Here is a 144,179-nt window from a genome sequence, read left to right on the forward strand (position 1 = left end):
CTGGGCTGGTGTACCCCCTGGGAGGGGTGCATGTGTGCCCCCTCACCCGTCTGCCCCAGCCCATCCAGGTGGGCTCTCCCATGTTGGACCCCATGACAGGAAATGTGGTGCTTACTGCCGGAGTCAGTCTAGATCTAATAACAGGTCAGTACTGCCTGGGTTAACAAATTACCCACATGAAAAAAATACTATGGTATACTATGGTCTACATAGTGTAGTATTACTATATTTATATAGTATTCACTGTAGTGTTTTTGCAGTTACCTTATAGGCCTATGTCATTAACGTATAGCCTACTTGTTGGATGGATTTGTTGCGCATTGGTGTCTAGCTGTGGGTTCCTTTTCTAGTGATATTGTCGACCCAGTGTTGTGTTCGAGACCACCTAAAGTGAGACCGATTCAAGACTGAGACCAGTAAAATGCGAGTCCAATTCAAGACCATGATTGTAATTTTGTCAAATCACCACCATAATAAGAGTTCAAAATGTACAACCAAATAATTGCAGCATTACCGTAAAAATGGAAGAGGAAAGTGGAAGGAGGAAAAAGTAAGGAACTTGTCTATCGGCCTTGCATTAGAGAACATAATTGGTTAAAGAAAATTGTGATAAATAAAAAAGTTGACCAGTTTCATTTAAGGACCAAAAGTTTGACAGCCGTCCCATATAGATTGCAAAATAGTTGGGAAGAGATTTTTGACGTACCGATTCCATGGCATAGTGTTTATGAACTGATACACAAAACGACGCCGGATTCAAAACATATAATTTTTCAATTTAAATTATCATATAAAATTCTTGCAACCAATAGAATGTTATTTGTATGGGGGATACAATCTTCCCAGCTCTGCTGATTTGGCTGTGAAGAGACAGAATTATTAGATCATTTGTTTTGGTAGTTCAGGAGTAAAAACAAACAAAATATATTTATTGACTGTGTCCATAAAATGTATATAGTATGTATAAGCATGAAGTAGAGGCCTAAGCATTGTTGTTTACTAGTTTACTCCAATTAGGGAAGGGATGGTGGGGTTGGAAAGTAATAAAGGGAAATATATTTTTAAAGGATATGTATGTATATAAATGTATGTATATGCGTATATGTATGTATATATATATATATATATATATATATATATATATATATATATATATATATATATATATATATATATATATTGTGCGAGAGAAAAAAAAAAGAGTTCAAAATGTCCAGTATTTCTGTGTTAATATTTCAGAACAACATATGGATTCTTTAGACATTCAGAATAGTGAAGAAATGCATGCTGATGGAAAATAGAGCCACTCTACCTTCAGAGAAGGGCTAAGGATTAATAAAATAATGATTATTATATTGTTATTCTCAATGATGTTCCGATTTAATATTTGCAGTTTTTGTTGGAAAGGAAAGGGTTAACACTTACCCCCCCCACCCCCCCACTGGCTATCATTAGTTGAATGCACCAATTTGTAAGTCGCTCTGGATAAGAGTGTCTGCTAAATGATGTAAATGTAAATGTCAAAGAGAAAAAAAAATCCAATCAGGATTTTTCTTTGCTGGTCTCTGGGGGATACATCTAGCTAGCTAAGTCAGCCATTGGCTAGGCCATCAGAAGCTAGACAAAGGCATCTACCATTCAACTGTATTAGGGAAACATTTTGTAGTGACAGTGGAATCAACCAATCAAATGTTAACTTAATGTCAGTTTTTACAAAAACTTATGGCAACTTCTGCCTTCTTGAAGGCCAACAAGTCACTGCAATAGTGAGCAGTAGTTTTCCCATGGTCTAGCTAGCTAGCTTTTGTTGTCTGCTAGTTTGCAGAGGCTGCAGCAGGTGTTATCAAAGAGAATGTTGTTGCTAATTTGTTAGCTTCTCCCTTTTGAAAAATAACTTTCAAAAAGAAGTTAAGTTTCAAATGATCATCATCTGGTGAGTGGAACTGTGTTTTCTATTGCAGCTGCTTTGCTGTTGGTAGCCATCTCTTTGAAAATAACTTACAATTGAAGTCGGAAGTTTATATACACCTTAGCCAAATACATTCAAACTCAGTTTTTCACAATTCCTGACATTTAATCCTAGTAAAAAGTATCTGTCTTAGGTCAGTTAGGATCACCACTTTATTTTAAGAATGTGAAATGTCAGAATAATAGTAGAGAGTATGATTTATTTCAGCTTTTATTTCTTTCATCACATTCCCAGTGGGTCAGAAGTTTGCATACACTTAATTAGTATTTGATAGCATTGCCTTTAAATTGTTTAACTTAGGTCAAACGTTTCGGGTAGCCTTCCACAAGCTTCCCACAATAAGTTGGGTGAATTTTTGGCCCATTCCTCCTGACAGAGCTGGTGTAACTGAGTCAAGTTTGTAGGCCTCCTTGCTCGCACACGCTTTTTCAGGTCTGTCCACACATTTTCTATAGGATTGAGGTCAGGGCTTTGTGATGGCCACTCCAATACCTTGACTTTGTTGTCCTTAAGCCATTTTGCCACAACTTTGGAAGTATGCTTGGGGTCATTGTCCATTTGGAAGACCCATTTGCGACCAAGCTTTAACTTCCTGACAGATGTCTTGCTTCAATATATCCACATAATTTTCCTTCCTCATGATGCCATGTATTTTGTGAAGTGCACCAGTCCCTCCTGCAGCAAAGCACCCCCACAGCATGATGCTGCCACCCCCGTGCTTCACGGTTGGGATGGTGTTCTTAGGCTTGCAAGCCACCCCCTTTTTCCTCCAAACATAACAATGGTCATTATGGCCAAACAGTTCTATTTTTGTTTCATCAGACCAGAGGACATTTCTCCAAAAAGTACGATCTTTGTCCTCATGTGCAGTTGCAAACCGTAGTCTGGCTTTTTTATGGCGGTTTTGGAGCAGTGGCTTCTTCCTTGCTGAGCGGCCTTTCAGGTTATGTCGATATAGGACTTGTTTTACTGTGGCTATAGATACTTTTGTACCGGTTTCTTCCAGCATCTTCACAAGGTCCTTTGCTGTTGTTCTTGGATTGATTTGCATTGATTTGTTCATCTCTAGGAGACAGAATGCATCTCCTTCTTGAGCGGTATGACGGCTGCGTGGTCCCATGGTGTTTATACTTGCGTACTATTGTTTGTACAGATGAACGTGGTACCTTCAGGCGTTTGGAAATTGCTCCCAAGGATGAACCAGACTTGTGGAGGTCTACCATTTTTTTTTCTGAGGTCTTGGCAGATTTCTTTTGATTTTCCCATGATATCAAGCAAAGAGGCACTGTTTGAAGGTAGGCCTTGAAATACATCCACAGGTACACCTCCAATTGACTCAAATGATGTCAATTAGTCTATCAAAAGCTTCTAAAGCCATGACATCATTTTCTGGAATTTTCCAAGCTGTTTAAAGGCACAGTCAACTTAGTGCATGTAAACTTCTGACCCACTGGAATTGTGATACAGTGAATTATAAGTGAAATAATATATATGTAAACAATTGTTGGAAAAATGACTTGTTACATGCACAAAGTAGATGTCCTAACCAACTTTCCAAAACGATAGTTTGTTAACAAGAAATGTGTGGAGTGGTTGAAAAACGAGTTTTAATGACTCCAACCTAAGTGTATGTAAACTTCCGACTTAAATAATTAAAATAAATAATTGGAATTTATTGTATGTGTGTGAAACATTGTTGCATTTAACTTGGAACTGACAGTATTTTAGCAACATTAAATCTTATTAAAATCTGTTCATATACACACCCAGGAAGACAAGCGACCACTTAGATATGGTCATTTTCAAGTTTTCATAAATTCTGAGAATGTTTGGGAATTACGTATACTAAGGCATTTGTGAAAATTCTATAGCAATATAGAGTAGGAAAGCGGCCGTGCGTTTGGACAATTAATAGACACTGCTGTAAATAAAACTGAATAAAAACATCTGTCTTGTCCAGGAACAGAGTCTACACAGACTGGTGCGCTATAGCCAATCAGAGCTACAGTAGACCTTTATAAAAACAAGCAATTCACCTACCATCATTCACTTTGAACTGGACTGTGTGTTTACAGGCAGTTGCAACAGCGCGACTTTAGATCATTAGAATGCATTCGGGAGTCCTCTTACATTTGGTAACTTTACAGTCCTATTGATCAAACAACCATGAAAAGGTAGGCTTTCTCTCCCTCAGTTATGCACATCAACAACAACAACATCAACAACTAATGCTAGCCAGAGCAAGATGAGCTAAAATCTAATGAAGGAACATTAGATAAACCCTCTCAAACTTTTTCAGCTAGTTGGCCGTCAAAATTGCACTGATAAACGATGGGGAATTGTAGCCTCCTGGTCCTTCTGCAGCTTGTCCCAACCAAGCACCCACGCTAACTGGCTAAAGTTGGCTAGCTTGCTAGCTAGCTACTTCCAGACACAAATGAGAGAACACCTCACTCTGACCATTTTACTCGCCATAGCAGAGCTGGTTAGGCTGTTTACATGTTATCTACAGCGTTCTTGACTAACTATTACTTTTTTTGCCTACGTTTACTGACACTGGTCATATTCAGCAGTTGTTGCACGTTCGTAAATTCATCAGTTGCTCTGCTCTCTGGCAGATTCAGACGAAAGTGCTCCAGAGTGAATTTGCAAACGCAAGAGATATGCTAACTCTGTAAAAGTCGTTCAAGTTCTTGCTAGCTAACCAAATGACACCTGCATCTCTAGCTGTGTATAGCCAACGAAAAACAAGATGATATGAGGGGAAAAAGTCAGTCACTCACCCACTCCTCCAATGGCATGACATGACATCCTCCTAGCAGCTAGCTATCTAGCTAACGTTCGGCTCCATGTTTTTAGCTTGCTAAATAAATAGATACGCTTGCCTATTAGCCACGTTATGACTGACTTGTGATCATTGCCATTGCTAGTTTGATTGTATTGACATTCCCAGCCTTAGTTACATTCGTCCGTTTTTGTCCAGATTATTGAGTCATTGAAACTGAAACAGTGCATTCCGAATGGAGGCAGCAAACAATGGACCAGGCCAGCTGTGATTTACAACCTGATAGCAATATTTTTTTGACTACCAAGAAATGTATTGGTGAATTATATTAATCATGCATTGAACAGCATCCATCTATTCTGCCAACAATGCCTTAGTGTACAATATAACCTATTTTTAAAACCTCTTATAAAGTTGGTTTTGTAGCATAAACTGGGAATTTGATATTTTTTACTGATATTATGATTGTCTGTTTGTTTCATATTGCAAAGTAGTTAAAACGCTGTCAGTTCCACTTTAAACTTTAGGTCACTGGTTACTTTGTGTGCTAAATGTGAAATGTTTTTTGCAATGGGAAGTAATAGCTGTACATTTCGATTGGGAAATGCTTAATGGTTGTGTTTTTGTATTCTTATGATTGGGACCTACTGGCTTATTATGTCAGAGTTTATGGACTGCTTATCCTTTAACATAATGCTGTGTGTGACTGCTGTCTTTCCATCGGCCCTATACAGTGGTGCAGTGGTGCCTGGAGAAGTGGGTATACTCTAATTTGGCCAAAAAGTCCCAAACGGCCCGCCCAGCGAAGGAAAGGCACCCTGTGTGAAAATTCCTATGTTTTGCTATGATTTTTTATTAGTTTTCCTATAGATTTGTCTGATTTTCACTCTCAAAATCACACTTTTTAATATAACAAATATATAATATATTGATGGTCTAAGTCCACAACAATGCTTAAACCACATCAATCTGATTGGGTGGGCCTGTCAAGGCCTGGCTCCCCAGTGGGTGGGCCTCTGTCCACCCCATCCATGTCTACGTCCCTCATGCAAACAGCCATCATGCACATCACAAATAGCCTACCTGGTTAGCATACCCATTTCTGGTAGATATCATAAGTTGAAACGTCTTTCCTACCCTACCGGCTACCGATGTCATTCTTCTGTGTGCTGCTCCATGCCAAAACAAGTTGAGAGCTGCACACTTGCTGCCTGCAGATGATATTCCGTTGAAACTAGGCTATGTGTGCGGCGCGCATGTGAACATATTTCACGTGCTTTGCGATTGTGTAGCCTACTTTGTGCATGATTTCTCTATTGTGCTACATCATTGATCAATCGTATACCTCCACTACACTACTTTGATACGCATCAGTAGGGATTAAGAAGTGAGTATAAGAAATGCCCACTGAAAAAAAGTGGGTATAAGGTTTATACCTGCGTATACCCTCCACTACACCACTGGCTCTTTGTGTTTTACAAAAAGTGCGCTCTCCTACATGAGTGCGCTGGTATTACGGTTGCTGTCACACACTGATGGCCTATAGGTACTCCATTGCGCAAACATGTCTATTATATATATAAAGTGTTAAGTTGCGTCAATTCAAATCTGGTATAGGAACAAAAAGAGGTCAATACACGTCTTCTAAAATAGACTAGTATTTTAATTAATGCAAAGACTTGAATGGTAAGTATGATGTTCGTATATACGGGCCCACTGAAAAACCACGCAGGGCAGTCAGAGAACTGAGCCATTGTTATAAGTTCTTCTTTAAATACTCTGACAGAGATAGTTCCTGCTCCAAGCAGGCCTATCAGAGTAGAGGCTGGGCGTGGTTTAAACTTACCCAGCCTATCGTCAATGCACGGGCTGGTCCCATCCCCTTGGCGCTTCACTGTTGCCAGGCATTAGTTGTTATCTCCACAACTTGTCTCGAGTCAACAACCTCAGACATTTTTGTAGCAGAACACATGTCCTTGAGCGGTTTAACAAAGAGGCAGTGTGTGTGTATGTGAGACACAAGTCTTATCTCATCCTACCCCCCTAACAGTTCCCCACATTAATCACAGCTTGTTATATTAAACAATCTATATCAGTACAGTACAAACCTATTATGTTTAATCATTAATGTATTCTTTCTAAGCTAGGCATCACATCTAGTTATAAGAAAATAGACCCCCACAATCCCCCTTTTCACACCCGCTGGGTGTGAACCCAAAATAAGAAATTTCAGGGAAATGTAGGATTCCCCCTTTTGACACCCACTAGGGTGTCACTCATTAAAATACAATACAAACAAAAAGAATCACACTTTTATTAATAGGCAATAATGATAATAAAAAATAAAAACCCTCAGTCCTTCCATCTACACCTAACTTGTACTAGGTTGGCTACCAGCCACCCAGGAACTTTAAACCTTCACATAAGGAAAGACAAAAATTCACAATGGTTAACTTGATTAATAAAGCATAAAACATAAACAGGGAAGTAAACGTTGGCCCCCTTTAGACACCCTCTAGGGTGTCACTCCACCACCTCACCAATAGCAAACCAAGGGTCATCCTTTGTCAACCCCATCTCAGTGTCTGCATCCCCTTCTTGAGCCCCTAGGAGGGGCATCATACCAGCCGCATGCACGACATCTGTAACAGACTTTCTCAGACAAGGAATTACACAGGCAGCACAGCACATTAATATTAGAAACACAACTACTAGGGTCAGAAATCCAGTAACCACCAATGATGCGAACTTACCAAACCACTCCCCCAACCAGGAGAACAGTCCGTTTCCCTCCATTCCAGCCATGCTCTTCATTTCAGCTGACAGTTTATCTAAACCAACTAGGGCTTTAGAGATACTCCCATCAGGACTGGTATTGTTAGGGATAAACGTACAACAATGGCTTACCATTCTATAGACACCACCCCTTTCTGCCTGATCTAGAGCCAACCTCTTTTTACTAAGTCATAAGAGTGAGATGGCGGATAATTGTTCAAAAGATCCCTTCTGTTGCATCCCTAGTCCAGCCAATAAATCGTTGTTGGTCGTAATAGATATAATTAATCCAATTCACAATTTTGTTTATTGTCACCCACCAAAAGAACGTGGTAGTAAACCCTTCCCCTAATTGTTTCATAGCTCGGTATCCATCCGATACCCCCCTTGGTATCCCAATCGCATCCATCTAAATAGGGCTATTCTCCTTCTTGTTAAAACTCCTCCTACATCTGTTTAATCCTTGGTTCCTGGTGACTAATTCTAACTAGCTGAACCAGTAGAACCAGGGCGCATGTATCTAGCCACCCCTTTGGAATTCTCTGCCTACACTGCCCTTACTGGCACACGCCCACCACACATCGGTTACAGGGGCTGTAAGGTTTAGAATTCTCTCCTGTGCTTCCGAACTTAAGTCTGTCACATTACTACTATCTCCAATTGATAATTGGTGATGTCTTTATTTCTCTTTACCCCCCTTCTGGATGTTCAGTCCCACCTGGTCTCATATCCCCATCCCCATGTGTGTTTAAACACTTGAGTCTAGGAACAATCCGCCGTGGGGGCCGAACACGAATATAATGGGATTTTATAATCCCAATTTTCTTATTGACATGTACCCCACCCGTTGGCTACGTCCCTAACCCTTATTTTGAATCTGACAGTCTGCCCTTCTCTGACTCCCATTTTGTAGGCCACTCGTCCTTGACGGTCAGTATGTCGGGTCGCTTCTCTTCTCTTTTACTTCTTAACAATGGTAAGGGCATAGCGCAACTGGTGGTGGATCTTGACATATCAAGACCATTACCGAGACTATGATGCAACTCAAGTTATCCATATTCCCAAAAACCGCCAACCCTCTCCTGTCCTCAGTCTTTCTGCTTGGTACTACCCCATACTCACACCCTGAGAACACACTACAGTGATGATAGGTCGGGGTAGGAGATCTTCGTTAACAGAGGTGATCCCCAGACCCTATTGGTCTAGTTCTTCTCTCTAACTCTGCATGTGTTCAGTGGTGCTTGCATGTGTTCTTACCTTTTTGCAGTGAGGTAACGTGGACCCAGGTTGCTCTTTCTGCTATTCTAATGGCAAAGGCAGTGACCAATATAACCTGATAGGGCCCTTCCCAACAGGCCTGCTTCCAGTTTTTCTTCTTTAGGGACTGGATGCTCACCAGTCACCTTCTCCTTTAGTTCACCTGTGGGGCACAAAACCTCTGACATACGGGTGTGGTTAATAAACTATCTTCACACATGTTCAGCTCTCAATTTCTATTTCTGACTGCATTCTCTTTCTAGACTGTATCTAAAAAAAAATTTTAAAAGTATTTTGTCCTCTCCTTCGTATATATTTATTATTTAATCCTACCATCCCCCTTTTGACACATGTTTTGCTCATGTGTCAATATTACCACCTACCTAAACAATCACTTAGGTAATATTGGTAATTTATCATCCAATTGCCATCCCTTATTTTTAAATACTGCCTAATTTTAACATACTAGGTGTGTTGTTTTTTATTTGAAAAACCCAATTTGAAAAACAACAACCACAAATAGCCAGGCCCCACTTGATTTGGTAGCTCACTGCCTAACTTCACTACTGCTCCCCCTAGCCCTGGGCAACATTCCAATGAGATAAGCTAATCTCTTTCTCCTGGTTATACATTTTGTTAACCTTCAATTACCATCAGTAATCTAAAGATGGTAGTACACACAAAACATGATACAGATATCCCCAGTCCTAACCCATCAATAATTGTTTGTATCAATCTAATTCCTCATAACTAATCCATAAAACCACTCAAAATTCCTCGAGTATAAAATGATTATTTAATTGATTACCCTAAATCTGCTACATGTGATCTCATCTCAAATGATCCATTATCAATTATTTGATCAACCCCCTAGGAAAATCTGTCTCCCCTTCTATTGTTCCTGTCCCCCCTGTAAATGTCATATTTCCTTTTTTAGCCAATACAATCACGGTTACATCAAATGTTCCCTCCTTTGGCCATTTAGTTACTATCTTTCTGGTCCTTTTTCTCATTTGTTAGAGATATTACCAATATCTTCACTATTTTCTGGGAACCTTCTCTTCATGATTGCTACTGGTGATCCTGCCATCTCTACTTCTGGTGTGGTCTAATGTCTATATTAGGGTGTAAGGTAAATTATTCCTGTTGTCTTTTTCAGCTAAATGTTTTATATCCCTCAGTTAATGGTATTTTCTCCCTAATATATCTTCATACTCTCCTTCTTTCCCTAAATGAGATTTAATCCCTTGCCTTTCCTCTACTATCCTTCTATCACTACTGGATCAATGATAATAACTGCAATAACTATTTCACATTAAATTGTGCCTTTTTCTGATAATGTTATAATTTTAGCCTATTGCATTACTTTAGTTTAAAATATAAGTTTGTTTATTTAACAAATCTAGAACCCACTATAGGTTGGTGCTATTCCCTCAGCATAATAGCTAAAGCTACTTGCATCCCCTGGTCCCCGTAACGAAAATAAATTATAGTTCTAGAATTCACCAACTATTTGCATACACCACTGGTGTTAAGCAACCTATCGAATAAAGTAATAACAATTAGAATTTATCAAAGCACTGCCTTCCAGTCAAGTATTTAGACCTCTACTTGAAATCTTACAGCTCAATCTAACTCGCTTGACTGTCTCAATTTTTTTTTCCGCTAACCAGAGCCATAAATTATTCTCCTTTGTCCTCAACTAAATTTTCACTGCTCTATCGCCATTTCAGTTCGCTATTCAATTTCTTTAACTGTTCTCTCTGATTAGGCCCTAATTAATAAAACAAATACTTGCTATCGTTGATAAGCATACATTTAATTATATTCCTATCATTTGAACTATCTCTCACCCCTCCCCTTGCTCCTTCCTACACAACGGGGGAGGCGTGGGACCTTGTAACATATTTTCATAGACCTTTCTAGAATACTTCTACTTAAGCTATCTAATTCAACCTTTCACATTTCTCAATCCACGTAGTAATCTAGGTCTATAGCCCCAATGCGAAAGCTTTACCCACTGTCCCTACCTGGGTTCGAACCCGGGACCCTCTACATACATTGCCAGTCACCCCACACATTCCGCGATGCTTTCAAAGTAAATACTTCCAGTTCATAGAGCAAGTGACGTCACCAAATGAAAACCGCACTCGCTCTCACCTCATTCAGCAACACAAAAACTCTCTCTCCCTTCACCCATTCCCTATTGAATAAGTGAGTCTTTCTATTTAACTCCAACCACGCTACAAATCTTCCATACAACATCAACAAACCAAATACTCAGTAGTATCCGGTCACCACCCATACCAGCCGCCGAATTCACTCATACACACAGACCCCACCCCATGCCACCGAAATGCCCAACAAAACATAATAGTTCAATGGAACCCCCTATTGGCTCTCCACTATTCATACATTACTTCCAAAACCACACCAGTCATGGTCCGATCACCCATCAAACCCCATCACATGATTGCTTCAACATAATTATTTAAAACCAGTATTATGCTATGTCAAACATCAAACGTTACAGTTCAATTATATCAGTTCAAACGTTTCAGTTTAGTCATACTAGTTATTCATTATTTTACCTTTATGTTCCCAATTATTATTAACGGGTTATACGGTTTAAGCAGCTACAGACTTCTTTAACTCCTAATTAGTTTTCTATCAAGGTATACAGGTTTATTAATTTTAATAACCCGCATTCACTCTTTTATTACACTGGGATCATTCGCACTCTCATGCATACAACTCCCTATACTCTAAAGTGTCCCTATGATCCTAGCCGTATCTAGCCCTCTGATACGTGTCAGTAGTGCAACACCTTTAACCAATAATTCCCTACGCCTCCAGTTCTCACCACTGGTGATCCTAGCCTGGAGTTGACTAAAATGTAAGTGTCCCTATGATCCTAGCCGTATCTAGCCTTCTGATACGTGTCAATAGCGTAACACCTTTAACCAATAATTCCCTATATCCTCAGTTCTCACTCCCGGTGATCCTAGCCTGGGGATTTCAGTATTTTTCCCCGATCCTAGCCGTACCTAGCCCTCTGGTACGTGCCGGTGGAACAATACTCTATCTAAAATGTTAAGTGTCCCTCTGATCCTAGCCGTACCTAGCCCTCTGGTACGTGTCGGTGGAACAATACTCTATGGTACCAAGGTTTAACATCACATTCACCACAGGTTTGCATGTCACAATATGGTGCTTATCTACTCATAATAATTCGTATAATAATTCATAATTTAGTTCACTTACATCAGACAGGTGTTTCACAAAATTAATTTGGATAAAGCCAATGTGCAGAACTTTAGTTATATAACAATAGGTGTCTGCTTACCTGTTTTTAGTAGTCCGGACTCTTTGTGAAACACACCGTCCAACGACAGCGATGTCCAATCTGCCGGACAATACCCAGCGAAGTCCCTCTACCAGATCACGTCGGCGGTCACCAATTGTTAAGTTGCGTCAATTCAAATCTGGTATAGGAACAAAAAGAGGTCAATACACGTCTTCTAAAATAGACTAGTATTTTAATTAATGCAAACACTTGAATGGTAAGTATGATGTTCGTATATACGGGCCCACTGAAAAACCACGCAAGGCAGTCAGAGAACTGAGCCATTGTTATAAGTTCTTCTTTAAATACTCTGACAGAGATAGTTCCTGCTCCAAGCAGGCCTATCAGAGTAAAGGCTGGGCGTGGTTTAAACTTACCCAGCCTATCGTTAACGCACAGGCTGGTCCCAGCCCCTTGGCGCTTCACTGTTGCCAGGCATGAGTTGTTATCTCCACAACTTGTCTCGAGTCAGCAACCTTAGACATCTTTGTAGCAGAACACATGTCCTTGAGCGGTTTAACAAAGAGGCAGTGTGTGTGTATGTGAGACACAAGTCTTATCTCATCCTACCCCCCTAACAGTTACCCACATTAATCACAGCTTGTTATATTAAACAATCTATATCAGTACAGTACAAACCTATTATGTATAATCATTAATGTATTCTTTCTAAGCTAGGCATCACATCTAGTTATAAGAAAATAGATCCCCACAAAAGGCTGTTAAGATATTAATGTTTCAAGAAAGGAGTGTATATATTTGGCCTGGCGAAGCGGTTTTATGCGCTGACTGAATGGAAGCTGATAATTATGAGTTTTTTACTCCGCTGGTCTCGGGAAGAAATTACGAGTCCTCACTGTTCGAGACCGAGTCAAGACCGAGGACAAATGTATCCAACACCGAGACAAAGACCGAGACACTCAATATGTGGTCTCGATCAAGGGATACTACAGTGTGTAGTATAGTAGTCTCCAGTATACAACAAAATTATATAGTAAGTACCCTTCAACGATCGAGGGGATACTACAATGTGTAGTATAGGATTCTCCAGTATACTACACAATTCTAAAGTAAGTCTTGCATAATCGAGTGATACAACATTGTCTAGTATAGTATTCTACAGTATACTACAAAATTCTAAAGTAAGTACTACACATGATCAAGGGATATTACAGTGTGTAGTATAGTATTATAAAGTATACTACAAATGTCTATAGTAAGCACTGCATGATATAGGGATACTACAGTGTGGAGTATAGGATTCTACAGTATACTACAGTTTACTACAGAATTCTATAGAATTCTATAGCAAGTACTATAGTATTCTATAGTAAGCGTTAGTATTTTTTAAATGGGTACTCCCCAATCCTTTTGTGTTTTAAGATCTAGCTAAAGCAAAGTTAAAGGTAGCTCTGCAAAAAAGACAATGGCCTATCTACTGGTGATTTAACCATAATTAGAACCAGGAGTTTTCCCTGACCACTTGACCTAAACCAGGAAAAACTGTAACTAGGCACTAAGTTTCTCTTGGTCAGGTCAAATGGTAAGGACAAACTCCTGGCCCTACATATAATGTCATATCCCTCTCTCTAGGAGCGGTGCTTCCAGTAGGCGGCCTCCTCCTGGGTGAGTCCTTCATCGAGCCCCTGAGCAGCATGCTGGTCCGGGTGGGTGGCGGTAGCATCCGGGCTGGGAAGCTGGTGCCTCATGCCGGGGGGTTCCAGGCTCTACTGGACAGCCAGACTTTGGTTGCCCGTATCCGCCTGGTGGAGCTTCTGCGTGGGCTCAGAGAGGACTGGGGCTCTGGGGAGATGGGTTTGCAGGGTTTGCAAGCCCAGAGGAAGGAGACTGAGCTGGGACGGATCCAGGCTGCAGCCAAGGAGTTGGAGCAGGCCTGGGGGAAAGGGCTACACTGTCACCTGCAGCTGCTGAGCCGGCTGGAGACCCTCCTGGACTGGGCCTGGGGCGTTGCCCAAGATGGTGGCGTCCAAGGTAGGTTGTTTTCACAACTGCTTGTGTACTTTGCCAATTATTTTCGGCCAGGATTCAATCAGATCAACCTTAACCTGCGGTAACCAACAAATGCATAGCTTATAATTGCTTTTGTTTAGGTGTGTCGGAGGTGTAAATGCACTGAAACGATCAAATCCACAAGCGGCACCCAGCATTATACCTATCGTGGACATTGCCATCACATTAGTAGAAATCCCATGCAGTTTGAACACTGGGATTTGTGATGTCATCTACACCTCATTTAGGCAGATATAAATCCTTATTATTTTGTTGAATGATTTTCAATTTGAGTGTCATTATTTTCTGAACTTCTCACGCGGGTGGGATATATTCTGAACTTCTCACGCGGGTGGGATATATTCTGAACTTCTCACGCGGGTGGGATATAAGGAGTCGGGATGGTTTTGTGACAATGACCGCAAGATTAGCCGCTGACGGATTTGACAGCTCCAACACAGTTACACCTCCAACACCGCCTTGACAAGAGCAATGATAAGCTATGCGTTTATCGGTTACCACGGGTTAACAATGATCTGATTGAATCCTTACTCCCAATCCAGCAGTTTAGAAATAGAGAGAATGGAAGGCCAAGTTTAGGCCGGGTGTAGGCAGTGGCGGATGAAATGGCTGAAAAAATCAGTTTTGTCCGTCAAAAGGTTCATCTGTCTTCATGGCCGCCCCTTATACCAACTGCTTTCGGGGTTAAAAGGGTTAAGAGGTATGGGACATGACACTCTGTATCCTACTACATTAGGAGAAATCCATCTCCCTGGTTCTGATCTGTCCCTGCCGGCGCTGCCTGGGATGGAATATCCTGATCCACAGGGCTCTGGCCTAACGGTCCCCATCCTGGGGGCTCAGATGGACCCCGTGTCAGGACTCACTGTCCCCCTGGCTGGAACCATGGAGGACCCAGAAGGCAAAGGTGATTGGTTGATTGATGGATGGATGGATGGACTGACTGATTTCCTGATACGGAAGTATATTTAATGTTTTTGATGTATTTGATTGCCATACATTTATAGTACAGTGGGCTCCATAATTACTGGCACCCCTGACTAGCAATGCACAAACAAACAATACAAATATAAACAATATAATTATAGAGATAAACTCAAAATACCAACATGTGAGAAATACTGTACTTTATTAATGTTTCAATGGAACCAACCAAAATCATACAATTATTTAATACAAAATAAATGTCACAAAAATCAAAATACCAACATGTGAGAAATACTGTACTTTATTAATGTTTCAATGGAACCAACCAAAATCATACAATTATTTAATACAAAATCAAGGTTTCATAATTATTGGCACTCCTCATTTAGTACTTAGTGCAACCACCTCTGGCAAGGATAACAGCATGGAGTCTTTTCCTGTAATGTTTGACAAGGTTAAGGAATACATTTGGAGGGATTTTGGACCATTCCTCTATGCAGGTCCTTTCAAGATCCTTCACATTCCTGGGTTTGCACTTATCAACTGCCCTCTTCAACTCAGCCCACAGATTTTCGATTGGATTGAGGTCCGGCGACTGAGATGGCCATGGCAGAACATTGATTTTGTTGTCACAGAACCATTTCTGTGTGGATCTTGAGGTATGTTTTGGGTCATTGTCTTGTTGGAAAGTCCACCTATGGCCAAGTCCCAGCCTTCTGGCAGAGGCAACCAGATTGTCAGCCAAAATTGCCTGATACTTGGTGGAATTCATCATGCCATCAATCTTAACCAGTGCCCCTGGACCTCTGGCATTAACACAGCCCCAAAACATCACTGACCCACCACCATATTTCACCGTGGGTATGAGGTGCCTCTCCTTGTATGCATCTCTGTTTCGACGCCAAACATGCCGATGCTGTATCTGACCAAAACGTTCAATTTTGGTCTCATCTGACCAGAGCACCTTCTTCCAGTCATAATTGTCACGGTCGTCTATGTCGTCCAAGTATGACCAAGGCGCAACGTGTCCAAGAAACATGACTTTATTTAGCAAAGTAACCAAAATCCAAAACAAAAGACGACTCAATGAAGTCCACGGTACACAGACCGAAAACGGAACAAAAACCCACAACTCCCACAAGAAAACATACAGATTAAATATGGCTCCCAATCAGAGATAACGAGCCGACAGCTGACACTCGTTACCTCCGATTGGGAGTCATAGACCAAACCTAGACATGAACCCAACAGAAAGGCAAACCTAGAAATACACACAACAGAACTACCAACATAGAAATACACCCCAAATAATGAAAATGAACAACCCTGGCTCAACAATCAACGTCCATGGAGCCAGAGTGTCACAGTACCCCCCCCTAAAGGTGCGAACCCCGGGCGCACCAACATAAGGACTAGGGGAGGGTCTGGGTGGGCGTCTGTCCACGGTGGCGGCTCTGGCCCCGGTCGTGATCCCCACCCCACCACAGTCACAACCTGCTTCAGTAGCCTCCTCCCAATGACCACCCTCCAACTAACCCCACCTGGACTAAGGGGCAACACCGGACTAAGGGGCAGCACCGGACTAAGGGGCAGCACCGGGATAAGGGGCAGCACCGGGCTAAGGGGCAGCACCGGGCTAAGGGGCAGCACCGGGCTAAGGGGCAGCACCGGGCTAAGGGACAGTACCTGACTAAGGGGCAGCACCGGACTGAGGGGCAGCTCCGGACTGAATGGCGGATCCTGGCTGGCTGGCTCTGGCGGATCCTGGCTGGCTGGCGGATCCGGGCTGGACGGCTCTGGCGGATCCTGGCTGGACGGCTCTGGCGGATCCTGGCTGGACGGCTCTGGCGGATCCTGGCTGGACGGCTCATGGCTGGCTGACGGATCTGGCTGCTCATGGCTGGCTGACGGATCTGGCTGCTCATGGCTGGCTGACGGATCTGGCTGCTCATGGCTGGCTGACGGATCTGGCTGCTCATGGCTGGCGGAAGGCTCTGGCTGATCCTGTCTGGCGGACGGCTCTGGCTGATCCTGTCTGGCGGAAGGCTCTGGCTGATCCTGTCTGGCGGAAGGCTCTGGCTGATCCTGTCTGGCGGAAGGCTCTGGCTGATCCTGTCTGGCGGAAGGCTCTGGCTGATCCTGTCTGGCGGAAGGCTCTGGCTGCTCCTGTCTGGCGGAGAGCTCTAGCGGCTCCGGTCTGGCGGACGGCTCTGAAGGCTCATGGCAGACGGGCGGCTTTGCAGGCTCAGTACAGACGGGCAGTTCCTGCGGCGCTTGGCAGACGGACAGTTCAGACGGCGTTGGGCAGACGGGCAGTTCAGACGGCGTTGGGCAGACGGACAGTTCAGGCCCCGTTGGGCAGACGGGCAGTTCAGACGGCGTTGGGCAGACGGACAGTTCAGGCCCTGTTGGGCAGACGGGCAGTTCAGACGGCGTTGGGCAGACGGACAGTTCAGGCCCCGTTGGGCAGACGGGCAGTTCAGACGGCGTTGGGCAGACGGACAGTTCAGGCCCCGTTGGGCAGACGGCAGACTCTGGCTGTCTGAGGCGCATCGTAGGCCTGGTGCGTGGTGCCGGAACAGGAGGTACCGGGCTGAGGACACGCATCTCAGGGCTAGTGCGGGGAGAAGCAACAGGGCATGCTGGACCCTGGGGACGCACCGTAGGCCTGATGCGTGGTGCCGGAACTGGAGGTACCGGGCTGAGGACACGCATCTCAGGGCTAGTGCGGAGAGAAGCAACAGGGCATGCTGGACCCTGGGGACGCACCGTAGGCCTGATGCGTGGTGCCGGAACTGGAGGTACCGGGCTGAGGACACGCATCTCAGGGCTAGTGCGGAGAGAAGCAACAGGGCATGCTGGACCCTGGGGACGCACCGTAGGCCTGATGCGTGGTGCCGGAACTGGAGGTACCGGGCTGAGGACACGCATCTCAGGGCTAGTGCGGGAAGCAGGAACAGGACGCACAGGACTCGGGGAACACACAGGAGGCTTAGTGCGTGGTGTAGGCACTGGTGGTACTGGACTGGAGACAGGAGGTGGTGCCGGAAATACCGGACCGTGCAGGCGTACTGGCTCCCTTGAGCACTGAGCCTGACCAACCTTACCTGGTTGTATGCTCCCCGTCGCCTGACCAGTACAGGGAGGTGGAATAACCCGCACCGGGCTATGTAGGCGAACCGGGGACACCATGCGTAAGGCTGGTGCCATGTAAGCCGGCCCGAGGAGACGCACTGGTGACCGGATGCGTGGGGCCGGCCTCATGACATCTGGCTCAATGCTCAGTCTAGCCCGGCCGATACGTGGAGCCGGAATGTACCGAACCGGGCTATGCCTGCGTACAGGAGACACCATGCGCTCTACTGCGTAACACGGTGTCTGCCCGTACTCTCGCTCTCCACGGTCAGTCCAGGGAGTAGGCGCAGGTCTCCTACCTGACTTCGCCACACTCCCCTTCTAGCCCCCCCAAGAAATTTTTGGGTAGTACTCTCGGGCTTCCAGCCTTGCCTCCGTGCTGCCTCCTCATATCGCCGCCTCTCGGCTTTAGCTGCCTCCCGCTCTTCACGAGGACGGCGATATTCTCCCGGTTGATCCCAAGGCCCCTCACCATCCAGAATCTCCTCCCATGTCCATGAATCCTTTATGGGAGTCCATAAATCCTGTGTAGGTAGGTCCTGTTGCCGCTTGACACGCTGCTTGGTCTTTTTGTGGTGGGTTTTTCTGTCACGGTCGTCTATGTCGTCCAAGTATGACCAAGGCGCAACGTGTCCAAGAAACATGACTTTATTTAGCAAAGTAACCAAAATCCAAAACAAAAGACGACTCAATGAAGTCCACGGTACACAGACCGAAAACGGAACAAAAACCCACAACTCCCACAAGAAAACATACAGATTAAATATGGCTCCCAATCAGAGATAACAAGCCGACAGCTGACACTCGTTACCTCCGATTGGGAGTCATAGACCAAACCTAGACATGAACCCAACAGAAAGGCAAACCTAGAAATACACACAACAGAACTACCAACATAGAAATACACCCCAAATAATGAAAATGAACAACCCTGGCTCAACAATCAACGTCCATGGAGCCAGAGTGTCACAATAATTTTAATGACGTTTCACAAACTCCAAGCGCTTGCGTCTGTGTCTTGGGGTCAGAAAGGGCTTTCTTCTGAAAACCCTTCCAAAGAGCCTGTGGCTGGGGAGGTGGCGTCTGATGGTGCTTTTTGAAACCTGGTGACCCCAAGACGCCACCAAGGCCTGCAATTCTTTCACAGTGATTCTTGGGGATTTTGTTGCTTCTCTCACCATCCTCCTCCCTATCCTGGGGGGGCAAAATGCATTTGTGTCCTCTACCCGTGAGGTTTTCAACTGTTCCATATCTTTTAAATTTTTTAATAATAGCCCTGACTGTGCTCAGTAGTATATTCAAATCGTTTGTGGATCTTCTTGTAGCCATTACCAGATTTATGAAGGTCTACGACCATCTGTCTCTTTTGAACTGCCAGTTATTTCGTTTTATTCATGGTGTTGGATGACAAAGGGATATTGCATGCATGTTACCTCATTTTTATATCCTAGTGAAACAGGAAATGATGTAATGGCTCAATATAGTTCCTTAAGACTTAGATAAACTTAAATAAGTGGAATTTAATTCCTGGTTTAATTTTGGTAGATGTTATTTACAATCAACTTTAAGGGTGCCATTCATTGTGCAACCTTGATTTGGAGGACATTGATTTTTAATTAAATCAATAAATGATTTTGGTGGGATCCATTGGAACATTAATATAGTACAGTATTCCTCACATGTTGGTATTTTCAGTTTTTCTCTATAATTATATATTTGTTATATTTTTCTAAGTATTGTTTGTGCATTGCCAGTCAGGGGTGTCAGTAATTTTGGAGCCCACTGTATATCAGTATTTCTGTGCTACTGTATGTTATTCGACAGGACTGGTTGCGATTCGTTTCGGGGCCCTGACAGTGGACCCTGTAACGGGGGTGTTGGCTCCTGTTGTGGGGGTTCGCCTGGATGTGCCCAGACAGACTGCTGTGCCTGTTACTGCTTCATACTGCCTGGCTCTGGGAGATAATACCGACAGTGTGCTGGTAAGGAAGATAAATTACACTGGTTACTTTTCTTTTCAACACGTTTAACATGTTGCCAAAATGACAGGTTAAGCACACAAGGTGGCTCCAACATGTTGCGTTTTGATTGTTTTTCAGTCCCTTCTTCAAACAGCGAACATAATCAACACATAGTGATTGAGTTCCATAGTATAAATCACGCGTATCTCTTTTTGACTTGTTGTGCATGCCAGCTGGAGGCCCTGCAGGAGGAGCGGTGTCTGAGGAACAGGTACTGGAAGCAGGAGAAACAGAAGGAGGAGGAGCTTCTAGCGGATCTGGATGCAGCTCTGCAGCACTGTATCCTTGTGGCCACTCAGGAGGACTCTGAGCAGGTAAACTGAACTAGGCTGGGATGGATGGGGCTGCTCAGTCCTCAACAAACAGGAAAGGATTTCTCTTATGCTGAAGTGTTTGAATGCATACATGTCATTTTGGTTTATGTTAATCTCCCTAGTGGCGTTACTGTATAATGGAGATCCTTATCCATTCTTTGTTTGTGTGTGTGTGTGTGTTAATGTTTGTGTGTGTGTGTGTGGACATGCCTGTGTGAGTGTGAGTGTGTGTGTGTGTGTGTGTGTGTGTGTGTGTGTGTGTGTGTGTGTGTGTGTGAGTGTGAGTGTGTGTGTGTGTGTGTGTGTGTGCACTGTAGGCCCACTGGGTGGACACCGAGAGGCAGCTGAGGGAGGCTGCAGCGGAGCTTCAGGAGTCTGGCCAGTCAGAAGCCCAGAGGAGAGCGTCCCAGCTCTCAGACCTGTCTCTACTCCTGCCTCCTCACGTTCTGCTCATCCTCACTCAAGGTATAGCAAGTCTGGCATAACTTCAGTTAATCGTTAGAGAGTGGATTTGGATATGCTTATCCATAGCTCAAAGTTACATTGTAATATACTTTTGATTGCATATTAGGCTACCTTGTGATGTGTGTGTGTGTTCACACGTGTCCATGTGTCTTTTTTTTCTCCAAATATATATTTTATGGATTTTCACTTTATTTAGAATAAGGAATTCAGAGGGGGAGAGTAACAGTGGAAAAAGTGGTGGCTGGGATTGAGCCCCGGTCTCCGGTAGGGAAATGTGGCTTATGCTGTGTTACCAGTACACCACTCTGCACGTGTCTGTGTGTGTCTTACTGTGTTTAGGTGATGATAAGGAGTGGGAGCAGCAGTGCTGCTGGCAGACAGAGCTGGTGGCTGGCCTGGACAGGGTGAACGTGTGTGTGGAGAAACTGCAGCAGGACCATGAGAGATGGACAGCACAGAGGGGAGAGCAGACGGCATCAATCCATGTCATGGTCAGATCTAGCATAGTTCAATCCGATTACGCTGATATGTAGATTAAGTAAACATTAAAATATATTTCGTTTTTCTAGTGAACAAGCTTTTTAGTCTAGGACTAGGCTTAATCTTTGTCCGGGAAACCGTCCCCTACAATCCATCATCACGGTAAAGGGATAAACATTCTAGGGCCGGTTTCCCGGACAAAGATTAAGCCTAGTCCTAGACTAAAAAGCTTGTTCACTAGAAAAACGAAATATATTTTTTCCCCTATTCTTAATCTGTGTCATGCAACCGGCCCTAGAATGTTTATCCCTTTACCGTGAAGATGGATTGTATAATTTATTAAGGGGAGTAGGATCGTATTCTGCAGATGAATGCATGTTAATGCACAGTAAATGAATGTGTCACAATGACTCAAAAATGAGGGTGTGTTGTTTTGAGGCTCTGTTGTATGTCTCCCAGGATGGGAAACTGAGACAGAGAGAAATATGGGAGCAGCTAAACTCCAGGCAGGCTGAACTAAATGCTGCTCTTATAGCGCTGCACTGTGTCCGAGAACTCTGCCAGCTCCGCGCAGAAACAGCGCAGGTAAGCACAGGCAGAAAGCAATACATCTAATGCTTCAGAATGGAACTATCTTTAAAGAGATAATTTACGCAAAAGTACTAACTTTATTTTCCACTTAACTTGGCTGTTGTCAATAATACCCAGACCATTTAAAAGTGTTTATTTGAGATACCAGTGCCATGGGTATCATAAGTGGAAAATCATGTACAGTGAGCTCCAAAAGTATTGGGACATTGACAAATGTTTTGTTGTTTTGGCTCTGTACTTCAGAACGTTGGATTTGAAATGATACAATGACTATGAGGTTAAAGTGCAGACTATTTTCATCCATATCGGGTGAACCGTTTAGAAATTACAGTACGTTTTGTACATGCTCCCCCTATTTTAGGGGACCAAATAATTGGGTATTAAAGTAGTAAAGAGTAATGTATTTGGTCCAGTATTCCTAGCATGCAATGACTACATCAAGCTTGTGACTCTACAAACTTGTTGGATGCATTTGCTGTTTGTTTTGGTTGTGTTTCAGATGATTTTGTGCCCAATAGAAATGAATGGTAAATAATGTATTGTCATTTTGGAGTCACTTTTATTGTAAATAAGAATAGAATATGTTTCTAAACACTTCTATAGTAATGTGGATGCTACCATGATTACGGATAATCCTGAATGAATCCTGAATAATGATGAGTGAGAAAGTTACAGAAGCACAAATAAGTGCATTTTTCCCAATACTTTTGGGGGGACAATGTACAAAACGTTCTGTCATTTCTAAACGGTTCACCTGATATAGATTAACTTTAACTTTAGCCAAATAGTCATTGTATCATTTCACAAACAATTGTTCACTGTCCCAATACTTTTGGAGCTCACTGTATATTTGTTATTGAAAGAACTATCCCTTTAATATAGTTGACTAGTGTTGCTATTGAGCGTATCTTTCTATCCAGTCTGTGTTATCAGGTTCCTTCTGGTACAAGGAGTTTGGGCTGGCCAGGCTAACGGTCCCCAGTAACCCACTGAAGGTGGTGTCGTTGACCCAGCAGAAAGCCGTGCCTCTCCTGGAGCGCCTCATTCAGCTACTGGAGGAGAGCAAACAGTCAAGTTTCTCCCCGAGCACCTACTGCCAGCGCATCTCTGGTACCTCAGCAGGTGTGAAGTTGCATTTTTCTGTCTTTTTTTTTTCTGATGATAAGGATATTGTTTCCATAGCTTTTTTTGTCAAATATTTGTTCGTAGGTTTGTCAACAAAACAGACATTTGGATTGGAGACATGTTCTCGTGCATGGACCGAGTCAGTGCCTGTGGTTAAAGGTAGGCACAATAGACGGTGGCCCTAGTGGGTCAGATGGCTCACTTGGTTGGAGCATGGTACCGGCAACACTGGTGTTGTAGGTTGGCACAGAAAGACTTAAATGATCACACTATTCTATGTGATAGAACCATTCAACTGCGGTTGCTCGTTGTTCATAGCACTGCCTTATCTAGTAAAAAGGGATCCATTTTCTATGAGTTTCTGTCGTTAACAGTGAGAGATATCTATGCAGGAATCTCCACCCAGTCTCTGAGAGACCCAATGAAGGCTCAGCCTCAGGACCAGGATTCTAAGGGCCTCGGTGTCCCACAGCCCAGTCCTCCTCACTCACAGACAGCTCACAGAACGACTGCAATCTCTGATATACACTCACAAGGTAAGATTAATTGATTCATTTATTCATTAATTAATGACCTTTACTTCATCATAGGCTCTGCTGATCATATTTATGAAGAGTCCTAATGATGTCTCATTCCTTCACAGAGGGCCAGCCTATGAAAGAATCTGTTCAGCCGTCACATGTCTGTGTCCCCACACTGTCAGGTAAAGAACAACATTGAAATGGGTTGTTTATTACAAAATAAAGATTTAATATGACTATTATTTTGTTTCCACTATGACTGTGTGCAGAGAAATTGTAATCTCATCTCGTTTCAATTCTACTCAAGTGCTTTGACTATGTCTCTACCTTGTGGGCAACACATTAATTGCATATAGTATTTGGACATGAATACCAGAAGTTCGCAGGGAAAATCACAAGGATGACTTGTTGTAAATGTAGCCCTGATATAAGTTATGAGTGTCTCATAATGGCATGTCAATGTTTATGTGTGACCTGCTATGTGTGTACAGTATGTGTCTGTGATGATGTTTCCCATACAGAGGAGGAGTGGGATAAATTGCTGGAGCTCTCCCCACTCTTCCAGCTGCTAAAGGGTGTGGAGAGGAAGCTCAGGGGCCTGGCGCGAGATGCAGGACTTTTGAGGGGGGAGCTCGACGGTGGGTTACACAATAGTCTGTATAGTCAAATGCACATCACGAACGTCCTGTGATGTGTTTGGGCCGAAGACTTGTAGAGATTACAGAGGACCCACACACACACGATTGCTCCACCACATACTGCAATATATAATAACCAAACAATACACAATAACAAACAAAACAACATTTATTTTTATATGTACTTCTCTTGTTACCAAATAGTTTGTTCCAAAACCCCCAAAAGAGGAAGGCAAGAATGACACTGGCATGGAGAAAGTCCTTTGGGAGGAAAACTATTCAAGAGAACAAGACCTTAGAGGGGGAGCTCAGTCACTGGGTGGTCAGAAAAACATGTGTTCTGACTAAGAACATACTGTGCCACCTCATTAAACTGAAAGGCTTTGTGAGGGACTCTTTCAGTCAGTCCTTGTTCAACACAAATGTAATATCACACGGTAGCAGTTAATATTTGAGACCAACTCTGGCGTTCAATAAGGAATCAATAGGAAGAAGAACATTTCAGAAACAGTAAAAGTCTAAACAGAGAAACGGGACAGGAAGGAAGACAGATGGGAAGCTTCATCATGGGACTTATGGCAGAATGGGAAAGATGCTTTATTAATGAAGTTGAGGTGAGATTAGATGTCATTTTTGTGTGGAGCACTTTGAAACAAACTGTCATGGTATGCGCTATACAAATAACTTAATATGCCATTTAGCAGACGCTTTCATCCAAAGCGACTTACAGTCATGTGCGCATACATTTTTACGTATGGGTGGTCCCGGGGATCGAACCCACTACCCTGGCGTTACAAGCGCCATGCTCTACCTTATCTAATTCTTAGATAAGGATTATCATCCACTACATGTAGTTCAACTAGTAATTTAACTACATTTTGCAGTAGCTTGGTGGTAGTTGAACTAAATTCAAATGAAGTTAGTGTTTTCAGTAGTTAATGACTTTTTTTGCCATGTAGCGATGTAGCTAGCTACTGGAACTACGTAATAATTTCCTTTCTTTTTCGGCATCAGGCCTGCGTAATTCTCACTCGAATCATTGTTTTTGTGTTTAATAGGCTAAATTACACATTACAGTATGTTACCATATGAACCCAAAGTGATCTGTTCTTGCAATTTGCAATTTGTAGTCTATGACATTTTCGATACATATGATAATTTTTCACTAAGTAGTTTAGATGAAGTGAACTACTTTTTCAAAGTAACTTTAGTTAAGTAAAGTATATTTTTCAGAAGGGTATCTTTAGTGTAGCTTAACTTCTTCCAGTGTGAAGTAATTGGTAGCTTGGTAACTATATTTTCAGAGTTGCTTCCCAAACACTGACCATCCATCATAATCTAATCACCCCACCACCACGGGAAAAAAGCAGCTAAAGTGTCTGACATAGCAACATAACACCACAGCTGCTTCTTATCCTTCGAGGTTTCTCAACACCGTGAGTCATTATCCCCCTCCCTTTGGCGGTCTTTGTTTACATTTACATTTGAGTCATTTAGCCGACGCTCTTATCCAGAGAGACTTACAGTTAGTGCATTCATCTTAAGATGGCTAGGTGAGACAATGTGAAAAATCCATAGAGTCCATAATAATATATGTTTTTTTCAGTCTGACTATGAAATTAGTCACGAAATTACACAACAAAAATGCAACCAAAAAAGGCCAAACCGGACCACTTGTTCAGGGAAAATCTCAACCAGCTGTGGTTGTGAAGGAACTAGAAAAATATCTGAATCAAAGTGAAAACAAGCAAAAGACAAAAGTAGTGAGGACAAAATAGCCGTTGCCAAAAAGACAATCCCCTGTTAACGACTGCTTTGGTGCTTTGGTGCTTTGGTAATTATTACCAAATGTCCCACCCACAACACTCAATACAACTTTACTTGACCTAAAATGTATACTTTCAATTGTGATAATACACAGCCTTTGAGAGTTCCTAGACTACTTGTGCTACGTGAAGTGTGAATAGGAAACCCAGCAAGCAGAAATGGTCAACTGGATTTATGGATTGTTTCTGTATTTCAGGCAGAGGGACCTCTTTTATTGACTATCTGGATGCACAGTGGGAGTGTGAAGGAGAGCTGCTCCATCTCGACCCAGATAGTCTTAATCCCAGAGAGTTCCTGGTCTACCAGCATGGACTATTCCTACTGCAAACACTACATACTCTCAAACTGGTTAGTCACTCACCTTCTCTCCCACATACTGAGAGAGGTTAGTGATGGGTCATAGTTCAAAGCATTGTTCAACTCATCTTTCCAGTCAAAAGGAGATTAATTCATCATTAAATGTGGTCTTTACTGTCTATCGAAAAGTATTTTTCTTTGTCAGTGTGAATGTTCTTAGCACCAATTGTTAATACTTTTCCTCTCATAGACTCCAGCAGTGTCACTCCAGATAGCAACTAGTCTTCCATCCAATAACTACAAATACAACGCCTTCCGAAATTCCTTCTTTTATCAGGTGATGTCCCAATTTCCGCTGTGCGTGTGTGTGTGTACGTGCATTCATGCATGCGTGCATGCGTGAGTGTGTGCTTATATGAGAGAGAGAGAGAGAGAGAGAGAGAGAGGGAGATTACATTTCTATTTTGGAAAAAAATATGCATTGGGGAACAGTGTGCATGTTGTACAGAGATATGATAATCAACATCAATCAAATCTATTTCCCTTTAGGATTGAATGATAGCTCTGAATCTTGCAGTTTAGCTTCTGACCTTTGTGATGTTAACATGTGTGCCACATCTGTCTGCTGCTAACTGATGTCGTGTGTCAGTAGGAAGCTGAGCAGACAGTGTTTGTGCGTCGCCAGAGACTGCAGTCAGTGGGAGGATTCTCTCTGCTCCTCTTGCACTGTCTGTCACACATCGCAGTTGGGGATATGAGCGTCGACTCCAGTCCTATCTTCCAACGGACTTTCTTCAAGGTGCTGCCAAACTCTGTCTGCATCCCAGAAAGTTTTTCAAACATAGTGCACTACTTATGACCAGAGCCCTATGGGCCTTGGTCAAAAGAAGTGCACTATGTAAGGGAATAGGGTGTCATTTCCCAAAATACTGTCTGGAGATGACATAATGTCTTTGTTTGTGTTTATGTGTGTGACAAGTGTGACTGTATCGTGAACAGGGTTGTGTAGTAACGGATAACCTGTAACAGGGATTAGGTAATCACATTACAAAAATTAAGTAACTGTAATCAGCCCAGATGAAATTAAAAAATGTGTAATTAGATTACAGTTACATGCTTAAAAACAGTTGAATATATTTTACATGACTTCTAATATCAAGATGTGAGCTGCAAGTGTTTGCCTCAGACACACAGAAATGGCAGATATTTGAAAGATGTGCTGAGCCACACAGCTCGGAAGTGACCTTTCAGTGGGAATGGAAGCTGTTCCTATCTGCTTTAATCTATCTATTTTGAAATCTCAAAAACTGCTTAGTTGCTTTCCACAGAAACTTTCCCCCCCCTAAAAAAGTCAGACCGCCACATACTGAGAACTGAATCCTCCCAGAATTTATGTGGATCTTTGTGTCAAAAGGATCTCTAGTTTCAGTGGAAACAATACAATACAATACAAGTTTATTGTCCATTAGTATGTGGACACCCCTTCAAATTAGTGGATTCGGCTATTTCTGCAGGTGTATATAATTGAGCACACCGCCATGCGATCTCCATAGACAAACATTGGCAGTAGAATGGCCTTACTGAAGAGCTCAGTGACTTTCAACGTGGCACTGTCATAGGATGGCACCTTTCCAGTTCGTCAAATTTCTGCCCTGCTAGAGCTGCCCCGGTCAACTGTAAGTGCTGTTATTGTGAAGTGGAAACGTCTAGGAGCAAGAACAGCTCAGCCGCGAACAGAACACGAACGCAGAGTGTAAAAATCGTCTGTCCTCGGTTGCAACACTCACTACCATGTTCCAAACTGCCTCTGGAAGCAACGTCAGCACAAGAACTGTTCGTTGGAAGCTTCATGAAATGGGTTTCCATGGCCGAGCAGCTGCACACAAGCCTAAGATCACCAGCGCAATACCAAGTGTCGTATGGAGTGGTGTAAATCTCGCCGCCATTGGACTCAGGAGCAGTGGAAACGCGTTCTCTGGAGTGATGAATCACGCTTCCCCAACTGGCGACAACTGTAAAGTTTAGTGGAGGAGAAATAATGGTCTGGGGCTGTTTTTCATGGTTTGGGCTAGGCCCCTTAGTTCCAGTGAAGGGAAATCTTAACGCTACAGCATACAATGACATTCTAGACGATTCTGTGCTTCCAACTTTGAGGCAACAGTTTAGGGAAGGCCCTTTCCTGTTTCATCATGACAATGCCCCCGTGCACAAAGCGAGGTCCATACAGAAATGTTTTGTTGAGATCGGTGTGGAAGAACTTGACTGGCCTGCACAGAGCCTTGACCTCAACCCCACCTTTAGGATGAATTGGCAAGCTGACTGTGAGCCAGGCCTAATCGCCCAACACCAGTGCCTGACCTCACAATTGCCAATTTGTGGCTGAATGGAAGCAAGTCCCTGCAGCAATGTTCCAACATCTAGTGGAAAGCCTTCCCAGAAGAGTGGAGGCTGTTATAGCAGCAAAGGGGGGACCAACTCCATATTAATGCCCATGATTTTGGAATGAGATGTTCGACGAGCAGATGTCCACATACTTTTGGTCATGTAGTCTACCTTTGTGCGATTGTAGTCTGTCACCGTCTCCGGTTTCTTCTTCTGGTCAATGCCGATGGCAACAGTGGGATGCATGGTGCTGAGGACTCTTATTTATTTTACATCTGTACAGCTCCCCTCTCTGTTTATTGTTCCGAGCAGGTCTTCTTTACAATCATCTTGTCTGCCAGGGAAATTGATGTAAAGAAGTTGTCCACAGTCACATTTCTGCCTTTGCCCATGTAAGGCTCCATATGTCTCAAAACCAGTCTCAGACCGTCGCTCACCCGCTGGCCTTGTTTAATCTTAAGTACTTGGTTTCAGCATAACCATAACTTAAATAAACATTTGTCTGGTTTGTTGGCCATGTATTGGGTAAAACGGCACCAAGCTTTGGTCGGGAACAGTTGCTCATCAACAGTTATGTTCTCTCCTGGCTTGTAACAAGCAATGCAATTCTTCACAGAACTTTTCCAGGTGTCTGAGAGCGGCGAACCTGTCTGTCTGCACACATATTGGTCTTGTCTCCTTGTCATCAAAACTAGAGTCATCTCTCTACTCCTGTTTATACCTGGTGCTAGCATGCGTCCTTTGTTCTGATCTTGTCCACTATCTGATTGTGCCCACATATTATCCGTTGCATCTACACATGGTATTAAAATGTGTCTGTTACCCATCCACTGTGTCCACATTGTATGCAAATAATTTGACAGATGTTGTTTTTCAAAATAATATTCCTACATTTATTTTAAGACAAATATTGATGCCATAAGTCAATGGTGCCACCTGTGATTCATTTGGACGGCAGGATAATTATGATTTATATGGTTTCACTGTCCAGATCCATCTACACTTGTAAGATATCCAGACACAATGCATCCCTGACTACCCCTAGACACAATCGTCTACACCTGTCCAAAATTCTGGGCACAATCAGAATGTGGACAAGATCTGGACAAAGGATGCGTGATAGGACCAGGTATAAATGGGGCTACTGAAGCGGTTGCATACCTATCAGACCAAAATGACTCCACATCCCTGCTCTTTCTGCCGTATGCCCCGCAGACATACAAGAGTGCAATAAAGGCATGTCCCACCCACGTACTGTTTACTTTCCTGTGCGCATGAGCGACAGTACAATCTATGATGTGCTACAACATCTGCATGTCACATAAGCAAAGAAAACTGTAGAGTGCGCTGGCAATTTGTCTCTTTGCGTGAGGTGTAGGGCCTGCTCTCTCTGTGAGAATATTCTGGAAAGGGAGCCTTCCTGTTGCGCTCTCGTCACTCTTTCTACCCAAACAGTGCCTTCCTGTTATGTATGGTACGACGTGCTGTACGTCGTACTGTACGTTGTTATGGTTTACGACAGTGTGCTGCGTTACGGATGAATGGGTTGTCAGAATGCGTGGCACATGTCATTAAACGACAGAGTGATGTTCAATGTGAAACTGTGCAGATGTCCGTTCTTCTACAACTAGGCTAGATATAACATTGGCGACGAAGATGGCTGAATTCAGTTTACCACCGCCAGCACCATTCCTCGCCGTGCCTGGCGAACCTCCAGTCCCGTGGAATAACTGGCTTGATAGTTTTAACACTTATCTAGAAGCTATGGACTTTTCTACAATCTCCGACAAGCGGAGGACAGCACTGCTCCGTCACTGCCTTGGTACAGAGGGACAGAGGATTTTCAGAGCGCTTGGATCGGCTCCTACATTCACTGCTGCAGTCAGCCTCTTACGGAACCACTTCGCCGGAAAGAGCGAGTGCTCCTCCGACGCTACCGGCTACGGAAGAGACACCAACGGCCGGGTGAGTCCATTCAAAGCTACGTGGCTAATCTGAGGGATTTGGCTAGCTCTTGTAACTACGGGACACTTCAGGACGAGATCATCAGGGATCAGTTGATAGAGGGGACGTTATGTGAAAAGACAAGGGAGAAACTGCTTTTGGAATCGGATAATTTACAACTAGATGGAGCTATTAAAATAGCACTCCAGGTTGAAGCGGCGTTGGAATGCTCTTCTATGCTAACAGACAGCTCTGCAGCATACACTCGGCCCCCAGCCATTCTCACACAGCAGCTTCAGCCCGAGCAGGCGCACTACAACGATCACGCGCTGCGCACGCCCTCCCGCGTCGATAGCTGCATGGACACAGACACCGACATGCCCGTGCAGCAGGCACACAGACAAACAAACAGAACTAGCTGTGGCAACTGTGGGGCTAGCTCTCACAATTCAAGGGCTTCAAACTGCCCAGCCCGTGGGAAAATATGCAAGAACTGTTCAAAATACAATCACTTTGCGAAAGTGTGTCGTTCTGCCCCTGCTACTAGCTCCACCCAGAACAGGCCCTTCGTTTCATCTCACTCTCAACATGAACACACGGAAATCCGAACCGTCTCCACCAACCATGTGTCATTCAGGACATGCACTGTGCAGCTGGGTGAGGTGGGTTTGCCTTTGCTGCTGGATACTGCCGCTGCGGTGTCGTTGCTCAACCTTGCCACTTACTACAAGTTTTTCAGTCACCTACCACTCCAACAGCCCTCCACTGCCCTGTGTGGGTACGGTAGATCTAAGATAGACATTGTAGGCACCCTCCAGGTCCCAGTACACTACGGCACCAAACATTTCATGTTGCAAAGCGGGGTGCCAACCTCCTGGGCCTCGACCTCTTCACAGGCTTGGGATTCACACTGAGAGATGACAGTGGGTCAGCTATCTACCAGGTTACCTGCACATGGCAACAGAACTGGCCGACTCTGTTTGATGGACTGGGCTGCCTCACAGCCTTTACTCACAGGCCCCTAGTGAACCCGGAAGTGACCCCAGTCATGCAGCCCTGCGGCGCATTCCCTTTGCACTGCGTGATGACGTCACAAAAGATCTCCAGTCACAGTTGGATGCAGGCATCATTGAGCCAGTCAACGCTGCCCCCTGGATTTCAAACTTGGTCATTGCAACCAAAAAGTCCGGTGGAATCCGGACCTGTGTGGATCTCCGTGCTGTGAACAAGGCCGTTGTCCCGGATAAGTACCCCTTGCCTACAGCTGAGGAGCTGACCGCACAATTCCATGGCTCCACGATCTTCACGAAGCTTGACCTTCGTCAGGGTTATCTTCAGGTACCCCTCCATGCAGCTAGCAGAGACCTCACGGCCTTTGTCACACATGCTGGCGTGTTCAGATATACACGCATGCCTTTTGGACTTAGCTCCGCCCCCAGCTGCTTCCAGAAGGTGATGAGCACCATCCTCGCTGGAATACCTGGGGTGGCGGTCTATCTGGATGACATCGTGGTCCACGGCCCTGACCTCCACATCCATGATTATCGACTCCACAGAGTATTCAGTGCTCTACTGCGGAACAACCTGACCCTGAACGGTGGAAAGTGCACCTTTGCAGCTCCAGCCGTCGAGTTTGTGGGCTTCCGCCTGTCGGCCAAAGGCATTGCCCCACTCATGTCGAACATTGAAGCCGTCCACCGGATCCCGGAACCGACCTCAGCCTCTCAGGTGGCCTCATTCTTGGGCATGACAGCTTACTACCTCCGGTTTCTGCCCCACTACTCTCAGACCACAGCGCCCCTTCGCCAGCTCCTCAAGAAGGATGAGCCATGGGCCTGGACGGCAGCCTGCTCAGACGCGGTCCGCTCACTGAAGAGCCAGCTCACCACAGCTCCAGTCTTGGCTCACTTTGACCCCGTCTGCCATACCATTGTCACATGTGACGCCTCAGCTGGAGCACTAGGAGCTGTCCTCTCACAGCTGCAGAATGGCATTGAGAGGCCCGTCGCCTTCGCCTCAAGGGCCCTGAGCCCCACAGAACAACGGTACTCTGTGGGCGAACGAGAAGCACTGGCCTGTGTCTGGGCGTGCGAAAGGTGGCACCTCTACCTATATGGCCGTCTGTTCACACTCCGAACCGACCACCAGTCCCTCACAACGCTACTGTCAGCATCAGGAACTGGCCACAAGCCACTTCGGCTGCACAGATGGGCCGACCGCCTCAGACAGTATGACTATCAGCTGAAGTTCACTCCGGGGAGGGATAACGTGGTGGCAGACCTCCTCTCACGCTCCTTTGACGCTCCTACTCCGACCGTCTTGCCAGACGACAACGAAACAGAGCTTGTACAAATGCTCTACGCTCCTCTTCAGTCAGTCGTCTCACTGGAGGAGCTGAAGCAAGCATCGGAACAGGATCCCACACTGTCTACCCTGCGCACCTACATACGCACTGGATGGCCAGCACATGTGCCGGAAGAGCTGGCGACTTTCGCCAGAGTGAAGCACGAACTTTCTTGCTGGGAAGAAGTCTGTGTCTCTCGAGGGTTTTGCACAGTGGTCCCGAGTGGCCTGCGTGCGCGTGTTCTATCCATGGCGCACGAGGGTCACTTGGGCATAGTCAAGGTCAAACAGCGATGTCGAGACCTTGTGTGGTGGCCAGGCATCGACCACGAAATTGAAGCCCTGGTCAGGGATTGTGCTGCATGCCTCTTCAGTGGGAAAACAGGACAGTCCGCCCCACCCCCCCTGCAGCCTCTCGCATGGCCGTCCCACCCCTGGGAGCACATCCAACTGGACATCTGTGGCGAGATCCATGGACACGCAGTCCCTCACCATCAGCGCTTCCTGGTGGTGGTGTATGACCTCCACTCTAAGTGGCCAGAAGTGGTTCCTGTCGGAACTGTCACAGCACAGGCCATCGTGGACATCCTAGACAGCCTGTTCACAAGGTGGGGCCTACCCCTCACCCTTACCACGGACAATGGGCCCCAGCTAACCTCTGCCGAGTTCTCCTCATATCTCAGCAACAAGGGAATCAAACACATCCGCACGGCCTACTACAACCCACAAGCTAACGGAGGGGTGGAACGCTTCAACCAAACGCTGAAGAACGGCATCAGAGCGCACCTGGTCCAGGGGTGCACGTTCCAAACTGCTTTGAATCAAACGCTAATGCACTACAGAGCAAGCAAACACACAACAACACAGGTCTCCCCGGCATCCCTCATGCTAGGTCGTGAGATGGAACTGCCACTGGACAGACTCAGAACACAGAGAGTAGCAGAACCGGCGACTAGGCGCACCCAAGAACAGCAGGCAGTGACCAGGCACCAAAGAGCAATGAAACAGCGTTTTGACAAGGCACACAGGGTGAAGAAGTCGATCATTCAAGTGTCAGACTGGGTCCGAGCCCGACGGCCTCAGCGGTGCAACAAAATGGCCTCATTCTGGTCGGACCCCTTGCAGGTCAGTCGACAACTGGGGCCCGCCACATTCATGATGAGCAATGGATCACGCTGGCACGCCAGCCGCCTCAGAAAAGTCCCTGCCCCTCAAGGAACACGAAGGCACACAAAACAGACATGCAGGCCAGAGACGCCACCGGATGGACCTCCTCCACCACTACCACCTGAGCCCCAGCCTCTGTGGGTTCCCCAAGGGCCAGAGCCACAAGCGGTGGCGGTGGAAGAAAGGCCTATGCGGGCACGAACTCGCCCCTGCTTATCTGGGGGACTACTTAACCTCTTTTCATTCTTAGGCTCCGTTAGGTGTCTTAGTCAACCTCCAGGTTAATGGACTGAACTGGCTAGTTTGGAGAGTCCATCCGTTTAAGGGTTAATGTTTATTTCTTACAGGTATCACTCTAGGTTCTTGCCCTATGGACATTTTATATATGGTACCAGTCCCTGGTTTTGGAAAGGGGGGGGAAATGTTATGTATGGTACGACGTGCTGTACGTCGTACTGTACGTTGTTATGGTTTACGACAGTGTGCTGCGTTACGGATGAATGGGTTGTCAGAATGCGTGGCACATGTCATTAAACGACAGAGTGATGTTCAATGTGAAACTGTGCAGATGTCCGTTCTTCTACAACTAGGCTAGATATAACACTTCCCTCTCAGACTTCTGTTTCACCATGGCAGTTGGGATTACCGTCTCAGTTGGCCCTGTTCTGGTTTTTCTGCGGCGAGGCTCAGGCACCAGAATCAGATGAAGACTCTTCATCAGCAATGCTGCTTTCAAGCTCAATATCCGATCCTACATCCGACTCCAGCTCATCTAAATTCTTTGTCCATTTGTTTGGTTCGGATTGCAATTATGAATTACATACGCTGTATGTTTTACTTAGCATCGGGGGCGGCGTGAGAGTTAAGATACTCTTCAAAGAGATAGGGTTTCAGACATTTTTGAAAGATGGGCAGGGACGCCGCTGTCCTGACTTTAGAGGGAAGCTTGTTCAACCAATGGGGTGCCAGGACAGAGAAAATTGGCCTACACAAATTGGCCTGAAACTAATCCAAGGCCACAAAGACAGTCATAAGTACTGAGCAATCAGACAGTTCAAACAGCAATGATTAACTAGGCTACTAGGTAAAAGACAGCACTTAAATGCAATGGCCCTAGCAAGACAATACCAACAGCTACTTATTGAATCAAAAAATATACTTGCTGCTCTTGTAAGAGTTGATCCCCTTCCAAACTATAGATGACACACTAAGACTGGGCCCAAGTAAGGCTCCTTAAATAGTCAGGGAAGACAGGCAAGGCCACTCCCTCTTAAAACAACCAACAGTACCAAGGGCAATTACATAATAGGCCTGAAACTAATCCAAGTCCACAACGACAGTTAGAAGTACTGCACAATCAGACAGTTCAAACAGCACTATTGTTCTAAATTCAAACATCCTCTTCACCCTCATCATTCAGATCATTCAAATTAAATTGTGAAGTCACATGCAAATTGTCAGTTTCTATCTGGTTTCTATCACCAATTCATCAATTGATGTCATTCATTCAGTGTGGAGAGAGACGCATTAGTGCCTGGGTACAAACACCCTTCAGCACGTTTGTCTAGGCCCCTTAAGTTAGCAATAGCTGTAAAAAAAATACCAACAAAAAAAACTGGTTACCAGCCTCTAAATACTTTTCTGTTTGTGATTGTACAATTCTGACAACTGAGCAATGTAAAATATAAATATTTAGGAAAAGTCATTCAAGGAGTAGCTTTTTTTTGGCTGCTTTTTTTAACAGAGTGGATGCAGTTCTGGATTTTCTGGAAACCTAAAAATATGTTGATTTCTGTGCATGTGTGATAGAATTAAAAGTGCCTTAATAATAACTAAATAATAATACAAAATCATTATGTGTACCAGTAAGTAATATGCTATTAATTTATCTAAATGTTGATTATACGATCTGTGTGCTCTATTAAATGTCTGATCTGAGTTTGATTGGTTATACCTAGGAATTCCTATAGGGGTGCACGGGCATTCCCAGCTCAGTCATTACAAGTGACCTGAAGCCGAAGCTACATCTACATGTGATTTATTTCTATATTTCCCCCTTTCAGGGGCATAACACATGCGGGATCCACTAGCCTACCTCCTTTCAGTTGGTGCTTGTACACAAAACATTTAGAACAAACTTAGTTCTCTGACTGTTGTAACAGTAGGCTATTGCAAACATAAGCACGGCACAAACAGGTATTCTAGCAATTTTATGTTATTTTTTCAGGAGGGGAGTTACATGCAGCTATTTACATGCAGCTGCAGTTGAAGTCGGAAGTTTACATACACCTTAGCCAAATACATTTAAACTCAGTTTTTCACAATTCCTGACATTTCATCCTAGTAAATATTCCCTGTCTTAGGTCAGTTAGGATCACCACTTTATTTTAAGAAAGTGAAATGTCAGAATAATAGTAGAGAGAATGATTTATTTCAGCCTTTATTTCTTCCATCACATTCCCAGTGGGTCAGAAGTTTACATACACTCAATTAGTATTTGGTAGCATTGCCTTTAAATTGTTTAACTTGGGTAAAACGTTTCGGGTAGTCTTCCACAAGCTTCCCACAATAAGTTGGGTGAATTTTGGCCCATTCCTCCTGACAGAGCTGGTGTAACTGAGTCAAGTTTGTAGGCCTCCTTGCTCGCACACGCCTTTTCAGTTCTGCCCACAAATGTTCTATAGGTTTGAGGCCAGGGCTTTGTGATGGCCACTCCAATACCTTGACTTTGTTGTCCTTAAGCCATTTTGCCACAACTTTGGAAGTATGCTTGGGGTCATTGTCCATTTGGAAGACCCATTTGCGACTAATCTTTAACTTCCTGACTGATGTCTTGAGATGTTGCTTCAATATATCCACATAATTTTCCTTCCTCATGATGCCATGTATTTTGTGAAGTGCACCAGTCCCTCCTGCAGCAAAGCACCCCCACAGCATGATGCTGTCACCCCTGTGCTTCACGGTTGGGATGGTGTTCTTCGGCTTGCAAGTACCCCCTTTTTCCTCCAAACATAACGATGGTCATTATGGCCAAACAGTTCTATTTTTGTTTCATCAGACCAGAGGACATTTCTCCAAAAAGTACGTTCTTTGTCCCCATGTGCAGTTGCAAACCGTAGTCTGGCTTTTTTATGGCGGTTTTGGAGCAGTGGCTTCTTCCTTGCTGAGCGGCCTTTCAGGTTATGTCGATATAGGACTCGTTTTTACTGTGGATATAGATACTTTTGTACCTGTTACAAGCATCTTAACATGGTCCTTTGCTGTTGTTCTGGGATTGATTTGCACTTTTCGCACCAAAGTACGTTCATCTCTAGGAGACAGAACGCGTCTCCTTCCTGAGTGGTATGATGGCTGCGTGGTCCCATGGTGTTTATACTTGCATACTATTGTTTGTACAGATGAACGTGGTACCTTCAGGCATTTGGAAATTGCTCCTAAGGATGAACCAGATGTGGCGGGCTACAATTTATTTTCTGAGGTCTTGGCTGATTTCATTGGATTTTCACATGATGTCAAGCAAAGAGGCACTGAGATTGAAGGTAGGCCTTGAAATACATCCACAGGTACACCTCCAATTGACTCAACTTATGTCAATTAGCCTATCAGAAGCTTCTAAAGCCATGACATCATTTCTTGGAATTTTCCAAGCTGTTTAAAGGCACAGTCAACTTAGTGTATGTAAACTTCTGTACCCACTCGAATCGTGATACAGTGAATTATAAGTGAAATCTGTCTGTAAACAATTGTTGGACATTTTTTTTGTGTCATGCACAAAGTAGATGTCCTAACCGACTTGCCAAAACGATAGTTTGTTAACAAGATATTTGTGGAGTGGTTGAAAAACGAGTTTTAATGACTCCAACCTAAGTGTATGTAAACTTCCGACTTCAACTGTATGTAGCCTGCACAGCATATCAAACAAGCAAGACATAGACAGACAATCAATAGCGATGTAATGTTATTTTTTCATCATCATTGCAAACATTGGCTAAACAGGAGGCAGAAAATTGTTTTGCTCCAATGCAATGTGTAAACTGCGTCTTGCTTGTGCTACGGCAATATCCGTTACCACAGACAGTTGTAGCCTTCAAATATATTTTTGGAATGTTCATTCAAATCGCAGCTGTTCAGAAATATGAGGCACAGACATAGGCTACATCATCATATTGATCAAATTGGTTGAGGGTTCAGAAGAGGGTGAGTAAAGAGAGAAATTTGAATGTTTCTATAAAATAACACATGCACAGAATGTGATTTGGATCCTTAGATTTGATAAAGAAGTTTCCAGCGGGGGCAAAAACATTCAATGTCATCTTGTTAAGCAACTCCAGTGTATATTTGGCCTTGTGTTTTAGGTTATTGTCCTGCTGAAAGGTGAATTTGTTTCCCAGTGTCTGTTGGAAAGCAGACTGAACCAAGTTGTCCTCTAAGAATTTGCCTGTGCTTAGCTCTATTCCATTTATTTCTATCCTAAAAAACTCCTTAGTCCTTGCCGATGACAAGCGTACCCATAACATGATGCAGCCATCACCATGCTTGAAAGTATGAATAGTGGTACTCAGTGATGTGTTGTGTTGGATTTGCCCCAAACATAATGCTTTGTATTCAGGACAGAAAGTTTATTTCTTTGCCATATTTTTTGCAGTTTTCTGCAAACAGGATGCATGTTTTGGAATATTTTAATTATGTACAGGCTTCCTTCTTTTCACTCTGTCATTTAGGTTAGTATTGTGGAGTAACTACAGTTTTGTTGATCCATCCTCAGTTTTCCCATATCACAGCCATTAAACTCTTTAACTGTTTTAAAGTCACCATTGGCCTCGTGAAAGCCCTGAGCGGTTTCCTTCCTCTCCGGCAACTGAGTTAGGAAGGACACCTGAATCTTTGTAGTGACTGGGTGTCTTGAAACACCATCCAAAATGTAATTATTAATTGTTTTACCCATCTACCAATAGATGTCCTTCTTTGCAAGGCGTTGGAAAACCTCCATGTTCTTTGTGGTTGAATCTGTGTTTGAAATTCACTGCTTGACTGAGGGACCTTACAGATAATTTTATGTATGAGGTACAGAGATGAGGTAGTCATTCAAAAATCATGTTAAACACTATTATTGCACACAGAGTGAGTCCATGAAACTTATTATGTGACTTGTTAAGCAAATTGTTACTCCTGAACTTATTTAGGCTTGCCATAACAAATGGGTTGAATACTTATTGACTAAAGACATTTCATTTTATTTTATTTTTTTGTAAACATTTCATAAAACATAATTATTCTTTGACATTATAGGGTGTAGGCTAGTGACACAAAATCTCAAATAAATCCATTTTAAATTCAAGCTGTAACACAACAAAATTTGGAAAAAGTCAAGGGGTGTGAATACTTTCTGAAGGCTATGGGTAAATGCCTACTGTTCTCCAAACGCCGATGAATGCTGTCACCAAAACGTGTCCGTTTGCTCTGACCTCTGTTGCTTAAAAATACATTAAAACTTGAAGAATATTTCAGTGATTGTGGGTTTTCCCTTTACCCCAGTATATGCCTTTCAAACCTGGCACCCAAATACTTTTTGTTACTGTAAACTTTTGAGTTAAGCATGCCAGTGGAGGCTCATCAGAGGAGGAAGGGGAGGACCATCCTCCTCAGTGAATTTCAGAAAAATTGAAATAGTGAAACATTAAAGTTATCCTTTTTAGATACAACTATACTAAATACAGTGGGGAGAACAAGTATTTGATACACTGCCGATTCTGCAGGTTTTCCTACTTACAAAGCATGTAGAGGTCTATAATTTTTTATCATAGGTACACTTCAACTGTGAGAGACGGAATCTAAAACAAAAATCCAGAAAATCACATTGTATGATTTTTAAGTAATTAATTTGCATTTTATTGCATGACATAAGTATTTGATCACCTACCAACCAGTAAGAATTCCGGCTCTCACAGACCTGTTAGTTTTTCTTTAAGAAGCCCTCCTGTTCTCCACTCATTACCTGTATTAACTGCACCTGTTTGAACTCGTTACCTGTATAAAAGACACCTGTCCACACACTCAATCAAACAGACTCCAACCTCTCCACAATGGCCAAGACCAGAGAGCTGTGTAAGGACATCAGGGATCAAATTGTAGACCTGCACAAGGCTGGGATGGGCTACAGGACAATACATTTTACATTTTAGTCATTTAGCAGACACTCTTTTTCCAGAGCGACTTACAGTTAGTGAATACATATTTTAATTTTTTTAACACTGGCCCCCCGTGGGAATCAAACCCACAACCCTGGCGTTGCAAACGCCATGCTCTATCAACTGAGCTACATCCCTGCCGGCCATTCCCTCCCCTACCCTGGATGACGCTGGGCCAATTGTGCGCCGCCCATGAGTCTCCCGGTCGCGGCCGGGGGCGACAGAGCCTGGATTCGAACCAGGATCTCTAGTGGCACAGTTAGCACTGCGATGCAGTGCCTTAGACCACTGCGCCACTCAGGAGTACACGATAGGCAAGCAGCTTGGTGAGAAGGCAACAACTGTTGGCGCAATTATTAGAAAATAGAAGAAGTTCAAGATGACGGTCAATCACCCTCGGTCTGGGGCTCCATGCAAGATCTCACCTCGTGGGGCATCAATGATCATGAGGAAGGTGAGGGATCAGCCCAGAACTACACGGCAGGACCTGGTCAATGACCTGAAGAGAGCTGGGACCACAGTCTCAAAGAAAACCATTAGTAACACATTATGCCGTCATGGATTAAAATCCTGCAGCGCACGCAAGGTCCCCCTGCTCAAGCCAGCACATGTCCAGGCCCGTCTGAAGTTTGCCAATGACCATCTGGATGATCCAGAGGAGGATTGGGAGAAGGTCATGTGGTCTGATGAGACAAAAATAGAGCTTTTTGGTCTAAACTCCACTCGCCGTGTTTGGAGGAAGAAGAAGGATGAGTACAACCCCAAGAACACCATCCCAACCGTGAAGCATAGAGGTGGAAACATCATTCTTTGGGGATGCTTTTCTGCAAAGGGGACAGGACGACTGCACCGTATTGAGGGGAGGATGGATGGGGCCATGTATCGTGAGATCTTGGCCAACAACCTCCTTCCCTCAGTAAGAGCATTGAAGATGGGTCGTGGCTGGGTCTTCCAGCATGACAACGACCGAAACACACAGCCAGGGCAACTAAGGAGTGGCTCTGTAAGAAGCATCTCAAGGTCCTGGAGTGGCCTAGCCAGTCTCCAGACCTGAACCCAATAGAAAATCTTTGGAGGGAGCTGAAAGTCCGTATTGCCCAGCGACAGCCCCGAAACCTGAAGGATCTGGAGAAGGTCTGAATGGAGGAATGGGCCAAAATCCCTGCTGCAGTGTGTGCAAACCTGGTCAAGACCTACAGGAAACATATGATCTCTGCAATTGCAAACAAAGGTTTCTGTACCAAATATTAAGTTCTGCTTTTCAGATGTATCAAATACTTATGTCATGCAATAAAATGCAAATGAATTACTTAAAAATCATACAATGTTATTTTCTGGATTTTTGTTTTAGATTCCGTCTCTCACAGTTGAAGTGTACCTATGATAAAAATTACAGACCTCTACATGCTTTGTAAGTAGGAAAACCTGCAAAATCGGCAGTGTATCAAATACTTGTTCTCCCCACTGTATATTCACGTCACTAAATCATTGATTAAGAAACACTGTTTTGCAATGAAGGTCTACAGTAGCCTCAACAGCACTCTGTAGGGTAGCACCATGGTGTTGACGGAGGACAATTACTTTCCGTCCTCCTCTGGGTGGGCACATTGACTTCAATACAAAACCTAGGAGGCTCGTGGTTCTCACTCCCTTCCATAGACTTGCACAGTAATTAGGACAACTTCCGGAGGACGTCCTCCAACCTATCAGAGCTCTTGCAACAAGAACTGACATGTTGTCCACCAATCAAAGGATCAGAGAATGAATATAGTACTGAAAGCATAAGCTACAGCTAGCTAGCACTGCAGTGCATACAATGTGGTGAGTAGCTGACTCAAAGAGAGAGAAAGACAATAGTTGAACAGTTTAATTAATTTCTTCAAAAATGAAGGAAGAAGCCAGAGAGAGAGAGAGATTCTTTTCACTTTAACTTTCTTAGCTAACGAATGCAGCTAGCTAGTTTAGCCTACTCAAACACCTGGCTCAAACAGAGGGATGCTATGTTAGCTAGCTGGTTATGGCTATTCAACACTGGAACTCTTCCATGTCAAGGTAAGCTTTTGGTTTTATTAATTTATTGCCACTGTGGCCCACCGGTGTAACTGCTAAACTGTTTGCTGCTGACTGTACACTGTACTGCATGATTGTAGCAGTTTTACTAACGCATTATTTCTAGTAGCTAACTATGTTGACTATGACGTTAATATGGTGACAACGATGTAGGCTGTGTGTAGCGGTTAGCGATTATGATATGAAGGTTTGGCTTGGAAAGGTTTTTTCTCCTGGTCACAGAAAACTGATTTGTTGTGCGAAGAAGTCCACAAACGAAGGGAAAAGGTGAAAGTAGGAGAGCGGGTAGATGCAAGTAGTCCCGTGTAGCTCAGTTGGTAGAGCATGGCGTTTGCAACGTCAGGGTTGTGGGTTCGATACCCATGGGGGGCCAGTATGAAAATATATGTACTCACTAAACTGTAAGTGGCTCTGGATAAGAGCGTCTGCTAAATGACTAAAATGTAAATGCGAGAAGGAATACAACGATGATCATGCTGTTTGTATGTGGCTGCCAGAGGTGGGTAGTAACGAGTTACATTTACTTGAGTAAGTTTTTGAAAAAATTGTACTTCTAGGAGTAGTTTTAAATCACTATACTTTTTACTTTTACTTGAGTAGATTTGTGAAGAAGAAACTGTACTCTTACTCCGCTACATTAGGCTACAATGAGGTCGTTACTTTTCTTTTTACCTCTTTGGTATTCTACGCGTCATTGTCTTTATCCCCCCGCATATGCCTTATTTTAATGTTTTATTTTGACAGAGAGAGAGGGAGACTTCCGATAAGGCTCTACCACGTGACTGTGATTCACCAATCAAACGTAGTTGTGCAGTCTCGTCACTTTACCATACTCAATCTCAGCGGCGGGACGGGTTGGCTTTACAGTCATAGCAACACAAAAATGTCAGAATTAGCCGTCGGCAATGCAGACACAGACGAGAAGGAACACCCGCACCCCTGGCCTCATATTGAAAGCATGTTTACCTTAGTAAAAGTGCGAAAGAACAGCTACATTATGCTGTGTCTTCTGTGTCTACCAAAACAAACGGACATTTCAGCATTCAAGAACTCAACATCTAACTTGAGGAAACATGTAGCGGTAAGTTTCCTAAATTCGTTTTTTTTGTTGCTGTGGATAGGCGAATGTTTGTCTTTTAGGTTACATATGTTTTAAACATTTTCTATATATATATATATATCCACATTTTATGTGATAATAAGTCTCTTTTAATGTCTTGATCTCCCTGTAGCCTCACAGATTTTTTTTTGGTCCACAGAGGATTCACCCCAACAAACTGGCAAAGGACACAGACTTACTAGAGAACCACAGAAAGCGTAAGTCCTCCTCTTCCAGTGATACTCTTGTGAAAAATGCAAAAATCACAGCCTTTGCTGCCCCAGGGCGGGTAACACAAGCAACGCTTGACAAGCTGATGCTAAATTTTGTATGTGAGGCCAACCAACCATTTTCTGTGGTTGAGACGCCATCCTTCAATACTTTGATAGAAACCTTGCAACCTCATACAGTAATGACAAGGAAAACGTTATGCACAAGAATACAAGAAGCTGCAAAACACAAGAAGAGCATAATCATCAAAAAGCTGAGTGCTGTGAACTATGTTGCTAACGTAGCTACTTAGGTGTCCCCTGTCACTGGATAGACAACACCTCACTGGAGAGGCACTCCACATTGGCTTGTAGACCTGTCAAAGGCTCGCACACGTTTGATGTCCTTGCTGCTGCATTAGAGGAAATACATTCTGAGTACCACATCAGGGAAAAAGTGACCAGGACGACAACAGACAGTGGCTCAAACTTCCTTTCGATTATATGGTGAGGAGAAAGAGGAGGAAGCCATCAATGTACAAGAGGAGAGTGACTCCACCCTTGATGATGCAACAGAAGATCAGAGTGAGTCAGAGGTGGAGTATCAAGATGTCTGCAATTCTGGATGACAACACAGGCCTTGAGTACCAACTTCCAAGGCACCAAAAGTGTGCATGCCATCTCCTCAATCTTATATCCACAGTTGATGCCACTGCTGCAGGAGGAGCTGCAAACGAAACCTACAAGAGGCTGTCTCGGTCTGCTTTTGCAAAATGTCATGCTCTTTGGAATAAAACCAGCAGGTCAACCATGGCTCATGAAACAGTGGAACGTGAATGCAAGCTGCAGTTTCTCCGACCCAATCAGACACGCTGGAGCTCCCTGTTCCTCGCTGTAGAAAGGATTGTGCGCATTCACCGAGAGCAAGGAGAACAAGCAATTCGCAATGTCTGCACAGCATTAAAGATAAAGATGTAAGTTGACAAAATGTATATTTTGTTTTTAAAGAATAATAAAAGTAAATAAGCCTTGCTGATTAATGGGTGAATCCACTTGTCTCAAGTAACTAAGTTTTCTTTGCATGGTGGTGTGACAATTGTGGATGACTTGAATGAAATATATATATATATATTGTATTTAACATGTACAATGCATAATAAAGACATTGTACCAGAAATAGCTATAAGTAATTGTTTTATCGTTACATCTTTTATAGGTTCAATCCAGCTGAAAATTGGTTTTTGGTCGAGTATGCTGCTGTGATGAAGCCTGTTGCCATGGCCCTTAATATCCTCCAAGGGGAATCATCTGTGCATATGGGCCTCCTGCTGCCAACACTTTACCAGTTGCGGGACAAGCTGAAGAAGTTGGAGTCAACTTGCAAAATGTGTACACCTCTTGTTCACGCCCTGCAGCAAGGGATCCAGAAACGTTTTGGAGACGTCATGAAAGAGCCTGAGCTGATTGCAGCAGCAATACTCCTACCAACATTCAGAACATCCTGGACCACAGAGGAGAACATCTTAAATGCTGGTAAATATACTTGTTTATCAATTCAAATGTGAACCAGTAGACATTGACCTATATAACTCTGTATAATGTTACTGTCATTTAGGATTATAGTGTGTCAGTGACAAACCACAGGGTGGCAATATAGTTAGTGTGACTTTTTTTTGCTGACTTTTCTTGTTAGATATTGGAACTGGAAGTAAACATAATGCCCGATCTACAACTACATCACTCTCCTCTAATGCCTTTTAGAGAACATGCATTCAGCTTAATTTGTGTTCTGGGATACTAGGCCTGCAATATTGTTTTATTTGGCCATCTATCATGGACTGCTGCTCTTTTCCTCTGCTCGGTGAGATGTGCAGTGTGGCCTAATCACAGATCAGAGTATTCATTTCTAGGCACACAGAAAAAGGGCTGTTGCTTGCCATGCAATACAAAGGTACTGAGTAGGCCTAATCAACACCTATTGATTATTTTACGTTGACCGCTTCCTTCTGGTGTGCAGTTTTCTGTTCAGCATGCCTGGTATGAAATGTTTGTGTGTTTCCTTCTGTTGTTCTGTCACTGTGGAGACACACACAGTTTATGAGAGTTTATGGGCTGCCTCGTTCTAGTTCTGCCTGGTAAAAAAAGTATAAAGGTTTGGAAATTTGTGTTACTTGTGCTTATTTATTTTTTATCTGTTATTTTTTTATACTTGAATTTACCTGAATTATTTTAATTTAAGCTATTTTGTAATTCATTAAAGATGATTATTTTGTATTTTTGTCTGTCTGATTGTTGTCTTGTGTTAAAAAATAAATCAGACGTTACTCAACAGTTACTCAGTACTTGAGTAGTTTTTTCACCAAGTACTTTTTTACTCTTACTCAAGTAATTATTTGGATGACTACTTTTTACTTTTACTTGAGTCATATTATTCTGAAGTAACAGTACTTTTACTTGAGTACAATTTTTGGCTACTCTACCCACCTCTGGTGGCTGCTATGAAAGTGAACTGTGATCAAGGGTGTATTCATTCCACCGATTCTGTTGAAAAACGTTTCTTAAACGAAACGGGGATAAACATACGTGAATTTGTCCAATAGAAACTCTTGTTTGCAACTGTTGGACTAATAATTACACCCTAGATCAGCTAGATGCCGGCAAGAGTGTGCAAGGCGGTATTGAATGTGTCAATGTCTGTCACCCTTGATTACTCAAATTTCTCTCAACCTCTGCACCTACGTTGTAAACTTTAATTCACAGGCTAGGTTGTAGCAACCTCATGATGGGTATAGGGAAAATTGTAGTATCATGTAGTAGCCTAAACCTATCAATGTTACATTGAGCTGGGTGAATGGAATATGAATGACAGTCATCCATTATGCTGTAATAGAAATAAGACCATGCGCATTAAAAAAATTATCATCCTCCCTCATCTTAAACGTCACCGACTGCCACAGGAGCAAGCCAATTCCTCATTCTACACTGCTCAAAAAAATTAAGGGAACACTAAAATAACACATCCTAGATCTGAATTAATGAAATAATCTTATTAAATACTTTTTTCTTTACATAGTTGAATGTGCTGACAACAAAATCACACAAAAATTATCAATGGAAATCAAATGTATCAACCCATGTCACCCTCAAAATTAAAGTGGAAAACCACACTACAGGCTGATCCAACTTTGATGTAATGTCCTTAAAACAAGTCAAAATGAGGCTCAGTAGTGTGTGTGGCCTCCACGTGCCTGTATGACCTCCCTACAACGCCTGGGCATGCTCCTGATGAGGTGGCGGATGGTCTCCTGAGGGATCTCCTCCCAGACCTGGACTAAAGCATCTGCCAACTCCTGGACAGTCTGTGGTGCAACGTGGCGTTGGTGGATGGAGCGAGACATGATGTCCCAGATGTGCTCAATTGGATTCAGGTCTGGGGAATGGGCGGGCCAGTCCATAGCATCAATGCCTTCCTCTTGCAGGAACTGCTGACACACTCCAGCCACATGAGGTCTAGCATTGTCTTGCATTAGGAGGAACCCAGGGCCAACCGCACCAGCCTATGGTCTCACAAGGGGTCTGAGGATCTCATCTTGGTACCTAATGGCAGTCAGGCTACCTCTGGCGAGCACATGGAGGGCTGTGCGGCCCCCCAAAGAAATGCCACCCCACACCATGACTGACCCACCGCCAAACCGGTCATGCTGGAGGATGTTGCAGGCAGCAGAACGTTCTCCACGGCGTCTTCAGACTCTGTCACGTCTGTCACGTGCTCAGTGTGAACCTGCTTTCATCTGTGAAGAGCACAGGGCGCCAGTGGCGAATTTGCCAATCTTGGTGTTCTCTGGCAAATGCCAAACGTCCTGCACGGTGTTGGGCTGTAAGCACAACCCCCACCTGTGGACGTCGGGCCCTCATACCACCCTCATGGAGTCTGTTTCTGACCGTTTGAGCAGACACATGCACATTTGTGGCCTGCTGGAGGTCATTTTGCAGGGCTCTGGCAGTGCTCCTCCTGCTCCTCCTTGCACAAAGGCGGAGGTAGCAGTCCTGCTGCTGGGTTGTTGCCCTCCTACGGCCTCCTCCACGTCTCCTGATGTACTGGCCTGTCTCCTGGTAGCGCCTCCATGCTCTGGACACTACGCTGACAGACACAGCAAACCTTCTTCCCACAGCTCGCATTTATGTGCCATCCTGGATGAGCTGCACTACCTGAGCCTCTTGTGTGGGTTGTAGACTCCGTCTCATGCTACCCCTAGAGTGAAAGCACCGCCAGCATTCAAAAGTGACCAAAACATCAGCCAGGAAGCATAGGAACTGAGAAGTGGTCTGTGGTCACCAACTGCAAAACCAGTCCTTTATTGGGGGTGTCTTGCTAATTGCCTATAATTTCCACCTGTTGTCTATTCCATTTGCACAACAGCTTGTGAAATCAGTGTTGCTTCCTAAGTGGACAGTTTGATTTCACAGAAGTGTGATTGACTTGGAGTTACATTGTGTTGTTTAAGTGTTCCCTTTATTTTTTTGAGCAGTGTATTATAACAAGGCTTATAATATGTTATGATCATTATAAGGTTATTATAAGACATTATAAAGGGATCATACACACTCAAGACAATTAGATTTATTATAGTTTCATAATGCTCTATGACTTTATCTATAAGGTCCTACAGTATGAATATATTTATAAGGCGATCTAAGTCTTCATAAGTAGGTGTGTCAAGTAAAGTGACACCACAAGTTATAATACTTTTTTAAAGACAAATTTGTGCTTATAAGAAGTTATAAAGCATTATAACGTTAGACTTTAGTAATATGTTACTGTTTTTCTTTCTTAGCTGCTGCAAGCATGTCTGGGTGAGCTATTCCAGGCCAGACTAGGGAGTTCCTCAATGGGTAGGGAGGATGCTGCTCCACAGAGCTCCATGCCATGGGACTCCCATCCCTCCTCCTCCCACCCCACCTCCCTGCTGGAGAGGCTTCAGAGGCCCAGTCGGGGGCTCCTTTCACAGGAGGTAAGTACTTCCTCTCCGGGGGATCGACATTATTGCAATGTCTTGCTGGTGTTTTACCTCAATGATTATGATAGCTAGAAATAATAAATAAACCATCTATTGTGGCCTTTCCAAATAAAGTGATACCGAGTTTATTTCTAGAGCATTCCATGCGATGGTGATGGAAAACAACTGTCACGCATGCGTTAGCCACAGTCAGTGAATCTTTGGCAATTACAATGTTCCATGTCTGTTTCATGTATTTTCCTTGAGCAGGAGGTGGAGGGACTTCTGCAGAAGCACAGGGAGGCGTCGGTGTTCCTCCATGTCGAAAGGCTGTTGAGAGAGAAGAGCTTGGGGCTCCGAAACATGGAAGTGCGTCACAAAGCCCAGGAAGAAAATAGTGATCTAGCTCAGTGATCTATGGCAAGACATGATGTAGGGGTCCCCGGATTTTTGGAAAGCGTTTTAGTAAGCGTCGGAACGGAAAAGGTTGAGAGCCCCCTCACATACAGTACTGAGTACAATTCATGATGGCTGCTCTCCTTAGAAAAAACACAGTTATGTATGGACTGGCAACTGATGAAAGACCAAAACTTTTTCCTTGGAAGTGTGACAGAGAGGTTCTTCATGCACACGCACACATATCCTTTTACAATCTGTATACAACCTGACCATGACGTCACAAAAGACATCAGACTGATATCACTGCAACCAGGTTCGCCTACTGGGACTAGAATGCTGGGAGGGGGGCGCAGGAGGTGTCCCTCAACCCTATGTGTGTGTGGAGGCCTATTTGTGTTGAGACTATTTTTAGGATGCTGTTGTCAGTTACAGACACAATCTGTGATATTTCCTGCTGTTCAATGGTCATATCAATGAATAACCATTGGTTCTTGAGGACTCTAACTTAGAAATGCCTTATGAACTTAGTGCAACTGCATTACTCTATCATAATCTAAAATATAGGTGGCATTGCTCCATGTTTATGCTTTTTGTGTCATCTTAGTTTTTGTTAACAATAATTGTATAACTTAAAGAAATACGTATGTTTAAAACTATCATATCAATCTTTTTGATAATCTGTGCATCCATAGATAAGTGTATGAATTTAAGAGTGGTTTCATTTTTTCAGCTCCACCACCCTGCTTAAATGGCAGGGGCTGCTGTTGGGCTGAAACACAGACTCCAGATTGTGCTACATAGCAGTGGAGGTTTTGAGTTTTAGAAAATTGGTCTACACAGTATTGACACAGGAGTAGAGATAAGTCTTAAAACCTTTAAACAAATCTAAGACTGATTTATAAACTTTTTGCAATGCACTTTTGATGTAAACCGTTATGCCTGTATTGCTTGTATCAACATTTCTATGTCTCAAATGTGCTTGGAAATAAATAAACAAAGACCATGAATTGTGGTGGATTCATATGTTTATTATTACATTTGACAGTCAGGAAGCTTCATATATTTTCTCAAACCAGCAACTGCAACATCCTAAGTCAAGTTCTACCTAGTTGTCTCTGAGTATGGAGCACAAGAACTGGTCAGTTAATTGCTTGCAGGGCGTTTGTTTACACTGGGGCTCAGTTAGGGGCACAGCTGGTCCTCATCAGGGCAGGTTTGGGCTGGTGTGCTGTATGAAGTCGTAAAAAGGAATGCAAAGGGCAAAAGATGGTACAAAAACAAATCCTCCTTTTTCACGCGCCACCAGTGAGTTGCAGTGCAACAATAATGAAGGGCAACACAATCCCAACGACAAGTCCAACGATGTTGAGGATCTTGGCTATCCTGATAGCCTCTGCTGCCGCTGTTGCCTCTCCAACTGTGTTTGCATTATCCGCCTTCAAACACACAATGGGGGATAATCAATGTATTATCCCACTTTCACTTAGTTAACCATAGAATCCACTTCAAAAATCACACAAGCTATTCAATTGTTAATCAGCAGATGCGTTTGTAAATACCTTTATAATTGCTGAATATTGGATTGAGTCTGAATTTTGGATATCTTACCCTGCATGAGCAAACTATTGCAGCAATTCCAATTGGGAGACAGCAGCATAAAGTGTTGAAAATGGACCATCCCAGGTAGTTCAGTATGTAATAATTTACTATTTTTCTCTTTTGGCTCTCATTAGACCCGGATTCAAATAGTATTTCAAATCTTTCAAATACTTTGAACATTTGTTTGAGCCTGACTGAAGTGCCACAAGGGTGGAGTTTGCAGTTTTGGGACTATTCCATTGGTCCCATTATGCCAGGCAAGCTCAATAAAGTGCAGCTAAAGTGTTCGAAAGAAACCAAATACTAGTTGAACCCAGGTATGGCTCTCATCAGATGGAATAACTAATGAAGGCTGTTGTAGGCTACAGTTGCTCTTACAAACAAAAATCTTTATCTGCTGCAGTGAAAGACAGTGTTCAGTGTTCCTTGGTGAGTGTCTTCAGTACTGGAGTTGCGTGCTGATGAGGACTATGAACAACCCACACATGCATCGTTTTGGGCTTGTCTGGTTCTCATTAACATTCCAACTGCGTTACAGGAAAGCTTTCAGGCTGTTTCAAGTCACTCTACTCACTCCAACCTAGCATGAGATGTAGGAAGAACTGCTGCACAAGCAGGTACTGCAAATGCACCAATACAATTCTTCAAAAATATATTGTTTTTGTGATGTATTAATCTATTCATTTTATATAAATTATCCCCAACGTGGATTAACATCTAAGGAAAGATATTACACTATCAAACAAAAGTGTTCAGTGGTTCCCAACCGGGGTACTAGGACCCTTGAGGGTACTTGGCCTACCCACAAGGGGAACTTGAGAAGACTCATGAGCTCATAGGGTTACTGGTAAAGTGCACATGAGGGGGTTGTACCCCCTCAGCTGGTGGTACAGTAACTGAAAAAGGTTGGGAACCACTGGTCTAATTCAATTAAAACCAAAACGTGGGTTATATAACCGAGCAACGTTTTTTTTGTGTGTGTGCAACAGTGACTCTGATTCACAATACAGTGCATTGTTAGATGATTGCCAACATGGTTTGGGCCAATCAGTAAATGTCACCCTCTAGTGTTTGCTGAAGATACTGCTGAGGCATAGCGGCTTCATCAAGAGACTACAATGGTGTAGACAAGTACCTTTATTATGGAGTAATAATGAGAACAGAAAATAATTAATGTTTTACCATAATTTAGCCTGAGTACTAGTGATGTGCGGTTCAGCTGTTTGTTCTCCAGCAACCACCCGCAATTGCTAATAAGCCGTCAGTAACCGCCCAACTATATGTGACAAAGTTAAAATCTCAGGGTCACACCCGACCCTAACCTGCGAATATAGAAAATGTGCTGTACAGTTCCCTTTTTTCTCTCTTGAACAATGCCATTGTTCTTCAACATTTATTCATTTATTTGGTGCGCGTACAGTTAGGCCCTAAAGCTTAGGCTTACTCACTAATGCCAGATAAAAATAATAAAATAAAAACCTCAATGTAGCCTATAAATATGAATTGCACAAGAAACATACATTTTAATGCAGTGTTTTCTCTTTATTCAACCCATCCTCCACCCATCCGCCCTTCACCCACACAATATTTCATGACCTTAAACCCGCCCGCCCCGCGAGGCAGGGATGACAATTGGGTCTTGTCAAAAGAAAATACAGTATCATGATAAGAACACACTGAGAATGGAGCACAAGCGCTGGTCTGTTAATTGCTTGCAGGGCATTTGTTTACACTGGGGCTCGGTTAGGGGCACAGCTGGTCAAACATTTGCAGCCCTAGGAATAAAATGGGCAAAAGATGGTACAAAAACATACACTCCTTTTTCATGTTGCGGTGAGTTTTTGTGCAATAATAATGGTGCCCAACACAATCCCAATGATGTTGAGGATGTAGGCTATCCTGGACGCCTCTGCTGCTGCCTCTCCAACTCCGTTTGCATTATCCGCCTTCAAACATACAATGGGGGATAATCAATACGTTTGTGTCTCTTTGTTAACAATAGCTGCTGCGCGATCTCTAATGTTAAGGAAGTCTCAAGTTTTTTGTAAGAATACCTCATGATAAACTGCAGACCATACTATTTACCAATAATTTTTCCACTAGTAACCGAAGCTGGTACTAAGACCGCACTCAATGAGCTGTATAAGTAAGCATTTCACAGTAAGGTCTACACCTGTTGTATTCCGCGCATGTGACAAATAATGTTTTTATTTTATTTGATAGGGCACTAATCCGGACGCTTATAAGAAATCCCACTCCTATCTCCGACGAGCTATCAACCAGGCAAAGCGTCAATATAGGACTAAGATTGAATCCTATTACACCAGCTCTGACACTTGTCGGCTGGCGTTGAGGAGTATACCACCTCAGTCACCAGCTTCATCAATAAGTGCATCGATGACGTCGTCCCCACAGTGACCGTACGTACAGTCGTGGTGAAAAGTTTTGAGAATGACACAAATACTAATTTTCGCTAAGTCTGCTGCCTCAGTTTTGATGATGGCAATTTGCATGTACTCCAGAATGTCATGAAGAGTGATCAGATGAATTGCAATTAATTGCAAAGTCCCTCTTTGCCATGAAAATGAACTTAATCCCCAAAAAACATTTCCACTGCATTTCAGCACTGCCACAAAAGGACCAGCTGCCATCATGTCAGTGATTCTCTTGTTAACACAGGTGAGAGTGTTGACGAGGACAAGGCTGGAGATCACTCTGTCATGCTGATTGAGTTAGAATAACAGACTGGAAGCTTTAAAAGGAGGGTGGTGCTTGAAATCATTGTTCTTCCTCTGTTAACCATGGTTACCTGCAAGGAAACATGTGCCGTCATCATTGCTTTGCACAAAAAGAGCTTCACAGGCAAGGATATTGCTGCTAGTAAGATTGCACCTAAAATGACCATTTATCAGATCATCAAGAACTTCAAGGAGAGAGGTTCAATTGTTGTGAAGAAGGCTTCAGGGCGCCCAAGAAAGTCCAGCAAGCACCAGTCTCCTAAAGTTGATTCAGCTGCGGGATCGGGGCACCACCAGTGCAGAGCTTGCTCAGGAATGGCATCAGGCAGGTGTGAGTGCATCTGCACGCACAGTGAGGCGAATACTTTTGGAGGATGGCCTGGTGTCAAGAAGGGCAGCAAAGAAGCCACTTCTCTCCAGGAAAAACATCAGGGACAGACTGATATTCTGCAAAAGATACAGGGATTGGACTGCTGAGGACTGGGGTAAAGTCATTTTCTCTGATGAATCCCCTTTCCGTTTGTTTGGGGCATCCGGAAAACACCTTGTCTGGAGAAGACAAGGTGAGCGCTACCATCAGTCCTGTGTCATGCCAACAGTAAAGCATCCTGAGACATTTAATTCATTTAGCAGACGCTCTTATCCAGAGCGACTTACAGTTAGTGAGTGCATACATTTTCATACTGCCCCTCCGTGGGAAACGAACCCACAACCCTGGCGTTGCAAGCGCCATGCTCTACCAACTGAGCTACAGGAGACCATTCATGTGTGGGGTTGCTTCTCAGCCAAGGGAGTGGGCTCACTCACAATTTTGCCTAATAACACAGCCATGAATAAAGAATGGTACCAACACATCCTCCGAGAGCAACTTCTCCCAACCATCCAAGAACAGTTTGGTGACGACCAATGCCTTTTCCAGCATGATGGAGCACCTTGCCATAACTAAATGGCTCGGGTAACAAAACGTCGACATTTTGTGTCCATGGCCAGGAAACTCCCCAGACCTTAATCCCATTGAGAACTTGTGGTCGATCCTCAAGAGGCGGGTGGACAAACAAAACCCCACAAATTCTGACAAACTCCAAGCATTGATTATGCAAGAATGGGCTTCCATCAGTCAGGATTTGGCCCAGAAGTTCATTGACAGCATGCCAGGGTGGATTGCAGAGGTCTTGAAAAAGAAGGGTCAACACTGCAAATATTGACTCTTTGCATAAACTTAATGTAATTGTCAATAAAAGCATTTGACACTTATGGAATTCTTGTAATTATATTTCAGTATACCATAGTAACATCTGACAAAAATATCTCATAACACTGAAGAAGCAAACTTTGTGAAGACCAATACCTGTGTCATTCTCAAAACGTTTAACCACGACTGTACATATCCCAAGTCTGGAACCAACATGACCCTGAACAGCTTCTAACCCTGTAGTGTATTAAGATTATGTCTTTGTTAAATGTTTTTCATGAAGAAATGGAATGTTGGTTATGTTAGTATCAAAAGGCAATGTTTAGTATAATGTCATGTACAACAGACAGGAAGTGGGTTGTAGACAGGGGAGACTGGTGATTGGCCAGAAGAGGGAGCTTCATTGTTTATAAATAGGGGTTAAACGAAGAAGAAAGTCAGAGCGGCCATGGCAATCTGAGGTGCCGTTCTCCGGACACCGCGGGTCTGTGAACTTATGCTGTAACCTCGTGGTATTAATAAAAGTCTCTAAAACACGATACAGCCTAAGGGGATTCTTTGATCGACAGCAATACCCACCAGCATTCGACGCGATACCACAACCCCCAAGCCAAAAGACTGCTAAATAGTTAACCAAATAGCTACCCGGACTATCTGCATTGACCCTTTTTGCACTAACTCCTTTGACTCATCACAATCGCTGCTGCTACTGCTTATTCTCTATCCTGTTGCCTAGTCAATTTACCCCTACCTATCTACTACCTCAATGACCTAGTACCTCTGCACATCTACTCGGTACTGGTACCCCGTGTATATAGCCAAGTTATCGTTACTCATTGTGTATTTATTCATTTTCTATAATTTTTCTATTTTTCTCTCTGCATTGTTGGGAAGGGCCCGTAAGTAAGCATTTCACTGTTAGTCTACACCTGTTGTTTACGAAGCAAATGACAAATCAAACTTGATTGATTTGATTTGAAAAGGGAGACAGCAGCATAAAGTGTTAAGAATGGACCATCCTAGGTAGGATGGCATATTGGTTTCTGTTTTTCTGTAGTTCGACGTACTAATGTGAAACAAGTTAGAGCTGGTCCATGTATGTCCCAAATAAGCAGTGGCGATTTTAGAATGTAAATCTTGGTGGGGCAAACTCCCACAATTTTTTTAAATGCATGCCAGCAAAGCCACTACACAACACTAAACAATACATGAATTGCACTATAACGGTGACAAACGGTGCCCACAAACTGTTAGGGCCTACATAAAGCTGTCCCAACAGCAGAGCTTTCTTTTCAGCACCATGTAGTGAGTCCTTACCTCTGTTACACCTGGCTATCAGCGGAGCCTTGTCATTCAGCCTCATTTACTGCCTTGATATGTCTGACTTGCTTAAACAAATGTGGTTTCTACTGACAATTGAGATGTACAAACTATGGAATAAGGGGACGACGAGCGTATAAGAGGCAATCTGTAATTTTGATTAAGACATTAATGAGCGAGCTAGGACGGACGTAGTCAATCAAACTATTTGTTCAGCACTTTTGAAATGTACAGCGACAGAATTCAGAACATGGGACTTTCTTACAGTATTCTCCCTGTACACCAAGTCAGAACCGTAGGATAAATAAAGGGGGCATATAAGCAGACAATTCTCTGGATTTATGGTGCTTTCAAGACAACTGGGAACTCGGATAAAATAGGTCGACTCTTGACGTCAGTGATCTTCAAGTCGGAGCTCTAGAAACAGGCCCGAGTTCCCGACTTGGAATTTCGAGTTGGATGATCGTATTTTCCCAGTCGGAGCTCAGTTCCCAGTTGTCTTGAACTCACTGAAGTCTGAGACTTCCCAGTTCTGAGTTTCCAGTTGTTTTGAATGTGGATTGACAGCATGGCCAATGTATTCAACCTTTTATGGCCCATGGTGTTGAATGTTTATCCTTTTAAGCTTGGAAAAGAGAGCCTTAAACAAAGACATGGACCACACAGCCACTCCACTGAATAGTAGGCTAGTGATTGCTTTGCAACGCTTGCAGTTAGCCACTGATTCCTTCCAAACCACTCATTGTTGAATTTGCGATTCCAACTTTTTGTGTAATGTTTATGTCCAATGGCCAAAGAGCACTGATACTTTTTATCTATAATTTCTCTTCATATGACAAGGATTGAAAAGGATTTGCCAGTAGATTGTCGACTTGATTCATGATGATGACTGCTAGCTTGCTAGCTAAGATTTTGAAAGTATGATGTTGACAGTCCAATCAAAGCTACGGTAGATATAATGTGATTTGACGTCATTTTATCTGTGGTCAATGACCTTGACCCTTCTTGGATGGGCACTTCTAATGTAACTCTATGGCAGCACCCAAGTGGCTTGAATTTTCGAGTTCTACCCATAGATTTTGCGGTGACGTAGTGTCCCCATGAGTGACAGAACACTGAGCCAATCACAGCACAACTAGAGAACATTACCAACCCTTATGCTCCATATTTTCCGCTGGCTGCCCCACCACCACCACAGAAAGCACTGAGCATGGCTGAAACACCTGCATTTTGGAGCTGCCTTACTCAAAAAAGAGACCATGTTTGTATGTGGCTTTATTAACTCAATTATACTTTTTTTTATATTGTTTGCAAACTTATATGTGACATGTATTAATGGCAAAATAACATGCAAAATAATATTAATTTTTTTGCTAAACAGGTGGGGCTCAAAACAAGTGGGGCTCTGGCCCGCCTGACCTGAATGACGGGTCGCCACTGCAAATAAGTGGTGGGGATTGGGGATCAACAGGCCTTTATTCAGTGGTTATGTGGACTAAGAAAGAGGTGTGGCATTTTTGGGAATGTATGGAAAAACAAGGGGCAAAGCAATTATGCTGATTTCCTTGCAACAGGGGAGGACCAAGGGACTAGTGGGCATCATGTGTCTGGGGGCTGGATAGAAACTTGCTGGAGTTATGAGTGGGAGGAGAGACTAACAAGTGGCAGCCTCCAATTACAAGATCCTAGCTAGTGAAAGTGGTTTCCAAGTAACATTTGAGGTATTTTTAATACTAGGCGTATTTTTGTGGGATTTGTACTAAAATAAAATGGTGATTAAGCCATGAAAGAAAGGTTATTAATAAGAACTTTTAATTTAGTTTATAATGTTGGTTTGGTAACAATGTATAAGGTGTTCTTATAAACTGCTTATACAGTGGGGGAAAAAAGTATTTAGTCAGCCACCAATTGTGCAAGTTCTCCCACTTAAAAAGATGAGAGAGGCCTGTAATTTTCATCATAGGTACACGTCAACTATGACAGACAAAATGAGAAAAATAAATCCAGAAAATCACATTGTAGGATTTTTAATGAATTTATTTGCAAATTATGGTGGAAAATAAGTATTTGGTCAATGACAAAAGTTTCTCAATACTTTGTTATATACCCTTTGTTGGCAATGACACAGGTCAAACGTTTTCTGTAAGTCTTCACAAGGTTTTCACACACTGTTGCTGGTATTTTGTCCCATTCCTCCATGCAGATCTCCTCTAGAGCAGTGATGTTTTGGGGCTGTCGCTGGGCAACACGGACTTTCAACTCCCTCCAAAGATTTTCTATGGGGTTGAGATCTGGAGACTGGCTTCCAAGTAACATTTGAGGTATTCTCCAGGGGCCTCATGTACAAAGACTTGCGTTGAATTCATACTAAAACATTGCGTAATTGACAAAGCCATAAATGTGCGTACGCACCAAAAAAATCTGATGTATGAATCTCTGCGTACGCAGCATTCCACATACATTCTCTTTGTACATCCCAATCAACGCGAAATTGAGCGCACATGCACGAGCACCACACCACACCCTGTCTCCTCCCTCAATTAAATCAATTTAAATATGGTAATTAGTCCAATTTGGCAAAAGAAACCTGCAAGAACATGGCTAAAGCAAGCAAGAAACGAAATTTCACTGAAAACGAATTAGAGGTGCTACTATCAGAGGTAGAAACAAGAAAATATATTTTATTTGGAAATCTGTCCTCTGGAATTAATAACAAAAGAAAGAAAAAGAGTGGGCGAGTTTGTCTGATGCCGTCAACGCGGTGGGATCTGAGAGTCGCACCGTAAATGAACTGAAGAAGAAATGGTCAGACATAAAGGTGGAAGTTAAGCGGAGAACTGCTGCGCACCGACAAAGTGTGGGCAGAACAGGCGGTGGTACAGGGACCGATGAACTTGCACCCTTTGATCAGAGAGTTGCCTCTATTCTAGGAGACACGTTAATCTCTGGAATCGTATCCGCTGATGTAGGAGACTCGGATATACTACAGGACTGCCAGCAAGGTGACTCAGATTTATTTCCTTAACTTTGATATACATAGCCAGCCACCGTTTAATTTTAAAATGCATGCAATATAGCAAAAGGTACACCAGAGATTTCACGTATCCACTGCTTTTATTGCAAATGCGTGTACCCATTAATAAGGAACAGACTCAAATTACTGTTAAGATGTGCCTGTGTTTAATTGGACTTAGGAACCGCAGGAACGTCCACTGGCACGCACTCAGAGTCCGCACCACCTGAGCAGCCAGAGCCCATTCAGTCCAGCGTCTCCCGTGTCTCTAATGTTCCCCCAGTGCTGAAGCCCGTCCATCTGGCCGTGTCTTGACGCATGCTGTTCTGGAGTCACAACAACAAATTGTTAGGGCCATTGAAGAAATGAACAGTCACCTTAAAAAATGTCACTGACGCACTCACAGAAATAAGCCATTCATTAAAAGAATTGGTCAAAAAATGAACTTTGTGTCTGAGTACCATTTATATTGTCGCAATTACACGTTGACGGGCCTGAATGGCTTGTTGATTGTGCTGCACATATACTGGTCCTGGGTCAGGGTCATCTGGCGGTGCCCCCCACCTCACCAAGGGGTATGCCATGCCTGTGCGCGACATTGTGCAGCACTCCACAGGCCAGTATGATGCGGCAAACCTTGTCAGGGCGGTATAACAGCATCCCCCGGTCCTGTCAAGGCAGCGCCACCGACATTTCAGCTGCCCAATCGCCCGCTCCACAACTGACCGAGTGCGGGAATGGGCATCATTGTATCTGCGCTCTCGGTCAGTTTGTGGGTTGGTGAGGGGGGTTAACAGCCACGTCTTTAGTGGATAACCACTGTCTCCTGATGGGCAGTAATAATAATTACAGACACAAACATTTTACTTTTAGATAGAACCATACATTTAAATGCATAACTTACCAAGTAGCCACCCATCGCGCACCCTGCCAGCTTGGAGTCTCATCCCAACCATGCTGTTTGTAAGGATATATGAATCATGGGTTGACCCAGGCCACCTTGCCACAATATTTGTTAGGCGCATTTGTGCATCACATATAATCTGCACATTTATTGAATGGAAATGTTTCCGATTCACATATGCAAAATCGTCTTCAGATGGCGCCTTTATAGCAATATGTGTGCAGTCGATCACTCCGATTACATTAGGAAAACCGGCTATCGCTGCAAATTGCGCTTTGATGTTTGGCTGGTCACCTGCATCGTATGGGAACGTTATATACCTGGTAGACAAGCGGATGATGCCGTCCCATACAGGTGGCATTGCACGGCTCAAACACGACTGGCTTATTCCTGAGCGGTCTGCCAGTTCTCTTTGGAAAGAACCGGTTGCTAGGAAACCAAGTGTAGTAAGCACCTGTAAAGGAACGGGTAATGCGTGGCTCCTCACTGTCTCTCTTTCCAAATTCGGACCCAACTCAGCGCAGAGCTCCAAGAGTATAGCCCTTGGAAATCTGAAACGGCTGATGAGCCAGTCATCGTCGTGGGCCAGAAAATCACCGTGGTCCCTAAAAACTCGTTCTCTCCGGATTTGTCCATTGAAAATGTCTTCTAATAAAGCCAAAGCTGCCATTGCTAGACGGGTTGTATCAATTTTCACATCCTTTATATATGTTCTTACTTAATTGCATAATTAATAGAATATTCTAATAAGACTCGTGTGACAATAATATGGCAAATCATTTATCAATTACAAATTATAAGCAATATCTGGCAGGTGCGATAGAACAGTTCGTAGTGTAATGTTTGCCACTTCACTTTATTGCCTCTATGAGTCGCCAACGGACAGACATCACAAAAATGTACGTACGCCAGGCCTGAAGTTTACGTGGAAGAACGCACATTCTTACGTTAATTTCACTGTTAGTACATCTGACCGTGAACGTGAAAGCTGGCGTACGCCGTGTTTTCGTGCGTACGCAAGATTGATACATGAGGCCCCAGGACCTTGAAATGCTTCTTACGAAGCCACTCCTTCGTTGCCCGGGCGGTGTGTTTGGGATCATTGTCATGCTGAAAGACCCAGCCACATTTCATCTTCAATGCCCTTGCTGATGGAAGGAGGTTTTCACTCAAAATCTCACGATACATGGCCCCATTCATTCTTTCCTTTACACGGATCAGTCGTCCTGGTCCCTTTGCAGAAAAACAGCCCCAAAGCATGATGTTTCCACCCCCATGCTTCACAGTAGGTATGGTGTTCTTTGGATGCAACTCAGCATTCTTTGTCCTCCAAACATGACGAGTTGAGTTTTTACCAAAAAGTTCTATTTTGGTTTCATCTGACCATATGACATTCTCCCAATCCTCTTCTGGATCATCCAAATGCACTCTAGCAAACTTCAGACGGGCCTAGACATGTACTGGCTTAAGCAGGGGGACATGTCTGGTGCTGCAGGATTTGAGTCCCTGGCGGCGTAGTGTGTTACTGATGGTAGGCTTTGTTACTTTGGTCCCAGCTCTCTGCAGGTCATTCACTAGGTCCCCCCGTGTGGTTCTGGGATTTTTGTGATCATTTTGACCCCACGGGGTGAGATCTTGCGTGGAGCCCCAGATCGAGGGAGATTATCAGTGGTCTTGTATGTCTTCCATTTCCTAATAATTGCTCCCACAGTTGATTTCTTCAAACCAAGCTGCTTACCTATTGCAGATTCAGTCTTCCCAGCCTGATGCAGGTCTACAATTTTGTTTCTGGTGTCCTTTGACAGCTCTTTGGTCTTGGCCATAGTGGAGTTTGGAGTGTGACTGTTTGAGGTTGTGGACAGGTGTCTTTTATACTGATAACAAGTTCAAACAGGTGCCATTAATACAGGTAACGAGTGGAGGACAGAGGAGCCTCTTAAAGAAGAAGTTACAGGTCTGTGAGAGCCAGAAATCTTGCTTGTTTGTAGGTGAGCAAATACTTATTTTCCACCATAATTTGCAAATAAATTCATTTAAACTCCTACAATGTGATTTTCTGGAAAAAAAAATCTCAATTTGTCTGTCATAGTTGACGTGTCCCTATGATGAAAATTACAGGCCTCTCTCATCTTTTTAAGTGGGAGAACTTGCACAATTGGTGGCTGACTAAATACTTTTTTTCCCCACTGTAATTATTACTAAAAATATTTGTTTTTATTTCATAACGCGGCCCATGAATACTATATTCATAATGCATAACACATTCTGAGTAGTCCAATCAAAATATTTATCCTCACAGGATATCCAAACAAAACGGAGGAGCTGATCATGGACTTCAAGAGACAGCAGAGGGAGCACGCCCCCTTCCACATTGACAGGACCACAGTGGAGAAGGTGAAAAGCTTCAAGTTCCTCTGCGTACACATCACTGACAATCTGAAATGGTCCACCCACACAGACAGTGTGGTGAAGAAGGCGCAACAGCGCCTCTTCAACATCACGAGGCTGAAGAAATTTGGCTTGGCCCCTAAGACCCTCACAAACTTTTACAGATGCACCATTGAGAGCATCCTGTCGGGCTGTATCACCGCCTGGTACAGCAACTGCACCGCCCGCAACCACAGGGCTCTCCAGAAGGTGGTGCGGTCTGCCCAACGCATCACTGCGGGCACACTGCCTGCCCTCAAGGACACCTACAGCACCCGATTTCACAGGAAGGCCAAAAAGATCATCAAGGACATCAACCACGAGCCACGGCCTGTTCACCCCACTATCATCCAGAAGGCGAGGTCAGTACAGGTGTATCAAAGCTGGAACCGAGAAACTGAAAAACAGCTTCTATCTCAAGGCCATCAGACTGTTAAATAGCCACCACTACCCGGCCTCCACCCAATACCCTACCCTGCACCTTAGATGCTGCTGCCATTATTATAGACATGGAATCACTGGTCACTTTAATAATGGAACACTGGCCACTTTAATAATGTTTACATACTGTTTTACTCATTTTATATGTGTATACTGTATTCTACTGTATTCTAGTCAATGCCACTCTGATTTTGCTTGTCCTAATATTTATATATTTCTTAATTCCATTCTTTTACTTTTAGATTTGTGCGTATTGTTGTGAATTGTTCGATACTACTGCACTGTTGGAGCTAGGAACACAAGCATTTCGCTACACCCGCAATAACATCTGCTAAATATGTGTATGTGACCAATACAATTTGATTTGATTTTAAATGAGTTTACCTGAAATCAACCCTCTAATACTGGAGGCGTAAACAACCAACAGGAGATAAGATAACAGGGGCTGACCAATAAGGGAAAAGGACCTTGCCGAAAGAACACATGATAAGAACACATCAGTGCTATTGTTTCAGTATTTGATTTATACAGTAGGCAACTCTATGCATCTTTATAGAAACAATGTTTATTGATGATGAACAAGTTGGTTGTAATTTGCTGCTACTTTAGTTGTAACTCAGATTCAAAATAATCCTTCCAAGCAGAATCAGGCCTAATTACTCACCTGGGGGGGACTATTCAGTAAACTGATAATCTGTCTTTAAAACATATTGATTACTTTGCTGTGATGCATAATCCAGTTCCAGTTGTTATTATTCAGTTAAAATTATAGAATGACCCAGTACCATGGTGCATTTATGCTACAATGATAAAAATGCATGCTTGCAATAGTAAAATTCAGGGTACAATAGGTGGATATCACTTAGTAAACTGTGCACATTTTCAATACCCCTGAAAATCTCATGGCGGCACTCTTGGTCTTTTTTGTGTTCAGATACTGCTGTAAGCGGTCCATTATGAACCGAATGGACTGGAAAAAAGGGTGAGCTATGCTCTTCAGCGGGGTGGCAGTGGCAAGCACTCTCTGCTATAGGACTGGAGCTGTTATCACAGGTGTAATATACTGTATCAAGCCTTTATACATTTGTTTGTAGAAAATGTAGATAAGGTACTGCACGGGCGTTGAACACTTCGAAACCACACGCCCCTACTTAGAGCACGTGACCTTTAGAAATCCAATCCCCACTTTGAAAAAAAAAGATTGACCGTTACCATAGTTACGAATACATTACACACTCAAGTCAAGAAGAAGAGTAGATTGACATCCACAACTATTGTAGCTACAGTAGCTAGCTAAACAAAGAAACAGCTTGTTTCATTGGTATTGCATAATCTTCATTTAGCAGATTACTGGTAAACAAATCAACATGACAAAAGAGTTCGAGGATTTTGAGAGTTTCTTGAAGAATGTTGATGAAATAAGTAAGTACCAGCACCACCACCAGTTCATCCATAGTAGCTAGCTGACGTTAGGTACGTGTGCGTTCGGTTGGAAGCTAGCTAGCTAGCTAGAGTACTAGCAACTAGCTGAGTGTGAAATTTGTTAGGGACAGATACAGATTTTACATTTACATTTTTAGTCATTTAGCAGACGCTCTTATCCAGAGCGACTTACAGTTAGTGAATACATGTTTTTTTTAATACTGGCCCCCGTGGGAAACGAACCCACAACCCTGGCGTTGCAAACGCCATGCTCTATCAACTGAGCTACATCCCATACAGTCAAGTCATTTTAGCTGGCTGTTCTGGTGCAAGACATAAGACCAATGTAGTTGGCTAACCTTAGCTAAAGTACCTTTAAAATATCGAGCTAGCTAGCATGCAGGCTTTAAGGGCAGCCAGTAGCCTAATTTCAGGTACTGGAAAGCAGTGGCGGTCAGTGCAGTTTATGATGAGGGAGGACACATTTTTTTCTCATGAGCATGGCCTTATTTCTATTACAGCATGTTGGATGACTGTCATTCATATTCCATGCCCCCAGTTCAATGTAACATCGATAGGTTTAGGCTACTACATGATACTCACATTTTCTCTATACCCATCATGAGGTTGCTACAACCTAGCCTATGAATTAAAGTTTACAACGTAGGTGCACACAGGTCGAAAGAAAAATGTGAGATGACAGACAGTGACACTTTGACAGACAGTGACACATTCAATACCGCCTTGCACACTCTTGCCTGCATCTAGCTTATCTAGGGTGTAGTCATTAGTCCAACAGTTGCAAATGAGTTTCTATTGGACAAATTCAGGTATTTTTACCCCCCTTTGCTTCCGTTTAAGAAACGTTTTTTTCAACAGAATCGGCGGAATGAATACACCGCTGATTACGCATAAACACAGTTCACTTTCATAGCAGCCACGTTGTATTCATTCTAGCCTCTATGCCCTCTCCTCATCTCACCTTTTCCCTTTGTTTGTGGACTTCAATGAACAACACATCAGCTGTATGTGACCAGGCGAAAAGAACGGTCCAAGTCAAACCATGTCATATCCTCTACAAACAGCCTACATCGTTGTCCCCATATTAGCTAAATTAACATCCTAGTCAACATAACTAATAGAACTAATGCATTAGGAAACCCGCTACAATCATGCAGTAACGTTACAGTGTAGAGTCAGTAAGCAGTTACACCGGTGGGCCCCGGTGGCAATAAATTAAACAACCAAAAGCTTACCTTGACTGTGAAGAGTTACAGTGTGGTGTTGGATAGTCATAGCCAGCTAGCTAACATAGCATCCCTCTGTTTGAGCCGGGTGTTTGAGTAACTAAACTAGCCAGCTGCATTTGCTAGCTAAGTAAGTGAAACTGAAAGTGAAAAAAATGACAATCTCTCTCTCGCTCCCTCTCATGCTTCTCCTTCATCTGTTCAACTCTTTGAGTCAACTACTCACCACATTTTATGCACTGCAGTGCTAGCTAGCTTTAGCTTGTGCTTTCAGTACTACATTCATTCTCTGATCCTTTGATTGCGTGGACAACATGTCAGTTCATGCTGCAAGAGCTCTGATAGGTTGGAGGACGTCCTCCGGAAGTAGTCATAATTACTGTGTAAGTCTATGAAAGGGGGTGAGAACCAAGATCCTCCTTGGTTTTGTATTGAAGTCAATGTGCCCACCCAGAGGAGGACGGAAGCTAGCTGTCCTCTGGCTACACCATGGTGCTACCCTACAGAGTGCTGTTGAGGCTACTGTAGACCTTCATTGCAAAATGAGTGTTTTAATCAATTATTTGGTGATGTGAATATATTTAATATAGTTTTGTCTAAAAAGGATAACTTTTTCAATGTCCTCCCCGTCGTCCTCTGAGGAGCCTCCACTGCTGGAAAAACAGCTCAACCAACCTAGCCTATCTATGGATCGAACCATTTGATTTCAATCACTTTTTGGGAGCACCCCTTTAGATTTGAACGAAACGTTCAAATGGTAGAAGTGGTCAGAAAGCTACTTTTTGGACCTGAATGCCAGAACATTCAGGAGATGGAGGTGCTCAAACTTGACCCATTTTGAATAACCCACCATCAGCACCATACCATGAGACATTCATGATGTCTTCATCATTGGAAAAGATTAACAGTATAATTTTTTTATATCAGTTAAAAGCTTACAAACTGGGTTGTCAAACAATGTAATAATTTCTAGAAAAAAAGTTTTTTTTAAAAATGATGTTATTAGCCATGTAAACTTTTTTTTTTTCTCTCCATTTTCGCATATGTTGTAGTTTAGATCCTAATTTACATAATCTGAAGTGTATGTGTTGTGCCCACCATCAGTTGAGACACAGCATACTCTTGAATACAGATGATGTAAAATAGGGTCTAAGCTACAACGTATGCGAGAAAACAATTATCAGAGTTTCCGCATTTTTAAAGAATTGACGTTAAATGTAAAATAAAAAAATAAAAACGTTTTTAGAAAAAAATTCTACAATTCAAGAAATTATCAAATACTCAACTGTTTATCTTTTTCAGTGATGAAGACATTAATGTCTCATGGTATGGTGGGGTATGCAAAATGGGTCAACTTTGGTCCCTTCTGAAAATTTTGGCATTCAGGTCCAAAAAGTCACTTTCTGACCACTTTTACCATGGGCAAATATGTATGGAAAGTTTTGTTCAATTCAAAAAGGGTGCGGTCAGAAAGTGATTGAAATTAAATGGAAAGACCCCTACCTTAAAGACCCCTACCAGGCTCCAACCTTAAACTTTACCAAGAAAGACCTAAGGTGTTCCTGTATAAATTCAGACAATAACAGTGACTATGGGAGTAGTACTAACTGAATAAAGCAGGTCACAGTTATTTCCAGAGGAGTGACAAAGTCAACACATCTTTAATGGGATATTTCACCCAAATTACAAAATGTCACTGGTTTCCTTACCCTGTAAGCAGTATATGCAGTATATCTTACCTTGTCTGACTGCTTACAGGGTAAGGAAACCAAAATGTAAATGTTTTAAACAAGCAAGGCTGCCGGACGGCACGACAGCGCCTCTTCCCCCTCAGGAGGCTGAAAAGATTTAGCATGGGCCCTTGGATCCTCAAAAGGTTCTACAGCTGTTCCATCGAGAGCATCTTGACTGACTGCATCACCGCTTGGTATGGCAAATGCGTCTTGCTAGACCGCAAAGCGCTACAGAGGGTGGTGCGGACAGCCCCGTACATCACTGGGGCTGAGCGCGATGTAAAAATTGCCAAAGACTCGAGCCACCCAAGCCATAAATTGTTAATTCTGCTACTGTCCGGCAAACGGTAGCACAACATCAGCTCTCGGTCCAACAGGCTCTGAGTCAGCTTCTACCCCATAGCCATAAGACTGCTAAATAGTTAATTAAATGGTTACTCGTTCTATCTGCACTGACCCTATCTTGCACTGACTCTATGCACACTCACAAGACTATACATACACATTACACACTCACACTACACTGACACTCTCACACAAAAGCCCCACACATTCACATACATTACATACGCACACACACATGCAGTACAGTTAATGGTTTGGACACACCTATTCATTCCAGGGTTTTTCTTTATTTTTACTATTTTTTACATTGTAGAATAATAGTGAAGACATCAAAACTATGAAATAACACATATGGAATCATGTAGTAACCAAAAGAGTGTTAAACAAATCAAAATATATGTTATATTTGAGATTCTTGAAATAGCCACCCTTTGCCTTGATGATAGATTTGCACACTCTTGTCATTCTCTCAACCAGCTTCATGAGGTAGTCACCTGGAATGCATTTCAACTAATAGGTGTGCCTTCTTAAATACATTTGAGCCAATCAGTTGTGTTGTGACAACGTAGGGGGGTATACAGAAGATAGCCCTACTTGGTAAAAGACCAAGTCCATATTATGGCAAGAACAACTCAAATAAGCAAAGAGAAACAACAGTCCATTATTACTTTAAGACATGAAGGTCAGTCAATACGGAACATTTCAAGAACTTTGAAAGTTTCTTCAAGTGCAGTTGCAAAAACCATAAAGCGCTATGATGAAACTGACTCTCATGAGGACCGCCACAGGAATGGAAGACCCATAGTTACCTCTGCAGCAGAGGATAAATTCATTAGAGTTACCAGCCTCAGAAATTGCAGCCCAAATAAATGCTTCACAGAGTTCAAGTAACAGACACATCTCAACATCAACTGTTCAGAGGAGACTGTGTGAATCAGGCCTTCATGGTCGAATTGCTGCAAAGAAACCACTACTAAAGGACACCAATAATAAGAAGAGACTTGCTTAGGCCAAGAAACATGAGCAATGGACATTAGACCGGTGGAAATTTGTCCAAAATTGGAGATTGTTAGTTCCAACCGCCGTAGCTTTGTGAGACGCGGTGTGGGTGAACGGATGATCTCCGCATGTGTATTTCCCACCGTAAAGCATGGAGGAGGAGGTGTTATGTTGTGGGGGTGCTTTGCTAGTGACACTGTCAGTGATTTATTTAGAATTCAAGGCACACTTAACCAGCATGGCTACCACAGCATTCTGCAGCGATATGCCATCCCATCTGGTTTGGGCTTAGTGGGACTATCATTTGTTTTTCAACAGGACAATGACCCCACACACCTCCAGGCTGTGTAAGGGCTATTTTACCAAGAAGGAGAGTGATGAGGTGCTGCATCAGATGACCTGGCCTCCACAATCCCTGGACCGCAGAGTGAAGGAAAAGTAGCCAACAAGTGCTCAGCAGATGTGGGAACTCCTTCAAGACTGTTGGAAAAGCATTCCAGGTGAAGCTGGTTGAGAGAATGCCAAGAGTGTGCAAAGCTGTCATCAAGGCAAAGGGTGGCTATTTGAAGAATCTCAAATATAAAATATATTTTGATTTGTTTAACACTTTTTTGGTTACTACATGATTCCATATGTGTTATTTCATCGTTTTGATGTCTTCACTATTATTCTACAATGTTAAAAATAGTAAAAATAAAGAAAAACCCTTGAATGAGTAGGTGTGTCCAAACTTTTGACTGGTACTGTACATAACACACACACGCATAACGACAACACACACACACACACTTTTACGCTCATTATATGCTGCTGCTACTCTGTTCTTTATTTTACTCTTATTATTATATATCCTTATGCCTAGTCACTTTACCCTGCCTTCATGTAAATATATACCTCAATTACCTTGTACCCCTGCACATTGATCTGGTACCGCTACTCCCTGTATATACTGTAGCTTCATTCTTCTGTGTTTTATTCCTCTTGTGTTATTATTATTATTATTATTTATTATTATTTTTTTACCTCTGCATCGTTGGGAAGGGCTCGTAAGCAAGCATTTCACTGTAAAGACTACACCCGTTTTATTCGGCGCATATAAAATTAGATTTGATTTAATCTCTTTAATTACTCTATGTAATCTGTGATGTTCTTATCCAGGCGACCTGGTCAAGGAACTGAACTCCTCTGATGTAACGTCTCAGCAGAGAGCTGTAGAAAAGGCTGATTGCTACATAGCTGCCTTGAAGGAGAAGGAGGAACCATGCAAAACACTCCTCAACAGGACAGTGATAAACACCAATCCCTCACAACGGGCGCCTGCACCGACGGTAACAGCTTAATATTGAGTCTCTCTCTGCACAAAGCAAGCACATAATGACTTTTCAGATTGAATCCCAATCTACTAGCAATCTTTCCTGTGGTCTGTAATAGGTTGGATGTGTGTGCATTGTATATAACGGCAGGTACATTTTAGCATCCTTTCATTTGGCTAATTAGATTTTTTTTTTTCTTAGAAGGTACAGGTAAGTAATTTGATGTCATGCTGCAGAAACATGTTTTTGAATATTTGTTTTCTATTCTTTTCTTACAGGGTTCACAGAATTATCCCAGTTCAAGTGCAGGTGTGTGAAGCTAAAATGGGTCTCTTTTGCTGTATGATGAGATTATAAGGTTTGGGACAACTATATAAGAAATAATTTAGGAACAACTTAATTTGAGCATGGTACTCAAGATGTGTAGCAGATCGGGATCAGTGAAACTCGCTTCTCAGCGAGTGTCTCCACTTGCGTTGACGAATAGCTAGCTTTTCGGTAGCGCGACTGGGTAAGACGCTTCAGGAGGGCGGTGGCGCGTGTTTGCGAGGCAGATGTCATGGGTTCAAGCCTCGGTATGAGCCGAATCAGGAGGAAGCGGTACTAGCTAAGTAAGCAGCGTGACGTCCTTTACATTTGCATAAATCAAACACAAAAAGTTTGGGTAGTGTCTGGCTCTGTATACAGTACATTTATCTCAAGTTAGGATTTGTCCCTTTAAAGGGGCCATCTGCAATTTGTAAACAATGTAATTGTAATGAAACACTGTATAGCCTCAAAACATGGGTAAAACTATAATTTTGATCTCATGGTTGGTCAGTCAGTCCTTGAATCCATAGCTCTGTCTATGAATTTGAGAGTGTTTACATTTCTCCAGCCCCATCCCTCAGCTGTTTACCAAAACACTGGCGGGATGACTGCTTTGTTGTTCTTGGAACTGCAGATTGCCCCTTTAAGTGCTTACATGGTACTACATCATACTGCCCAGAGCACTCTGTCTATTTAATCTGCAACTCCACCTTTAATTGCACTATCCCTAAACATCAATCAGCTTTACTCAGAATAAATACAATTCAAATATAGTAAATTGCACCACACAGTTAAATTCCAATTCAATAGCCTATGGATGTCAATACCCTTAACTGGATTACCAAGATCAGCCTATCAAGTTCCGGTAACAGTCGATCCCTGTGTTTTATTTTTTAATTGTATTTTCTTTTTCTTAGAGGAGGTAGATTAGCTTTAATATTGCAGATATATTGTGGGTTCTATCAATGTAATTGTCTGCATCATTTCCAACCCCCATATGTTTAAAAAAACATATTTTTTCCTTCTTTATTATTTTCTCCGAACCCTACCACCCCTCCCCTAATTGGAGTAAACTACATACTATATACATTTTACGGACATGGTATAGTTTACAGTAGTTATCTTTTTTTATTTGTTTTTAGTCCCACCCTTCAGCTACTCTGAACCTCTCCCATCTATCTCTGAAAACCATCCAGTTTTGATTTCTAATTGCCATATATTTTTCAAATGTGCTGTAATTTTACAAAGAGTATTATTATACTTGTGCAATTTGCAGAGTTAGCTCCAGGTAAATGTTGCAATTCTTCAGCAATTCCTGAACCTATGACCAAAAACAAACTACATATGGGAAGTACCAAAACAATTGATTAAATGATTCTGTCTCTTAGCAGCAAAATCTGCAGATCTGGGATGGTTGTATCCTCCATATACATAACATACTATTGGTTGCAAGAATTTTGTATAATAATTTTAATTGGATCAGTTCACAAACCATGGAATCGGCACATCAAAAATCTCTTCCCAATTACAGTGGCTTGCAAAAGTATTCACCCACCTTGGCATTTTTCCTATTTTGTTGCCTTACAACCTGGAATTAAAATGCATGTAGAGGTCTGTAATCTGTTTTATCATAGGTGCACTTCAACTGTGAGAGACGGAATCTAAAACAAAAATCCAGAAAATCACATTGTATGATTTTTAAGTAATTAATTTGCATTTTATTGCATGACATAAGTATTTGATACATCAGAAAAGCAGAACTTAATATTTGGTACAGAAACCTTTGTTTGCAATTACAGAGATCATACGTTTCCTGTAGGTCTTGACCAGGTTTGCACACACTGCAGCAGGGATTTTGGCCCACTCCTCCATACAGACCTTCTCCAGATCCTTCAGGTTTCGGGGCTGTCGCTGGGCAAGACAGACTTTCAGCTCCCTCCAAAGACTTTCTATTGGGTTCAGGTCTGGAGACTGGCTAGGCCACTCCAGGACCTTGAGATGCTTCTTACGGAGCCACTCCTTAGTTGCCCTGGCTGTGTGTTTCGGGTCATTGTCATGCTGGAAGACCCAGCCACGACCCATCTTCAATGATCTTACTGAGGGAAGGAGGTTGTTGGCCAAGATCTCGCGATACATGGCCCCATCCATCCTTCCCTCAATACGGTGCAGTCGTCCTGTCCCCTTTGCAGAAAAACATCCCCAAAGAATGATGTTTCCACCTCTATGCTTCACGGTTGGGATGGTGTTCTTGGGGTTGTACTCATCCTTCTTCTTCCTCCAAACCCGGCGAGTGGAGTTTAGACCAAAAAGCTCTATTTTTGTCTCATCAGACCACATGACCTTCTCCCATTCCTCCTCTGGATCATCCAGATGGTCATTGGCAAACTTCAGACGGGCCTGGACATGCGCTGGCTTGAGCAGGGGGACCTTGCATGCGCTGCAGGATTTTAATCCATGACGGCGTAGTGTGTTACTAATGGTTTTCTTTGAGACTGTGGTCCCAGCTCTCTTCAGGTCATTGACCAGGTCCTGCCGTGTAGTTCTGGGCTGATCCCTCACCTTCCTCATGATCATTGATGCCCCACGAGGTGAGATCTTGCATGGAGCCCCAGACCGAGGGTGATTGACCGTGAAAACCATACAATGTGATTTTCTGGATTTTTTTTCACAGTTGAAGTGTACCTATGATAAAAATTACAGACCTCTACATGCTTTGTAAGTAGGAAAACCTGCAAAATCGGCAGTGTATCAAATACTTGTTCTCCCCACTGTATATGTTTCCCCTTAAACCACCAGGTGAACCTCCGTCTCAGTCTCAAATCTCTGGAAGACTGAAACAGGTTTCCCTCAAGAATCTCCCTGTATTTAGCGCCATCCATCATTCCTTCAATTCTGACCAGTTTCCCAGTCCCTGCCGATGGTGTTCTCGGGGTGATGAGATGTGTTGGGTTTGCACCAGACATAGCGTTTTCCTTGATGGCCAAAAAGCTTAATTTTAGTCTCATCTGACCAGAGTACCTTCTTCCATATGTTTGGGGAGTCTCCGACATGCCTTTTGGCGAACACAAAGCAATGGCTTTTTTTCTGGCCACTCTTCCGTAAAGCCCAGCTCTGTGGAGTGTACGGCTTAAAGTGGTCCTATGGACAGATACTCCAATCTCTGCTGTGGAGCTTTGCAGCTCCTTCAGGGTTATCTTTGGTCTTTTTGTTGCCTATCTGATTAATGCCCTCCTTGCCTGGTCCGTGAGTTTTGGTGAGTGGCCCTCTTGGCCGGTTTGTTGTGGTGCCATATTATTTCAATTTTTTTATAATGGATTTAATGGTGCTCCGTGGGATGTTCAAAGTTTCTGATATTTTTTATAACCCAACCCTGATCTGTACTTCTCCACAACTTTGTCCTTTGACCTGTTTGGAGAGCTCCTTGGTCTTCATGGTGCCGCTTGCTTGGTGGTGCCCCTTGCTTAGTGGTGTTGGAAACTCTGGGGCCTTTCAGAACATGTGTACAGTATGGACACAGGTGGACTTTATTTAACTAGTTATGTGACTTCTGAAAGTAATTGGTTGCACCAGATCTTATTTAGGGGCTTCATAGCAAAGGAGGTGAATACATATGCATGCACCACTTTTCCTTTATGTATTTCTTTTGAAATTTCTGAAACAAGTGATTTTTTTCATTTCACTTCACCAATTTGGACTATTTTGTGTATGTCAATTACATGAAATCCAAATAAAAATCCATTTAAATTACAGGTTGTAATGCAACAAAATAGGATAAACGGCAAGGGGGAATAATTATTTTGCAAGACACTATATTTTGCAACCTGTATGGCGCAGCTGTCCATTTCTTTGTCCTTAAATTAAACTGGTATACTTTTTTATTTATCACAATTTTCTTTAACCAATTTTGGTCTTTAATGTAGGGCCGACAGACAGGTTCCTTACCTTCTCCCCCTTCAACTTGCCTCTTTCATTTTCACGGTAATGCTGCAATCAGTTGGTTGTATTTTTGGATAGAGCAGACATTTCCATATATTTTTGTTAGCTGAATGTGTGACATAACCCCATCAGTCCTATTTATGATATCATTAACAAAGATTATAGATTTTTATTTTTTTTTATCAATTAGTATATTTGAGTTTAACAATAATATTTGTTGTAATAACTGAAAGTGAGAGGTTGTAATCTGAATAAAGGAAAAATGGCTTCTTTTTTTTACACTGGGTGAGCCATTCTTATTAATTTAAATACAACTTTTGTATGACTGAAGCCTTTAGTGAGAGGTTAAATTCTTGAATATTTAATAATTTAAGCTCTCCGAATTCATATTCATTATATAAATAGTCCGGTTAAAAGTTTGTCTGGCTTGCCGTTCCAAATAAAGTGGAATATCTTTTGCTCATATAATTCTAAAAACAAGTAATTAGGTGTAGGCAGTGCCATAAGTAAATAGGTAAACTGGGATATGACTAAAGAATTAATCAGGGTCATTTAAAAAAAAAAACTTTCCATGGTAGCAAGATCTTATCTAATTTTGCTAACTTTCTTAAAAATATATTGTTGTGAGATCTTTTCTTTCTTTCGGGATATGAATACAGATTATGTCCACTTCACCGTCAGACCATTTTAATGGTAAAATACATGGTAATGTAAAAGTTATATATTTTTGCGATCCTTTACATAATATGGTACACTTATCATAGTTTGGTTGTAATCCAGAGAGGTTAGAGAAATTACCTAGATCTTCTATGAGGCTGTGCAGGGATACAAATTGCAGATTTTAAAGAAAACATGAGTCGTCAGCGTACAATGACACCTTTGTTTTTAAGCCCTGGATTTCTAGCCCCTTGAAATTGTTGGATCTAATTTTCATAGCTAACATTTCGATGGCCATAATAAATACATATGCCAATAGTGGACAACCTTGTTTCACTCCTCTTGACAGTTTATTACTTTCTGAGAAGTAGCCATTATTTGCTATTTTACACCTGGGGTTACTATACATAACTTTAACTCATTGTATAAGAGATTCTCCTAAATTAAAATAGTCCAGGTATTTATATATAAATTCTAGTCTACTTTATCAAAGGCCTTTTCAAAATCAGCTATTAATACCAGGCCCGGTTTCCCAGATTTTTCATAGTGTTCTATTGTTCCCAGTACTTGTCTTATATTATCTCCAGTGTATCGTCCATGTAAAAACCCTGTCTGATTAGGATGAATAATATCCGACAATACCTTTTTAATTCTATGTGCTATGCATTTTGCTAGAATTTTGGCATCACAACACTGAAGTGTAAGGGGCCTCCAGTTTTTTAGGTGGACTGGATCTTTATATTTACCACCTGGGTCTTGTTTCAGTAATAGTGATATCAGACCTTCTTGCTGAGTATCTGATAGTCTACCATTTTTATAGGAGTGGTTAAAACATGTTAATAACGGACCTCTGAGTACATCAAGAAAGGTTTGGTATACCTCAACTTGTATGCCATCCAGCCCTGGAGTTTTCCCAGATTTAAAGGCTTTAATTGCATCAAGAAGTTCCTCCTCTGTAATTTGGCCTTCACATTAGTCTTTCTGTACAGCTGTTAATTTTACACTATTAATAGAAAAAAATCCTTACAATTAACTTCAGTTAGTGGAGATGAAGGAGACTGAAACGAAAACATAAGCATAAAGTACTTTGCTTCCTCTTTCAAAATATTGTTTGGTGAATCATGGATGACTCTGTCATTTGTAAAAAGTGTCTGTAAATAATTTTTGGTAGCATTTCTCTGTTGAGGATAAAAACATTATTTGATGCATTTTCCCCCATATTCCATCCAGTTCGCTTTATTTTTATAATACAGTATATTACACTTGATCTTTCTTGAAAAAGTTCCTCTAGTTCTTTTTGTTTTTCCTCGAACTCATTCTGTGCCTGTGTTTATGTTTCCAAATAATGTATCTTTCACAATCCAATTAGTGCTCTCAAAATCCCCCCTGTGAAAACGATGTACTGTAGTCCCATTTTCAATTGCAATGAATTTCAATTGGTTCTACTTCTAACATGGTCCTCTTCTGTGCCTAGTGTAAAATTGAATCTCTGTACAGGTACTGTACTCGGGTAGTGGAATAGAGTCAATCCCATAGGATTCCCATCATATTTAACATAATTTAGTGAAAAGTTCAACTCCATGAATGAACTACTATGTGACCAGCTGACCACTAATGACCCACAAATGTTCTTCTCATTAATGCAAAATCTAATTGCACCGTTTAGAAATGTAGAGTTTACATTCCATGTAAAACACTTGTTTAAGAATATTGTTTCATATTCTCCTTAATTCTCTAGATAATTTCATGAAAATTATGGAAAACGATGCAGAGGACAGACATAAAAGGAGACAAATGAAACAGGAAAAAGCAAATGGTGTGTATGAAGTCATTTCTCTAGCATGGATTAGTTCTTGCAATTTCCTAATTAGGGTCTCTCTTAATTCAGCTCTTTTTAACCTGACACTGTATTTGTTTATGTCCTTATTCCCTCAGCCCTCAAAGAAAAGGGGAACGTAGCATACGCCCAGGGAGAATACGAGACTGCTGTGAAGCTTTACAGCGACGGTTTAGACGAGCGACGAGACATGCAGCCGCTGTATACCAACAGAGCACAAGTACTCTCCTCAGCTTCATTTCAGCTTTGCGTCACTTTACTTAACTCTTCCCTTTTAAAAACAGTATGTTGAACACTACCTGTCCACTTTTCCCGCACTTTTTCCTCTGCAGTCCTATATCAAACTGGAGAAATACAAGGAGGCCATAAGTGACTGTGAGTGGGCTCTAAAGGTAAAGCTGACTAGGAACTTTGGGTCAATCACTTGCTCCCTCGTTCTTCATAACGCCATTCCAGGCAGTGCACTTGTGATCCTGTACTGACCTGGGAGCACAGAACAGACCATGCAGTGTAGAGGACAGTGCTCACTGACAGTAATGAACTATAAGTGGTGTAGAGAGGGGAGGAACGTTGGTTGGAGTCCTGCATATACCCCTTAGAATCGGTAATAAAAGCAGTATAAAAAATCAGTGCTCACCTTTCAGGACAATCTATTTAGAAAAACATACAAACTAACTGGACAATGGGTTTGGCCTAATTCAAGGGAGTACCGTATTCAGAACACCTTGATGCTTGAGTAAATTTGCAATTGAAAATGTTTTGGTCCATTTTTGTGTAATGTCCATATTGCAGATTATATATTCAGTTGACGTGTGATGTATGATTCTCTTGCTCATATTATTTATTTACAGTGTAATGAGAAGTGTGTTAAAGCATATTATCACATGGGGAAAGCACACCTGGCACTCAAGAATTATAACGAGGTGGGCATCATTCCATTTCATTTTAACCATATCTAACTGCATTGTAAAGAAAACGGCCTACAACTATATTCAGTCACTCTGGATGCCTATCTGCCTCAAACTTTATATTGATCTCCTAAAATGCAGATTTTGCAACTTTTTAAGCTTATCCTTCCTTTAGCAAATAGATTCTTGCAGGCATTCTGCTTAATACAATATTTAAAATACAAAGTGACTGCATGTCTTTCTTAAATGGTTTCAAAATTTCTGCTTACTCTCTGTCTGTGTGTATTAGTGAGACCAGAGTCCCATATATTGATCTATGGCTCTGGGTGAGATTAGTAGAGTGCATCATCCTATCGCATGACCAAAGGGAGCTGTAGGAAACGTAATTTACATATCTCTATTTTACAGTCGCGAATGTGCTATCAAAAGATACTGGAAATTGAGCCAGGACGGGAAAAGATGGTCAAAGGTAAGGCAATATAAAACGCTGAAAAGTTTGGTTGGCTAGTGAAGTCTATTAATCAGATTCGCTCATGGTCCCACTTAAACAAACTACAATTTATAAAGGCTTTATAGAGCATTCATAACATCTCCATAAACACTACATAGATGCCTCACAAATCATTTATGAACAAACTCAACAAAGTCATACAATGTAAGGGGTTATATATGACCCATGTAACCATAGGGCAAGGATCATCAACTAGACTCAGCTGCAGGCGTAATAATTTTTTTGCTCTGAAAACTTGGCAGCCCAAATAATATCTCCGCCAGTAGGGGAACCCTAGGGCCTTCAGGGATGATTAATCAGAAATTACTGCTTTTTTATGTACTCATAATACATAGTATAGAAACCGACTTATCCCTTAGCCAAAATTCAGATTTTGATGTTGTCCTGACTCCTGATCACATCCCACCATCTTGCCACCAATTCATCCCCTCTCAGCAGAGAGGTCTGTTAGGCACCCTCATTTATTTACGTATGTTTCCTTTCTAATCTGTGGCCCTACTAGCTGTTTATAGCATATGATGCTATTTACAACATATGATCATATGTTTCCTTTCTAATCTGTGGCCCTACTAGCTGTTTATAGCATATGATGCTATTTACAACATATGATCATATGTTTCCTTTCTAATCTGTGGCCCTACTAGCTGTTTATAGCATATGATGCTATTTACAACATATGATCATATGTTTCCTTTCTAATCTGTGGCCCTACTAGCTGTTTATAGCATATGATGCTATTTACAACATATGATCATATGTTTCCTTTCTAATCTGTGGCCCTACTAGCTGTTTATAGCATATGATGCTATTTACAACATATGAATGCATATTATTAAACACGGTCGTCATACTGTCCTACATTCCTTTGATCCACCGCAATGAGGTTACCCCATACTAGGCTCCCCAGAAGCCATCTGTCTCTGAGCCCATGTTTTCTCTTTTCTTCGTCAAGATTATCTGACCCAAGTGGATTTTGAGGAAGAAAGAGAATGCCAGGAAAGCAAAGCGTGGGAGGAGTTTGATAAGGAAGAAGAAAAGGCCACGACAGTGCTTCAACTGTTGAAAAAGCTGGACAGACCCAATCAGTTCCCGTTATACTACTGCGGAGGGCTCAAGCTTCTGTCACACGCCATTACAGACTGTGAGTACTCTGTTGGGAGTTTCCCCATCCCTCCAAATCCTGTGTGAGTGAGAGTGTGTGGGAATGCTATTTCTCGCTTCGCTTCCCCAACCCTCCTCATCCTATCCTGTGGGCCAAATGGATGTCAATGGATGCTCCTTCAGGTCAAGGGAGGACAGCGTTGACAGGTGGGTTTCTCTTATTCATGGTTCGACTCAGAAAAATGCAGTTCATCTACTTTTACTGAAGAAACTTGAAACTCAGTGGAGATCAAATCACTGCAAAGACCTAATGTTTGTTGTTGTGGTTATGGTCAATTTGTAATCCTCTGAAAATAAAATCCAGAAGGGAAGACCTGACCTGACCCCTCTGCAGTATTGATTTCTCTTCATGGTTCATTTTGTTTGTCACAGTTCAGCTAACTGCCCAATATTGCCCAGCTGAGGCGCTAGGTAGGCAGAGGAAAGGACACACGGAAGTGCAATGATAAATATGTGTTTACAATCCAAACATCCATTTGGGAGCTGTTCTATTACCAACACCTCAGATTGTGTAGAATGCAGAGGGACAGTACTGGATGATTTATGCTAGAGTTTGTAGTGCTGTAGAGTAGCTAGTGTATACAAGCTTTTATGTTGAATAATTTGACATTTTAGTTGTCACAGATTTTTCCCATTTGACATAATTTAAAGGCCCAATGCAGCCGTTTTTATATCAAGGTCAAATCATTTCTGGGTAACAATGAAGTACCTTACTGTAATAGTTTTCCATTAAATTTGACCAAAATTGCTTTTTAGCAAAACACTATTTCTCAAGCAAGAGTTTTGCTAGGACTGTCTGGGAGTGTTCTGAGTGGGGAGGGGAAAACTTAAAACGAACTGTTATTGGCAGCGAGGTTTGGAGCTCTGTATAACCAATTTACTGCCTGGTGATGTCACCAGGCAAGCCGAAACTCCCGCCCATGCAAACAGGCTGATTAGAAGGTCCTGTGTACATTGTATTTTCAACCAGCAGGAAATAACACTGATCAAATTTTTTCACACTTTTACAGTGTTGGTTTCATCAGCTGTTGTACATTATAATACAAAACACAGGAAAAACTGATTTTTGAGTGCACTGGGCCTTTAAGGTGCACACATGTTCCCACTATAATGTTAAATGTACATGATATGTGTGAACTGCCGGTATCAATTAGAACAAACTACAATACCATCAATGACAATAATCAATGATATCAATGGTAGACTGCTACCTAACATTTCCAGTCTGGGTTTTCACTTCCCTTGTCATATGGATGAATACAACCTGTCAGATGATCGACTGCTTGTAAGACTGACTGTCTTACAATGTCATTCAATGAAAGGGCAAAAGTAACATAATTCCCAGTTGAACATCTCTAAGAGTGTAGAAAAGGCCTGCCTGACATTATCGCCACCAAATCACCTCGGCAGATCTTTTTTTCCCTCTTCTCCTACATGTTCTCTGCACACAAGCCCGGTCTCACCATCTTTATGAGAGAAATAGTGGAGGACCTTTGGCTCTGGATGACTTTTATTTATTCCACTCTCTCCTGCCCTTGACCGCCAGGCATTGTGTTTCTGAAGCCTGGCCACGGGGGCACTGTGATGATGTATGGGGCTCACTGAGGTAAGGAGAGGCCTCCCAGTCCTGACGTTATCTGCTCTTCCTAACAGGCACTGGCCAGACGCTGTTCCGATTAAACAATGGCTTCAGTATCATCCAAACCAATGACACCGTAAGAAGGTAAGGAGACTCGAGAGATGCCCCTGACTGACTGACTAACACTGAAAGGGAGTTAAGGACAGTCAGAGTAAACCATGGACCCAAAAAGTTTTTCAAACAAAAGAGATGTGTCTTTCAAAGTTACTCGCTCTCTGTTAGTTGCTAGTTAAATATTTCCAAAATAGAATGAGCTCCTTTAGAGATTTGGATTAACCTGTAATGTGCTGTGCCCCATGTATATAGTAGGTGTTATGTAGGGTGAGACACTAATCACAACTCCCTCATGTGAAGTTAGTGAGGGTATTATTAACCTAAAGTCGTCAGGCAATTGTTCTTGTGTAGCATTGTGGACTTGTGGTCATATTTCAGACCAGCACAGATTGTCAGGAAAGTGGTTCAAGTTTTCAGCACAAAGTAATGAGAAAAATATGCCATACTCATAAAGAACACAATTGGGTTTCCTTATTTTCAGTTGCCTGTTGCAGAAATCGACAGCGCCAGGCGCAGAGGAGCTATGTATGTCCGTACTGAAATTGTGGAGGGTGATTTGCGATGGAAATGGTTTGTAGACAGACATTAGAGTGATATTTCCTCCTCTTTTTTTTGTGTCAAGAGAAATTGTGAGGAAAAAAATGCATGAAATGCCAAACGTCTTAAATTATGCCATTGTTTTCACATTATTCTGCCTGTCATGCTTTTTTGCCATCTCCTTATTAAGTGCCCACTTGTTCTGTAGTTACACAAGCAATGTGTGCTTAAGGGGCAATCTGGGATTGGTCTTGCAGAACCCACGAAATATAACCTTGTTTTACTCCATTGTTTGTAAACAATGTCATTGTAAACACACACCTTGAAGCTTCAAAACATGGTTAAAACTACCATTTGGGGTGTCCATTTCGTTGTTGTTTGAATCCCAGACTGCCCCTTTTACCACATCAAAATTCATGAACACTTGTTACCAAGAGAAAATAATTCCTCCTTCTTCTCCCAAACGGTGACAAATCAATTATACTGCTGTCCAAAACCTGTTATGCCAATGTCAAAATAGGGGAAATGCATTTGATGTAAAAAATCAGGCAATTAAGGAGGCAAGTGCAATTATATTGTTGCTATTGCATTTAAAGTAGGCCTACAATCACCCCCTGACAAATAGCATTCAAAATCGATTCAAAGTGCATGCAATGTATGATTAAATTCAATCTGTCACTGGAACTGTCCCAGTTGCTGAAAGTATTTATTCTCCTGGGCTGCTTGCTTTCAGATGAAAACCAGAAGATGCTGATGAGATGCCCAGCCTCCAAAGAGTACATTGTTGACTTATTAGCATCAGGAATGGCGGCGGTGCGGAGAGAATGCCTGGCGTTTCTGTCTTTGTACTCCCAAACTCCACATGGAAGACGCTTGGCCATTGAGAACCTGAATTTGCACATGTAAGCGATCAGATCCCTATTGGTAATTGCGTGTTTTGGCTGACAAGAACCACACACTATTATCAAATCAAACCTACCTGCCTTCTCCTCATTCAGCTCTTTCAGACAGCAGATAGAGCTTTCCACTCAGAGCTTAGGGAAATTAAATAGCAAACTATGGGGGGAAAGCATAGTTGTAGGATGGCAAAAAAAATTGCGTGCTATTAACAGTACTCATTTAATTTAGTAGTTTACCCCTTGTGTACTGTGGAAATTGAAAACATGTTGATATTCTATTGCTATATTTAGTCTCACATCAGTCCTCATGCTGCACTTGTCGGTGCCTGCTATTCAGAATATTGTGTCTTATTTAATCAGTAAAACAATGACATAGTAAGTTGGATAATTGTCTTGGCTTAAAGAAAAGTGTTAATGTGTGAATTTGAAAATATTTGTCTTTCTCACACCACTGCAGGTTGGTGGGAAACTTGATGGCGTGCGTATCCACACAAAGCCAGCTGGAAACCACAGCGCTAACTATTTTGGACAACTTTGCCACAGAAAACAAGTATGTACACTGTAGCTAATGCAATAAATAGCTTTTCATAACAAAATGGTTGATGCTATTACTTGAAGGAGGGAAAAACTCTTTACGTTTTAATGTATTTTCTTAGCAGCAGATGTCAGAACAAATGGACACGTTTCGGCGTCAGCCTTCGTCAGCGTTTGGAGAACAATGCTATCACAATGATATCACCTCACAGGAATAAATACATACAAATTCTGACGATGACCTAGTATTGCCATATTTCATCGGCATAAATATTAAAGAGCTGTTTAAATTCACTTGGCTGGACAGTTAGGAGACTCAGAGAGAATGCAAAGTGAACAAATGGGGTTGACATCCCAATCCATCACCATGCTCTATCCCACCGTTAATCTTGAAAGCTGAATGGCCGCTCCGTTCCTAAACTCACAATGTCACTTATGAAAATAGAGTCTGCGTCACTGCATCCCAAATGGCACCCTTTTCCTAATATAGTGCACTACTTTAGACCAGGGCCCATAGGGCTCTGGTCAAAAGAAATTGACTAGAAAGGGAATATGGGACACAGCTACTGAAGGAGTTTCAGAGCCACAGGAATAGAGCCAGAGAGTGTGTAGTGGTTAAAATGGGAAGACAGTGCTGTTTGTGCTAAACCTGTCTCACTGGGCACACACTGGTTGAATCAACGTTGTTTCCACGTCATTTAAACAAAATTACGTTGAACCAATGTGGAATAGACATTGAATTGACGTCTGTGCCAGGGTTTCCGTCAGGAAGATTTTGCACCAGACAACGTGACTGGAAAGATGTTAATTTCTGGACATTTGAGCAATTTACCGGACATCCATGTGCATTCAGATCCGAGAGTAGAAAGAGAGAGAGAACGAAACCTCCGACCTGGTGCAGGCAGCAGCATCAATAAACGAGGGATATTGGCCAAATGAGCCACATTTAAGCTACGTGTCCTTAAAAACAGCCTATACTCATTTTTCAATTCTAATGATGGCACACTTGCTTTTTCTCTGGGGCTACAAAAACACTATTCCTTGTGTTTCGATGTGTAGCATATGCAAAACTTTATAGCCCCTTGCTTTATCGGTTTTTACTTTCCTAAAACAATAATTGTCCACTTCACGGTTCAGTTGTCGCCGATTTGAGCACTAAATGCATCAGACCATTGCATGCATTTGCGTCCACTGTATGATATTAATATTAGAAAAAATGATATAAAGGAAGAGAAGCTTAGGCCTAGCCCCAGAGAGACAGAGAGAGAGATAGAGATATGCTGGAAGCATGCTACGACACCAACATGCATTTATCACTATGTCTGCTAGACAGATATAGGCGTACAGAAGGAAGCTTATTCATACATTTCTGATCCAAATGTTTTTTATAAAGATAAGTATTATATTGTTTGATTATAGGAGTAACTCTGTTAGGCCTAAAACATTTTCCCTCACCTCAAGTTCAACTGTCGGAGTCAGTTGGAGCGCTGGTGTGCACATGCATGCAAAGAGTGAGAGAATGGTGGAGCGTGAAATTGGTGTGTAGCCTATGATAGACAGCATCTCCCAGACAATTTGTTTTGCTTCAATTCTACAATTTAATTTATCGTCTTTTCTTTTTTGGGGGCCCAAAAGCCGTTAATTACTTGCTAACGGTGGGGTGTGTGTGTTGCCCAGTGGGGTGTGTGTGTTGACTTATTAAGTATGTGTGTGTGCTTGTGTGAATTATAAAATATTGAGATAATGTCGTCACACACTGTGTTTTGGTACCGCTCGTCATGACTCATGCATAATAATATAATACAGATTATGTTTGTAGCCTGAGATTTATTGGCTGTGTCCATACTGTTTGCACTGTGCATCCAATTATTTTATTGTTCCTTGTCATGTAGGAGCCTATTGTATAGAGTTGGCTACATCACATACAGCATAGGCAAGTGATTTGTAGCATATCTACTGTATATTCTTGTACATTTCGTGTTCATCATGGATAACTCCCTGTTCTGTTACAGATTTTGCTTGCAGTTAAGGGACACGTTTAAAACATTGATTGTGCTCCCTTTCGCAAGTCTGCTGGTAAGATATTTGTGTTGGAAGTTAGCTACATCTCATCAAATACTTAATTTGCTCCTGATACTGTAGTTCTTGTAGCCTGGTCCGAGATCTGTCATGCCAAACTTGACAACGACCATATGAGTTGGTTATATAGCAAAAACTGATCTGGGATCAGACATTGTCCAAATATTTTTGGGAATAATCTTTCCATGTGCTCCGCTTGCAGAGAAACATCACCACATCCAACCAGCACATTTTTCCATCGCTCATATCAACAATAGGCCATATGACTGGAGATGATGCCATCCATAAAGAGGTTGCCAACTGTCAGGAGTGTTGGCAGGCCTTTCTAATCGCCATGGTGAATATGGTTACATATTGTATTTATGACTAGCTTATTTTAGAGGAGCATACAACTTTTCTATTTTCCTAAACTTAACTGAACTGAGATGTTAATTTCTCTATTTTATCATTTTTCAATTCTAATGATGGCACACTTGCTTTTTCTCTGTCCAATAAAAACAAGTTTTTGAAATGTCATACACTGAAACTTATAAGCCAGAATAGATAACAATGTACAATGACATTTCTCAAACCAAATCCAGTGTGTGTTGTATTGCATTGTTGTTCTCTATTACAGGAGTGGTGTACTCACTGTGAATACAGAGAGATCCTTTATCCCCTCCTGGGACTGATGATCAACCTCTCCGGTAATTCCTCCACAGCCATCCAGGTACGATAGAGGCTGTTAGGCTGGGCGTATCCCAAATGGCATCTAATTCTCTATATAGTGCACTACTTTTGACCAGGGCCCATGGCACACTAGGCCACCATTTGGAGTTGGGCAGCGATTGACTAGTCCTTGGCCCACCTATCAGGGTAACACATCAATTTGATGGGAAGAGGGAGGGAGGTGAGTGGAAGAACAAGAACAAAATGAGCACTTTTGTTTCAGCCCCTTTGGTATAATCATAAGCACCCCTATGAAAAAGTGATATGTACACTGAAAATTTTATTAACCTTTCTCTCTCGCGCTTTCTCTCTCTCCTTTATCTTGCAGGAGCACGCTGTTCCCATCAGTGGCGTATGCTTGGTCTTGCTGAGTGATACCGACGGGGGCATCATCACAGTGAGTGATATGAATCTCACCGCCTTGCACCAAAGGGCCCCGACGCAGTTCTACTGATGAGACCAACGCCACTGTATCTCTCACTGACACTTCTCTACGGCCCCTCGAACTATCCATATCGCAAGCATTTTTCATATGCAAACAAAGATGGAAGAGACTTGGAGAGAAACAAGATGAAACAATACCTTTTTTTATGTGTAGCTACTCGTTTTAGATATAAACACAACTCCTGCTTCGTCAGCATGTTTTCCGAGGCATTGAAAAGTTACGATTAGAACACGTATAAGAAAACATAACACATTTTGGTCTGAGCAGTCTCTATCAAGGGGCTAAAAACGATTCAAAACTTATCTCGACATGCAGTGTATTCGGAAAGTATTCAGACCCCTTGACTTCTTCCACATTTTGCTACGTCACAGCCTTATTCTAAAATGGATTATAAACTGGGTGGTTCGATCCCTGAATGCTGATTGGCTGACAGCCGTGGTACAGTGGGGAAAAAAAGTATTTAGTCAGCCACCAATTGTGCAAGTTCTCCCACTTAAAATGATGAGAGAGGCCTGTAATTTTCATCATAGGTACACGTCAACTATGACAGACAAAATGAGAATTTTTTTTCCAGAAAATCACATTGTAGGATTTTTAATGAATTTATTTGCAAATTATGGTGGAAAATAAGTATTTGGTCAATAACAAAAAGTTTCTCAATACTTTGTTATATACCCTTTGTTGGCAATGACACAGGTCAAACGTTTTCTGTAAGTCTTCACAAGGTTTTCACACACTGTTGCTGGTATTTTGGCACATTCCTCCATGCAGATCTCCTCTAGAGCAGTGATGTTTTGGGGCTGTCGCTGGGCAACACAGACTTTCAACTCCCTCCAAAGATTTTCTATGGGGTTGAGATCTGGAGGCCACTCCAGGACCTTGAAATGCTTCTTACGAAGCCACTCCTTCGTTGCCCGGGCGGTGTGTTTGGGATCATTGTCATGCTGAAAGACCCAGCCACGTTTCATCTTCAATGCCCTTGCTGATGGAAGGAGGTTTTCACTCAAAATCTCATGATATATGGCCCCTTTCATTCTTTCCTTTACACGGATCAGTCGTCCTGGTCCCTTTGCAGAAAAACAGCCCCAAAGCATGATGTTTCCACCCCCATGCTTCACAGTAGGTATGGTGTTCTTTGGATGCAACTCAGCATTCTTTGTCCTCCAAACACGACGAGTTGAGTTTTTACCAAAAAGTTCTATTTTGGTTTCATCTGACCATATGACATTCTCCCAATCCTCTTCTGGATCATCCAAATGCACTCTAGCAAACTTCAGACGGGCCTGGACATGTACTGGCTTAAGCAGGGGGACACGTCTGGCACTGCAGGATTTGAGTCCCTGGTGGCGTAGTGTGTTACTGATGGTAGGCTTTGTTACTTTGGTCCCAGCTCTCTGCGTGTCATTCACTAGGTCCCCCCGTGTGGTTCTGGGATTTTTGCTCACCGTTCTTGTGATCATTTTGACCCCACGGGGTGAGATCTTGCGTGGAGCCCCAGATCGAGGGAGATTATCAGTGGTCTTGTATGTCTTCCATTTCCTAATAATTGCTCCCACAGTTGATTTCTTCAAACCAAGCTGCTTACCTATTGCAGATTCAGTCTTCCCAGCCTGGTGCAGGTCTACAATTTTGTTTCAGGTGTCCTTTGACAGCTCTTTGGTCTTGGCCATAGTGGAGTTTGGAGTGTGACTGTTTGAGGTTGTGGACAGGTGTCTTTTATACTGATAACAAGTTCAAACAGGTGCCATTCATACAGGTAACGAGTGGAGGACAGAGGAGCCTCTTATAGAAGAAGTTACAGGTCTGTGAGAGCCAGAAATCTTGCTTGTTTGTAGGTGACCAAATACTTATTTTCCACCATAATTTGCAAATAAATTCATAAAAAATCCTACAATGTGATTTTCTGGAGAAAAAAATTCTCAATTTGTCTGTCATAGTTGACGTGTACCTATGATGAAAATTACAGGCCTCTCTCATCTTTTTAAGTGGGAGAACTTGCACAATTGGTGGCTGACTAAATACTTTTTTTCCCCACTGTATATCAGACCGTATACCACGGGTACGACAAAACACTTATTTTTACTGCTCTAATTACGTTGGTAACCAGTTTATAATAGCAATAAGGCACCTCGGGGGTTTGTGGTATATGGCCAATATACCATGGCTAACTAAGGGCTGTGTCCAGGCACACCCCCTCGGGCCTTATTGCTTAGTTAAATAAATAAAAATCCTCATCAATCTACACACAATACCCCATAATAACAAAGCAAAAACAGGTTTTTATAAATGTTTGCAAATGTATTAAAAATAAAAAACAGAAATACCTTATTTATATAAGTATTCAGACCCTTTGCTATGAGACTCGAAATTGGGATCAGGTGCATCCTGTTTCCATTGATCATCCTTGAGATGTTTCTACAACTTGATTGGAGTCCACCTGTGGTAAATTCAATTGATTGGACATGATTTGGAAAGGCATACACCTGTCTATATAAGGTCACACAGTTGACAGTGCATGTCAGAGCAAAAACCAAGCCATGAGGTCGATGGAATTGTCCGTAAAGCTCTGAGACAGAATTGTGTCAAGGCACAGATCTGATGAAGGGTACCAAAAACTGTCTGCAGCATTGAAAGTCCCTAAGAACACAGTAGCTTTCATCATTTTTAAATGAAAGAAGTTTGGAACCACCAAGAATCTTCCTAGAGCTGGCCGCCCGGCCAAACTGAGCAATCGGGGAGAAGGGCCTTGGTCAGGGAGGTGACCAAGAACCCGATGGTCACTCTGACAGAGCTCCAAAGTTCCTCTGTGGAGATGGGAGAACCTTCCAGAAGGACAACCATCTCTGCAGCACTCCACCAATTTGGCCTTTATGGTAGAGTGGCCAGACGGAAGCCACTCCTCAGTAAAAGGCACATGACAGCCCGTTTGGAGTTTACCAAAAGGCACCTAAAGGACTCTCAGACCATGACAAACAAGATTCTCTGGTCTGATGAAACCAAGATTGAACTCTGGTCTGAATGCCAAGTGTCACGTCTGGAGGAAACCTGGCACCATCCCTACGGTAAAGTATGGTGGTGGCAGCGTCATGCTGTGGGGATGTTTTTCAGCGGCAGGGACTAGGAGAGGGAAAGAAGAACGGAGCAAAGCACAGAGAGATCCTTGATGAAAACCTGCTCCAGAGTGCTCAGGACCTCAGACTGGGGCGAAGGTTCACCTTCCAACAAGACAACGACCCTAAGCACACAGCCAAGACAACACAGGAGTGGCTTCAGGACAAGTCTCTGAATGTCCTTGAGTGGCCCAGACTTGAACCGGATCAAACATCTCTGGAGAGACCTGAAAATAGCTGTGCAGCGACGCTCCCCAGCCAACCTGACAGAGCTTGAGAGGATCTGCAGAGAAGAATGGGAGAAACTCCTCAAATACAGGTGTGCCAAGCTTGTAGCATAATACCCAAGAAGACTCAAGGCTGTAATCGCTGCCAAAGGTGCTTCAACAAAGTACTAAGTAAAGAGTCTGAATACTTACGCAAATATGATATTTCATTTTTTAAAACAATTTTTATGTCTAAATCTGTTTTTGCTTTGTCATTATGGGGTATTATGTGTAGATTGATGAGGGGTAAAAAAAAACAATTTAATCAATTCTAGGCTGTAATGTAACAAAATGTGGAAAAGTCAAGGGGTCTTAATACTTTCTGACATTCAGTGTGACATTAAGGATCTCTCTCTCTGGGTCAGTAAATGTGACAGAATATCAGCAGCAGGTGTTGATAGCTGCTCGGTTTCTTTCCCCACTCACTTTGTTTATTTTCCCACTGACTGCATATTGTGCTTTCTCTTGGCCTCAGAGAGCCACAGGTTTGCTGAGTAAAGTGCTTCCACAGTCCCCTGCTGCTACTGAAGACGCCGTGCAGAGAGGAGTTGTGGGGACAATGCGGAGGCTACTGAAAGTAATGCCAAGCATCATTTATAGCTTTTTTTCTTTATCTGTCTTTCTTTTGGATGATCACTGCCCGATTCACAAGGCCTTCTTCCCTGTCTATGGCAACCCACAGCTTCTTGATAAAATAATAATAATGTGTTGTACGGACTGACATAAAGGATTCTGTATACTGTATATGATGTGACAGAAATGTTTTTATCTTGCCGTGCAGGGATCAGGGATGACCACCACTAAATATTTGATCAAGACCCTCACAGTGTGCACGGCTATCAGTCAAACGGCTCAGGAGGAATGGGTGAAATGTGATAAAAGTAAGATACACGTATGATGGATTGGTCTTGGTTTTTGAACTAGAGTGAAAAGATTCTAAATAACAAAAACAGATATTGTATTATAAGGTGGGTGTGTGTGCTCACACGTGCGTGTGTGCGTGCATGTGTGTGTGTATGTGCCTGTGTGTGTATGTGATTACATTGGGCAACTTTTATTTTGTCCTACTCATCAGGACTTTACACCCTGAGGAGGCTCCTGGGCCCCAGCAGTGAGGAGGCAGTGGCAGGGAACGCTGCCCTGTGCCTGGGCCACTGCCTGGGGGTGCAGGGGGCAGCCAGCAGCCTCCTGGGCACCGACACTGTCCTGCTCCTTCTCCGCCACGCTGCGGGCGATGCCAAGAGAAGTGCTGTGCAGCAAAATGCTGCCATCGCTCTGGGGAAGCTGTGTAGAGCAGAGCCCAGGTAATTGCTATGTCAATTAATCACACGTGCACGTATGCTCACACACACACGCACCCACACACACACACACACATACACATGCAGGCACATGCACCCACACACACACACACACACACACTCCTCAACCTCTCAGCCCTTACACTGGCATAACGCAGTTTCTCTGGACTTTAAAGTACTACTTAAGTAGTTTTTTGGGGCATCTGTACTTTACTTTACTATTGATATTTTTGACAACTTTTACTTTTACTTCACTACATTTCCCCTGACACCCAAAAGTACTCATTACATTTTGAATGCTTAGCAGGACAGGAACAAGGTCCAATTCACGCACTTATCAAGAGACCATCTCTGGTCATCCCTACTGCCTCTGATCTGGCGGACTCACTAAACACAAATGCTTTGTTTGTAAATTATGTCTGCATGTTGCCCTGTGCCCCTGGCTATCTGTACATTTAAAAAACAAGAAACTTGTGCCATCTGGTTTGCTTAATATAAGCCATTTGAAATGATTTAAACTTTTACTTTTGATACTTAAGTATATTTAAAACCAAATACTTTCAGACTTTTATTCAAGTAGTATTTTACTGGGTGAGTTTCACTTTTACTTGAGTCATTTTCTATTAAGGTATCTTTACTTTTACTCAAGTATGGCAATTGAGTACTTTTTCCACCACTGAGGTTATAGACCGATTGCTGTCCATCAAATCAACATTTATTGGTCGCGCACAATGATTTGCAGAAGTTCAATTTGTAAGTCGCTCTGGATAAGAGCGTCTGCTAAATGACGTAAATGTAAATGTAAATGTAAGTTATCGCAGGTGCAGAAAAATGCTTGTGTTTCTAGTGCAGTAATACCTAGCAATAGAAAACAATACACACATAATCCCAAAATTAAGAAATATCAGAACGAGCAATGTCAGAGTCCGCTTCAAATTAGTGGATTCGGCTATTTCAGCAACACCCATTGCTGACAGGTGTATAAAATCGAGCACACAGCCATGCAATCTCCATAGATAAACATTGGCAGTAGAATGGCCCGTACTGAAGAGCTCAGTGACTTTCAACTTGGCACCGTCATAGGATGCCACCTTTCCAACAAGTCAGTTTGTCACATTTTTGCCCTGCTAGAGCTGCCCCGGTCAACTGTAATTGTTGTAATTGTGAAGTGGAAACGTCTAGGAGCAACAACGGCTCAGCCGGGAAGTGGTCGGCCACACAAGATCACAGAACGGGACCGCCGAGTGCTGAAGCATGTAGCGCGTAAAAAACGTCTGTCCTCGGTTGCAACACTCACTACCGAGTTCCAAACTGCCTCTGGAAGCAACGTCAGCACAATAACTGTTCATAGGGAGCTTCATGAAATGGGTTTCCATGGCCGAGCAGCCACACACAAGCCTAAGATCACCATGTGCAATGCCAAGCGTCGGCTGGAGTGGTGTAAAGCTCACTACCATTGGACTCTGGAGCAGTGGAAACGCGTTCTCTGGAGTGATGAATCACGTATCACCATCTGGCAGTCCGACAGACTAATCTGGGTTTGGCGGATGCCAGGAGAACGCTACCTCCCCGAATGCATAGTGCCAACTGTAAAGTTTGGTGGAGGAGGAATAATGGTCTGGGGCTGTTTTTCATGGTTCGGGCTAGGACCCTTAGTTCCAGTGAAGTGAAATCTTAACGCTACACCATACAATGACATGCTTCCACCTTTGTGGCAACAGTTTAGGGAAGGTCCTTTCCTGTTTCATCATGCCAATACCCCCGTAAACAAAGTGAGGTCCATACAGAAATGTTTTGTCGAGATCAATGTGGAAGAACTTGACTGGCCTGCACAGAGCCCTGACCTCAACCGCATAGAACACCTTTGGGATGAATTGGAACGGCGACTGCGAGCCAGGCCTAATCGCCCAACATCAGTCCTCGCAACAATGTTCCAACATCCAACACCTTCACAGAAGATTGGAGGCTGTTATAGCAGCAAAGGGGGGATCAACTCCATATTAATGCCCATGATTTTGGAATGAAATGTTCAAAGAGCAGGTGTCCACATACTTTTGGCCATGTAGTGTGCGTGTTTATGCCTTCAGAAGTCTCTTAAGAGCTTTGCACACCTAGATTGTATAATATTTGGCCATTATTATTTGTTAGATTCTTCAAGCTCTGTCAAGTTGATTGTTGATCATTGCTAGACAGACATTTTCAATTCTTGCCATAGATTTCCAAGCCGATTTAAGTCAAAATTGTAACTAGGCCACTCAGGAACATTCAATGTCGTCTTGGTAAGCAGCTTCAGTGTAGATTTGGCCTTGAGTTTTAGGTTATTGTCCTGCTGAAAGATGAATTTGTCTCCCAGTGTCTGTTGGAAAGCAGACTGAACCAGGTTTTCCTATAGGATTTTTCCTGTGCTTATCACTGTATTATGTTTCTTTGAGGATAAATTCAGCCACTATTTATTGTTGAACTCAATAGGTTTTGTCTGGCTAATAGCCTACACAAATGGGCCGCAATATTCAAGGTAAATTAAATCCAATTAAATTAAATCCAACTTGAGAGACTCCCCTGGTCTCCTGAAGTCCTCTTTTCTGTGTCTCTGTCTCTTGTTCTCTCTTTCTCTTAGAAAAAGTATCTGTGTGTCTGTGCTGCTGTCTTTCTTTGTTTCTGTCTAGAGGCCTGTTTGTAGCTACAGTATGCGACGGCGTCGCTTTGCATTTTTGTGTGCAAATGTTTTCACCACGGCCTGACTGTTTTCTATACTGAGTATTGCCAACCAAGACGGTCTTTACTGAGACAGTGTGCATTATATGTCCATTGTGCTGTACACATTTTAAACTTAGTCTTGAATGATGCATGCCAAGATACACCAGAGATAATGGACTGTTGATATTGCAACCACACAACTCAAATGCCGGTTCACCAGTATGAACAAAATCGCAATCTGCTTTTTTTGTTCAAGCCCTCAAGATAATCTGTTTGCATCTGCCAATTTATTGCCTGTCCAGTATCCAGACGACTTGTCCCCAGAGCTTCCTATACATCTCTTTCTGTATCGTGTTGAGGCCGGCAATTATGAGAGGCTCAATCAAAGATGTTGCACAACTGCTGTATTTGAAGCACCACTCTCTTCTGCCCAGTTTCCCTGATGTTGCTATGGCAATCAAGCTGTTTTTACCATCCTTGTAACTGTCGCTTCTGTGGAGAAGCCTTCATTGGAAGTGTACATAAAACACCATGCCATTACGCGCAAATATGTAAGTTAACCTTCATTTCGACATACAGTGGGGGAAAAAAAGTATTTAGTCAGCCACCAATTGTGCAAGTTCTCCGACTTAAAAAGATGAGAGAGGCCTGTAATTTTCATCATAGGTACACGTCAACTATGACAGACAAAATGAGAAATGTTTTCCCATTGTAGGATTTTTTATGAATTTATTTGCAAATTATGGTGGAAAATAAGTATTTGGTCAATAACAAAAAGTTTCTCAATACTTTGTTATATACCCTTTGTTGGCAATGACACAGGTCAAACGTTTTCTGTAAGTCTTCACAAGGTTTTCACACACTGTTGCTGGTATTTTGGCCCATTCCTCCATGCAGATCTCCTCTAGAGCAGTGATGTTTTGGGGCTGTCGCTGGGCAACACGGACTTTCAACTCCCTCCAAAGATTTTCTATGGGGTTGAGATCTGGAGACTGGCTAGGCCACTCCAGGACCTTGAAATGCTTCTTACGAAGCCACTCCTTCGTTGCCCGGGCGGTGTGTTTGGGATCATTGTCATGCTGAAAGACCCAGCCACGTTTCATCTTCAATGCCCTTGCTGATGGAAGGAGGTTTTCACTCAAAATCTCACGATACATGGCCCCATTCATTCTTTCCTTTACACGGATCAGTCGTCCTGGTCCCTTTGCAGAAAAACAGCCCCAAAGCATGATGTTTCCACCCCCATGCTTCACAGTAGGTATGGTGTTCTTTGGATGCAACTCAGCATTCTTTTGTCCTCCAAACACGACGAGTTGAGTTTTTACCAAAAAGTTCTATTTTGGTTTCATCTGACCATATGACATTCTCCCAATCCTCTTCTGGATCATCCAAATGCACTCTAGCAAACTTCAGACGGGCCTGGACATGTACTGGCTTAAGCAGGGGGACACGTCTCGCACTGCAGGATTTGAGTCCCTGGCGGCGTAGTGTGTTACTGATGGTAGGCTTTGTTACTTTGGTCCCAGCTCTCTGCATGTCATTCACTAGGTCCCCCCGTGTGGTTCTTGTGATCATTTTGACCCCACGGGGTGAGATCTTGCGTGGAGCCCCAGATCGAGGGAGATTATCAGTGGTCTTGTATGTCTTCCATTTCCTAATAATTGCTCCCACAGTTGATTTCTTAAAACCAAGCTGCTTACCTATTGCAGATTCAGTCTTCCCAGCCTGGTGCAGGTCTACAATTTTGTTTCTGGTGTCCTTTGACAGCTCTTTGGTCTTGGCCATAGTGGAGTTTGGAGTGTGACTGTTTGAGGTTGTGGACAGGTGTCTTTTATACTGATAACAAGTTCAAACAGGTCCCATTAATACAGGTAACGAGTGGAGGACAGAGGAGCCTCTTAAAGAAGAAGTTACAGGTCTGTGAGAGCCAGAAATCTTGCTTGTTTGTAGGTGACCAAATACTTATTGTCCACCATAATTTGCAAATAAATTCATTAAAAATCATACAATGTGATTTTCTGGATTTTTTCCTCAATTTGTCTGTCATAGTTGACGTGTACCTATGATGAAAATTACAGGCCTCTCTCATCTTTTTAAGTGGGAGAACTTGCACAATTGGTGGCTGAATAAATACTTTTTCCCCCCACTGTATATGCTACTGGCCTAACTGTTACTCTCTAAGATACTATGCAAGGTGTTGACATAGGTATGGGATTAAGAATAACATTGTAGCGAATTCAAAGGGCACCATGAAAGGGACTGATGCATGCAACGCCATGCCTCTTCACAATCAGTAACGGTAACAAGAGAGTGAACTGCACCATGGCCGTTAGAATGGTATTGCTTTGGGGATACTGGGTGTGTGTGTGTGTGTGTGTGTGTGTGTGTGTGTGCGCGCAAATCGCAGCACAGTGACACCTGTTAAATGTGTATATTAGACCCCCCCCGCCACACACACACACACACACACACACACAGCCCACCCGGCTCTTCCTATGTATGTAACCACACGGACTTGGATGAAATACCTAATCCAAGTCTGTGTGGTTCTTCCTTCTGAAAAGACCCAATCTGTAGCATGACCTCTTCCAGGTTCTAATACTTATAATAATATGGTTCGTATGTGCTAAAAGAGCAATGATTTGCTTGTTCCTAAAGCCAATTCTAAAGTATAGTTTCACCAGGTCATCTAATTCAGGCATTTTAACGGTGGTGCGCACAGCAACAGGGAGCCAGTGAGTCATGCAGTTAAACAAAGCCCCTACTTTAATCTTGAAACATAGCTGCGACTTTATTCTCAAAAGAAAATGTTGGGTTTATTCTCTAAATATTGTCATTTTATTCTCAAAATATTGCCACTTTATTCTCGAAATATTGCCACTTTATTCTCGAAATATTGCCACTTTATTCACACAATTTTATTTATACTTTATTCTCAAAGTATTTCAAGTTTTTATATTACAATCCGTGCCCCCAGAAAACCAAAGTATAATTTTTTATTCTCTTCGCCCTAAACTCTTACTTACAGGTAGTGTGTCCACCTCTGGCTCATTCTTTATGCTGTTCTGTTCTCATTTGCCATAGTTGATACTGTGAGTGGAAATAAGCGAGTAAGTATCCCTTAAAAGTTATTTGTAATAAATACAAGTTATTCAGGATAACATTTTATACAGAACTCTTTATCTTGTTTAAAACACAATTTAAACAACAGAACTTAATACATATTAATACAGTCCCTTGCCAAATGGCTGAAGTATTCACACCCCTTGACTTTTTTCCACATTTTGTTGTTACAGCCTGAATTTAAAATAGATTAAATTTAGATTTTGTGTCACTGGCCTACACACAATACCTCTCATAATTGGAAAACATTTTTTGGAATATTTTTACAAAATGCATTAAAAATGAAATGCTGAAATGTCTTGACTCAATAAGTATTCAACCCCTTTGTTATGGCAAGCCTATATAAGTTCAGGAGTAATAATATGCTTAACAAGTCACATAATAAGTTGCATGGACTCACTCTGTATGCAATAATAGTGTTTTACATGACTTTTTAATGACTCTCTCATCTCTGTACCCCACACATACAATTATCTGTAAGGTCCCTCAGTCGAGCAGGGAATTTCAAACACAGATTCAACAACAAAGACCAGGGAGGCTTTCCAATGCCTCGCAAAGAAGGGCACCTATTGGTAGATAGTTAAAAAAAAAAACATTGAATATCCTTTTGAGCATGGTGAAGTTAATAATTAGATTTTGGATGGTGTATCAATACACCCAGTCACTACAAAGATACAGGTGCCTTTCCTAACACAGTTGCCAGAGAGGAAGGAAAACGCTCAGGAAATTCACCATGAGGCCAATGGTGACTTTAAAACAGTTACAGAGTTTAATGGCTGTGATAGTAGAAAACTGAGGATGGATCAACAACATTGTAGTTACTCCACCTAACTAACCTAAATGACAGAGTGAAAAGAAGGAAGCCTGTACAGAATAAAAATATTCCAAAACATGCATCCTGTTTGCAACAAGGCACTTAAGTAATACTACAAAAAATGTGGCAAAAAATGAACTTTTTGTCCTGAATACAAAGTGTAATGTTTGGAGCAAATCCAACACAACACATCACTGCGTACTACTCATCATATTTTCAAGCATGGTGGTGGCTGCATCATGTTATGAGTATGCTTGTCATCGGCAAGGGAGTTTCATAGCATAAAAAGAAACAGAATACAGTTATAAGCACAGGCAAAATCCTAGAGGAAAAGCTGGTTTAGTGTGCTTTCCAACAGATTGCCAAAAAAAATTGGCAAAGAAATTAACTTTATGTCCTGAATACAAAGCGTACAGTTTTGACTTAAATCGGCTAGAAAATCTATGGCAAGACTTGAAAATGGCTGTCTATGTCACGGATTCAGCCGAGGCTGCCCCTCCTCCTTGCTTGGGCAGGCTTCGGCGTTCGTCGTCACCGGAGTACTAGCTGCTACCGATCCATGTCTCTATGTTCTACTTGTTTTGTCTTAATTGGTCACACCTGTTTCCCATCATGTAGTTATGTCTTCCCTATTTAACCCTCTGTCTCACACTGTGTGTTGTGCGTGTTTGTTCATGTTTTGGTTGTCGTTAGTGTGCAGGTTTGTTCCCTCCCTGCGTGGAGGTTGTTGTTCATTCTTTTACCTACGAGTAAAGTACGCCTTTTGATTAGCTCTGTGTCCTGCACCTGACTTCGCCTACCGCATTACACTGACGCCTTGACAGTCTAGCAATGATCAACAACCAACTTGACAGAGCATGAATAATTTTTTTAAGAATAATGTGCAAATATTGTACAATCCAGGTGTGCGAAGCTCTTAGAGACTTACCCAGAAAGAATCACAGCTGTAATCGCTGCCAAAGGTGATAAAAACACGTATTTACTCAGGGGTGTGAATAATTATGTAAATTAGATATTTCTGTATTTCATTCTCAGTAAATTTGCTAATATTTCTAAAAACATGTGTTCCCTTTGTCATTATGGGATATTGTGTGTAGATGGGTGAGAAAAAAATCATCTATTTAATCCATTTTGAATTCAGGCTGTAACACAATAAAATGTGGAATAAGCCAAAGGGTGTGAATACTTTCTGAAGGCACTGTATATGCTCCTCCTACTGAACTCTGTGGTGCAGTAGACAGCAGCCTTCAGCAAGTTGTTTCTACACTGCTGATGTGGGTGTAGCTGTTGTCCCAACTGATGTGCGATGGCAGAAACAAGTTTAACCTCGAAGTGCTCTAAATTTAACCTGGAAGTGACAGAAAAAAGGCAGAATACCCTATAAATTAAAGGAGACTGCTCTGTGTCTCTACTCCTCTTTTGACTTCCCATGACATCATCCAATTCAGGGGAGCGAAAAGAATAGAATAGGTTCACCCAAAGGTCAACCTAGAAGGACATCATTATGTTTTCTGACATAAATCTTGTCTGTTTGTCTGTTTTTGTTTCTAGGCATATGGCAAAACTCAGAGAACTTCACGGATTGGAGATACTCCACTCCTGTATGAAGCTGATCACATGAGTCTCTCCAACCGACCCCAAAAACGACTCCCAGTCTTTTTATATCAATTTCTTGTGTGTGAGATCAAAGTTCACATATGCCATTTTGAAATGACACCTTTCATTCAGCGTATCACGCTTAACATATCCCGAGGCGGACATGTTTTTAAGTAGCTGTTTCCTAGGCCTTTTTTATTGTAGCACGGTTTTATATTCCCATGTACCCCCCTGTGTTCTGTTGTGTATTACGACAGGTTGCCCAAGGACAATGTAGCTAAGCCTCACACAGGGTTTTTAATTTTCTATTATGAAACACTAACTAGTAAATTAAAAAGTTAATCTCCCTTCCAGCTGGCGTGATATTTAATATGTAAAGTTGAACTTCAAACAGCGTTTAAGATGTTCGGAGAGCTAAGCAGAGTGCAGGCTATTAAAAAATGTATTTCTTTTAAATTGGATTTAGTCGTTTTTGCATTTTATACACAAACAAGGTCATAAACATTAGCAAAGTGTTCAGTTATGTCAAGTTGGCTGGTTCACCCTCTGAATGGCACACATACACAATCCATGTCACAATTGTCTCAAGGCTTAAAAATCCTTCTTGAATATGACTCCTCCCCTTCATCTACACTGATTGAAGTGACATCAATAAGGGATCATAGCTTTCACCTGGATTCACCTGGTCAGTCTATGTCAGGGCTCTCCAACCCTGTTCCTGGAGAGCTACCCTCCTGTAGGTTTTCGCTCAAACTCCAGGTGTTACTAACCTGATTCATCTTATCAACCTGCTAATTATTAGAATCAGGTGTGCTAGATTACGGTTGGAGCAAAAACCTACAGGACGGTAGCACTCCAGGAACAGGTTTGGGCAGTCCTGGTCTATGTCATGGAAAGAGCAGATGTTCCTAATGTTTTGTACACTCAGTGTACATCACTCAGCCATTTCCTAACATACAGTGGGGTTCGAAATTATTGGCACCCTTGATAAAGATGAGCAAAAAATACTTTATAAAATAAATAATACAAATACTGAGCTATATTGTATGCTCCAAAAAAAATGAAAATGATATTATTTTATACTAATACAATTGCTCAGAGAAAGATTTTGTTTAACAAGTAATATTTGTATACTCAAAAAGATAGGGTCAAAAAATATTGTCACCCCTATTGTCAAAGAAGTCAAAAGTTTAGTATTTAGTCACTTTTATTGTAAATAAGAATAGAATATGTTTCTAAACACTTCTACATGAATGTGGATGCTACCATGATTACAGATCATCTTGAATGAATTGTGAATAATGATGAGTGAGAAAGTTACAGAAGCACAAAGATCATACACCCAAGCCATGCTAACCTCTCACCATTACCAATAATAGGGAGGTTAGCATGTCTTGGGTATATTATCTTTGTGCCTATGTAACTTTCTCACTCATCAATGACACAATACATTATTTACCATTCATTTCTATTGGGCACAAAACAATCTGAAACACAACCAAAACAAACTGCAAATGCATCCAACAAGTTTGTAGAGTCACAAGCTTGATGCAGTCATTGCGTGCTAGGAATACTGGACCAAATACTAAACTTTTGACTACTTTGACAACAGGTGTGCCAATTATTTTGACCCCTATGCTTTTGAGATCAAATAGCGATCAACAGCGCCGGAGAAGATGGCTGCCGTTTTACAGCCCTCTAACCAATTGTACTATTATGTGTGTTTTTCCGCGTTATTTGTAATTTATTTTGTACATAATGTTTCTACCATCGTCTCTTATCTGCTCTTTTTTTTCTCAACACTTTTTTTGTTGTTGTTTTATTTTTACTATTTTTACTTTTTTTGTTTAAAATAAATGCACTGTTGGTTAAGGGCTGTAAGTAAGCATTTCACTGTAATGTCTGCACCTGTTGTATTCGGCGCATGTGACCAATAAAATTTGATTTGATTTGATTTGATATTACTTGTTAAACAAAATCTCTTTATCTGAGCAATTGTATTCGTGTAAAATAATAGAATTTACCAAAATGTTTTGCAAATCTTTATCAAGGGTGCCAATCATTTTGGAGGTGACTGCATATTAATCATATATGTGGGGAAATGGCTGAAATGCTCACACTTGACATTGATTTTAAAGAGCATTAACATACTGGATGTGTTTGGGGAAAATGGATTAGGATGATAGTGTATATTGCTGTGGTTTAGGGCTGTTCACGTGAGTATAAGCCCTGGCACTGGGTACACAGCTTGAGGATATATATTCTATCTATGGCATGGAAGACCCACTGCTCTAAATGGATCATTACACTGCATGCTTGTTAACAGCTCTGCATGACTGCCAATCATGTAATAATGTAAAGATTACAAGCATGAGTTTAATTAAAAGGGCAATGCGTTTGTGTTTGTGTGTGTGTATGCTTGCGTGTGTGTCTGGTTGTGTGTGTGTCCCACTCCCTCTTTAATAATGGCATCTTAGAAATGGAGCAACAGTAGGGAAAGGGATACCTATTTACATATCAGCCCCACGATGACTGAAGAGAGAGAAGACCTGGAGCTTGTTCCTTGTTTACAGGACATTTCACTGAAATCTAATCCATGTATCAAAATGAAATAAGCCGAGGAACAAAGCCCTCAGTATGTGATCACACTGGCTGTGTATCTACAAAACTACAGCTCCCACCTGTGTTGGATTAATAGCAAGCTGGGTTTGCAAGCAACACTTTTTTTTGGAAGAATATTCACCTGTTCTGTTATAAACAGGATGAGCAGTCATTTCTATGTAATGCTATTTGTTTTCATTCTCACAGGTATGTATTTGCTTTTTGTGTACCTTTATATGATATATATATGATATATGATATGTTGGTGGGCTCCTTGCTGCTCGCTGCTTGTGGTTTTGCCCTGCAAGGCAATGATGTTAAGCAAAAAAGTATTGGTAAAAGTTCATGGTAGTGATTTTCACTTATTTTTCACTGCAGCTGTTGTTCTGAGGTTACTGAAAGGTTAACAGTAGGCTAGTGGCCTTATTGGCAAATTAATCATGATATTGTCTCTGTTAGGGCTTGATAAATTGCTAGTTATTCGCTACAGTATACAATACATTCCGAATTAGAGTGCATCCCAAATTAGTTTCTTATTAAAGAAGTGACATAGTAATGAATACTGATCTGTTTGGGTCGACTTAATGAACCCAAGCTGGATATTTCGCTATGCATGATTAAATACTTCTCCATTTTGTTAATTGATATGAACCATTTTCATAGCAAATGATTTCCAAGTCATGACGGCGAAAAGACGATTGACTCAGATTGATCTCCTTGTAGTGCAAGCTGAAAATGGAGACCTGCAAGGTTATCCCTATCCGTCACCGCCAGCAGCGGCAGAAGACCCAGTCACTATAGAGTCGGTGTCTAAAGAGCAGAACGACGAAGGTCATGGTGGAGCAGTAACAATCCCCACAGAGAACAGCCACCCCCAGACTGTGGCTGGACGTGCATCCCCAGGGACAGGTATGTTCCATACGCCACATGAAAGGCACAATTTCACGAACGCCACAACTGCTGGAGATGCAATTGCTGCTTCGTCAACTGGAGGCTTTGTTTGGAAAGAGGGCTCCGATTTACCCGTGCCAGCTGAGGACAATACATCAAGCATGAGGTCTCCCACTGAACCAAATCTTGCACGGATCTCTAATTATGAAGAGGCCATTTCCTCTTTCACTGAAGCTAGATTTGAATCAATGAAGAACGGCATTGTGATGCCCGTGGCTCATTTGTCCAATGGCATGGAGGAAGAGAAAGCCTCAGATTTGCTGCTTCTCTCTCTACTTGTTAACAGGAATCAAAGAATCGCTGAGTCTATCACTCTTATGTCCACACGACGGAGGTTGGGAGTACCTATGGTGACTGCCCCTCGTCCTCACATAATTGATAACTGGGCCGAGTCAAATGACATTGAGGAAAAACGAGGCCAAGACGCAGATGAAAATGGGATTTTGGAATTGGAAAGAACAAAATATCCATTGAGTGGGTCAGAATCCATCTTGGGTGACAGAAAGGAAGTTTCTGCGACTACGGAGCGTGTGATGACAAACATGTGTTTGACCTGCCTGCAAGAAAAAAGGCCATCATCAACAGAAAAAATTGCTGTTCTGTCAGCGTTGTTCGACCGAGGCAGCTCACTCAGTCTTGGAGGAAAAGGACATGGAAATATGCTTACTGTAAACTCCAGTCACAACAAGGCCTCAATGCCGAGCTCATTTGAAGTGACAACAAAGAAACAAGAGGACAAAACAGTATTATTTAATGATGCCAAAACATCAAAAAAGAGCACATTTGATTTTTCTGTAAATGTTTTGGATGGGCTAGATTATGACTCCATACCTCCCCTTTCCTCATTAAACTCTGAAATGAATCTCAGTAAAATCAAGTTGAATGATTCATTTGCTAGTACATCTTTCTCAAACTCGGGAACGATTGAAGTCAAGGCAAACACAACCAGAACAGGGCTTCTCATTACAAAGGTGGAAAATAAGACAGTTTCCAGATTGAGTGATATTAGCAAATCGTTTGATAAAAGGTTGTTATCAACAACCAGCATGCCTTATCCTTTAACTTCAGAGATATTTCACACTTTATTATTACCATTGAGAGATAAAGAAGAAAAAATATCTGGGAAGACTGTGAATCTCAGAAACCAGTCAAAATCGGTATTTCTCACCGAGGGCAAGACAAATGATGCTCAAATCCAAGATAATTCATCTGTAAAACTACAAAGCATATCATCCAGTTTACCTCATAGTTTTCTTAGCAATCACACATTGGCGGGTGTTGAAATTACAAATAAGGACACAGAGTTGAGTTTTGAAGATGGAGGAGGGGAAGGGCAGGAGCATGCTGTTGGGCAAGTTATGACAATTCCTCTCACCAATGCTCCATTTGCTTCTGTCCATGGACTCTCTGACCAGAACAATGACTCCAACAGTGGGGTTAATGACCCCAACAGTGGGGTTAATGACCCCATCAGTGGGGTTAATGACCCCAACAATGGATCAATAATAAGGGGTACGCAAGACTCATTTAATTATCTCGTTAACCAAGCTCATGAAATAATCACATCAAAAAGCCACATCACTGACCACATTGACGAATCACCCTTGCCTGTGAGAATGTCATCAATCAAAAGCCAAAGTGCAACAACATCCTTCCACTCTACGAGGCGGACCACGCCTGCTGTCAAAGTTCCTCCTGCCTCTCAGGCTCTGACAGACAGTGTGAAATCTTTGATGTCTGTGTTGACTACCACTGGCCACCTGTCAGCACAGCCCAGTGTTCTGTCCAAAGAGCAGCAGCCTATGAGCCCCCTGCCAGAAGTCTCTCACGCGCAACATGCATCTGTAACTACCATGAGAACACTGTTGAAAAAGCCAGATTCTAAGATTGCCGACAATGTAAACAGTATCGATAAACAGACTGCGCCTCCCGTTGTTTTGTCACAGACAGTGAAGACAAGTGCTAAAGTAAATGCTCAGTTGCCAACAACACCAGAGAAAGGAGTTATGTTTTCCACAACACTTATTTCAGAAACCACAAGCAAGTTAGACATTCATATGTCCGCCATGACGACGACAACAACAACACACATTGACGTGAAAAGGTCAACCGAACAAAGACTTGCAGTAGGTCGCAGTGACATCAAGTCGAGTGGTGACACCTTTCGAATCTTTGCAGACAGTGCTGGGAACCTTGAAACTCCTACATCTCCGCCTCACGTTAATCAGAACGTGGATGACTCGAAAGAATCAGAAAATGTGAACATACTAAAGCTGAAAAACAACAAAGGACAGGAGTCTGACTTCTCTCAGCCTCAAGGTTTTCTTGAGGAGGTGACAGACATGACAATGGACGAGAGCAGTACTGTTCACCATGGAATAATGAAAACCACAGAAAGACTGGCTAGAGAGGAAAACCGCCCTTCTGAAAACATGTCTTCCTCCCATCTTTTAATTAAACTGTTGGGAGCAACAGCACACAGAGACATTCATCGGGCTGAAAATCACTCTGAATCTCTGGAAGAAGAAAATTGGTCATTCTCCAGCCAAGCGCTAAGTCATAAAATACCAGTGCAGACTGTGATAACCCCAAGCCAGACACTATCACGAATGGTATATTTTAACAAGAAACCACAACAATTCTCTACCCATAAGGTCATGCTTACAAAATATGCCAATGCATCAACAAAACATAAGCAAAGCAATCAGCAAAGACACCCAACAAAAGGTAAAAAACAAGTATTTATGACGACTTTCTCGCAAAGCACAGTCCCAGGCCCTCAAAATCAAATCAGAAATGTGAATGTAACATTTAACGTCTCTCCAGAGATTGTGAAATCAACATTTTCTACACCTAACAGTGTTGGAAATCTCTATTCACTTACCGCTGCAAAATCAGTAATCACAGTTGGGCAGTCAACTGTTCAGCCTAATTTTGCAATAAAGACATCTACTTCCCACACATCAATAATTCAACATGTTTCAGCTCAAAAGCATCAAATAAGCACTTCGACATCAACAACATCAGGAAACTCAGTCTCTCAGTCCATGACTGTTGGAAAACATCGGCAGCGTGTGCAACCGGCAGCACCTCTCTTTGACATTGCTGCAGAGGACATCATGACCTCTGACATCACTGAGGCATTAAAGGGGAGCCACCTCATTCCCTTTCTACCGCCTCGTCCGTATAATGACACATCGACTAGCCCACCCACCAACAATTACTCGCCCACAGGGCCTCTTACCGCCAACCTGGCTTCGCATCATCGCCAAGGGCAATCTTCTTCTGAGATAATGCCTTTCGACGCTTCGTCTCGAAGCCAATGGGACTCGTTTACAGATTCGGAGAAGAAAGAGGAACGGCATTCAAATGCCTCACATGCTTCTGCCGATAACGAGCAAATAATCCCCTCAGAGGCTCCAATAGTGCGTGAAGTGAAAAGCGAGCAATCTGGGTTTAGCACACGGCCGGCGCCATTCACAGCCGATAGCTCAGCTGGCACCAGCCACATTAACTTAACTCAATCACGACCTGATGAGACCATGGGATTGAGGGATAAGAAACCCCACCTGTCAAATGCACTACTGCACCAGACCACTAATGCGGTCGGGAATGACCATGCTTTGTCTGGAGTAAGTTCAGCCCACGAGTCTGGTAGAAAGCTGCTGGGGTCTGGGAGTGATTCCGATCCATTGGCCTTGCACCAGAGGATGGGGTTATTATCGCCTGATCTCCTCACTGGGTAATTATCACAGGATATTTAATTTAATTAACAAAATAATGTATTATGATATTAAAAAGTGCATTCTAATATTAACATTCAACATTAGTTAATCAAGTTATTTGAATTGAATTGGATAGGTGGTAACACTTTACCTTAAGTTACCCCTATACCTATGGAACTACACAGTAATAACAATATTTTTTAAACATGGATTTGCATTACAACTGCTTTGTAATTATAGGTTTCATGTTTGTTCTAATCTGTTTTCAGATTAGCGGTAATTTCCGATGATATTTGTGGCACTGGCAACTACACGGCCGAGATGAACTTGAACCTGGAGCGCAACGTTCTGCCCGGAGACTTTGTCCCAGCTCTGGGGATCCTCCATGTGGTAATCAACCTGAAAACCAACAACAGCCAGGTGAACCTGGAGATAAAGTCCTGCTGTCTCTCGCCCACTGTTCAGCTTGATGAATTCAACACCACTTGCTGTGTGTTTTCCAGGTAGGTGTTCATATTGTTGTGTTTCATACATGGAATATCTCCAACAGCCCTACTACCTACAGCTCCAGAATGGGACTAAACTGTCAATGCTGGCAAACATTCCAATCAAGTAAATAATGTACTAAATCAATCCTGCTTGATCCAGGTTACATACACCTTAGCCAAATACATGTAAACTCAGTTTTTCACAATTCCTGACATTTAATCCTAGTAAAAATTCCCTGTCTTAGGTCAGTTAGGATCACCACTTTATTTTAAGAATGTGAAATGTCAGAATAATAGTAGAGAGAATGATTTCTTTCAGCTTTTATTTCTTTCATCACATTCCCAGTGCGTCAGAAGTTTACATACACTCAATTAGTATTTGGTAGCATTGCCTTGAAATTGTTTAACTTGGGTCAAACGTTTCGGGTAGCCTTCCACAAGCTTCCCACAATAAGTTGGGTGAATTTTGGCACATTCCTCCTGACAGAGCTGGTGTAACTGAGTCAGGTTTGTAGGCCTCCTTGCTCGCACACGCTTTATCAGTTCTGCCCACACATTTTCTATAGGATTGAGGTCAGGGCTTTGTGATGGCCACTCCAATACCTTGACTTTGTTGTCCTTAAGCCATTTTGCCACAACTTTGGAAGTATGCTTGGGGTCATTGTCCATTTGGAAGACCCATTTGCGACCAAGCTTTAACTTCCTGACTGATGTCTTGAGATGTTGCTTCAATATATCCACATAATTTTCCTCCTTTCCATTTATTTTGTGAAGTGCACCAGTCCCTCCTGCAGCAAAGCACACCCACAGCATGATGCTGCCACCCCCGTCCTTCACGGTTGAGATGGTGTTCTTCGGCTTGCAAGCATTCCCCTTTTTCCTCCAAACATAACGAAGGTCATTATGGCCAAACAGTTCTATTTTTGTTTCATCATACCAGAGGACATTTCTCCAAAAAGTACGATCTTTGTCCCCATGTGCAGTTGCAAACCGTAGTCTGGCTTTTTTATGGCGGTTTTGGAGCAGTGGCTTCTTCCTTGCTGAGCGGCCTTTCAGGTTATGTCAATATAGGACTCGTTTTACTGTGGATATAGATACTTTTGTACCTGTTCCCTCCAGCATCTTCACAAGGTCCTTTGCTGTTGTTCTGGGATTGATTTGCACTTTTCGCTCATCTCTAGGAGACAGAACACGTCTCCTTCCTGAGCGGTATGATGGCTGCGTGGTCCCATGGTGTTTATACTTGCGTACTATTGTTTGTACAGATGAACGTGGTACCTTCAGGCGTTTGGAAATTGCTCCCAAGGATGAATCAGACTTGTGGAGGTCTACAATTTATTTTCTGAGGTCTTGGCTGATTTCTTTTGATTTTCCCATGATGTCAAGCAAAGAGGCACTGCGTTTGAAGGTAGGCCTTGAAATACATCCACAGGTACACCTCCAATTGACTCAAATGATGTCAATTAGCCTATCAGAAGCTTCTAAAGCCATTACATAATTTTCTGGAATTTTCCAAGCTGTTTAAAGGCACAGTCAACTTAGTGTATGTAAACTTCTGACCCACTGGAATTGTGATACAGTGAATTATAAGTGAAATAATCTGTCTGTAAACAATTGTTGGAAAAATTACTTGTGTCATTCACAAAGTAGATGTCTTAACTGACTTGCCAAAACTATAGTTTGTTAACAAGAAATGTGTAGAGTGGTTGAAAAACGAGTTTTAATGACTCCAACCTAAGTGTATGTAAACTTCCAACTTTTTTTTTTGCTGTATACAGACAGCACCTCCCTGGGCTTGCTTGCTGATGGTCTTATCGCAGAGAGGCAGCATTTCTGGGACGGATGGCAAATTAAACACTTAGAGAGCACATAGCAAAAAAAAAAAAAAAACACAACCCCTAATATCTGCCAACAGTGAATAAGCTCTTTAGCTGTGGACTACCACCGCTGCCTATATCTGAACAGGGAAGTTGTATTTAAAGGAAAAAGTGTTGACAAGGAAGAGTGGTGTCTTTTTAATCTCCCAGTTATAATGGGAATTGAAGGACAGCGAAACATGTCTCCTTGCAGTCAGGTTTGCTCCCAGACCTTTCTGAATTCTGCTTAAGTCAGCTGAGTAGCCTATGGTTTCCAAAGATCCATCTTTTAAGTCTGATAAATCCCTGAATTATTTCTGAATATGCTTTTATTGAACATGACTTGCTTAAGATCATATCGCATAAACACATCCTCATAACAGTTTTAGGAGAGGGGTTATTCATGCAGACTCATAACCTCAAATGGCAAGGCCTTCACGATCAATAGGAACAGGAAGTCAATGATAACCACCAAATCCATTGTTCCGCTCTTCTTTACTTTGTGTTGACTTGCTGTTGTCGGAAACATTTGTGACGCCTGCTATTTGAATTACACTCACTATCAAATTCACTTCAAAACAAAGTTCAGTGTTGTTCCTATCACATGTCCTGTGAACGTTTTTATGCCGCTGCCGACCAATACTCAACCCCCCTCTCAGTCCCACAGTTGTTGTGATTTGTTGTGGGAACTTCCAGGTTACCGCTGAACCCGCGAGGAATCAGGCTGTTACCCAGCATCCTGTCAAAACGCGCCAGCTTCACAATCAGTCTCTTCCAGATGATTAATTACTCCATGGCGTACCTACACTGCGATCTGAGCATCTGCCTCAGGAACCATACCGAGTGTGAGAGGGTGAGACTGGGACTGAGCCATTTGGGGAAACAAGGAAACTCTTACTGAGATACTGAGATGGAGACATCCACCCCAGTGGAATAGCTGGAGATGGAACATACTCATAAAGCTAAATATCTCTCAATTTCTGTTGTTTAGCCTGTAGCCTAGCCTAGCCTAGCGTGCCGCGTTCAAGCTGATAATAGGCCTTTATGTGTTGTTTAGTATGTAGCCTAGCCTAGCCTAGCGTGCCGTGTTCAAGCTGATAATAGGCCTTTATGTGTTGTTTAGTATGTAGCCTAGCATATGGCCAAGTGTGCTGCCTTCAAGCTGAAAATAGGCTTTTATGTGTTGTTTGGGGTATATAGCCTTGCATGTAGCCTTCAAGCTGAAACCTCACTATTGTTAGAAGATTCATTATGTGTTGTATAAAATGATTTCTTTCCAGTGACTTTGATATCAAACAACAACAACTGAGGCAACATGTTTGAGGCATATTAATAACAGAGAGATTATGTACAATACACTCTGTACCTGGAAAGAGACCCAGAAACATCCTAATTACCGGTTATCTCCTCCAACTCATAATTTTCCATACACACACGCCATGTTTTTCTCTTTTCTAACTGCAGCAGTGTCTTCAGCACAGAGATCTCTTCTCTGAGGAGGGTCCAGAGGCTATCACCAATCTGAGGAACCGCATATCCTTTGGTCCCATGTTGAAAGGAGCAGAGAATTCTTCTCTCCCAGGGGAGATGGGTAATTATTAGCGTGACTAAGTAATAAAATGTGATCAATCTTTGATAATACGCTCCAAAGATCCTTATCAGAGAGGAAATGAGTGCCTGATGTGTGTAGACTGTGGATGCATCCCAAATGGCACCCTAAAGTAGTGCACTATATAGGGAATAGGGTGCCATTTGGGACGTAACTTGTGTTACTGAATGAATTTCAGATACGGCAGCTGAGATGGAGATGATGCTTGTCATACTGGGGATGGTGGTGGGGTGTTCGCTGATGACGGGGACACTGCTGCTTCTCTGGATGGCCTATAGACGGCGGAGGGCCGATTGGATGGTTTCCCCGGAGTCCAGAGCGTGCTGCGGCTGCCTGCGTAGAGGAGACATGATCTTACCATAACCAAGTAGAAGAAAATGGTCAATCACGTCAGCCTGCAGTCCAGACCCTGACCAGAATCAATCCAATTCAACTCCTATCATACGTGACACCCGGGCAGAGCTTCTGTAGTCTCATATCTCACTCCCTTCACCGATGCAGTCTTACCTTTACACTGTAGTAATATGACACAGAAACACGTGTACTGAATAGATTACCTGATTATCTTGGTCGATTGTTTTGCATGGCAACAATTGCTAATTCACCAAACCAGTGTGCACAATGATTCAAGATTAATTGATGATAAAGAATGTTTTATGACCATGTGAATTTAAACATGATGTGCGTATTGTGTAAACACCATATTAGTATTGCTAGTCTCTTTTACTAAGTCCTCTAAACCTGCTACTGTACTAGTTTGTATAATAGCAAATCTGGAAGTAATTGGTTGTTAAAAAGTTGATTATCCTCTCAATGATTCTCAATCATCATCTCAAGCATGACCTAGAGTTTAAGTCGGAAGTTTACATACACCTTGGCCAAATACATTAAAACTCAGTTTTTCACAATTCCTGACATTTAATCCTAGTAAAAATTCCCTGTCTTAGGTCAGTTCGGATCACCACTTCATTTTAAGAATGTGAAATGTCAGAATAATTGTAGAGAGAATGATTTATTTCAGCTTTTATTTATTTCATCACATTCCCAGTGGGTCAGAAGTTTACATACACTCAATTAGTATTTGGTAGCATTGCCTTGAAATTGTTTAACTTGGGTCAAACGTTTCGGGTAGCCTTCCACAAGCTTCCCACAATAAGTTGAGTGAATTTTGGCCCATTCCTCCTGACAGAGCTGGTGTAACTGAGTCAGGTTTGTAGGCCTCCTTGCTCGCACACGCTTTATCAGTTCTGCCCACACATTTTCTATAGGATTGAGGTCAGGGCTTTGTGATGGCCACTCCAATACCTTGACTTCGTTGTCCTTAAGCCATTTTGCCACAACTTTGGAAGTATGCTTGGGGTCAATGTCCATTTGGAAGACCCATTTGCGACCAAGCTTTAACTTCCTGACTGATGTCTTGAGATGGTGCTTCAATATATCCACATAATTTTCCTCCTTTCCATTTATTTTGTGAAGTGCACCAGTCCCTCCTGCAGCAAAGCACCCCCACAGCATGATGCTTCCACCCCCGTGCTTCACGGTTGGGATGGTGTTCTTCGGCTTGCAAGCATTCCCCTTTTTCCTCCAAACATAACGAAGGTCATTATGGCCAAACAGTTCTATTTTTGTTTCATCATACCAGAGGACATTTCTCCAAAAAGTACGATCTTTGTCCCCATGTGCAGTTGCAAACCGTAGTCTGGCTTTTTTTTTAGTCTGGTTTTGGAGCAGTGGCTTCTTCCTTGCTGAGCGACCTTTCAGGTTATGTCGATATAGGACTCGATTTTCTGTGGATATAGATACGTTTGTACCCGTTACCTCCAGCATCTTCACAAGGTCCTTTGCTGTTGTTCTGGGATTGATTTGCAGTTAGCTAGCTGAGGTCTTGGCTGATTTCTTTTGATTTTCCCATGATGTCAAGCTAAGAGGCACTGAGTTTGAAGGTAGGTCTTGAAATACATCCACAGGGACACCTCCAATTGACTCAAATGATGTCAATTAGCCTATCAGAAGCTTCTAAAGCCATGACATAATTTTCTGGAATTTTCCAAGCTGTTTTATAGGGACAGTCAACTTAGTGTATGTAAACTTCTGACCCACTGGAATTGTGATACAGTGAATTATAAGTGAAATAATCTGTCCGTAAACAATTGTTGGAAAAATTACGTGTCATGCACAAAGTAGATGTCCTAACCGAATTGCCCAAACTATAGTTTGTTAACAAGAAATGTGTGGAGTGGTTGAAAAAAAGAGTTTTAATGACTCCAACCTACAATGAGGGAAAAAGGTATTTGATCCCCTGCTGATTTTGTACGTTTTCCTCAATGACAAAGAAATTATCAGTCTATAATTTAAATGGTAGGTTTATTTGAACAGTGAGAGACAGAATAACAACAAAAAAATCCAGAAAACGCATGTCAAAAATTTTATAAATTGATTTGCATGTTAACGAGGGAAATAAGTATTTGACCCCCTCTCAATCAGAAAGATTTCTGGCTCCCAGGTGTCTTTTATACAGGTAACGAGCTGAAATTAGGAGCACACTCTTAAAGGGAGTGCTCCTAATCTCAGTTTGTTACCTGTATAAAAGTCACCTGTCCACAGAAGCAATCAATCAATCAAATTCCAAACTCTCCACCATGGCCAAGATCAAAGAGCTCTCCAAGGATGTCAGGGACAAGATTGTAGACCTACACAAGGCTGGAATGGGCTACAAGACCATCGCCAAGCAGCTTGGTGAGAAGGTGACAACAGATGGTGCGATTATTTGCAAATGGAAGAAACACAAAATAACTGTCAATCTCCCTCGGCCTGGGGCTCCATGCAAGATCTCACCTCGTAGAGTTGCAATGATCATGAGAACGGTGAGGAATCAGCCCAGAACTACACGGGAGGATCTTGTCAATGATCTCAAGGCAGCTGGGACCATAGTCACCAAGAAAACAATTGGTAACACACTACGCCGTGAAGGACTGAAATCCTGCAGTGCCCGCAAGGTCCCCCTGCTCAAGAAAGCACATATACATGCCCGTCTGAAGTTTGCCAATGAACATCTGAATGATTCAGAGGAGAACTGGGTGAAAGTGTTGTGGTCAGATGAGACCAAAATGGAGCTCTTTGGCATCAACTCAACTCGCCATGTTTGGAGGAGGAGGAATGCTGCCTATGACCCCAAGAACACCATCCCCACCGTCAAACATGGAGGTGGAAACATTATGCTTTGGGGGTGTTTTTCTGCTAAGGGGATAGGACAACTTCACCGCATCAAAGGGACGATGGACGGGGCCATGTACCGTCAAATCTTGGGTAAGAACCTCCTTCCCTCAGCCAGGGCATTGAAAATAGGTTGTGGATGGGTATTCCAGCATGACAATGACCCAAAACACACGGCCAAGGCAACAAAGGAGTGGCTCAAGAAGAAGCACATTAAGGTCCTGGAGTGGCCTAGCCAGTCTCCAGACCTTAATCCCATAGAAAATCTGTGGAGGGAGCTGAAGGTTCGAGTTGCCAAACGTCAGCCTCGAAACCTTAATGACTTGGAGAAGATCTGCAAAGAGGAGTGGGACAAAATCCCTCCTAAGATGTGTGCATACCTGGTGGCCAACTACAAGAAACGTCTGACCTCTGTGTCATGTTTTGCAGAGGGGTCAAATACTTATTTCCCTCATTAAAATGCAAATCAATTTATAACATTTTTGACATGCGTTTTTCTGGATTTTTTGTTGTTGTTATTCTGTCTCTCACTGTTCAAATAAACCTACCACAAAAATGATAGACTGATCATTTCTTTGTGAGTGGGCAAACGTACAAAATCAGCAGGGGGATCAAATACTTTTTTACCCTCACTGTAAGTGTATGTAAACTTCCGACTTCAACTGTAAGACACAAATGACACCACCGATTCATTAACATCTGTCTGCATTACTTAATCATGCACCATTTTACCTAAAATGCTACAACAATTTGTTCCTGATTTGCCACAAGCACAACTGATTAAACAACTTCCACCATGCTCAGATAGTATGGATGACTGGTCCTTTCATACACATGCATGAAAAAATGCTCATTAATATCCTTGTATGCAAAATATGTTGGTACGTAATTCATCACTTCTTAATTGTGTTTGGGAATGTAAACAGAGTTGTGTCCCTGTGCACACCATGTAGATGAGATACGAGTACCCAACTCTCAACAACCAATTAGAGTGCAAAGGAGGAATAAAAGCCAGGGGCCTTACCCAATCAATTCTCTTTGCATGAAAGAGCTTGTTTTAGTGATTGACTGAGGTTAGTATCTATGGACACACTCCTCAGGTAGCCTCTTATGACTCTGCTCTCTGCAGAGATTGGAATCATCATTGGCAGATCCCATCGATGGATCGTTCAGAAGTCAATCCCAATAGTGTGTTAGCAAGCTGTATTGTAGCCAAAATGTCCTTTTGTTGGATAGCCGGAGGCAAAGTCGGTGGTCAGAGGGAGATCTGCCATGGATGCCCTGGTGACAGTTAGTACAGAGATAGCCAAGGCCCTGAAATTATAAGGGGTGATGAATGTTGTGTATTTTGACATTGAGAAAGCTTACGATACCATGTGGAGGGAAGGTTTGTTGATCAAGTTGAGTGCATTGGGCATTGGGGGACGTCTGTATAACTGGATCATGGACTTCCTGTTTGATCAGGTCATACGGGTGAGGGTGTTGTCAGAATTGTCAATGTGGTTTGAAGTGGACAATTGTACTCCTCAGGGAAGTGTGGTTAGTCCGGTGTTGTTCACCCTGATGATAGATTACATATTTAAGGAGGTGGAACAGGGAGTGGGTGTGGCCTTGTATGCTGATGATGGGGCTGTATGGAAGAGGGGTGGGAATGTGAAATATGTGATGAGGAAGATGCAAGAAGCTGTGGGAGTTGTGGGGTTTAGGATGTCTTTGGCCAAGTCCTGCTTTATGGTGTTTTCTAGGAGTAAGGTTAAAGATGTTAGGTTGCAAATATACGGTCAGGATATAGGTAGGGTGTCTGACTTTAAGTATTTAGCGATGTGGTTTGATGAGAGGCTTACATGGAAGAGACATGTTGAGTATATTGAAATTAAGTGTAGGAAGGTGCTGAACCTCATGAGGACAGTGGCAGGATATGATTGGGGGTCAGATAGACAAACACTGTTGTGTATGTATCAGGCATTGATCAGGTCATTTTTGGATTATGGATGCTTTGTATATGGATCGGCAGCCAAAACGGTACTACAGCGCCTGGACAGGATACAGTCAAGGGCCCTGAGATTGTGTGTGGGATCCTTCAGGATGACACCTGCTGAGGCATTGCAGGTGGATAGTGAGGAACTGCCACTGAGGATAAGGTGGGACAAACTTGGATTAGCGTACTGGGCGAGGTTGAACGCGAGTTCAGAAGGACATCCTGCGGTCACGGTAACTGGGGAATGTTGGGAGCGAGGAGTGGGTAAGCAGAGGGCGTACGGGTGGACAATTGGGCAGAAAGTGGTAGAATATGGACTGGGGGAGAGAGAGATAGGGCCGGCAATTGTATTGGGGAACGTTCCTCCGTGGCTGTTTCTGAAACCAAGTGTAGATTATTGTGGGTAGGAGAGAACAGGTTGAGGACGTGAGACGGTGTGTGGAGAGATATACAGTATAGATAATTGTTTTTATTTGTTTTGAAGGATATATACAGATGGTTCAAAGGATGCAGTCAGTGGTAGGGTAGGGGCAGGGGTGTATATCCCAGATTTTAATGTTAGAGTATGTAAGCGGTTAACTGATTATGTGTCAGTGTATGCGGCCGAGTTGATGGCCATGATTATAGGTTTGATATGGGTGGAGGAGGTGAAACCATGGAGTGGTGATCTGCTCTGATTTGGCTGCAGTTGAGTAGTGTGAAGACGGGCAGGTCGGATAGGGGAGACTTGTTTGTGGAGATGATGGTGCTGTCAATGGGATTGGAGAGGATGGGAGTGATGGTAAGCTGACGTGGCTAATAGTGCGGTGAGGAGAGAAGGGGTAGATATTCAGATCCCGTTGGGCCACAGGGAAGTTAAGTCCTTGATCCGGGCAAAAGGTGTCGATCTTTGGCAAAGGGAGTGGGATGCTATTAGTAAGGGGAGACAATTTTATCGCGTGCACCGGTCAGTTAAGGAAGAGGTGGGGAGTATGGGATGTAGGAGAGAGGAAGTTGTGTGGAGTAGACTACAGTTTGGGCACACAGGTTTGCATGCCAGGTTGTGGATGATAGGGAGACATGAAACAGGTCTGTGTGATGAGTGTTTAGTGGTGGAAATGGTGGAGCATGTGTTGATATTTTGTGAACTGTATGATGTAGATAAGGAGAGATTGTGTGAAAGGGTTAGAGAGGCTGGATGGGGTTGGGGTTTGGGTGGTGTGGTGGGGGGAGGAAAGGGGAGGGAAGTAGTGTCTAGGGCTCCATTTCACTTTCTTAGAGGAACAGGACTAATTAAGATAATTTAATGTAGGTAGGCTGTGACTGGCCTCACACTCCAGTACAGTAGGTGGCGGTGTATGCACCTTAAAAGTTGGATGCGATCAGCCAACCCGATCTCAAAGAAGAAGAAGAAGAACTATGAGTTGAACATATTTGTCTGAAAACGAACTAGTCACCAATTATTGTTGCCCATGTTGTTATCATGTCTAACCAGTTGGCTATTGTCACCCGTGTGCACACATGAGCTCCCGAGTCTAGCTAGCGGCATCCACGATTAGCTAACAGTTAGCTAGTTAACGTTAGTTGGCTACTGCCTGGCCAGTGTGAGCTAGCTAGCTACATTTCAGTCACTAGCTATCCTTCTAAATGCAGTGTTCACTGGATAAACTAGCTATGAGTTGAACATATCATGGTGAAAACAAACTACTATAGTAGCAGGTTGTTGCCTATGGTGGAATCATATCTAATCATATCAACAACAACAAAATGGTAACTCTTTTTATTGGTATTTTTTTCAGTTACAGTGTAAACAATGCTTGAAATACAGTACATTGCACATGTGATTTTATACATTCAATATACCATGGGAACATGCTTTTTGAATGAGGTATGAATAGATATGCCCGTACAAAAATATAAAATACTTAAGTAATACTTTCATATCAAAACATTCATTAGAAACAACAAAGTGCACAAAACAAACATGGCTAGTCTTCAAAATGAAGACAGAGAAGTAAAATCAACTTTCTTGCCAACAAACTCAAATAGGCTACAAACTCAGATGTGTATTTTGGTAGTGTTATAGTATCAGGTATTACCCCAAATAATGATGTTATGGCAGTAGGAGCAAAAGGCACTTGTAATACTTTCGATATGGTATCAAAGATGGCAGACCCATAGTTATGTAGAGAAGAGCAGGACCAAAACATATGTATTAATGAAGCAAACAGGGTCGACATCAGGATAGATCTTAGAGAGCCTGAGTTTAGTCCAGTGAGTGCGGTGGAGGATTTTGCATTGGATCAAACCATGTTTGGCACAGACAGAAGAGGAGTGGACACGGTACAGAATATCTTCCCATGTGTCACCAGTAAACTCATCATCTAGATCCTGTTCCCATAAAGTTTTAATAGCTGTGAATGAAGGATTGTGAAGAGAGTACATTTTTTAACCAGGTAAGCCAGTTGAGAACAAGTTCTCATTTACAACTGCGACCTGGCCAATATAAAGCAAAGCAGTGCGGTAAAATCAACAACAACACAGAGTTACATATGGAATAAACAAAACGTACAGTCAATAACACAATAGAAAATCTATATACAGTGTGTGCAAATGTAGTAAGTTATGGAGGTAAGGCAATAAATAGGCCATAGTGCAAAATAATTACAATTATAATTTAGTATTAACACTGGAGTGATAGATGTGCAAAAGATGATGTGCAAATAGAGATACTGGGGTGCAAATAAGCAAAATAAATAATGTAAATAACAATATGGGGATGAGGTAGTTGGGTGGGCTAATTACAGATGGGCTGTGTACAGGTGCAGTGATCGGTAAGCTGCTCTGACAACTGATGCTTAAAGATAGTGAGGGAGATAAGTGTCTCCAGCTTCAGAGATTTTTGCAGTTCGTTCCAGTCATTGGCAGCAGAGAACTGGAAGGAATGGCGACCAAAGGAGGTGTTGGCTTTGGGGATGACCAGTGAGATATACCTGCTGGAACGCATACTACGGGTGGGTGTTGCTATGGTGACCAATGAGCTAAGATAAGGCGGGGATTTGCCTAGAAGTGATTTATAGATGACCTGGAGCCAGTGGGTTTGGCAACGAATATGTAGTGAGGGCCAGCCAACGAGAGCGTACAGGTCACAATGGTGGGTAGTATATGGGGCTTTGGGGACAAAACGGATGTCACTGTGATAGACTACATCCAATTTGCTGAGTAGAGTGTTGGAGGCTATTTTGTAAATGACATCGCCGAAGTCAAGGATCGGTAGGATAGTCAATTTTACCAGGGCATGTTTAGCAGCATGAGTGAAGGAGGCTTTGTTGCGAAATAGGAAGCCGATTCTAGATTTAACTTTGGATTGGAGATGCTTAATGTGAGTCTGGAAGGAGAGTTTACGATCTAACCAGACACCTAGGTATTTGTAGTTGTCCACAAGTCAGACCCTGCTGAGAGTATTGATGCTAGTCGGGCAGGCTGGTGCAAGCAGCGTTCGATTGAAGAGCATGCATTTAGTTTTACTAGCGTTTAAGAGCAGTTGGAGGCCACGGAAGGAGTGTTGTATGGCATTGAAGCTTGTTTGGAGGTTTGTTAACACAGTGTCCAATGAAGGGCCAGATGTATACAACATGGTGTTGCCTGTGTAGAGGTGGATCTGAGAGTCACCAGCAGCAAGAGCGACATCCTTGATATACACAGAGAATAGAGTCGGCCCGAGAATTGAACCCTGTGGCACCCCCATAGAGACTGCCAGAGGTCCAGACAACAGGCCCTCCGATTTGACACATTGAACTCTATCTGAGAAGTAGTTGGTGACCAGGCGAGGCAGTCATTTGAGAAACCAAGGCTATTTAGTCTGCCAATAAGAATGCGATGATTGACAGAGTCAAAAGCCTTGGCCAGGTCAATAAAGACGGCTGCACAGTACTGTCTTTTATCGATCGCGGTTATTATATTGTTTAGGACCTTGAGCGTGGCTGAGGTACACCCATGACCAGCTCGGAAACCAGATTGCATAGCGGAGAAGGTACGGTGGGATTCGAAATGGTCGGTGATCTGTTTGTTAACTTGGCTTTCAAATACTTTCGAAAGGCAGGGCAGGATGGATATAGGTCTGTAACAGTTTGGATCTAGAGTGTCACCCCCTTTGAAAAGGGGGATGACCGCGGCAGCTTTCCAATTTCGGCGGCTAATTTTAGAAAGAAAGGGTCCAGATTGTCTAGCACAGCTGATTTGTAGGGGTCCAGATTTTGCAGCTCTTTCAGAACATCAGCTATCTGAATTTGGTTGAAGGAGAAGTGGGAGGGGGGGCATGGGCAAGTTGCAGCGGAGGGTGCAGAGCTGGTGGCCGGGGTAGGGGTAGCCAGGTGGAAAGCATGGCCAGCCATAGCAAAATGCTTGTTGAAATGTTTGATTATCGTAGATTATCGTAGATTTATCGGTAGTGACAGTGTTTCCTAGCCTCAGTGCAGTGGGCAGCTTTGAGGAGGTGCTCTTATTCTCCATGGACTTTACAGTGTCCCAAAACTTTTTGGAGTTAGTGCTACAGGATGCAAATTTCTGTTTGAAAAAGTTAGCCTTTGCTTTCCTAACTGATTGTGTATATTGGTTCCTGACTTCCCTGAAAAGTTGCATATCGCGGGGGCTGTTCGGTGCTAATGCAGTACGCCACAGGATGTTTTTGTGCTGGTCAAGGGCAGTCAAGTCTGGGGTGAACCAGGGGCTATATCTGTTCTTAGTTCTGCATTTTTTGAATGGGGCATGCTTATTTAAGATGGAGAGGAAAGCACTTTTAAAGAACTACCAGGCATCCTCTACTGACGGAATGAGGTCAATATCCATCCAGGATACCTGAGCCAGGTCAATTAGAAAGGCCTGCTCGCTGAAGTGTTTTAGGGAGCGTTTGACAGTGATGAGGGGTGGTCGTTTGACCGCGGACCCATTACGGATGCAGGCAATGAGGCAGTGATCGCTGAGATCCTGGTTGAAGACAGCGGAGGTGTATTTAGAGGGTAAATTAGTCATAGCTATAAGAAAGAATACATTTTACTGTTGGGGATGGTGTGAAAAATGCATCAGTGGGAGGGCCCACAGGAAGAGTGTGGAATTGAGAGGTCATGTCACGGACAAAGCTACGCACTTATAAATATCTACAGAAATGACTATTCGGAAGATGGAATTTAGCTGAGATTTACTAGATGGATGGAAAACGTGATTTCTGAGTAGAGGGGCACTTAATGAATAGGTTTGCAACTAAAATGTTTTTGGTATAACCTGACGTAGCAGAATGAATAGGGGAATATGCCAAAGCAGACAGTGAGGATATCATACATGTGGAAGATTCTATATTCAACCATGCTGGAATTATATTTTGGGTATCTGCACAGATCCAGTACTGAATTACACGGAAGTTGGCAACCCAATAATCGAACTGGAAATTAGGTAGGGCCACGCCCCCTAAGGGTTTAGGCCTTTGCAGGAACACCTTGCAGATCCTATGAATTTTTTTATTCCAGATGAATGAGATAATCCCATTCAGTTTGCCAAAAAAATTTTGGGGAATAAAAATAGGTACTGTATACATTGAAAGAGGTAGGAGAATTTATGAAGGGTATTCATTTTAGCTGAATTAATTCTACCAGCTAATGATAGGGGGAGTAGTGACCATCATTCAAAATCTTTCTCCCCCATAGTAAGGAGAAGAGTAAAATGAGCCTTAAAAAGGTTATCAAATTTGTCTGTGACATGTACCTCCAAGTATGTAAATGTCGAGAACTACTCTGAAAGGCAATGTGTGTAACGGGTAGTTACGAGCTGCAGCATTTAAGAGGAAAAGCTTGCTCTTATTCAGATTTAACTGCATTAAGAACAGATAGCACAATGGGTAAGGATACATCGAGGTTTGAGATATAGAGAAGCAAGTAATCAGCATAAAGTGATACCCTTTGTTCGATGTCGCTCCTGAACACTCCTTATATGTGGGTTGGATCTAAATGCTATTGTGAGGGGCTCGATGGAGATGGCAAAAAGCAAGGGAGACATTGGACACCCCGCTGAAGTGAGGGAAATAGTCTGAGTGGGTGTTATTCGTTCTGACAGATGCATGTGGAGAAGTGTATAGTAACTTGATCCAAGCAAGACATTTAGTATGAAAAAGTATGAAAAAGGTAGCCCCACTCTATCAAAAGCCTTCTCAGCATCTAGAGAGATTAGAATCTCTGGGAGCTTTGAGATAGAAGGATTATACATAACATTAAAGAGTCGTCTGATATTTGAAAAATAATGTATATTTTGATCAAACCTGTCTGGTCAGAGGAAATAACAGATGGTAAAACCAACTTCAAACGCATAGCTAATAGTTTAGCTAAGAGCTTAACATCCACATTGAGCAGTGAGATTGAGCGATAGGACCTGCAGGAGAGAGGGTCTTCATTATTTTTAAATATCAATAAAATGGAAGCCTATGTTAAGGATTGAGGGAGAGAGACTGATTCAAAGGATTCAATTAACATACAGTGCCTTTGGAAAGTATTCAGACCCTTTGACTTTTTTCACATTTTGTTAGGTTACATCCTTCTTCTAAAATGGATTAAATTGTTTTTTTCCCTCATCAATCTACACACAATACCCCATAATGACATAATGATAGGTTTTTAGAAATGTGTGCTAATTTATAAAAACATTTAAACGGAAATATGACATTTACATAAGGATTCAGACCCTTTACTCAGTACTTTGTTGAAGCACATTTGGCAGCGATTATAGCCTCGAGCCTTCTTGGGTATGACGCTACAAGCTTGGCACACCTATATTTGGGGAGTTACTCCCACTCTTCTCTGCAGATTCTCTCAAGCTCTGTCAGGTTGGATGGGGAGCATCGCTGCACAGCTATTTTCAGGTCTCCACAGAGATGTTAGATAGGATTCAAATCCAGGCTCTGGCTGGGCCACTCAAGGACATTCAGAGACTTGTCCCGAAGCCACTCCTGCATTGTCTTCGCTGTGTGCTTAAGGTCGTTGTCCTGTTGGAAGGTTGAACCTTCGACCCAGTCTGAGGTCCTGAGCGCTCTGGAGCAGGTTTTCATCAAGGATCTCTCTGTACTTTGCACCGTTCATCTTTCCCTTGATCCTAACTAGTCTCCCAGTCCTTGCCACAGAAAAACATCCCCACAGATTGATGCTGCCACCACCATGCTTCACCGTAGGGATGGTGCCAGGTTTCCTCCAGATGTGACGTTTGGCATTCAGGCAAAGAGTTCAATCTTGGTTTCATCAGACCAGAGAAGGTTGTTTCTCGTAGTCTGAGAGTCTTTAGGTGCCTTTTGGCAAACTCCAAGCGGGCTGTCATGTGCCTTTTACTGAGGAGTGGCTTCCATCTGGCCACTCTACCATAAAGGCCTGATTGGTGGAGTGCTGCAGATATGGTTGTCCTTCTGGAAGGTTCTCCCATCTCCACAGAGGAACTCTAGATCTCTGTCAGAGTGACCATTGTGTTGTTGGTCACCTCCCTGACCAAGCCCCCCGCGATTGCTCAGTTTGGCCTGGCGGCCAGCTCTAGGGAAGAGTCTCGATGCTTCAAACTACTTCCATTTAAGAATGATGGAAGCCACTGTGTTCTTGGGGACCTTCAATGCTGCAGAATTTATTTGGTACCCTTCCCCAGATCTGTGCCTCGACACAGTCCTGTCTCGGAAATCTACCGATAATTCCTTCGACCTCATGGCTTGGTTTTTGCTCTGACATGCACTGTCAACTGCGGGACCTTATATAGACAGGTGCGTGCCTTTCCAAATCATGTCTAATCAATTAAATTTACCACAGGTGGACTCCAATCAAGTTGTAGAAACATCTTAAGGATGATCAATGGAAACAGGATGCACCTGAGCTCAATTTCGAGTCTCATAGCAAAGGGTCTGAATACTTATGTAAATAAGGTATTTCTGTTTTTTACTTTTAATAAATTTCCAAACATTATACAAGGCACTGTATATATTATATCAATAGAGGCTTACTATTTCAGCTAATGATGAGGAAAATGAACGTATAATGCAAATAGAAAACAGGAGGCACTGTAGTAGGCTACACGTGTCGGGCCTTACCTATCAAACGCTGCACTGCAGATAGCCTAAATATCCATCTCGTTGCTCCGGTCAGTCTGGTTCTTGTCGATAAAGTCAATTGCAGCAGTTGGGTCGTTGAACTTGTGAAAAGCTCCACTTGGTAGTGTGATCCTGAGCTCAGCTGGGAAGAAGAAGCCAAACTTGACTCCTGGACAATCTTGACTCCTGCATAAGCAGCTTTGCATAACCAAACGCCACTAGTTTCTTGGCCACGGAGGCAGTGAAGTCTGGGAAGATGGACAGTCTCTTGCCTCGGTACAATAAGGGTGATGCTTCTCCAGTTCGGCACAGGATCCATTCCCGGACGTGGTAGTAATGCACTCTAATGACGAAGGGCCATGGGGGGGTCACCCTCTCTGGGTCTAGCTCGCAGTGACCTATGGGCACGGTCTAAAAGGGGTTTTCTTCAAGGTTAAGCATGTCCTGCAATAGTTGGGAAACAAAGTCTGTTGGGCAGGGCCCCTCCAGACCCTCAGCAATGCCCACCAGGCGTATGTAGTGGTGGCGTTGACGTCCTTCTAGGGCCTCGCATTTTTGTTTAAGCACTTTATCATCAGATGAGAGCAATATCACTGTGGCCTGAAGGGTGGTTAGGTCGTCACTGTAAGACACAGCAGAGCACTCTAGTTTAAGTATGATAGTGCCATGTGTAATCACTGTTGCCTGTAGTGTAGCTACAGATCATTTCATTTCTTCCTTAATTAAGGACATTTCTGAGCGGAGAGTTGTGGAGAGAGTGTCAATCTTCGTGTCAAGTTTATCATATGTCTGTTTTGAGCCCATCCATAGCTTCTGTGAACTTCCTCAAACTAAGGGCAACGTCCTGGCCATCGCTGTCCTCCTCCCGACTTGGCGAGTTTCTTGGTGGTGTTGCTCGCCCAGGCAAGCCGGGGGCTTTAATGGGGCCTTCTTTGGGAGGGTCTCTTATAGAGTGAGTGTCCCTTTTATCTGCCATTTCAGCAATTTGTGGAACAGTGAAGAGTCAGATTATGTTTAGTAAATTAAGCTCAGCAATAGAAGTCAAGTTGTAGACGAGACTGAGGTTTTAAATAACAGAAATATGACAGCTCGCTCAATTAGTGGCTGTGCTAGCTTGCTGAGGAAAGTTTGGTAGTTGAATACAGCCTCCTTATGTCAAGTTGCGTTTACAGCGATGATATCGATTCTTTCACTGTTATGAAGAGAAAGAGATGAAAAACCTTGCTTTGGATATTCTGCCGACCAAAGTAACCGAAACTTTGTCAGGAGCAGACAAATATGCCTGCCTCTCCAGTTGGTAGCTTGTTAAGGAAAATCCAAGGCTTTGCTGCGGCCTACTTTAGCAATCTTCTATTCAGCAATTCACATCCATTATTACTGTTCGGAAGAGCAATGAGATATAAAACTATGTAAACAATACTTAGTAAAGCAAAATTAATTAAACAATAAATGAAACTGTGCTCTCAATTAAATAAAGTTTGTTACAACTTGGCAGAGCTTACATTTACATGTCATTTAGCAGACGCTCTTATCCAGAGCAACTTACAGTTAGTGAGTGCATACATTATTTTTTTTCATACTGCCCCCCCGTGGTAATCAAACCCACAACCCTGGCATTGCAAATGCCATGCTCTACCAACTGAGCTACATCCCTGCCAGCCATTCCCTCCCCTACCCTGGACGACGCTGGGCCAATTGTGCGCCGCCCCATGGGACTCCCGGTCGCGGCCGGCTACGACAGAGCCTGGATTCAAACCAGGATCTCTAGTGGCACAGCTATGTAGTGCCTTAGACCACTGCGCCATTCGGGAGGCTCCGGGAAACACGTGTTACATTTTACATTTACATTTACGTCATTTAGCAGACGCTCTTATCCAGAGCGACTTACAAATTGGTGCATTCACCTTATAGCCAGTGGGATAACCACTTTACAATGTTTTTTTTTTATTTCATTTTTTTATTTTCTTTATTTTTTTTTCATTTTTGGGGGGTGGTGGGTTGGGGTAAGGGGTGGGGGGGGGGGTAGAAGGATTACTTTATCCTATCCCAGGTATTCCTTAAAGAGGTGGGGTTTCAAATGTCTCCGGAAGGTGGTGAGTGACTCCGCTGTCCTGGCGTCGTGAGGGAGCTTGTTCCACCATTGGGGTGCCAGAGCAGCGAACAGTTTTGACGGGAACTATGCTTCCGCAGAGGTAGGGGAGCCAGCAGGCCAGAGGTGGATGAACGCAATGCCCTCGTTTGGGTGTAGGGACTGATCAGAGCCTGAAGGTACGGAGGTGCCGTTCCCCTCACAGCTCCGTAGTTTTTGTGCTGGTCAAGGGCAGTCAAGTCTGGGGTGAACCAGGGGCTATATCTGTTCTTAGTTCTGCATTTTTTGAATGGGGCATGCTTATTTAAGATGGAGAGGAAAGCACTTTTAAAGAACTACCAGGCATCCTCTACTGACGGAATGAGGTCAATATCCATCCAGGATACCTGAGCCAGGTCAATTAGAAAGGCCTGCTCGCTGAAGTGTTTTAGGGAGCGTTTGAAAGTGATGAGGGGTGGTCGTTTGACCGCGGACCCATTACGGATGCAGGCAATGAGGCAGTGATCGCTGAGATCCTGGTTGAAGACAGCGGAGGTGTATTTAGAGGGTAAATTAGTCATAGCTATAAGAAAGAATATATTTTACTGTTGGGGATGGTGTGAAAAAAGCATCAGTGGGAGGGCCCACAGGAAGAGTGTGGAATTGAGAGGTCATGTCACGGACAAAGCTACGCACTTATAAATATCTACAGAAATGACTATTCGGAAGATGGAATTTAGCTGAGATTTACTAGATGGATGGAAAACGTGATTTCTGAGTAGAGGGGCACTTAATGAATAGGTTTGCAACTAAAATGTTTTTGGTATAACCTGACGTAGCAGAATGAATAGGGGAATATGCCAAAGCAGACAGTGAGGATATCATACATGTGGAAGATTCTATATTCAACCATGCTGGAATTATATTTTGGGTATCTGCACAGATCCAGTACTGAATTACACGGAAGTTGGCAACCCAATAATCGAACTGGAAATTAGGTAGGGCCACGCCCCCTAAGGGTTTAGGCCTTTGCAGGAACACCTTGCAGATCCTATGAATTTTTTTATTCCAGATGAATGAGATAATCCCATTCAGTTTGCCAAAAAAATTTTGGGGAATAAAAATAGGTACTGTATACATTGAAAGAGGTAGGAGAATTTATGAAGGGTATTCATTTTAGCTGAATTAATTCTACCAGCTAATGATAGGGGGAGTAGTGACCATCATTCAAAATCTTTCTCCCCCATAGTAAGGAGAAGAGTAAAATGAGCCTTAAAAAGGTTATCAAATTTGTCTGTGACATGTACCTCCAAGTATGTAAATGTCGAGAACTACTCTGAAAGGCAATGTGTGTAACGGGTAGTTACGAGCTGCAGCATTTAAGAGGAAAAGCTTGCTCTTATTCAGATTTAACTGCATTAAGAACAGATAGCACAATGGGTAAGGATACATCGAGGTTTGAGATATAGAGAAGCAAGTCATCAGCATAAAGTGATACCCTTTGTTCGATGTCGCTCCTGAACACTCCTTATATGTGGGTTGGATCTAAATGCTATTGTGAGGGGCTCGATGGAGATGGCAAAAAGCAAGGGAGACATTGGACACCCCGCTGAAGTGAGGGAAATAGTCTGAGTGGGTGTTATTCGTTCTGACAGATGCATGTGGAGAAGTGTATAGTAACTTGATCCAAGCAAGACATTTAGTATGAAAAAGTATGAAAAAGGTAGCCCCACTCTATCAAAAGCCTTCTCAGCATCTAGAGAGATTAGAATCTCTGGGAGCTTTGAGATAGAAGGATTATACATAACATTAAAGAGTCGTCTGATATTTGAAAAATAATGTATATTTTGATCAAACCTGTCTGGTCAGAGGAAATAACAGATGGTAAAACCAACTTCAAACGCATAGCTAATAGTTTAGCTAAGAGCTTAACATCCACATTGAGCAGTGAGATTGAGCGATAGGACCTGCAGGAGAGAGGGTCTTCATTATTTTTAAATATCAATAAAATGGAAGCCTATGTTAAGGATTGAGGGAGAGAGACTGATTCAAAGGATTCAATTAACATACAGTGCCTTTGGAAAGTATTCAGACCCTTTGACTTTTTTCACATTTTGTTAGGTTACATCCTTCTTCTAAAATGGATTAAATTGTTTTTTCCCTCATCAATCTACACACAATACCCCATAATGACATAATGATAGGTTTTTAGAAATGTGTGCTAATTTATAAAAACATTTAAACGGAAATATGACATTTACATAAGGATTCAGACCCTTTACTCAGTACTTTGTTGAAGCACATTTGGCAGCGATTATAGCCTCGAGCCTTCTTGGGTATGACGCTACAAGCTTGGCACACCTATATTTGGGGAGTTACTCCCACTCTTCTCTGCAGATTCTCTCAAGCTCTGTCAGGTTGGATGGGGAGCATCGCTGCACAGCTATTTTCAGGTCTCCACAGAGATGTTAGATAGGATTCAAATCCAGGCTCTGGCTGGGCCACTCAAGGACATTCAGAGACTTGTCCCGAAGCCACTCCTGCATTGTCTTCGCTGTGTGCTTAAGGTCGTTGTCCTGTTGGAAGGTTGAACCTTCGACCCAGTCTGAGGTCCTGAGCGCTCTGGAGCAGGTTTTCATCAAGGATCTCTCTGTACTTTGCACCGTTCATCTTTCCCTTGATCCTAACTAGTCTCCCAGTCCTTGCCACAGAAAAACATCCCCACAGATTGATGCTGCCACCACCATGCTTCACCGTAGGGATGGTGCCAGGTTTCCTCCAGATGTGACGTTTGGCATTCAGGCAAAGAGTTCAATCTTGGTTTCATCAGACCAGAGAAGGTTGTTTCTCATAGTCTGAGAGTCTTTAGGTGCCTTTTGGCAAACTCCAAGCGGGCTGTCATGTGCCTTTTACTGAGGAGTGGCTTCCATCTGGCCACTCTACCATAAAGGCCTGATTGGTGGAGTGCTGCAGATATGGTTGTCCTTCTGGAAGGTTCTCCCATCTCCACAGAGGAACTCTAGATCTCTGTCAGAGTGACCATTGTGTTGTTGGTCACCTCCCTGACCAAGCCCCCCCGCGATTGCTCAGTTTGGCCTGGCGGCCAGCTCTAGGAAGAGTCTCGATGCTTCCAAACTACTTCCATTTAAGAATGATGGAAGCCACTGTGTTCTTGGGGACCTTCAATGCTGCAGAATTTATTTGGTACCCTTCCCCAGATCTGTGCCTCGACACAGTCCTGTCTCGGAAATCTACCGATAATTCCTTCGACCTCATGGCTTGGTTTTTGCTCTGACATGCACTGTCAACTGCGGGACCTTATATAGACAGGTGCGTGCCTTTCCAAATCATGTCTAATCAATTAAATTTACCACAGGTGGACTCCAATCAAGTTGTAGAAACATATCAATGATGATCAATGGAAACAGGATGCACCTGAGCTCAATTTCGAGTCTCATAGCAAAGGGTCTGAATACTTATGTAAATAAGGTATTTCTGTTTTTTACTTTTAATAAATTTCCAAACATTATACAAGGCACTGTATATATTATATCAATAGAGGCTTACTATTTCAGCTAATGATGAGGAAAATGAACGTATAATGCAAATAGAAAACAGGAGGCACTGTAGTAGGCTACACGTGTCGGGCCTTACCTATCAAACGCTGCACTGCAGATAGCCTAAATATCCATCTCGTTGCTCCGGTCAGTCTGGTTCTTGTCGATAAAGTCAATTGCAGCAGTTGGGTCGTTGAACTTGTGAAAAGCTCCACTTGGTAGTGTGATCCTGAGCTCAGCTGGGAAGAAGAAGCCAAACTTGACTCCTGGACAATCTTGACTCCTGCATAAGCAGCTTTGCATAACCAAACGCCACTAGTTTCTTGGCCACGGAGGCAGTGAAGTCTGGGAAGATGGACAGTCTCTTGCCTCGGTACAATAAGGGTGATGCTTCTCCAGTTCGGCACAGGATCCATTCCCGGACGTGGTAGTAATGCACTCTAATGACGAAGGGCCATGGGGGGGTCACCCTCTCTGGGTCTAGCTCGCAGTGACCTATGGGCACGGTCTAAAAGGGGTTTTCTTCAAGGTTAAGCATGTCCTGCAATAGTTGGGAAACAAAGTCTGTTGGGCAGGGCCACTCCAGACCCTCAGCAATGCCCACCAGGCGTATGTAGTGGTGGCGTTGACGTCCTTCTAGGGCCTCGCATTTTTGTTTAAGCACTTTATCATCAGATGAGAGCAATATCACTGTGGCCTGAAGGGTGGTTAGGTCGTCACTGTAAGACACAGCAGAGCACTCTAGTTTAAGTATGATAGTGCCATGTGTAATCACTGTTGCCTGTAGTGTAGCTACAGATCATTTCATTTCTTCCTTAATTAAGGACATTTCTGAGCGGAGAGTTGTGGAGAGAGTGTCAATCTTCGTGTCAAGTTTATCATATGTCTGTTTTGAGCCCATCCATAGCTTCTGTGAACTTCCTCAAACTAAGGGCAACGTCCTGGCCATCGCTGTCCTCCTCCCGACTTGGCGAGTTTCTTGGTGGTGTTGCTCGCCTAGGCAAGCCGGGGGCTTTAATGGGGCCTTCTTTGGGAGGGTCTCTTATAGAGTGAGTGTCCCTTTTATCTGCCATTTCAGCAATTTGTGGAACAGTGAAGAGTCAGATTATGTTTAGTAAATTAAGCTCAGCAATAGAAGTCAAGTTGTAGACGAGACTGAGGTTTTAAATAACAGAAATATGACAGCTCGCTCAATTAGTGGCTGTGCTAGCTTGCTGAGGAAAGTTTGGTAGTTGAATACAGCCTCCTTATGTCAAGTTGCGTTTACAGCGATGATATCGATTCTTTCACTGTTATGAAGAGAAAGAGATGAAAAACCTTGCTTTGGATATTCTGCCGACCAAAGTAACCGAAACTTTGTCAGGAGCAGACAAATATGCCTGCCTCTCCAGTTGGTAGCTTGTTAAGGAAAATCCAAGGCTTTGCTGCGGCCTACTTTAGCAATCTTCCATTCAGCAATTCACAGCCATTATTACTGTTCGGAAGAGCAATGAGATATGAAACTATGTAAACAATACTTAGTAAAGCAAAATTAATTAAACAATAAATGAAACTGTGCTCTCAATTAAATAAAGTTTGTTACAACTTGGCAGAGCTTACATTTACATGTCATTTAGCAGACGCTCTTATCCAGAGCAACTTACAGTTAGTGAGTGCATACATTATTTTTTTTCATACTGGCCCCCCGTGGTAATCAAACCCACAACCCTGGCATTGCAAATGCTATGCTCTACCAACTGAGCTACATCCCTGCCAGCCATTCCCTCCCCTACCCTGGGCAATTGTGCGCCGCCCCATGGGTCTCCCGGTCGCGGCCGGCTACGACAGAGCCTGGATTCAAACCAGGATCTCTAGTGGCACAGCTATGTAGTGCCTTAGACCACTGCGCCATTCGGGAGGCTCCGGGAAACACGTGTTACATTTTACATTTAAATTTACGTCCTAGGGTTAGAGGCAGATGCTTGGAATTTAGAGTGGTAGAAAGTGGCCTTAGCAGCAGAAACAGATGAAGAAAATGTAGAGAGGAGGGAGTGAAAAGATGCCAGGTCCGCAGGGAGTCTAGTTTTCTTCCATTTCCGCTCAGCTGCCCGGAGCTCTGTTCTGTGAGCTCGCAATGAGTCATCAAGCCACGGAGCTGGAGGGGAGGACCGAGCCGGCCGGGAGGATAGGGGACATAGAGAGTCAAAGGATGCAGAAAGGGAGGAGAGGAGGGTTGAGGAGGCAGAATCAGGAGATTGGAGGGAGAAGGATTGAGCAGAGGGAAGAGATAATAGGATAGAAGAGGAGAGAGTAGCGGGAGAGAGAGAGCGAAGGTTGCGACGGCGCATTACCATCTGTGTAGGGGCAGAGTGAGTATTGTTGGAGGAGAGCGAGAGAGAAAAGGATACAAAGTAGTGGTCGGAGACATGGAGGGGAGTTGCAGTGAGATTAGTAGAACAACAGCAACTAGTAAAGATGAGGTCAAGCGTATTGCCTGCCTTGTGAGTAGGGGGGGACGGTGAGAGGGTGAGGTCAAAAGAGGAGAGGAGTGGAACGAAGGAGGCAGAGAGAAATGAGTCAAATGTAGACGTAGGGAGGTTGAAATCCCCCAGAACTGTGAGGGGTGAGCCATCCTCAGGAAAGGAACATATCAAGGCGTCAAGCTCATTGATGAACTCTCCAAGGGAACCTGGAGGGCGATAGATGACAAGGATATTAAGCTTAAATGGGCTAGTGACTGTGACAGCGTGGAATTCAAATGAGGAGATAGACAGATGGGTCAGGGGAAAAATTGAGAATGTCCACTTGGGAGAGATGAGGATTCCTGTGCCACCACCCCGCTGACCAGATGCTCTCGGGGTATGCGAGAACACATGGTCAGACGAGGAGAGAGCAGTAGGAGTAGCAGTGTTTTCAGTGGTAATCCATGTTTCCGTCAGCGCCAAGAAGTCGAGGGACTGGAGGGTAGCATAGGCTGAGATGAACTCTGCCTTGTTGGCAGCAGAACGGCAGTTCCAGAGGCTGCCTGAGACCTGGAACTCCACGTGGGTGGTGCGTGCAGGGACCACCAGGTTAGAGACGCAGCAGCCACGCGGTGTGAGGCGTTTGTATAGCCTGTGTGGAGAGGAGAGAACAGGGATAGGCAGAGGCATAGTTGACAGGCTCCAACAACACGGTTTAGCGCCAATACTCGGCCACAACAAACCACCAGTGTATCAACACGCAAGCAGATTGTTCGTGTCCGTGTCTAACGTTGTGGGTTAGTCCCGACAGCTTGAGCGAGTCCGTCGTCAACTTATTCAGCCAGTTAGTTAGCTAGAATAGTTAGCAAGCTAGCTAGCCATTGCTTTCAGACAAAGAAGAACCCCTCCTTTCACGGCACGAACACTCATTCGTGCCCCCGGAAATCTGCTAGCTAATTTGTCCTGGGATATAAACATTGGGTTGTTATTTTACCTGAAATGCACAAGGTCCTTTTTTTCTGGATCTTTGTAGAATGTTGACCCATTTTGAGTCACACAAAATCGTGTGTTCTTTACTCTGACAATTAATCCACAGATAAAAGGGGAAACCTAGTTAGTTTCTAGTAATCTCTCCTCCTTCAGTAGTCTTCTTCTTCTTCTGTGGACTTTATATGGCAGTTGGCAACCAACTTTAAGGTGCATTACCACTGTTGGTGCTGTCATCTTCAGGACAGGAATACCGGCTTACTTAACGGAGGAATAAACACACCATGTTTCAACCAGAACGCGGGAAAATGCCCTTTCTTTATTTTCGCACATGCGCAGTTGTACATCTCTCATAGGGCATAACTGTACCAGTGTAAGAACACAATTTATAACATATTAGTCTATATGTTAACACCCCCACTTGCTCTTATACTGTACAAGTCGTATTCAACCCAACTATCAACACATTTAGCTTACAGTTATACATCTCACAAATATCAGTTTACATTCCAAACATATAACCCAATAATTTTTCATTTTTGAACTTCGTTACAGGTTTAGTCAAAACATCTGCAACCATGTCTGCCGTTGGACAATATTCAATACTTATTTTGCCATCACTGAGCGCAGATCGAATGAAATGATATCGGATGTCAACATGTTTACATCTCTGACGACATACTGGGTTCTTTGACAGAGCAATTGCACCTTGGTTATCTTCAAAGATTGTTACTGGTGCATATTGGCACTCACTATCCATCTGGCCCAATAACTGTACAAGGGACAAACTTTCTTGTGTAGTAGCAGCCAGTGCCATGTACTCTGCTTCACATGTAGATAAAGCTACTGTTGGCTGCTTCTTAGACCTCCATGAAATAACAGGTCCACATTTAGTTAAACTAAAACAATACCCTGTTATGCTTCTGTTATGCGTCTGTCACTTTGATCTGCTGCCCAATCAGCATCACTATATGCTACGAGGTTGAGTTTTTCCACCCCCTTTTTGTAACACAACTCCTGATTCATTGTCCCCTTCAAGTACCTCAACACATGTTTAGCTGTTATCCAGTGTTGCACTTTTGGTTCTGATAGGTATTGTGATAGGTATTGTGACTTAACATTTCTTTTACACTTGTGAGTGAGTCACTATCACTAGCAGCGATAATTAGATCATCGACCCAAATTATCAAAATGATTCTTTCTGTTGCAGTTTGTTTGTTGTAAACACAGTGATCAGCTGGGTTCTGTGTAAAACCATTTTCACTAAGGTGATCATGCAACATTTTGTTCCAGTTCCTTCCTGACTGTTTCAGGCCGTACAGTGACTTGTTCAGTTTGCAGACTAGTTGCTCACCTGTATCTGACCTGACTTCAAAACCCTCTGGTTGCTCCATGTACACTTCACAGTCAATAGGAGCATGTAGATATGCTGTTTTGACATCCATCTGATGTAACTCTAAGTCATACTGAGCTGCTAGCTGCATCAAACAGCGTACTGATGTCATATTTGCAGTTGGAGAAAAAGTATCCTTATAGTCTATTCCTGCCACTTGACTATATCCCTTTGCAACATATCTTGCCTTGTATGTCTCAGTCTCATCTGAATTGTTTTTGACCGCATAGACCCACCTGCCCCCCACTGCATTTTTACCCTCTGGCAGTGTGGTCAATGTGAATGTATCATTTTCCCTAAGGGAATCCATCTCCTCCTTCATAGCAGTAGCCCAAATCTCAGATTTTGGTGAAATCATTGCTTCTTTGAAGGTTTGTGGTGCATTGCACATTACTCTGTAGCAGTAGTCAACACTAGGTGGTATCTGGTCATCACACTTCACTTTACACTCATAGTCTTTTAAGTACTGGGGCTTCTTCCTCGCTCTGTCTGGATAGCGTGGACTCTGACTATCTGAAGTCTCGATTTGCACATCTTGTGTCTCTTCGGAATTTTGATCTGCCATCTTGGCTTTTGGCATGGGGGATTGAAATCTCTCCCCATGAAGATCATCTCTCATTTCCAAATCTGTCTGAGTTTGGCGTTCGACTACACCTTTTGTAACGAACTTGACTAATCTGTTTTTAAGAACTTTTCCAGTGTCTGGGTAGTAGACTAGGTATGCTTGACTATTTTTATCATACCCGACAAAAATACCCTTTTCACATCTTGAGTCCAACTTTTTCTTGTTCTGTCTGTATGCATAGCAAACAGATCCAAATTCTTTCATCTTTGAAAGATCAGGCTTTCTCCCAGTAAACATGTAGTGTGGAGTCTGTCCTACACGCTTATTGTAACACCTATTGCGAATTACTGCAGCAGTCATTACAGCATATGTCCACAATTTCTTTGGTAGGTTGCTCTCAAGTAGCATGCATCTTGCCATTTCAAACAATGTTCTCCAATTTCTCTCAGCGGTCCCATTTTGATGGGGTGAGTAAGGGGCTGAAGTTTCATGTCTTATGGCATTCTTACTGAGCAGTGACTGGAACTCTTTGGCTGTGTACTCTGTGCCATTATCTGACCTGACACACTTTATTTTTCCATAAGGGGCCACATCAGCAATAAACTTCTCAGTAGCTTTTACAGTATCACTTTTTTCTTTTAGGAAATACACAAAAACTGCCCCTGAATAATCATCCGTAAATGCTAGAGTATATCTGAACCCATCTTTCGCCTCTGGCTCAATAGGGCCAGCCAAATCAGTGTGCACAAGCTCAAGAGCTGCTTTTGCCTTTTCATCAGGCTCTCTGTTTCTGCTCTGAACAAATGTTCCCTGTGTGCAGATTTCACAGTTGAGGGTAGATTTGTCAATCTTACCTGTGATTTTCATTCCCTCTGTCACATTTTCTAACTTTGACACATCCTCAAAATTACAGTGGCCAAGAATTTTGTGCCATGTGTGAATATCATAGCACCCATGACATCCATCATCATTTTCATCACTTACAGTGTTAAGATAGTAAAGTCTATCGTACTCCTCGATGTCAAAAGTGGTACCGTTCTTGTGGATGAGCTTGTTACACCCCTGTCGAAAGTTGACTGAAGCTCCGTTGGCTGTCGCTGCTTTAACAGAGAAAATGTCCTGTGGAAACGACGGCACGTACAGCGCCTCCGTCAGCGTTGTTTTCACCCGACGACCCGTGTTGTCTCTCAGGTAAACCTCCGCTGCACCTCTCCTCTCCGCGACACCATTCGTTCTTGTTCCGTCAGCCAGCTCCACGGAATGTTTTTCCGGTTTGAAAGTCTCGTCAAACTCCTTAAACTTCCCGATGTCCGTGACTATATGTGACGTTGCTCCCGTATCAACCATCAGCCCTTTATGTTTCAGTCCACGAACCTGACAGTCACTTATTTTGAATGCAAATGTGTGGCCTTTAGCATCTGTTGCTTGTTTCACATTGTCTCTTCTTTTTCGTCTGCAATTTGCGTCAGTATGAGTGGAGCTCTTGCAAAAACTACACCACTGTCTCCGTTCTCTGTGCTCTCCAGTAACGGTACATTCCCGGGCCTTGTGCCCTTTCTGGCCACAGTTGAAGCAGGTTATCTCGGTCCCTTTATCTCTTCCTCTTGGCCAGCTAACTTTAATGTTACTTGCCTTCATCATGTTGTCGTCAGTGGCGCTAAACTTCTCGGTGCTTTCATAGCTCCTCAACTTGGTTTTGAACTTGCCATAAGTTGTCGGCTCGTCACTCTGCGTTATGTGGATGGCAAACGGCTTAAATGATTCGGGCAAACCTTTCAGAATCATTGCAATCAACAGCCCGTCACTTAAAGTCTCTTCAGCATTCCTCAGTGCTGTAATAGCCGTCTCAGCACGAATGATATAATCCGTAACACTTTCGTCAGCAGCTTTCTGAAGAGAAGTTAGCTCAGTGTAGAGGCTAATCACACGTGGCTTCCCTTTACCTGCATAATGTTCCCTCAATATCTTCAACGCTTTTCTCCCATCATCTGCTGCTTCTCTCATTATCAGGGAAAGACTTTTATCATCCAAAACCTGTATCAATTCGGCATAGGCTTCTTCATTTTTCTCTCCGTCTTCTTCATCTTCATCCACGTTCAATATGGTGGCCTTTAGCCCTAGCAAACGCAAGTGTCCCAAAAACTTTGTCTCCCATAACTTGTAGTTTTTTTCATCTCCGTCGAAACATAATCTATTCCATCGGCTTCCATGTTCCCTCCTGGGCCCATAACCTGTTGGTGCTGTCATCTTCAGGACAGGAATACCGGCTTACTTAACGGAGGAATAAACACACATGTTCATCGTTGGTGTTTCAACCAGAACGCGGGAAAATGCCCTTTCTTTATTTTCGCACATGCGCAGTTGTACATCTCTCATAGGGCATAACTGTACCAGTGTAAGAACACAATTTATAACATATTAGTCTATATGTTAACAACCACCACTAACTGGACTGGAGTGTGGACCTCAGTTCATCTTTCAATCCCGCACGTGGGTATATGCTGCTAAAAACCAATGAGGAGATGGGAGAGGTGGGACTTGCAGTGCGTCAACCGTCCAAAATAGAATCAAGTTCTATTTTAGCGCCTGGTTATGCAGACACTCACTGACGCTCGCGAGCAGTTTAGATGAAATTATTGAATAACATGTATGTGTACATGTATTTAGCAACGCTCGCGCACGCAACGCGGGCGGTGTGGTCAGCATGTAACGTTAACTAGCTAGCGTTTCTAGCTGAACTGTTTTATAACCCTTTAGCTAGCCAACAAGCACTCCTCTGCGACAATGTTATTTGGGTGCTGGAATATTAGATATGTCTTTTAAATGTAAGATAACTTGAATTGAAATTGGTGGTTACTACTGGTTCTAGATCCGAGGGGAGAGAAATAGTCCGCCATTGTTTGGTAAGGGCTCGGAGTGATGTCACACACCCAAAAGGGCTCAAGCAATCACCGAAGGATAATAATGACTTTGCCTCGGGATATCCTACGAAAGGAACTTTGGCGTACTGTAGTTGCCAATTTGAGCTAAATGTGTGTCTCGAGTAACCTGAGGAATGGATATAAGGCTGGAGAGTTCATTTGTGGAGTATTGGCAAAATGTACTATTTAAAAGATATATAGAAGTTTTGAGATTGGACTTTTATTATCTACCTATAGACAAAAAAGCCCCGGAGGTAGCAGCCCATATCCCAAAGAAAAGCTATTTGTTTTCTCATTGAGTTGTTTAATGATAGGCCTATCACTCTTCATTATTTTTTTTCTATTAATAAAGATGGATCACATTGTATCTGTCTTTCATGCATACACCCCTTTCAAATTAACAGCTCAGCCTCTCTGCCATGATCCATTGCATTCCGTTGTGAGACAAAGTATTGAGCCAGAATTGCATAAAGCATCCCTATGATGTGTTAACTCCCTCCCTGGACAGGCAAAGATTTTATAAATGAAAAGCAGCCAATAGAAAGACGTCGCCTTTGAAATACAGTAACTCCATATGTAAATCACAGATCACACACACACACAGCGCATGCAAGCACACACCCACAGGGAGACCAGCGCAGACAGCCTGGAGGGAGAAGAGGCTGAGCAGATTTAGGAGGCAAGGGGAAATTGTGTCGAAGAGGATTTGTTAATAAAAAAATCCTTAATGGCATCTTGTAATTGAAAGGGTGAACAAAGTGTGCACAGCTGGAATCATAAAAGGAGAAATAGTCTCAGAATCCCAACCTCCAGGAATTATGAGACACATGGGCCCAAGTCCAAATGAATCAAGGCTCCATTAATACGAAAGCTTCTTAAAACTGCACTGCAGGGAAGGAGACAGAAGCAAAAAAAGAGACGGAAAGGAAGATGAGAACAATCTGAATGTGGCAGAGATTTGGAATGCTCTTTCAGTAGTTCTGAAATATCCTGAAACTGAACTAGTTATCATTTTGTTTTGTTAACGTGTGAATAAAAAGCACAGGAGGTCATGGTGTACAGTACCACAATGTAAAGGCCTCTAAACAAACCTCTCCCCCATACACATGAATTATTCATAAGATAGGCCTATCAATGTTACATTTCTAAATCGTTCACGAAGACCCACTCTGTCTCAGACAAATATACGTTGTAAAAGGTTACAAGAGTCTAAGTATAAAATATATAAATGCGCAAATCATAAGCAGAACAAGAGGGGTGATAAAAGGACAGCTCGAGGAGGATATCTTTATTTTCTCATCTTCTTGAATTGACTTCACATGCCCCCGAGCCGCTCATAAAGGAAATCGTCTCACACCTTTCCTGAAAGATAGGCTACACTAATGGAGCAGAAAGGTGAAGACAGAAGGTTCGTGCCAAATGTCACCCTATTCCCTATTTAGTGCACTACTTCTGACCAGAGCTCTATGGGCATCCCCTATTAAGCCCTGGTCAAAGGTTGTGCTCTATCTAGGGAATAGGGTGCCATTTGATATTTATATAGAGATTTAGAATTAGTATGAGCCAAGGTGGCGTTGTTATGATAGGAGACTGGCGCCTGTGCAATCCTCCTGCGACAACCACTGCTGAATCTGCAAAGCACAATGCTATACAATTAGCCAAGTGCTTTATGTGCTGTTGTCCAATTAGTAACAAGGCAGGTGCGTACAGCTTCCGTGGGGACTTTTCTTTTGACTCTGAGTGCAGTTCCTCTGAGCACAGAGAAGACAAATGTCATACAAATGAAACGCTTCTCTCTCTAGGAGGATTCCAGACGGGAGAAGTTTCACAATGAGACATTGCTTTCAAGGACGACTATGCATGTTAAGTCTGAGGATAAATTAGAGGATAATATGAGATAATGCTTCGGTGTCCCACAGGGTCTGAAAAATCATAATGAGCATATATGCGCTCTTTAACAGGTTTCTGCAAGTCGTTTTCAGTTGGTCCAAGAAGCTGACTCTTCAGCAAGTAGTTAATGTGACATTACAGTACAAAATCTAAGTTTGATCAGATGTTTTCAGACTTCAAACGTGTTCTTCTGATGACATACTTTGACGTCCAAGGCCATCTGTTTTGTAGATCCAGTGATATGACACAATCCAAAATGAGTGGAAAAGAGAATCGCCATATAATTTCCAGATTATCGTTTCCATAGCTGGATCTACACAACTGATGGAGTAGAATGTGAATTCATCTTTAACATGGGACCACTTTCAGGTGAAAACAGCTGATTTTTGAGTGTAATGTCCCTTTAATGCTGTGTCATCATGCAGAACATTAATGATGGTCCATTTCCATAATCGTAAAGTAGAGAGTATTGCTGGCAATGAAGTGTCAAGTCAGGTAATTTCTTCATGCTGTGCACAATTTCTCTTAACCTCCTAAAGTTGATGTCCACCCCCCTGCGGAAATCTAATTAGCATAATACAAACATTCCCATACAAATCTGTCCGTTTAAGCTAGAGATGCTGTATCAGTTGTTTTGCATTGGATGCATCTCAATCCACCGCGTCTGCCTATGTAACACTTCCGCATCTGCAGTGAAAGGTGACAGAGCTAGAGTGGTGTTTGTCAGACAATGAGACATCCCGAAATTCGGTCTTCTCACAAAATCATCTATAGCGTCTGAACGGCCTACAATCTATTATGACCCATCTATGGAAAGATGTGACTCTCATGAACACGATGGTGTTCTCTGTGTTCCTGTCACGCCCTGACTCAGAGGATGCTTATATGTTGAGTCAGGGTGTGTATATTCCTTGTTGGTATTTTCTATGTTGGATTTTCTATGTTTAGATCTAGTATGTGTAGATCTATGTTGGCCGGTGTGGTTCCCAATCAGAGGCAGCTGTCGCTCGTTGTCTCTGATTGGGGACCATACTTAGGCAGCCTATTGGCACTAGTGGGTTGTGGGATCGTGTTCCGTGTTAGGTATGTTGTTTGTGTACCTTGGACGTTTGTAGTTGTTTATTTGGTTCTAACAAACATGTATGCATATCACGCTGCGCCTTGGTCTGACCCATTCATCAACGATCGTGACAGTTCCTCCACGACCCACACAAGCGTCTTGGGACTTGTCTGAAGTCGGTACAGCCGATCTGCCAACTTCTGTCTGTAGCGTCCAAACAGTTTGGGCTACACACTAATGTGACCCCTCTGTGTAAAGGTGAGACTCTCATGAACACGTACATGTCAGTTGTTTTGCTCTAGGGAAGTTTACAGTATATGGAGACTGTTTAGTGAAAAAAAGGCGTTAATTACATGTAAAAATTCCTCATCTTTCTTATCTCTCAGATATAGGATTTTTATTTTATTTAACCAGGTAAGCCAGTTGAGAACAAGTTCTCATTTACAACTGTGACCTGGCCAAGATAAAGCAAAGCAGTGTGATACAAACAACAACACAGAGTTACATATGGGGTAAACAAAACATAAAGTCAAAAATACAGCAGAAAATATATATACAGTGTTTGCGAATGTAGTAAATTATGAAGGTAAGGCAATAAATAGGCCATAGTGCAAAATAGATACAATTTCGTATTAACACTGGAATGATAGATGTGCAAAAGATGATGTGCAAATAGAGATACTGGGGTGCAAATTAGCAAAATAAATAACAATATGGGGATGAGGTAGTTGGATGGGCTAATTACAGATGGGCTGTGTACAGGTGCAGTGATCGGTAAGCTGCTCTGACAACTGACGCCTAAAGTTAGTGAGGGAGATAAGAGTCTCCAGCTTCAGAGATTTTTGCAGTTCGTTCCAGTCATTGGCAGCAGAGAACTGGAAGGAATGGCGACCTAAGGAGGTGTTGGCTTTGGGGATGACCAGTGAGATATACCTGCTGGAGCGCAGACTACGGGTGGGTGTTGCTATGGTGACCAGTGAGCTAAAATAAGACGGGGATTTGCCTAGCAGTGATTTATAGATGACCTGGAGCCAGTGGGTTTGGCGATGAATATGTAGTGAGGGCCAGCCAACAAGAGCGTACAGGTCACAATGGTGGGTAGTATATGGGGCTTTGGTGACAAAACGGATGGCACTGTGATAGACTACATCCAATTTGCTGAGTAGAGTGTTGGAGGCTATTTTGTAAATGACATTGCCGAAGTCAAGGATCGGTAGGATAGTCAGTTTTACGAGGGCATGTTTGGCAGCATGAGTGAAGGAGGCTTTGTTGCGAAATAGGAAGCTGATTCTAGATCTAACTTTTGATTGGAGATGCTTAATGTGAGTCTGGAAGGAGAGTTTACAGTCTAACCAGACAACTAGGTATTTTTAGTTGTCCACATACTCTAGGTCAGACCCGCCAAGAGTAGTGATTCTAGTCGGGTGGGCGGGTGCAAGCAGCGTTCGGTTGAAGAGCATGCATTTAGTTTTACTAGTGTTTAAGAGCAGTTGGAGGCTACGGAAGGAGTGTTGTATGGCGTTGAAGCTCGTTTGGAGGTTTGTTAACACAGTGTCCAATGAAGGGCCAGATGTATACAAAATGGTGTCGTCCGCATAGAGGTGGATCCGAGCGTCACCAGCAGCAAGAGAAACATCATTGATATACACAGAGAATAGAGTCGGCCCGAGAATTGAACCCTGTGGCACCCCCATAGAGACTGCCAGAGGTCCAGACAACAGGCCCTCCGATTTGACACATTGAACTCTATCTGAGAAGTAGTTGGTGAACCAGGCAAGGCAGTCATTTGAGAAACCAAGGCTATAATTTAATTGTATATATTTTTTTTATACTTCAAGGGGTCTTAAAATTCTAAATCAAATAGCAAAATGATCCCCCAGGTATCAGAGCTATAACAAATTAGGCTGGCATATCAGGTTTCCTTCCTGCTCTCTGATGTGAACCTAAGCAATTTTCTTGGCAGGCAGTGCAGTGGAAACCGGTCTTGTTACATTGCTATGCAAACGAGCAGTGACATGGCTCCTCCCACGACCTACAGTTAACCACATTGGAGTCTTAGACACAGTCTTAGGCTGCCTCAGTACTTGTCTACCCACTTCATGGACAAGGGAGACCCCACGGAGAAATTCCTCTGAGTTTGTGTGACATTAGAGATGGTGTTGTGACACACAGGAGGAGCTCTGCCCCCATGGATCCTGTTGACGGGGCCCTGGAGAAGTTCAGGATCTTCAAGAAGGATGACTTTGAGGCTGACTGGATTAAGGTGACGGAACGCAGCTTTGGCCAGGTCTACAGAGTGAAACTCAAGCTTTGGAGGGAAAAGTGTGCCCTGAAAAGCTTCGATACCACCCTTACTGGCACCAGTTTCTACAGGTATGGTTAATGTGGCTTTATTTGAGGCCTAGAAGATATACTCTAGAACAGAGCAGACATTTCACCCAATAAATCACGTAATTTAATTGCCAGTTTTTAATGGAATAACACACATTTGGGTGTTTGGATAATTAGCAGTTAGCAGTCGTGGTCTAAATACTGGGAAAATAAATGTGTTAGATTAGAAAGGTTGAAAGTGACGACAAAAACCTTGTTGCTGAGGCTGCTCAGGTGTGGAAAAAACCTGTAAACTCCCCCTTACACTCGTCTTTTCTTTCTTTGTAGGAGAATGATAGAGGAGGCATCCAAGATGGAGAAAGTGACATTCAAGTACATTGTGTCCGTCTACGGGGTGTGTAATGACCCTCCCGCCATGGTGATGGAGTACATGAGTAATGGCTCCCTGGATCATCTCCTTACCAGCCACATGTTGATGTGGCCCAAGAAGTTCCAGATGATTCACGAGGCCACCATGGGCATGAACTTCCTTCACAGCATGAACCCTCCACTTCTCCACCTGAACCTGAAGCCTTCAAACATCCTTCTAGACGATCACCTCCACATCAAGGTGAGAATAGCTCCACAGAGACGCTGGTATGCCGTTAAAGCAGCTATTACTGTTTAAAAAGTGTAATGAGTGAGACGAGGGTCGTTAATGATATCTAGACTCCTTTTTTAATTAGGCATGCAAACATTAAAAAGTGTAGGGTTATATTTGAATAAGAGTTCAGTGGTATGTACACATTAATGATTATCTGTCTGAAGAAAATGTCCCTCCAAAGATTTCAGATTTTGGCTTAATTAAGTGGGAGGAGGCTGGGCGCAAGAAGGAATTCATTGAAAATTTGACTGCGAGAGGAAGCATTTGCTACATACCTCCAGAGGCGTTCACCCTGTGCCCTGAGCATCCAGGAACCAAGTTTGATGTTTACAGGTGAGGTAGTTGCCAAGGGCCAATTCCTACAAACTCACACATAGGCCCACTATAGAACTGTGTCAATAGGCTAGTTTTCTCTCTCTTTGTAATAGAACAATTATGAGTTACTAACTAAGATATTTGAATAATTTATTCAGTTTTTGTTCCTAAAGTCGTAGATATTTTCAATATCGTTTCTAATGAGGTATTATCTTTGATAATGTAATTTAGATTTAATGTACACTGAACACAAATATAAATGCAACATGCAAAGTGTTGGTCCCGTGTTTCATGAGCAGAAATAAAAGATCCCAGAAATGTTCCATATGCACAAATGTTCCATATGCTCAAATTTTGTGCACAAATTTGTTTACATCCCTGTTAGTGA

General features: G+C 42.7%; 3 protein-coding genes and 1 long non-coding RNA gene across 5 annotated transcripts in view; 3 read left to right on the forward strand and 1 right to left on the reverse strand.

Annotated features, from left to right (window-relative positions):
- Positions 1-20,842: 20,842 nt before the first annotated feature.
- On the forward strand, positions 20,843-50,309 carry si:dkey-103g5.4. Its single transcript, XM_041873779.2, has 13 exons — positions 20,843-21,025; positions 21,365-21,516; positions 21,965-22,090; positions 23,017-23,218; positions 23,306-23,380; positions 23,614-23,757; positions 23,865-23,924; positions 24,264-24,380; positions 26,404-26,555; positions 26,755-26,841; positions 27,157-27,303; positions 48,742-48,918; positions 49,174-50,309. Exons 2-13 carry the CDS (start codon positions 21,514-21,516, stop codon positions 49,315-49,317), a joined length of 1,434 nt encoding a protein of 477 aa, XP_041729713.2. The 5' UTR covers positions 20,843-21,025; positions 21,365-21,513; the 3' UTR covers positions 49,318-50,309.
- Positions 50,310-59,916: 9,607 nt separating this feature from the next.
- Positions 59,917-61,104, reverse strand: LOC121557762. The gene is made up of 2 exons (XR_005998401.2): positions 60,069-61,104; positions 59,917-59,990 (listed from the first exon to the last, which is right to left on the reverse strand). It is a non-coding gene; the product is annotated as an uncharacterized LOC121557762 (long non-coding RNA).
- A 3,065-nt stretch (positions 61,105-64,169) lies between these two features.
- ttc12 (tetratricopeptide repeat domain 12) lies at positions 64,170-99,572 on the forward strand. Of its 2 annotated transcripts, XM_041873770.1 has the most exons (21): positions 64,170-64,358; positions 69,841-70,010; positions 70,274-70,304; positions 76,636-76,713; positions 76,833-76,954; positions 77,067-77,126; positions 77,586-77,657; positions 78,051-78,111; positions 79,106-79,294; positions 80,968-81,037; positions 81,489-81,577; positions 82,278-82,446; positions 82,901-82,993; positions 84,990-85,053; positions 85,259-85,393; positions 85,673-85,765; positions 86,093-86,161; positions 90,061-90,162; positions 90,367-90,466; positions 90,661-90,889; positions 99,072-99,572. In XM_041873770.1, exons 1-21 carry the CDS (start codon positions 64,304-64,306, stop codon positions 99,139-99,141), a joined length of 2,121 nt encoding a protein of 706 aa, XP_041729704.1. In that variant the 5' UTR covers positions 64,170-64,303; the 3' UTR covers positions 99,142-99,572. The 2 variants fall into 2 exon arrangements, with proteins under 2 accessions (XP_041729704.1, XP_041729708.1); XM_041873774.1 differs by lacking the exons at positions 77,067-77,126; positions 77,586-77,657.
- Positions 99,573-142,609: 43,037 nt separating this feature from the next.
- LOC121556923 (ankyrin repeat and protein kinase domain-containing protein 1-like) overlaps positions 142,610-144,179 on the forward strand; it is a 10,161-nt gene continuing 8,591 nt past the window's right edge. The window contains exons 1-3 of the mRNA XM_041870809.2: positions 142,610-142,875; positions 143,161-143,443; positions 143,658-143,809. Coding sequence (XP_041726743.2) covers positions 142,691-142,875; positions 143,161-143,443; positions 143,658-143,809 — 620 coding nt within the window. The 5' untranslated portion in view covers positions 142,610-142,690. The remainder of the gene's footprint in view (positions 142,876-143,160; positions 143,444-143,657; positions 143,810-144,179) is intronic.

This window comes from Coregonus clupeaformis, chromosome 5, assembly GCF_020615455.1.
Source record: "Coregonus clupeaformis isolate EN_2021a chromosome 5, ASM2061545v1, whole genome shotgun sequence".
Classification (NCBI taxonomy): Eukaryota; Metazoa; Chordata; class Actinopteri; order Salmoniformes; family Salmonidae; genus Coregonus; species Coregonus clupeaformis.

Excerpts from the sequence above, each read along its gene's own strand:
- si:dkey-103g5.4 (XM_041873779.2), top strand. Across the intron at positions 26,556-26,754 it reads CACTACATACTCTCAAACTG|ACTCCAGCAGTGTCACTCCA; the intron begins GTTAGTCACTCA and ends TTCCTCTCATAG. Across the intron at positions 26,842-27,156 it reads GAAATTCCTTCTTTTATCAG|GAAGCTGAGCAGACAGTGTT; the intron begins GTGATGTCCCAA and ends GTGTGTCAGTAG.
- ttc12 (XM_041873770.1), top strand. The coding sequence starts at position 64,304 with ATGACAAAAGAGTTCGAGGATTTTGAGAGTTTCTTGAAGAATGTTGAT. Across the intron at positions 76,714-76,832 it reads GAAACAGGAAAAAGCAAATG|CCCTCAAAGAAAAGGGGAAC; the intron begins GTGTGTATGAAG and ends TTATTCCCTCAG. Across the intron at positions 90,467-90,660 it reads ATGGGTGAAATGTGATAAAA|GACTTTACACCCTGAGGAGG; the intron begins GTAAGATACACG and ends CCTACTCATCAG.